This window comes from Hakea prostrata, chromosome 2 (assembly GCF_041222555.1).
Source record: "Hakea prostrata isolate BN-2017 chromosome 2, UWA_Hpros_2, whole genome shotgun sequence".
Lineage (NCBI taxonomy): Eukaryota > Viridiplantae > Streptophyta > Magnoliopsida > Proteales > Proteaceae > Hakea > Hakea prostrata.
Window position 1 is genome coordinate 47,085,240 of NC_142601.1, and position 144,179 is coordinate 47,229,418.

Here is a 144,179-nt window from a genome sequence, read left to right on the forward strand (position 1 = left end):
AAATAAGTAAAGAAATAGCAAATAGTACAATATTATTGGTATTTGGAACAATTATAAGAACAGAAAAAGATTTGCGAAAAATATAGAGTACATGCTTTTATAATAGTAGTATGATATATATATATATATATATATATATATATATATATATATATATATATATATATATATAGATATAAGACACGTGTCTAACTTAGTGTCCCTAACACTCCTCACCTAAAAGAACTATTCAAAACTCGTTCGGGTAGACCAGCCAAACTAGATAATTGAACTAATGCATCAATAGATTCTTGAAGACCTCCTATCTGGGTGATAATACCACTACCAGTACTTGTATCCAATTAGCCTTGCTTGCTGTAGGAAGTGAGTGACTTCTGCTTTGCTTTATGAGTCATATATATATAAGCATGGTTTTAAAAATCTCATAGTATGATAGTATACTTGCCTATATAGTCGATATGCATCTATATTGATATTTCTTTTAAGGGTACGTATTTGATTGCACCTTAATGTGTATTGGCCAATTCAATGTAATACTCAATATAAGACGATATGTCTCCTGTAAGTACATAATATATATGATACTCGATACTGATACTTAAAAGTAGTTGAGGATGCATATATAGCCCAACAAATTCAAAAGATGAACTCCCTCAACCTCAAGCACAAATATGCTTGGATCTATGACTCTTATGATTGTTAGAAGAGACGCTAGGATTTTTTGTTTTTCTTTCTTTATAACAGTTTTATATAATGGGAATAAAGGTATTACATAATAAAATGCCAAATTTTGCCCTAGTGTCAAGGGGATTCAAACTCTAATCTCCTACATTGAGTTATTGATTTTTTTCTACGTCTAGGTGACTAAATCCTAAATGACAAAACTACTGGTGAAAGACATAATTAAGATCAATTAAAATAAACACAGAGAAATAGAGACATAATTACAAAATTTTGGAAAAAGAAAAGAAAAGAAAAGAAAGAAGAAAGAAAAGAAGGAAGAAGGGAAAGAAGCCTGAAACCGGACCTTGCAAGCAATCAAATCTGATCATTTAAGCAAAAAAGAAAAAGAAAAACCAAAAATATTTTCTAAGCTCTGTACAAATTGGATAAAAATGGTCTCAAGCATCTCTGACAGGCACTTCTCTAACAAAAGAGATGGCCCCTAAATCTAAATCCTTCTTCTTTTCCGTCGTCAATGCCTGTAACTCATTCTGGGTTTGCGAAGAACTTCTCCAGAATCCAGTACTATAGAACTGATCCCACATTTCTTTCTCCAACTCCAGAACCCTATCAGCCGTCGCATCGTCTATGTTCTTGTCCGACTTATCCAACGTCCACAAATCCACCGAAAACGCGTCGGATTCGTAGGTACGGTGACTCTGCATCAAAAGCCCATCCTTCAAATTCTGCTTCGCCGCCTTCTTCGTCTTCTTCTTCTTCTTCAGCTTCTTTACAACTTTCCTGCAAATCCCTGCAGGTATCTTATACACGGCGAGAAAAACCAGATTTGCAATCCCGCAAGGGAAGCAACAACAGACGGCCGCACACTCCGCGGTCGTTCCTCCGGCGACCTCCGCTATTCGCTTCCTCTGGCTTGTCTTCGGCAGCAAAGGTTCCCGTCGAAGCACAATCTGTCGAGGCATGCCTTAGAAAGAAATTGATAAAATGGAAAGAACGAACGAGCGAGGGAGACAGATTTTGAGCAGGAAAGATTTCCTTCCTAGTGCAAATATGAAGTCTTAATACCGCCGGATTCCGGCGCTTTCTTCTCCTGAAAAGTTTGGAAGGTTGTTGCCGCAGATTTCGCCACTTTCAATTGCTAGCCTCTCAATCTTGCAGAAACGTGTGTAAAATTGAAACTCAGGAGAAAGAGAAATTGAAATGGAGTTTCCTTTTCTGGTTCTGTCGGGCAGATATAGATATATATATATATACGTTGGGAAAGCGACCGAGTCAGCATGAACCATCCTTGCTTGTGACTTGTGAGGGAGAGTGAGACCTCTCGGTTTAGCCACGTGGCATTCTTGGATACCGTGTACGCTTTGGATTTGGAATTGGATTTATACGTGTTTCAAGTGACACTCCGAGTGACTCCAGAAATATCAATAAAATAATCAAAATTTCGATGGTGAAAGAAGTTTATGTTATATCACTAAAATAAATATAGTATAGTATATATAATTTATTTTTTAAAAAGAAAAAATGGTTGGCCGGCTACTTGGGAGAGCATGTTTAGGATAAGTTTGGATAAATTAATTAAAGTTGGTAGGTTTCTAGTTAAAACATTTCTCAATTGGTGATGATGCATATGGCACTAACATTATGTGGATGGATAACCAAGCATGGTAGCCACATTTGCTTTCGTTAAAATATAATTCATTTTTTTTAAATCAATTACAAATATAATTCATGACACAAAATAGGGTGTAGTAGTATTTCATAAAGATTAATCCAAATCAAGTCCAATGACAAGTATATGTTCCATTCGCATTCAAGGAACTCGTTATGGTATGTATGTTCTTAAAATCTAGATTTTCTTTTAGACCTAAAAAGGAGAATTTCTTAACCCTCTTTAGTGTGAAGAGTTTTGTCCATCACAAATTCATTATCAAATTTGACTGAGCTAGAGATCTGAATGTTGTTTTGTTCTCACAGCCATGGTACTACAAAAACTATGTTATCTTTATGCAATCCTGGGAACCAATCAATACCGCTAGTCTTGCTACTTTTTCATTAGGAATCATGTAGGTCCAAATTACTAACCTTCATTGGAGCCTTCACAAACCTGACATACTTATCAACATTTTCTCTACTGTTGGTCATGTAATTGAATTAGAGAATCCTGAAGGCCCCATTGCCTCAAACAATCTACCTGCTGCTCGCATAGCCATCCCTTTAAAGCTTCATCTCACCACTTCCGTCATATTTGAAATTACCCCAAACAAAAAACAGGTCATCCATTTCAGCTTTGAGTATCTTCCATCCAACATTTGCCCAAACTGCATCAGAATTGGCCATAAATGCATTGATTATCCACACAAGAACACAAAGGAACTCACCCAATCAATCTCCTCCACTTGAGCAGCAGAAAAACTGAAACTCAGGCTCCCACGGCTGCCATACCTGCAAGAAGAGCAAGTTCACTGGTTGATATCAGTAAGATCTATGATGATCTATTTCTTGGATCAATTCCCTTTAACCCTACTGATCTGAATGGTATCCCTAACCCTCCCATCGAAGCTCCATACACTAAGGATAGACAACTTTGTATTTTGAAGTCCTTTCTATGGATAGCTCACTCACTCAACCTTGAAATCCTGAGGTATCTTACTGTGAATGATCACATCCCCATCAACATCATTAGACCTTTGAAGGATAGAGATCAACAGCCTGATAAATCCCCCACTGAATTTGAAAATATGGAATTCATGATTACTCCTCCAACTAATCCCAGCCCCCAACCCCTAACAAAGTTCTCTCTAGCAACCCCAACAGATCCACAACCTATGGAGAACCAAAGCACCAGCCACTCTCCCATCACCCCACTCTTCCAACATTTCCAATGGATGATCCAACAAGTTCAAAATCAAAATTTTCAAACAACTCCATTTGGCCAGCAGTGCAACATCCCATTATCTGGAAATCTCAATCACTCATGCACTAAGGGGTGGTCCTCTCCTCCCCCCCCCCCCCCACACACACACATCTACTCTCCCCTCCTATAAGAGAAAATGCACCATCAAAGAAATTGGGGAAGGATCTAATGACTCTGATTTTCACTTAAAGAAGCAAAAGACTGTTGACTCTGAGGTTTTGATGGCAAACCGTCAATTGCCATCAAGGGAGCCATGATGGCCTACTGCTTGAATTGCCGAGGGCTTGGCCAACCCTTTGCTCAAAGGGAAATCAAAGTTAACATCCATAAGTTGAGGCCTCAACTTGTTTTTCTGTCTGAAATTAAAAGTTCTACTATTTGTCCTAGTATTTTCTCTAAGAAATTAGGTTTTAAGAAATTAGGTTTTGATTCTCATTTTGTTATCCCCCCCCCCCTTCACGGTAGTGGTCTTCTCTTATGTTGGTCTGCTGCAGTTAGTCTTCATGTTTTATGGTCCTCTGAATGGTGTATCCATACTCATGTATCTTATAACTCCACTCAATGGACTATGACTTTCATTTATTTGAGTTCCTATAATAACATTAGGAAATACCAATGGTTAACACTTCACAATCTTGCACAATTTGTTGATAATGCATGGCTTTTATGTGGTGACTGGAACTCTTACCTTTCTGGAAATGACAAACTTGGAGGTTTAAACCTTAAACAGCATCGCACTGCTGATTTTCAAAAATTCACTTTTGATGCTAATCTTGTTCCTTTACAAGCCCATGGGAACAAATATACCTGGTGTAACAAACAGAAGGGGGAAAAGAGGGTCGAATCTGTACTTGATAGATACTTGGCTAACACACTTTGGCTTAATATCTTTCCTGAAGCCTTTGTTAAACATCTAACTGTTACAAAATCAGATCATTGTGCCATTCTTCTTCATTTAGATCCCCCCTCACCGAATACCAAAAAACCCTTCAAATTTGAAAAAATTTGGTTACTTGAACCATCCTTCTTACATATTGTTCACCAAACTTGGTCTAGTCAATTCAAAGGATCCTCTTCACACATCCTTTCATTCAAGCTCCAATTACTCCAACAGAAACTCAAGAAATGGAATTGGTCCCATATTGATGACCTACATAAAAAAGAGTCTCAAATTAGGATGGACATTGACAATCACATGAAATATCCTACTAATCTCAGAGATTCACATTGGGAAATCAAAGAGAACCAACTCCTTGCCTCACTTAGACTCACCCTCAATCAGATTGATAAAAAATGGCTCAGAAATCAAGAATACAATGGGTTCAATTGGGAGATAAAAATACCAAATTCTATCACACAACAACCATGAAGAGATGAGCCAGAAATATAATCAAATTTATCAACTATAATGGCATTTTCTATGAAGATTCCAATCAGATTGAGGCTACATTTATCTCCCACTTCAAGTCTATCCTTACCTCATCAAAATCGAGCTTTGAAGAGTCCTACTTTGATCCCATTAAAAACAAAATCATTGATGATCACCTGAACATTCTAAACTCTCCCATCATTGAAAATGAAATCAAAGATACACTCTTCAGCATCCCTAATCAAAAAGCCCCTGGCCCCGATGGATTCTCAAGTGATTTCTATCAATTTTCATAGGAGATTTGTAAAAAAGACATCATTGACCATGTTCATAACTTTTTCAAATCATCAACCTTCTCCTCCCCCATCAATCATACCTACATCACTCTCATTCCCAAAGTTGATGTTCCCTCATCTGTAAATGACTTTAGGCCAATCAGTTTATGTAATGTCAGCTACAAAATCATCACCAAAATAATGGTCAACAAAATCAAGCTCATCCTCCCAACAATCATCTCCTTTAACCAAAATGGGTTCATAAAGGGTAGACATATACAGGACAACATCCTTATTGGACATGAGATTATGCACAAAATCAACCATAGAAGAAAAGGAAAGAGAGGTATCATGGCTATCAAACTCAATATGAATAAGGCTTATGATAGACTTGAATGGTGTTTTATTGAGAGAGTTCTGAAGGCATATGGATTTCCCCCCAATTGGATTTGATGGATCATGTTTTGCATCACTTCTCCCCAATTGTCCTTTCTCATCTATGGCAATCCATCCAAAAACATTAAGCCTGAAAGAGGCCTTAGACAAGGAGACCCTCTTTCTTCCTACATATTTGCCTTATGTGCTGAAGTTCTATCTTCTCATATTGAAGAAGCCAGATGGAAGAAGAAAATCAAGGGCATTAAACTCAATAATGGTGGACAAAGTCTATCTCATTTAGCATTTGTTGATGACCTCATACTATTTGCCCAAGCCAACCACAAAGAGATTGCTCAATTCTACAAAATCATTTCCAATTACTGTCATGCTTCAGGCCAAGTCTTGAACTCCCAAAAGACTATCCCATTACAACAAGAGCACCCCTAACACCATCAGAAACCAACTCAAAGGAAAAATTCAATTTGATGCCCACTTTTGAACTTGATATATACCTTGGTATCCCTCTCTTCAGTGGTAAAATAAAGCATTTACATTGTGACAATCTCATACAAAGAGTCAACAATAGACTACAAGGTTGGAAAGCCAAGCTATTGAGCTATGCTGGGAAATATGTTTTGATTCAATCAGTAACATAAACTATGCCTAGTCACTACATGTCATGCTTTATTCTACTAAAAAGAACTCTTGCAACCATTGATGCAGCCAACAAGAAATTCTTTTGGTCCAATGGTGATAAGGATCACATTCATACCATTGATTGGAAAACCATTTGTCTTCCAAAAAGCTATGGTGGACTGAATCTCAAAGATCTTGAGTCCTTCAACTATGCTCTGTTAGCAAAGAAAGCTTGGGACCTCATCACTGAGAAAGATTCAATGTGGTACATAATCATGAAAAGCAAATACTTCAAAAACTGTAGCTTCCTTCAAGCTACTGTCAACTGAAGCTCTTCTTGGGGTTGGAAATCTCTTATCAAAGTCCGAGATGCTATCAAGAACAACATTTTTTTTCAAGTGGGAGATGGAGAAAACATTGATCCTTGGTCTAAAAGATGGATTAATCCAAATCAGAAACTTGAAGTGCTTCTCCCAACCCCATTGGAAGCTCCTAAGAAAGTTTCTCATTTCATCAATCATTCTACATCATCATGGGATGTCTTTGCTGTACAGAAGTGGTGGCCCCCAGATATTGCACAAACCATATTGGAAGTACCTTTACCTTCAATCAAGCAACAAGACCGCATCATATGGGATCAAACTCAATCAAGAAACCTCATAGTATCTTCAGTCTACAGATTTCTCAGTCACAAGAAACAACAGGTTCACATTCATTGGAAGAAGCTTTGGCACCTCCCTATCAACCCTCGGATTTTACATTTCACTTGGAAGCTGCTCCATGAGAAACTCCCTTCACCTTCCCTGCTCAGAAACAGAGGATGTGATATTCCAGATAAATGCCCTCTTGCTCTGATGTTTTGATTGATATTAATCATATTTTTTTGAAATGTACCTTTGTCAAACAGATTTGGAGCAATTTCAAAGTATGTTGGTGGATACAAAATGCAAACATCTGTGATCAAACTAGGAATTGGATTTCCAAGATCAAACATCATTCAAAGGAAGAACAAGCACTAACTCTCCACCTCACTACACTCTGGATAATATGGTCGAACTTCAACAAAGCAGCTCATGGTCTTCCCAGCAAAACTCATAAACAGATCTGGTGGCTTGCGTGGACTATAAATTCAGAATTCCTGCAACTTTGTCATAGAAGAAATCGAAGATCGAAGCAGCATTTGAATCTTCAATGGACTCCTCCTCCCCCAGATTTCATTAAATTTAATATTGATGGCTTTTCTTTGTTGGATACTTCCAGCAGATTCAAATCTGGCATTGGAGGAGTTGCTCGTAACTATCTTGGTCATCACCTCCTCAGCTTTGCCTCCCCGTGTGGCAACATTACCACTATACAAGCTGAAGCTGAAGCCTTAAAAAAAGCCATAAATCTTGCCATTGTCTACGGTTTCAAGAAAGTGATATTTGAAGGAGACAATAAAGTTATTGTTAATCTGATCAATCAGCCATGTCCTTAAGTGCCTTGGAAGATTAAACACATTTTAGATGAAATCAAGTTCCATATTGTAAATTTTGACTCTTTTTCTTTCATCCACACTCTTAGGGAGGGGAATTTTTTGTAGATAGACTTGCCTATTAAGCTGCCAATCCCCAGTCCCTCATCCCCCCCCTCCCCCCCCCCCCTCTCATTCACTGGTTTTTGTACTTTGGTGCCTCTGGGAATACTTTCCCTCAAGGCTTTACTTTCAAATAAATTTCCTTTACTACCAAAAAAAAAGAGTTTTGTCCATCATGAACAGGACGAGATTGAGCTGGCCTTTATCCTCGTTTTGGATTCAAGATCATCGTAACTAGGACCAAAGTGTATTGTTTTGCTTTGGTAGTTTGGTGAATGAATTCTTTTTTATCGAAAAATGTAAAAGGATTCTTTGATTTAAGGTCACAGGACATGTGAACGTGTGTGATTCTCCTTCGTGGAAGAATGTTAGAACCAATCAATGTGAGGGAATTTATAAATATGATATTCTTGACCCTTATCTGGTGAGGATTCTTTAAGGTTTTTTAATATGATGTGAAATAAGAAAATAAAATATTAAGAATAATAGAAGTACATGTAATTTTTATTTATTATTATTTTATTTTGGAAAGGTCGAGAGTGTTTCTTTAATTGAATAAGAGATTAGGCTACTTTTTGGTCAGCTAAAAAGGTTATTAATTTAATGATTACTTTTTAGTGAATATCTTTAATAATTACTTAATCTCGAAAACTCTACCCCTCTTTTCATTGTTGATCATTCTTTCGGTCTTGGTCGATCAATTTTGTAATGTTTTTTTATTTTTTGAGGGGTTCTAAAAAAATTTCAATTATAAGACAACGTTGAATCATTAACAATAATTTTTTAATGTTGTTACTGGAAATGAAATGTCGCTTTTACAAAGGTCAAACCCAAGACCTCTCCACTGAGAAACATGAATTTTTAGCAGTTAACCAACCTTGCCTTGACTTAACCTTTAAATGTTGCTTTTAAATAATTTCCTTTTTACGTCTTCGATTTTCCATGTCCTTGTCTGATTTATCTAACGCCCACAAAATCAGTGAAACCAGAGGAAAATGGGACAAGGTGAAGCTGGAAGGTTCTTGTGGAGCCGTAGAGTACATGGGCCCCGGATGTGGGCACCACTGGATTTAAAGGTCGGCCTCTCTAGATAATTTTGAAATGGGCTTTTTTTTTGGTAGAAATTGAAATGGGTTTTTCTACTGGTCTCAACAAATCCAATAGGAAGTACAAACAACGAATCTAAAAATCCCCTGGTTAATACGGCTTAAACAAGTGTTGTCTTTATTAATGTTTCAGATATTATGTTTCTGGGAGACAATTTCTTATGTAAAATCATTTTTACATATTGTTGGTGCTAATTTTGCCGATAGCCTTGAACCGCCACCTTCGCACTGAACTTCTCAGATCTAGATTGATCTGGTTGGTTTGATTCCTTTGTCAGTCTCTCTTTCAATGAAAAATGAAACACACCGGTTAGAAACGGAGTTGATCATCTTGATCGGCGTCGCGTCTCCGATGGTCTAGTTAGGTATGAGAAGATAATCTCTTCGAGCTTGCAGGAGCTTCTAAGCTATTCTAATGGAGTAAAGTCAGGAATCCTCTAGTGTTTGAACTGATCTGAGAGACTTACCTTTAATGAGTCCTTTCTTTCGTTTATATAGATTTTTCCGCCTATAATATTTTCAATCATGACCGTCAGATCGTAGCTTCTAATTGGATGGTGATCAACTTTTCTTTATAATCTTGGGCGGACCCATAGATTCCTTCATCTCATCAGCTAAATCCGGTCAAGCCTGATTAGACCGGTATAAACCGGAACACATATTTATGCGTTGAAGATCGATCTGTTTTTAATTTTTGATAACTCATTCTGTAAATATTTTATATTCAGGCCTACAATTTGAAAAATTAGTTTTAGAGCAAAAGCACAATGCTAGAGAGAAAGGTCAAGTGGGTTTGCTTAGTAGGGTAGGGGTGGGGGTGATTTTGAGATACCTTAACCATCAGTAGCCTTGATTTCCTCTCTTTCTTGAATTGTCATGCAGCTTTAACAATGATCCATTTGTTTTACTTTTGTTCTTCTTCTTCATGATTATATCCAAAACACCACCAACTCCTTTGGTATAATTAAACGACCCCTTGGTCGCGCATATAAAGTGATGAGACATCCTAATGTTCCTAGGCACACCTTGAAATGCCATTATGGTACCACGATCACTACGAAGCTGAAGATGCTAAGAGGAGCCACACGTAAACTTTTCTTGAACGGATGGAGCCGCAGAGTCCGTGGGCTCTTCAGGGATTTGGGCTTACTTACAAAATGTGTTTTTTGAAAAATAAATGGGCCACGAGATCGAGATTGGGCCTCGGTAAAACATGCTTGGGCTTAGGAGAATATAGTTCGGCCTATGGAGGTTAGTTAACTTTGGAATTGGCTTTCCCCCTTCCTTTCAGTCTTCATGATTGCGGAGGTAGGGTAAGGGTGTCAATCGGTACGGTTTCGGTACACTACCAACTTTGAATACCGAAACCAGAACCGTACCGTACCGAATTTAAACGGTACGGTATCGATATTTACAAAAACTGTTCGGTACGGTTTCGGTATTAAATCGGTACGGGAAAACGGTTTGAATATGGTATCTAGTGCAATACAATTTTGGTACGAATGAACTTATTTTGCTTTTGTGATTAATTCATGAAGATCCTAATGAAATTGTGATCAACCAATCGATATAATTTGAAATTAACATAGATAAAACAAATAAATCTAATTAATAGAGACAAAACAAGTAAATCTAAGAAGAGGAATGAATGATGAAACGAAAAATTGAAATAGGGAATTAAGGATAGGGAAAAGGTTAAGTGTTTTAAGTGTAAAATTACAATTTATATATTTTAATTTGATACGGTACCAATTCGGTACGTACCGACGGTATGAGTACCTAAAACCGGAACCGTACCGAAGAAATTTAGTTTCGGTACGTACTGTACCGAATTTTGAACGGTATGGTACGGTGCGGTTTTAGACTTTACGGTTCGGTACGATTAAACGATTTCGGTACGCAATTGACACCCTTAAGGTAGGGAGCCAAGGGATCAAAATCTAGTGTCTACAAAATTCAATAGGAGTTAAAAAGGCACTTGGTATTGGTTAGTATGGGTTTAGGCAAGTGTTACCCAAAATTAATTTCCAAGCATGACTCAGTTGATAAAAATATATCTATCCACCTTCATGTCTCTCTCTCTCTCTCATCTCTGCAACCAACGGATTCAAGTTTTCCTCCACCGGTAGCTCCCCTCTCTCTCTCTCTCTCTCTCTCTCTCTCTCTCTGTGTTTTATCTTTTCCATTTTCATGTTCTTTGCCATCTTTACTGCAAGCAAAGTACTGATTTGAATCCTCTATTTGTTGATTCTACCATGTATTGTTTGATTAATTGATTCTCTGATTGTTAGGAAGAAAAGAAATAACAGTAATTTGTACAGCAGCACAAGGTGTAAGTATAACTAAAGAAAACAGCACTGTCCCTTGCGTCTATGAGTAAGATATGAAGCTTTTCGCTTCCCTCGAGAAACTGCGATCGAGGGAGGCGAAGAGAGGAATACAAATCGCAGGTGAAGCACGGCGAACGACTCTAATCAACTAGCAAATCCTAAGATCGAGAGAGATCATGACTCATGAGAGTGGAACAACAAAGGTGAAGGAGAAGATATTCGCCGTTCTTCTCTGCGCTGAGGATTCGTAGGAATGATCGATCAACTCTGTTGGGGTATGGGGAGTTGGAATGATCGATCAACTTCTTGCGCGCTGTCAGTCAAAGCAGCTGTTGCTAGCTCTTAATTTGCCTGTCTATGAATTCCACAGAGATGAGCTGTGCGAGCTCCGGAGCTGCCATCCATGGGAAGAAGAAATATGAAAATTTTAAGATGAGTTTAGACTTTAGAGGCCCTAGTTAGATGAAATCCGTATGTAATCCTCTCTTTTATTATTTTTCTTCCCCCCCCTCCCCCTCCCCGGCCCCCAAAAAATAAATAAATAAATTTTGATGTAACCATGGTACAAAATGTCAGCGACATATCGCCGACACAGGGCGATATGTCACCATGTCGCTGGGGGGCGACACGACACCCCCAGCGACACCGACATCGCGAGAAGTCAGTCGATAAATCGCCGACTTCTCGCGATAAAAGGGCAAAATTCGGGCGAATTTCGTTCGAATTTTTTTTAATTTCTCTCTTCTCTCTCTTCTCTCTTCTCCAAAGCTTCTCTCTCTCATTTTTCGCACTTTTCACTATATTTTCGTCCGATCTTTGACATCTACGGTTACATCTTGCTTCCTTGTTGCCGGATATCACGTTGTTTCTGTCGATCAGTAGCCGTTTCGCACAGATCTGAGAGTTTTTTCGTCAAACAGGTAACTATTCTTATCCAAGTAATTTTTCACAAAATGCATGCTATATGATGTTGGATGATTTTGAAATTAATATATGTTGAATACCATTTGCCGATCTACGATTTCACGGAGTCGGAATTTTTTTCCGCAAAGTATTTTATTTTTTTATTTTTGTGGGTAAAAAATGATATTTTGATTATCTTGTATGATTACTTTTTAAGTGATACAGTGGTTGTATGATGATAGAAAAAACATATGTGGAACTCCGTGAGCCGATCTACTGACTCACGTAGTCGAAATATTTTTTGACCCAAAAATAAGTTATTTTATTTTTCAAAAAATATCCTGATATTAATAAAAATATCAATAATTATGAAAATTGCAAAAAATAGGGGAAAATGGGGGGAAATGTTTTGAAAATTATGGAATAATTATATAAGTATTTTTCAACTGTTGGTTGTGTTGCCCATGTGGCTTCATCGTCTGTTTTGATATGGGCAGCTATTTTTATAATTATATCATACATGCAATATTCATAATTTCATATATGATTGTTTATATGTGTATAAACAATTATAATGATGTTGTTATTTGTTAATGTTATTTGAATGCAACAGTCATTTTGTCTGCTGGTGGGAGTCAGAGGGGAACTGGGTCTTCCCAGGGTGGGCGGGGACAGGGAGGAGTGGTCGGGGACAACACTGAGAGATCGAGCAGTAGGAGGGAGGACTAACCCAAACATGGCAATATTGTACGGCTATTGATGGAGACAAAAATAAAACTGATTGTAATTTTTGTCACAAAAGAATATACTCCGGTGGCATCGAGTAGGTTCAAGGGTCACATCACTTTGGGAGTTCAAAGGATGTGACTAAATGCACAGAGGCCCATCCAGATGTAATCAAGTTACTCGGGGATTTACAAAAACAAAAGGGGAAGAAGAAAGATGATCGGAGGAAAGTCAACGAGCACTAGATGATGCGGTGCGGGGACCGTCATCATATGTGGATGATTCGGATGATGATAGGGATGTTGATCCTGTTGATGTGGACGAGAGATCGGGAGGAGAGGGATATGCGGCGGGCCATGGCGAGAGAGCGGACGATTGCACCATCGGGGAGCGAGGATATGGCCGAGCTAGAGCTACAAGAGCTGGTCCATCTAGGCCTACGGGGGCTAGACCTTCGATTTCGGGGGAGGGGTGGTGTATTTGGCATGTTTGGCGAGATCACGAGTCAACGGGCCCCTTATACATCAGGTTCGAGACTGTTCGGTGCCACTACCACGGCAACCATCGATTATCCACGCCATCCGGACCCGACCATGGAGCGGGATCTTGATACATTCAGGGAGAAAAGGGGCCAAGCAGCCCAAGATATCCGGTGCATGGAAAGGTATGGCAAAGAAGGTAAAGAAAGCAATGTCAAAGTGGATTTATTACAATCACATCCCAGACAACACACAGACACAGGGTCCATACTATACGAATATAATTGATACTATTGCAGCGGCAAGCCCCGGATATAGTGGTCCCAACCCTACGAGTTGATGACCACCCTCCTTCAAGAGGAGAAGCAAGAGCTGCAGGAGTATATTGATAGTATGAAACCCTTTTGGGATACTTATGGATGCACCATCATGTCCGATGGATGGACCGGCCCGACGAGAAAGTCCATCATCAACTTCATGGTATCTTGTGATTGGAGAACCTGTCTTCTTGAAATCGAGTGGATGCTACGGTCATACGAAAGACCACAGATATATCATGGGTCTCCTGCAGGATGTGATCGACCAGGTTGGTAGGAAAAATGTGGTGCAAATTGTCACTAACAATGGCTCCAACTATAAGAAGGCCGGTGAAGTGTTGATGGCTTCACCGATTATAACCTTATGTGGAGACCTTGTGCTTGCACATTCAATTGACCTAATCTTTGAAGGACATTGGGAAAATCAGCATTGTCCACAACACCGTTGAGAGTGCAAGACAGGTAACCAACTTCATTTACAATCATAACGTTGCTTTGGAAATGATGCGAAGATCATGTGGAGGTGAGTTGGTGCGACCTGGTCCGACAAGATTTGCGACAAATTTCGTCGCCTTGAGCAGCATGCAAGATAAGAAGTCGAGCCTCAGATCCATGTTTGCATCACGAGGAGTGGTTTGGTTGGGCTGGATCCAAGTAAGATAACTATCTACTATTTCATCTTATAAATTATTATATTTATATTATGAGTTTATGATTATCTTGTATGATATTTATTGTCTATTGACTTAATGAGTTTGTGATAATTCAGCACGACCAATGGGCGCGCCGCACAGTACACAATATCATCTGATAATTTCCGGAGATGTGTTATCGTAGTGTTGCGGACCATAGATCCTATAGTAAAGGTCTTGCGTATGGTGGACTCTTCCTTGAGGGGACCCACTATGCCCCACTTGTATGCATCCCTTGAGCGTATGAAGGATGCGATAAAGGCAGCAAACCCTAGAGGACATCGGGCTTTCTTAGATATTGTCGATGCACGATGGACAGACTCATCCGATGCATCCTCTTCATAGGGCCGGTAAGTAAATATTCTGAGTTGTTGATTTGTAGTTGTAGACTTGTAGTCTTGTAGACTTGTGGGCTTGTAGCATTGTAGGTATTGGTACTTTGGTAGTTGGTACTAATTTTAAGTTTTTTTTAATTATACAGCATATTTTCTAAACCCTAAATATCAATATAGTCAACATTTAGGGTTGGACACAAACCTATTGGATGCCCTGATACAGGTGATAATGAAGTTGGAGCCAGATGAGATGGTCCAATCATTTTGCCACAATGAGGTGAGACATTGGGAATTTCAAACGATTAGTGAGTTGTGTTAATTGTTTAAATAATTTAGATAACCAATCAATACTAATGATTGTATTATTGCAGATCAAATTGTTTAGAGATGCATTTGGGTCTTTTAGTGGAGCTGGTGCTGTATGAGGTAGAGAAACCATGGATCCAGGTTAGATACTTATATAGTTAGATCCTTAGGGCTTAGATGCATAAATGTTTTGAGTCTTTTGACTTTTGAGTTTCTAACTTAATGTTTTTGTGATAATGCAGCTGAATGGTGGTATCTCTATGGCAATAGTGCATCAAACTTAGTGCATCAAACTTACGAAGATTGGCAATCAGGATCTTGTCTCAGACTTGCTCTGCCTCTGGATGTGAGAGGAATTGGAGTACATTCAGCATGATCCACTCCCAGAGGAGGAACCGGTTGGGAAGCCGGCGTCTAAATGACCTCGTATTTATTCACTATAATATGAGGTTGAAGCTGCAATATGCCAGGGAGCAGGCTCAGAATGAAAGGCAATACATCAATCTCGATGATATATTTGATGTTGCCGAAGATGACCAAGATCCCCTCACTCAGTGGATGTTGGATAGGGGTGAGCCGGTATTGGACCAACCTGGAGGGAGGCCTGACCCAAAACTAGCTCAAGCTGCGGAAGGGTTAATGTGGGTGAGTATATGGCCACCGAAGAGGGTCAAGCACATGCGAGGCAGCTGCCACCGCGATGAGGATTGGATGATGGCGGCGAGGCACGGAGGAGCCGCAGGACGACAATCCCGATGACACACTCTCGCCTAGTCAGACTGGTGGAGATGATGATGGTGGTGGTGGTGGTAGTGGTAGTGGTGGAGGTGGTGGTGGTGGTGGTGGTAGTGGTGGTGGTGGTGGTGGAGGCATTGGAGAGTGTATACATGTTCCACTACCGGAGACACAGCAGCCCCCACCCAGATACACCGGAGAGAGTCATTTTGATCATGCCACTCGGGATTATGATCATGGTGGTGATTATCGGCGTGGTCGTCAATATCCCGATACGAGGCCGAGCCACCATCGAAGGGGAGCTGGCCATGACTATGTTAATCCTTGGGATGCGGCGATTGCGTCAATGGGGTCCATGAGCTTGGATGAGTCTGTAGGCTCCACACCAGGTTATTGGCCTACGGGTAATTATGGTGTCCCTCTCCCTCCTTCGGATGGACAGTATGATATGGGAATTAGTAACCCCTCTAGTTCTTCGTATCATGGGAGCTATGGTGTCCCCTCTAGTCTCGTATCATGGGGCATGGTGTACCCTCTCCCTCTTTCACAATCGAGTCATTCGTACCAACAAGGGCATCTGATGGCATGCAGTACGTTCCTTGGCCCTATTCTCACTTCCCTCAAATTGGAGTTCTCATGGCAGCGGAAGATGACCGCTATAGAACTGCAGTTAATGATTACTTAGACAATTTTCAATATCGTATGAGATGGGATGAGTATGTGAATTTGTTGGGGGGGGCATCACTGGAGACAGTCTGAGTCAGAGGAGTTCAATCCACCTAGGCACAGTACTTGGTACTGAGAGTTTCAGATTTTATATGGTTGGATGACTTTATGTATTACAGTATTTGTACAATGAATTGTAGACTTTATACGATTTGGTTTTATGAGTTTTTAGGTTTTTAGTTTCGGGGCTTTCGTCCGCGTATAGTAGGACATGGGTCGATTAAGAACATTAGTTTAGGTAATGTTTTAGATCAAAATAACACTACCAATATGTTTATTGGCCTCAAATTAGGGTACACATCAAATTTCAGGTCAAAATGACCAAAAAAACCCATCGAAACAGGGGTTCGATTTTTCATCGAACCCCTACCAAAAGTCGCCCGACTTTTGGCGAAATTTCGGCCGTGTCGCCAAGGAGCGACACGATTCGAAATTTCGAACTATGGATGTAACAAAGAGAAAAAATGATATATTAGTTACTTTACATTAAATATAAAAATCCTATTTTGAATATCAAAATATGGTATTTTAGACTTACTTCAAATGGTTTTTTCAGATTTATTTCATACATTTAGTAATGAGCTTTTTTCTTTTTTCTTTTTTTTTCATAAAAAAATCATTCTTAAGAACAAAACTTGACAAATGCAGATTAGTTCATATGTGTTCTCAAACGTTCTTAGCACAAAATTTACCAAACGGTTAAAATTGTATTCGGACCACCGTTATTTGATAAAATCTCTATTTTTTTCAAAAAGAATGTCATTCTCAGAAAAAAAATTGTTACAAGAATACAGTCAATGTATGAGTAAGCTGGCCCCGAGACCCTCAGTTCAAAAAAATAAAACAATAAATGTTGCCCAAAATTTAGAATTTGATTGGAGGTTTGTTCGTCGAAAATTACGAATAGGCTATCCCCTGACAATTGACATGATCAATAAAATTTTATTTCAAGGAAAAAAAAATGTCGTGATGTGAAGAACATTTATTTTGGAGTGTTCTTGCACATTCTTCTTCCCCTTAGAATTGACCCTTCTTAGTTGGAGACGACTGAAGTGCAAGAATGTTCTCATGGTCTATTACAAGAATGAGTATTTGGAATCTGAAAGAGTATTAATCAAATTCGAGGTCTGCCAACTCCATGTATCCCAGTTCGTGTTCTAAGAAAACAGCCACTGAATGCTTTGTTCTCCATGATCCCTTTATAAAGAGCAAGCCTATTTAGTGGTATGTTCATGTTATCCTCTACCACTGGATTAGGATTCTTAGACTTTGAATCATTTTTCATCACCTTAATTTCGTTTTCTCTTGCCAACATTGACCTTATATGTTGCTTTTGATATTCTTTATTCTTCAATGAAAGCTCAATCACATCATCTGCAAAGCGAACCCTGCGCTTCATTTTCTTGGATCGAGATTTTAGCCCACCTAGTATGAATAGCAGAAGCAAACATGACAATAACAAGGGGAAAAAAATGAGCTCATGGGTATGATTAAATACACAGATTGATTTTCTTATCGAATCGAAACCCTTTAAGGTACCCTTATACACCATGACAATGCGATATTTCATAATATCATCTGACAAAATTAAAATCACAAGCTCTTAACTAAGAAGTGTTGGTCTTGTCAAGTGAACAGTTGATCAATTGACTTTAAAAACATTTAAATTAAATATGACATTATCTTAAAATCAGATTCTAAAATTGGGACATAACATATAGAAAAGCGGTGTACTTCACACCCTCATACTTCTAATTCAAAGACAAAGATTAATATAGCACCACTCATATAAAATACCTACTTAATTTTTTTTTTATTCTAATTTTTTAAATTTCATATTTTTTACTTTAAAGGGCATGAAACTGCACATAGATAGTGTAGTATATATAACAACTTTCTCTTAACGGATTTTGTTTCAATTTCCTTTCTATCTCTTACTACAGGAGCTAAACTAATGTAAGAAGAAACAATGCTTTATATCTAAAAATCATAGACAATGAGTTCTCTATTTATATCTAGAAACGAGGGCTTTAAAAATCATTTATTATTTTGGAAAAATAAATGTTGTGGTTGACTTTTATGGCAAAATCATCAGTAAAAGGCCAACTTTCTATCCAAATTTCAAAATTATTAGTAGAGATTACTCAAGAGATAGAGAAGGATGCAATAGGTCAACCTCGGTTCAATATAGCTGATTACTTGTGGATGAATTAATTTTATATATGTATCCTTATTGTACATTCTTTTTTATATAGATATCTTTTACGTGAAAACCCTTTCTCAAATAAAAGGACTTTGTAAACGACCATATGCTATTGAACCAATCAAAATACCCTGTAACGGACACCTATCACATTCTAATCACTCTTGCATGGACTTTGTTCTATATGCAACTCATCTTTAAGTGGCTTTTGAAAATAGATTCTGTATGCTACATCAATGAGATCCATACGGAACCAAAAGAACAGAAAAGAGAGGATCGATCAATACCAAAGTCTTATCATTTTCTTTTTTGTGAGATTAATACTAAAGAGGTATACAAAACGAACTCTAGTTAAATGGACTTTCTAACTTCAAATTCTCTGTGAATTCCTATAAGAAATGCAAGACGGGGATTAAAGAAAGACCAACAAGAAAATATACGATGAAGGGATGGAAGGATTGTTTTCTTTCTGCAAATGAGATCAAGGAAACAAAACTGTGGATCGAATTCAGACTTTAAGCACCCAGTTCAATCGAAAATAGTTTAGGGGAAAAAAAATTTAAGAAAAAATCATACCTCCCAATTCCAGTTCAAGCTTCTTCATGAAATCTGAGAGGAGATACTCATCTACTTGACGAACCAGGAGTGCTACACTTGCTGAAACTGCTAAAACACCCATTAATCCAAAAACCGTAGAGCTCTCCATGGTGGTTTCTCTATCTCTTTTCCTTATTTCTTCTCTCTGTGTATTGGAATATTTGTTGTTGTTCAAGCCCAAAGTGAGGCCTCAAACATGAGAGAAACCTTAATATAACGAAAGAACTACTAGTGTAAATAAGAAGCAGAGAACCTCTTTGAAGACCACCCAGGAAAGAATAAGTCAATGTATTAATTAGATAAACGAAGTTGAAGTTGAAGAAACAAAAAGAAAGAAAGATGACCATCCAGGTTGAGTAGAGTAGAAGCAACAGAAATGAGAAGAGAAAGAAGAAAGAAGAAAGAGGTTCATTTTCCTACTTCAACACCAAATCCAAGTTGCATTACGCCATTGACATTTCTTGTTGATCTCTTCCAATTAACTTTTCCTTTGCTCACCTACCGCGTAACTTTTCAATTTCCAAGTCCAGCAAAGATTATTATTTTTTTTTAACAGGAAAGATTGTTTGTTCTATTTTCATTCCAATGTTATTCGAAATTCTCGTTTTCTAAACATTCTTATTCAACATTCTTATCCCTCTTACCAAAAAAAAAGCAAAAAACATTCTTATCCCTATGAAGGGGTCTTTTCCATATTCCATTTAGGTCAAAATCTCAAGCTATATACATAGACTAATCATTTCTTTAATAGAAAATATAATTATCAAAACATGAATAGTGATTATAGGAATTTATTAAAAATGCTGCCTATGGGAAACTACTTCTAAACTACCCACATTTATTACAAGATAACTACAACTCTCTAAGAATACCTTAGCATATACATCATAACCCACAATAACTAATACTTTGATATATCCAATTGTATACCAGACCTCGCTTTATATGCTTTTTGTACAATTCTTTGCTGGGTATCTCTACAGATTTTACTTTATCACTTTCACTTTTTAACTAAATGTCTTTTTTTTAAAAGTTTGTACACATTTTATACATTAATGTTGTGTATATGCTAGAAGTTTGTGTATTTATTGTGCTTATTTTCTTTTCTTTTCTCCATTTTTTTAAAAAATATGGGATCATATTTATGAGTTTACAAGTATGCCCCCTTTGTTAAATTCTCATAACTCAAAACATTTTCGTAGGTGAGGTTTGTTTTTATACCAAGACATATAATCAAGCCTTGACCCTTTCTAATTTGGCTAAGATTATGTATTTCCAATGCTAAGACCATATATATTGATTTAAACTTAAAAGAGATAAGTAAAACAAAAGAAGAACTGATGCGATGCATGTGTATGTTGACATCTTGCACACAAGAGCCAATAATAATTAGTGAGATTAGAGGAGAAATTGATAGATGTTGGTGCATCATATGAAAATCAATATGTTAAATGAAAAAAAGAAGAGAAACAATGACAATCTTTGTGAGAGGGTAACATGTCTTTTTTTCTTCCATAAAATAGATAAATGAAAATATGTTACACGTTCGTGTGACCTTCCCCAATAAAAAAACACTAAAGAATATCATCAAGTGGGGATAGTTCAAGAAAAATATAAAATCATGTAGCAATCTTTTTATCACAAAGTAAATAAAAAATAATCTTTTGACCATTCTCTACAGATATGGCCACACAAATGAAGTATAATTTAAAATTGCTTACATCATCATGTTTAGAATCAAATAACTCTATGTGCTGCAGTTTGTCATTATATGTGCAATTAACTATAATAATTACACTTAATGTATATCCCTTGGCTGATTAATCACGCGTCTTTTCATATTTATGTTTTACAAACTCAAAGCAATGAAACACATTTTACTTTCATAGGCTTGTTTCAAAATCTAAATAGATACACAAAGGCATAAAAAGAAAAGAAGAAAAAAAAAAACTTACACAATAGGAAGAAGGAAAAAAAAAAAAAAAAAAAAAAAAAGTTGTGTTAGAAAAACAATTTCGGACCTTACTTAACAGTGACATCCAATCCTAGGTTCACACATTATGAAAAAATAATTACAAAAATCAATGAAAAGCTTAATTCATGCAACTAATTTAGAGAGAATAAAGCCCTTAGATCTTTATAGCAAGGGGTACGTCAAGGTATTGTGTATTGTCACTAAGCTAGTGACATTGATTTTTAACCATTTCTTACTTCTGCCACGTGGCAATTCAGATTCTGAAACTCTACAAATAATTCAAGTTCAACCTAATTTTTTGTTTTGTTGTTTTTTGAGTGCTATTCTTAAAGAAAGATTAGGGAAGGGATAACTCACTAGTGCAAACCACTCATCAGGTGATGCACTTTGTGAAAATTTGATTCACTGAACCATATATGCACGGTCTTACGTGAGCAGTGCCAAACCAGTGGTCAACATGTCACCATTCCCTTCTCATTTCAACTGGGTCACCAGTCATGGTTGCATTCTTTTGCTAGCGAGCTTACGGCAGCAGCAGTTGCTTTCTGTTCTAATTAATCCTATCTGCAGCTATCTTTCTCTTTCTCTTTCTCTCTCTTTCTCTTTCTCTTTCTCTCTATAATTGATTATTTTTTCCAGCAGATTCTCAGTTATCCAGTTCTCTTTAGTCAATAATGTTATGTTTTCCTTGAAAATGAAAGGTCCTGCGCTTCACAATTGCGTCCAGGCCGGGAGAAAGCTTTGAGTCTCAACAAGAATAGTTCTAACCAAACATGCTTGTTCTACACGTTAAAAATTAAGTACATGATCTCACCATACGGGGCATAAACAAATATATGTTGTGTGGAGATCAGAATCTGTGTTTTTCCATGCATGTTAATTTCCTAGTTGAAAAAACTGTTCAGATCTTTGTTACTAAAATGACAGTGGATTCTATAGGAATAAAACATAAGATTTATGAAAGGTTACGTTCACAGTCAAGCTATGTAATGGTTTCATTATAAAGAAGAAGAAGAAGAATATGATACAACCCTAAAAATCATTCTACCCACTCAAAACAAGATAATATCTCTAAATAAATAAGAAAATGGACAAGTCCTAAACCTAGAAATGACTAAAACGTCTTTGTTCAGATTGTCTCTGGCCACTTCTTTATGGTAATATTTCATAATAGGTTGTTTCAAGATCTCAATAAGATCTACACAACTCAGGAGTCAGGACCTTGAATATACTGGTGATGTTCATCTTTTTTTTTTTTCCCCCGGAGGAATTCAGGCCTAGTACAAGTAGATTTCACCAATAACAATATGGTGTAATTAGGTATATATTGAAGAAGTCAAGTATAATCTTTACATTAAATACCTATTCAAAGCTGAGGATGTCGTCTTCTCAACGATTATGAAGATTTTATATGGAGTTAGTCTATGATATGGAATTTGGAGTTTCTAAAGCTGTCTAGCTTATTTAATAATATTACTGCCCTAATTGACTTAAATTGCAAGAGTAGAAGTCTAAACTCCTGTCTCATGTTCTAAACAAGTTTTTCTAAAATCAATTATTTTTTTTCCCTTTCGGAGTTATGGTTGCCTTATTACTCAAATGACCTGGCTCTCTTTATGGCATGTAAGAAAACCTTCTTGTTCTTCTTAGACAGGTTGGAGCCAAGGCAAGGAAGCCTTGATAAGGGTTAGGGTTGGTTAGGATTTGAGCGTTTACTAAGGACAGCCCTATCAATCCCAACCAGACTCTACCTCCTTATAGGTATTGCATTGTTTAGTAACAATAAGGCAATAATATTGAATTACAAGATGTCTAACTTAGCTAGTCTAATCTTATATGACCTTGTAAGATCAAAATCAAGGTTTTGACAAGTCCAATCCAACCTATACCAGTTGCAGCCGTACTCTTCTTAATATTAACAAGCTTTTAATAAAAATAAAACTAAACAACAGTGATTAAAGAAATACAATAGATACATGAATGCTAATTTATTTGCTCGTTTTAGTGATGTAATGTTTGAAGCAGTGATCATATTGCACATTCTTTCTTGTTCTTAATACAGTTGACCCTTCTTAGATGGAGATAGAAGTACAAGGATGCAGTCATGCTCTATAACAATAATGGGTCTTAGGAATCAATATTAATTGAAAACAAGGTCTGCCAATTCCATGCATATCACAACTCGTTTTCTAAGTCTTTCAACAAAGTAGCCATTGCTTTGTACTCCATTATCCCTTTATATAGAGCAACCCTATTTAGTGGCATGTTAACGTAATATTCTGACTTCAGATTAGGGTTCTTTTTAGTTGAAGCTTTATCATTTGTTGTCACCTTTGTCTGGTTTTCTCTTGCAAATATTGACCTTAAGTGCTGTTCCTGATACTCTTTGTTGTTCAATGAGAGCTCAGTCACATCATCATCTGAAAATCGTGTTCTGGTCTTCCTCTTCTTGGGTCGAGCTTTTACCCCACCTAGTATAAATAGAAAAATCAAACATTGATAAAAAATAATAATAATAAATCAGTTCATGGGAATGATCAAATAACAAAAATATTTTCTTATTGAAACCCTTCAAGGTATCAAATAATTTGTATAATTTTATCTCTTTTCTTTTAATTTTATTTGTTCAAAGTGAATAAGTTCAATTAATAATGTCATGGAAATGTACATGATAATAGTAACTTTCAATTGTAATATAATGCTATATATTATATAGGTGATTTATGACTAAGTCGTATTATCTTTTATATTTGATTTTGTCTTTCAAAATTATGACTTGACTATGGCCAATTATAAGTATCATGAATTACATGAAGAATCAACCTTAAATATGAATATTTTACATGAATTATATATTAATCTTACAAACATTAATTATCCCTTCCCCCACTAAAAGAAAATACTAGCATCTATTTGATAATTGAATAATTGAATAATCAGAGTCAAATTAGAGAGAATAAAACAAATTTAATGTAAGACAAAATAAATAAAAGAAGAAAAGAGAAATTTTTTTTCCTAATGAATTTGAGAAGTCCCCAAAAGAAAAAAAAATGTTATGATGAGAACTTTGTAGTAATTATCCGCCATGAAAACAAGATTGACTTTAAAACATTTCAAAATTAAATTTGATAGTATCCTTTTATCGATTTCTAGATTAAGACACAATACATAGGGTGAATTCTAGTTATTATTATTTGGATATGAGGTTTATCTTGACCAGTTTATACACATCTTGACTACCTCCTCAATGTAACTTTTATATTTTTTCTTGGGCCAAATAAAATAGTTTTTATATTTATCTTAAATATGTCATCAGAGAGAGAGAGAGTTGAACCTATGACTTTTCACTGAGAGTTTTGTTGTTGGTCATTTGCCAATGATCACTCTTTGATGGTACATTCTGGTTATTCAACATGAAATTTTGTTCTATATACAACAACGATCTTAGAAAATGAAATAGGTATGCTACACCAATGAATGATCCATAATGAACCCACAAAAATGGAAAAGGGAGGATCAATACCCAAGTCTTATGATTTTTCTATGGTAGTTTACTGCTGAAGAGGCAAACAAATCCAACTCTACCTAAGCGAAATTCTAATTTAAAATTCTCTAATTTTTTTACAAGACATAGAATTTCGTATGATTTCATAAGAAATGGAACTGACATCAAAGAAGACTAAGAAAGCATAATGAAGCAATGGAGGAAGGATATTTTTTCTACAAATGAGAAACAAGAAAACACAAAACCATGGATGGATTTCAGGCTTTAAGCACCCTAAAAGGAACTAATGAAGAAACAACCATACCACCCAATTCCAGTTCAAGCTTCTTCATGAAATCTGAGAGGAGATATGCATGAGCTTGACGAGCCAGGAGTACAACACCTGCTGAAACTGCGAAAACTCCCATAAATCCAACAACCGTAGAGCTCTCCATAACGATTTCTCTCTCTCTCTCTCTCTCTCTCTCTCCTTCGTCTCCTCTTCTTTGCTCTGTGTGTGTATATATAGAGGTATTTTCTTGTTGTTCAATCCCAAAAGTGAGTCTCAAATAATAGAGAAACCTTAATTTAATGAAAGAAGTACTGCTGGTGTAAAGAAGATGCAGAGAAACTCTTCAACGATCGATAAAGACAACAGAGTAAAGAATAAGTCAGAATTTATTAGATAATAGGGTTGAAGTAGAAGGAGAAACAAAAAGAATGAAATAAGACCATCGAGGCGGAGTAGAGTAGAAGCAACAGAAGTGGGAAGACAAAGAGGAAATAACCTTAGAACTTTAAACACCAAATTCAAAGTAGCATTACGCCATTGACGTGTGTTTGGTGATCCTTGGCAGTCAACTTTTCTGCTGGTGGATGGACGACATTTGGATGCACAAAGAGCTAGACCGTTGGATACCTGATGTGCTTTAAAATATTCGTCGGGCCAGCTCTTTGTGGCCAGATCTCGCCCATCCAGCGGTTGGTTGGATGGACCCACAAAGAACTGGACACATAGGATCTGGATCTTGTAGCCTTTATTCCCCAATGCTGCAAAGAGTGTCGGGTTGAAATCCTCTTCGTCTTGCGTTGCCCTCTATCCGGTCCATTCGACTTTTGGATGAGGAACGTCTTGACGAATAAAATTACAATTGTCGGATGGAAATGAATCATGCCTTTGAAAGTTGACTGATTCCGTTTCAGCTTTTCATCGGAGGGTTGAAATTTCAACTGTTCATGTGTCGCCCATTCGATGATTTGATGGAAAGACGAAAGGCAACATGAAATGGATAGCGGGAAGGTATTGGGTTCACACCCATCTGGCGGCACCTATATTAGTAATATCCCCCTAATATTAAATTCGCCGGCTAAAAAAAAAAAAAACCAAACCAAACCAAAATGGATAGTATCCGAATTCATATTTGATATTGGTTAGCCTAATTTATTCCAAAAATCATTGAAACATATGAAAAGATAAATTGCACTAAGAAACCAATTCTTTGGACTCTTGGTTAAATGAAAATACAACTATCGAGCCATAACTACTGGCTACAAGAATTCATTCCCGCCAAAATAATAGGAACCACTTCTATTTCATTTTTTTTTCTCTCTTCTTTTTTTTTTTTTTTTTGGTAAAGAAACTATCATTCAACTTCACAGGAAGGCAAGGCATCAGAATTACAAAGGTCCAATAGCCAAGAGGTGGAAAGTGGCCAACTGATCCTCCCTGTAGAGGCAGCGGCCTTCCTAGCCAAAGAGTGTGCTACATGATTACACTCCCTGGGACTAAAAGAGAAGGAACAATCCAAAAAGTAAGAAGATAAGTGAGTAACATCCTCCACAATAGGTTTCAAACTTACAGGGGTAAGGCAGGGATTATGCAGCCAACGAACAACCTCCTGACAGTCACTCTCCACAACAATATAAACAACTCCTTCAGCAGCAGCAGCAAGTAGCCCCTCTTGAATACATAATACCTCTCCTTCAGACATCGAACCGAAATCTGATGGGATTGAAACTGCAAGAGTGGGCGCCCCTGTGTCTCCACGAAGAACAAAACCCAATCCTCCTTTCTTCCCTCTTGTAGCAGCATCAGTGTTGAGCTTACAAACTCCTCTAGGAGGTGCTGTCCATTTCAGATTAGTTCTCTCCAATGGTAAAAGAGGAGTGTCATTAGTGGTCAAGACCTGAAAGGCTGCTTGAAAATCTGCTACACTCCTCAGAGCTTTTTGCACAACCTGCAATGGAGAGAGTTCCACGCCTTAAAAAAGGAGCTTATTACGGCCAGCCAAATTTCTCAACAGATGAATGTTGAGAGACTTGATATCCCCAACTGATTCCATACTGCTATAAAAGATGGAAGAGACAAGTTAGACAGTGGGGCAGAGAAACCCAAGGGAGAGTGAAACCAGACGGCTCGGGAAAAAGAGCAATCCAACAATAGATGTTCAACAGTTTCCTCATCCCCACCACATCTAGGGCAGCAAGAGTCCCTAGTCAAATGCCTAATTTGAAGAGCCTTTGCAGTAGCTAGACCTCCAGAGAGAGCTCTCCACAGGAAGATCCGAATTTTTGGGGATGTCTTGCAGCTCCAAATAGCTTTCCAAACTTCTTTAGGGACTTGCATCTTGGACAGTTCAGCACCATGTGCTTCTCTATTCTCTCTGTCTAAAATGTCACATAACCTGTGGTAAGCAGATTTAGTAGAGAATATACCATTTGAAGCTAGACCCCAAATTTGATGGTCTTCTTTTGGAAACAAAGCAAGTTTTATAGAGAAAATGGCCTTTGAATCCTCCTCATGAAACATTTCCCTTATAAGATCAGCCTTCCATACTCTGTTGACTTCATCAATTAAATCAGCTACCCAAGTGACCCTCGAAGACCTGAAAGATTGGTGCACAACTTTATATTCAGGGTTTTGAGGAATCCATCCATCCTCCCAAATATTGATTTTCACACCTGTACCAATCCTCCACAATAGCCCTGCTTTTAGAACTTCTCTTCCTTCAAGGATTCCTCTCCAAGCCCAGGAGGGAGACGAGGATAATCTGGCCTCCAAAAAATCACAGTGAGGGAAATAGAGTTGTTTATAAAATCGAGCCCAATAAGATTGGGGATTTGACCAAAGCCTCCAAGCTAATTTACCCAATAAAGCTCTATTATGTAATTCAGAATCTCTGAAGCCTAGACCCCCTTTCTCTTTTGACTTGCTCATCCTCTTCCATGATATCCAACATACCTTGTGTTCCTTGTCCGTATTGCCCCAATAGAACTGAGAGATCGAGCTCCTTAGCTTCTGGTGATGTGCCTTAGGGATCTTAAAATGTGAGGCAGCATAGGTGTATCCAGATAAAGCCACTGATTTAACTAAAACCTCCTTCCACTGATTTTTTTCTCTCTTCTTCTTCATTTCTTTTTTGTGAAAAGTCACTTCTAAAATTTCCCACATCTATTACAAAATACTACAAGTCTCTAAGACTACCTGATTAGTCATATACAACATTACTCACAATGACTAGTACCTAATATTATCCAGTCGAATATTGGCTAGTCATATCTCTTGGCATGATGGATATTGCATCAATTTGTATTAAAAATTGTTATATCCATTGTGGTTCAAACCATTAAATTAGAACAAACCATCCAATCGGCATAGTACTTCTCGGAAGAATGCTTGCTTCGAAGAACGCTTCTCTTTGAATGGCACATGACATATAGGACTTCTTGAATAACCCTTGTCAGACACCCGTGAAGGAACATCTCAGCAAAAGTAACACTGTAAGGGGATTTGGTTCATCTTTATCCAAACATCAATCAAGGCATTAAATTCAACATTTAGTGCTCTGTGACTTATTAAATGTCCAGTGCTCATCAGGAAACCTCTCATTCGCTCAAGTTTTTTTTGAGTAATGTTCCCTTACGTTTGTCTGCCAAAGTAAGGGATTGTTGTCACATCTACACCCTCATGACTCTGAACTCCTAATCAATTTGGGATAAGGTACAGCTGTCTTGAAGCTTCTCCAGGAAGATTGAGTTCTTAACTTGGTGATTAAGTAATCCATCGTGAGTAATCTCAACCCTTCATCCTGAACTGGAAGATTGGAGGGCTATGATGCATCTTTGCCACATCAGAGGTATGAAATTGGTATATAAGCCACATACTCAGTATGTATTAGGATAAGCCCAGTTATAATAACTCTAGCATTTAATCTCCTGCAAGTTCCAAAGAAGACATTTTTTCTTGGAGCATTTACTCCTCCATACTAGGATTTGTGTTTTTTTTTAAGAATCTGACTCAATTCTTGGAGGTGGTTTCCCATCCTCAGAGGTGGCCCACTCTCTATCTCTTTAATTCTCAGGAACTAGGGGCTTGGACCAGCAGTGAACTAGGCTAAACTAGGCAGATTTTGGAACAAAATTTGGCGCCGTCTATGGGAAAGATTTGTAGTCTTCCCAAGTGTGTTATACTTTGTTGAGAAAGATGGCAGAAGAACATTCTAAAAAATGTGGTTCCAAATCTCCAAGACCTCCACACATTAAAAAGAAGGTGGTTGTCCAAAGAGGGGGAACCTCAAAGGATAAAACTACACCCCTGGCACGTGAACCACCGCTAGATGGAGCAGGAATAGTATCACCTGTTGAACTCCCTTTACAGGGACCATTACCAACTTTGACACTTGATCCCACACAGCTGCAGGATCTTCAATAGAAGATGTTGGATATGATGGGTTCCTTCCAATCAATGGTGAACTAGTGGAATCAGCTAATTCCACCCTTAGGTCCATCAGTTGTCCTGTCTAAAGTAATGGTTCCCTCCCTTGTCAATCAGCAAGACATGGCCCAGGGAGATGGACCAACTATGCTCCCCATTCATTCAACAAAAAACAAAGGGAAGGGCAAAGTGCTTGGTGCAGGTGGCCATCGGTCTATGTTTGATAGATTGGGTACTCATCCTGACATACATTCCTTTCCAAGAGCTGGCAAGAAGGTGCTTCACTCCTCAAAGCCATGAAAAGTGTTGAAAGAACGTGTGGTTGAGTCTAGAGGCTCTATGTTGGAAGATAAAGGTTCCAAAACTTCGGTGTCAATTCGGGATGAAAGTCTTTACCAACAAGTTCAAGACATGAATGAACGTCTCTTTCAATTAGGTAAGAAGGTTCCTGATGTGGTGCAACTTGTGCTGAATCAAGATCCTTTTGTACCAGAAATCATGGTAGCTCCCTTACTGATAGGTTTTCATAAGCCAACTTTTACAATTTGTGATGGGACTACAGATCCCATGGCACATATAAGTCATTTTACTTCTATTATGACTACGTGTGGAGGAGAATACCCTATTAAGTGCAGATGTTTCCCAACTTCTTTAGATGGACCTGCCACTATCTGGTATTCACTGCCTACCCAACACTCCATTCATAACTTTTCGGAGTTAGGTTATGCCTTTATGGCTAGATTCAAAAGTGGAATTAATTAAGAAGGATAAGATAGAGGACAACTAGCTGGCTCTTAAGGAAGGGCATTTAGAGTCTATCTGATAATCACCTTATTCAACAACATATCCATTTTGATTAAGGATCTTAATGACAAGGTCACTTTTACTACCTTTAAGAGAGTTGTAACTAATGAAAAGTTGGTTACATCTATTGTTGAAAAAAACCCAAAATGTTGGCAGAGCTCTTGGATTTGGGGTATGAGATGGCAATTGTGGAGGAAGTCTTGGAAGCAAACTGAAGTGATTACAAGGATCGAGAGAAGCCTTTCACTCGAAAAGTCCTTGAATAAAGTTCTAAGCAGTGATCACAAAAGAAGGATCAGAAAAGTAGACAGTAATGGAGAAGCAAGTGAGTAGATGATGATGATGATGAAGTTTTTACTCTGTTGAATAAGTCATGATTTGCAATTTTAATGCAGATCTGAGACTTAGGTTTACTTAAAACCCTAGGAAGATTGTATGCACGACCAGAAAATAGGGCTGACATGTCAAAATATTGTCTCTACCATAAAGACAAAGGACATCATACCAATGATTGCCAAATTCTTAAGGTGGAGATAGAAAAACTGATCGCCCAAGGGCATTTGAATCATTATGTCAAATCTGATCATCGTGGAGAAGACTCACCTCCACCGAAAAGGCGCAGTAGGACTCCCCTAAGAGAAAGGACAGAGTCAAGTGGAAAGGCTTTAGTGATTTTCAGAGATGAGGATCTTCCTAGGATTAACACAATCTTTGGAAGACCTACTTCAGAGTCTATTAGGCCAATTAAACGAAGTACACGTGTTGTAGGCGTCGTTGAGCCCTCAATTATAACTCTTTTTATTCAAAGCAAACCAATAACCATTGCTGAGAAGGAGCTGGTTGATATCCATACGCCTTATGAGGATGCAATAGTTATCAAAGTTAGGTAGGCAAGTCACATGATCTATAGAGTGTTAGTTGATACTGGATCATTAGCAGATATTCTATCTCTTGATGCTTTACTTAAGATAGATCATGATGCACTTAAGCCAACTGCAGCTTTGCTTTATGACTTTGTGGGAAGTTCAACCACCATAGAGGGAAACATACAACTTGATCTGACGGTGGGAACGTTTCCCAAACAAGTGACTTTGCCAGCCATGTTCATGGTTGTGTGTAATCTGTCAGCTTGCAACATTATTTTAGGCCGCCCAACATTGACTGCTATGGGAGCCATAATTTCTCCTAGACACATGATGATAAAATTTCCAACAGCAGAAGGTGTTGGTGTCTGTAAGACAGATAAAAGGCAATCCAGAATTGTTATCTCAATTTCATTCGGAAGCAACCGACAACACCTGTAACAATTAATCCTCATAATTTTAACCCGAGATCCGTATTGCAGGTCCGAGTACTTAAAGGTCCAGCCGAAATAAGTTGTGGGGAGTTCGGATTGAAGTCCATGATCCATACCCTGAGTCTATGGATATGGATTTTGTTAATGAAGAACCTGCCTTACTAGGAATCCGAAGAAGAATCCGTAGAAACCTTGATGGACTGGGAAAGTGGATCACCAGTCGGAGTCAAGTTGTGAATGAAGATGTCCAAGGGATTTACTCAGAAAGAGAAAATTGACTAGCAAGACTTTCTTACTTGTCTCTTCTAAGGACACTTTGAGGGTGACCATGATACTAGTAGCTTAATTTGATATGGATTACTCCAAACGGCTGTGAAGACTACCTTTCTAGATGGAAATCTTGATGAGAACTCTATATGGTTTAGCTTGAGGGTTTTGCCATGGATGATTTTGATCATCCTGTGTGTAGGCTCAAGAAGTCTATTTATGGTCTCAAGTAAACCTCCAGATAGTGGTACTTAAAGTTTTATAGTGTTGCGACTTTCATTTGCTTTTGTTGAGAACCTTGTATATCGATGTATCTATAGCAAGGTCAATGGAAGAAAATTTTCTTCATCATTGTTTATGTTAATCATATTTTGCTTGTTAGCTAGTGGTGACATTAATTTACTACATGGGACCAACCAATTGTTATTTGAGAATTTTGATAAGAAGTACTATGTCGTGGAAGAGTGTAAAGCAAAGTATACTTCCATTATGTAGGCAGAGTTTGTAGATAATTTTATTGTATTTTTTTATAAACGATAATAAGGGTATGACATGATCTAAACACGTGAAGGTCAAGAATTTTGACCATTAAGGAAAAGGCTAAAGAATGTGATATCACAATAGAGCATATTGACATACATGACATGGTTATAGATCCCCTAACTGAGGGTCTCTGCCTTGACGTCTTTGAGAGGTATATAGTGTTTATGGGTTTAAGAGCATCCTTAGATGCAGTTGCTTAGTGGAAATTTCTATATTTTGCTCTAGTGTATAATAAAGTTTTCATATGTATTTGTTTCTTGACATTTTATTTGTATTTGCACTAATGATTTATTGTTTGAATTTAATAAAGTTCTTTAGTGATACATGGACACATTATTATCATGTTGCATATTGTACAAGCCTTAAGGTGTGTGTCAACCTTAAGTAAATGCTAGGGCATTTATGTATTAGCCTTAAGGTATTTCATATAAACATAAAGTCAAACTAAAGTTATTAAGGAATGATATATAGGTTTGTAGGAATCATAAAATATATTCTCTCATGGCATTGAGTTACATAAAGGGAGAGATTTTGACTAACATAAGGGAAAGACACATAAGGATTTTCTATAAAGTGTTATTCAATTGTCATAATATCATGTTGCATCCACTTCAATAGAATTAAGAGTATTTTTTTTTATCATGGATAGTTCTGTATCGCTTAAAAGATGTGATTACTGATATGATTCAATACTTATGGCTTTATTGAAGGGATTAATATTATCTCCAAACCAGTACAAAAGCATATGCTATGCTTATAAAGGTCAAAATTTTCTTCAACTGTTTTCTTAAAAACAAACAGAATTTTGTTTTACTCGACTTTGGTAACAATAATACAGCCCAAGTGGGAGAGTGGTAGTAGGATATTAATAAAATATTGCACATAAGTTGGGCTTTATTGATCATATCTAATTCTGATTTGGTTTCCTTATTTGGTCTGCTATGAGAGATGCACAATCACTATTCACTAAAACTTTGATATGGATTGGCTAGTGTGGGTTGATAGGGATTGTTTGATTTTGATGAATGGTATAATGGATTTGTCTATATAAGGAGATATTAGGTCCATTCTCTAACCCTAATTAACTACACATTATTCTCTGCAAATAAGGAGTGAGTTTAGAAAGATTAGTCTATTGAATCAATGAATAGGAAGGAGCTAGAGGAGAGGATCCTAGTGTCAAGCGTATGGTTCGTTCTTCATAGGAGACTGAAAAAAAGATTATGTTGTGTTCCGTCTCCAATAGATCCTAAATAAGGTATGTTTCATGACCTTGTATTGTCATTATTTAAGGTCTTTTTAATCAATCTATGTGATCTTGACTAGTTTTAAACCTACAATGATCTTTATATATTTGATTGTCAACTTGAATTTATTTAAAAAAAAAAAATCTTATTTAAAATCTTTGAACCTACACACCAAATTCAGGGTTCATCCAACTTGGTTCAATTCTATCCATGGTACCGTGTGTCGGCGATTTAAAATTTATCGCCGACACACGACGATATTTCAAGGTGTCGCTGGGGGGCGACACTAAACCTCCCAACGACATGATAAATTCATTTTATCGGCGAAAAATAGCAGGAAAGTCGTTGATTCTCCGTCGAACCAGCAAAAGTTGCCCGAAACTTCACGATATCTCTTTGTTTGGTTCAAAAACAAATTATTAGAGGTAGAAATCGATTAAAAAGAGTTGTAGAAACAAAGATTTGAACTCCACAAACTGTCTGATCGCTGGATTGAGCAGATTCCGGTTCTCCCTCTCAGTTTGTTTTCATGTGAGTAAGTGCTTCAATGACTTGATTCTGCTTCACCTTGCTCTTTGGAGTTATCCAAACCTTTCTTCAGACCTTCTAGCGACTTCCATGATTTGGAGATGAAGCAGAAGTGAAGAAGATGAAGAAGATTAAGTGCAAAGGTGCAGAAGTGCTTTTGATTTCTGAAATAGCTGAACAGGGCATGCATGGGCATGGGTTTTAATGTTTTATGAAAAATAGGATTTTGGAAACCCATGAAAGTTAAAAGTCTCTATCATTTTTTTGTCTTTATATTACATTAATTAAAGGTAAAACCGTAAAAGTAAAAGACATGTCCCTATCACACATTAAATACCTGGCTGTCTCCCACTCTCCCTTGTGTTTTACACCACCTTAATTCGACCGAAATGTCGCCCGTGTCGCTTGGGTCACCAAGCACCGACATGGCGACACCAGGCGACATTTCGGTCCTTGGTTCTATCATGGTCAATGAGGACAGGCCTGGGCTGGGCTGAACCCAGTAGTGTTGGGTTTGGGTTGAGATTTAACCCTTAGTGAGGGATAGGGCAGACCAAGATGGGGCTAAATGGTGCTTCCAAGCAGGGCCCAACCCGGCCCAGATTCACTGCACACTAATGATATTTATTGTCTCACTTATCCAAGCAGACGGTTTCTACATGTTGATGGAAGCTCCCTTGCATCGTCCATCCATGCCACACTCGAAACCAATCGTGGAATCTTCTGATCGATCGTAGACTCGTTCTGTTGGTTGATGCAAATAAGCTCTAAAGCACAATCCAATTTCAAGTTGAGTTCCTCTCTGTTAGTTTACTACTCATTATTCTCATTTGAGAGTTCGTGTTTAATTGTGGGATTGTTCTCCTTTTACCAATTTGTTCACAAGTTACTGCTTAAAATTTTTTCTTCTTCTTTGAATTAAGAGACAATTACTTTTGGGTGAACTCAGATATGTTGTTTCTTTGATACTGTTTGAATTTCACTTTTCTTTGCTGGTATGAAAAAGACTGGCTTTATATGGATCAGTGGTTTATATTTTCTTGAAGGATAAGACTTTCATGGCTTTCTAGAAAATATTCGATGAGACGTAATAACAGAGTTTTGCCTTCTGAACAAATGCTTATGGTAAGTCGAATCGAAACACCTTTGATGTGGAAATGGAACAATATGGATAAACAACCTTGGGGAATTAGAAAAAAAAAACACAAAATTGGTTTCAATGCACTATTTCTGGAGGATGTTTTGAATTTCGGCGTCCAATATAGGGATTCAGCATATGTGATATTGCTATATTAGCTAAATATGGACACGTGAAAATGAGGATAATCTACTTTGATATAGGTGCTTCGCGTTTGAACATCCCATGATGTGAAACAAACCAAGCGTTACCAAGAATGGAGAAAACCCAAATCTAGGAGACAATGCTAGCAAAGACTTGTCCCCATCATCAAAAAACTTATTCCCTTTCCAAAGTATCCTTTATGATCTTCAGCAATCAATGTATTATCAGGATACCTTCGATATCCTGAGATTCTTTTTTCCAATGAGGCTTATCTCATAATAAGAGACCCAATTCTTGTGTAAAGTTTCTATTGTTGCGGATTCCGTTCAGATGCATTTTAGCCTAAGCTTGACTTGATCAGCCCAACCACTGAGAAAGGCTGAGCAGTCTTGAATGAACCTGTCCTACATGTACAAGAATGATGGGCTTGTTTTGGAGGTTCGATCAAATTGCAACTCCTTGCCTGAGCTCCTACCCTACCCAATAAGCAGGCCATGGCCATTTTACTTGCTTCCTCTTTTGTTGGACCTTGCCCAGTTGAGGTCACATCTTCTTTTTGTACTGTAATTAGTAGTTGGGAAGTTAAACACCTTGTATCTCTTGTACAGTTAGGAGCTTATCAAGGTCCCAGTGTGTGAGCAAACTATGGCCCTGTACTAGTTTTCTTTCATCAATCCACCCAAAAAAAGAGAGTACTTGAATGAGACATGTCATGTACTAAGACATGTCATTGGCCCCAGATGTCGCTGGGAGAAAATCTCTGATGCTCAAGGCAGAACCCTGGATAACGGGTAGGAAGACCACCCAAGGGTATAAGGGGCCTGTAGGCTTGTTATTAGCTGATGTGGTTTTGTTCCCAACACCTTGATATGACAAGGGTAGTCCTGTTTTTGCAATCTGATTGCCTTCCATTCTCTCCTTTCATGAGCCCCAAACAAATACCATGAGGATGCAATAGGTATCCAGATCTAGACCATATTATAACTTTTGATTCCAGAATTTGGCATGTAAGAGAATCCTTTACCAGGAAATTTTCTTTTGCCTGGGGGGGGGGGGGTTTGTTGGACAAGAGAATGCAGAACTTGGTTACAGATTAAATCTTATAGATTTTATTAAATACTTGGGCAAATAACATTCTAGTTATAAGAAGTGGCATGACTTGACAAAACAACTTTGAGGAATCATGAAACCCATGTCTCATTCTTCCATTAGTTTGTTATTTAGTTGTTAATTTAGAAAAAAGGGGAAATATCTCAAAGAACCTAAAAGGATGCTTATTAGAAGACGGGGGGGGGGGGGGGGAAGAAAAAAAAACCTTTTCTTAATGTCTGTTGTATGGTCATCTGAAGACAAAAATAGCATCTAATACCTCCTCCCACAAAGTCCCATAGTAACGGGTCCAAGTTGATAATTTTTTTATATTTTTGTCAGCATATGTTCTAACAAGTTGTAACTTATGAACAGGTATGAGAGGACTTTCTTTTAGTCATTTCTAACATTTAGATGGTAGTTTTAGGGGTGTCTTTTTCTTTTTACAACTAGAATGATTTGAGAAGGGGTTATGATTTCTTAACTCTCAATTGTATACCCCTTTAAGCCTTTTGAATATTGTTGACGATATCACACACCTCTCTTCATATTTTTTGTCTTGTAGTTTTCATTTTGTTCCTTAGGAATGCAAATCAGTTGCTCATTGTCTAGCTGGAAAGGCAATTACCTTGATAGGGAGGATTAATTGGCCAAATTTCACTACTTGGGTGTTGGATCTATGTAATTCTGACACCTTATCTTGCTCATGTTCTTTGAAATGAATGTTGGTTTACCCAAAAAAAGAAAAAGGGGTTAGGAGATGGGAGCTATCAATTTATTTGTTATTATTTTTCATAGTGGATTTAATAAATGACATAGGGGTTTCTCAGACAAAATCTATTGTTGAATTTTTTAGATGTTCATAGCCCTCAAAGTTGAAATTCGCTTACTACCCTTGGCCTTTTGTTAAGTTTGGTAAGTCTTACCTTGTAAAGTAACTAGCTACAGGATACAGTATTTTTTTTTTTTTTAGTTTAGTACACAATTATTGCCAAAATAAATATTTACAACTTAACCACTTCTTTTTCAGCCAAAATACAATTCGAATTCATATTCAGAAACGATAGTCATATCATCAAATACAATTCATATTCAGAGAGTGGTTTTATCTCCAGGTACACATAAATATTTGGAAGGAACCAAATATGGGGAAGGCTGGAGAGATAATACCAAAACATCCTCAAGTATTCCTTACATATAAGAAGGATATATTCTCAAGATGCGCCTAGGCTATGAGTCTAGGACCTATAATTTCCTACCCAGTTTTCCAGCAAGTCAGCAACCATTATCGGTTAAAAAAACTTACAAGAGTTGGATAAGTTTTACTGGTTGGTACCCTTTTCCTAACTCAACCATTTAGTCACTGAGCAGCAAAGATATGAGAAAAAGGTTGATTTCTGCAGAGTGTTGATGATTCTGCTCATAATCCTCCTACTTGTTGAAGATCAAAGTCAGAGCTTCATGGTTCGTAATGAAAGGTATGCCAGAATACGGTATCCGAAAACCATGGTTACTAAGGCAATTACTTCTGTAATACCATTGCCCAGGTTCATGCCATTTATTGCAGAAGTTTTATGGTTGTACTGCACTTTGAGAAGAAGCCTGTAAGTATGGTAGTTGAAGGAAATATAACGGATCCATGATATGAACACTGGAACTCTCTGCGAAATTACACACATTGCTTTTAGAACATAAGTATACAGTTTCTTTAGCAAACATTGAAAGTTTAATTTGGTTTCATTGTTGTCATTTTAGAGGTACTTGTTCAGTTTCAGATGAGGTTCATAGAAACTCTAGTCTGATCTTGTTATGGACAGTTAAACTAGGCCAGTCTTCTGCATTTGTCAAATGTGCAGACTTGAGATAATTATTTAAGACTGGGTTTTCATAAATTGGGGTCTGTTTCTTATATAAAGCACCCTCCAAAGATTGGGTTAGGATCTAGGATTCAATGACTCCCAAAGTTTGCTGAATCTGAACACTGATTTGTGTTTTCCATTCAACTGGGAGCTGTAAGATTTCAGAAATGTTATCAGATTGTGTTTTTTGTATGCTTGCATGCTTACCTTAACAAAAAATCCACCAGCCAACATAAATGTCATCACAGTTACAGAAGCCAGAGTTGTAGCCTTCTTTACATCCATGAGCATTGCACCAATAGCCAGTCCAAGTCCCTGCCAGTGTTTAACCCCAGTGAATTTGCATGTAATATGTTGTTCTTTATTAAGTTTAATCCATCATAGCCATCAAATCCAGCCAGGGAGGAATGAGAAAGGGCACGGCCAGGTTGATGCAAGCAACAGCTTTGGCCTGGCTTATGTGAATCTGTAAAAGAGCATCCTCTGTTTTGCAAATTCAACTTTACCAGCCAAGCTGTTTTGATTATTATTATGTTTTTTGGGCAATGAGAGCGTGCTGTTTTAAAAACTATGTGCAATTATGCACCTTAGATCATCTTAATTTTAACAATTAACTGTGAAGAAGAATACCTGAGCTGCTACAATGCAGAGGAACACAGTAAGCATGCTTAGGAAGAATGGACCAACTCTTAATGTCAAGCCTGCCATGAAGTAAACAACGAGAAGGAAAAGTATAGGTAGGAAGAGGTCAAGTGGCAGATCACTTGTTGTTCTAGCAAGAAAATATGCACTTAGTTTGTACATGTCAACTGCTCGTTCCTTGCTTATCATGGCTCTCTCTTGAGGGAATGTGAAGATAGCTGTGAAAACAGGAAAGAAGCCCCAAAATACCGAGATGAAGAACAGCAATCCTGCCTGAGATGCAAGACACAGTAGCTTAGATTTGATTTTGTTTTGGCATATAAGTATATAACATGGAAATGCCAGCAGAGAGATGCTTCATTCATCTACTTTATATACCATAACATTATCGATAAAGTATAAACATGACACACATTGCAGACATTTGGAGCAACGGTTTTATGAATAATCTTATTTAGCGACTATGAGCCTTATGTCCTTGTGTTTTCTTGGCACTTTGCCTAACTCTGAGTTTCTTTCTGCCCCTATTAACGTTTACACAAGCATGTAGCCAGGAAGAAAATTGAGGAATATATGAATGCCTCGAAAGGGAATCTAGGAGTATCTCTAAGAGGTAATAAAGAAAGGTGATTTGAGATGGTTGTGATTTAGGCCAAAGGAAGATTAGTGGGTGCAATTCACATGATGCAGTTTGAAGGGCTTAATCTGAAAAGGATGTGTTGATTAAGAAACGAGAAGCTTCAAATATACTTTACTCATGAAACAAGCATATATATGATAGCGACAAGGAAGGACCATAGCTAGATGTCTACAAATTTGTTCATGATGACCAAACTTCTGGCTGATGCTTAGTAAAATTTATGCTATTAAATAAAATATAATATCATCTACTAAAATTGATAATCTTTTTTACCAGTTGTCTAGATTGAACCTTAGCAAATTAACATATAGGAAATACATCTGCTAGCCTTCTTGTCATAGAAATTGTATGCTCTTATTGGGTGGTTCTGATATTTTAGAATGTGAGCATGAAATAAAATGAACCAGCACCTCGAATACAAGTTTATCAAAGGCTTCAGTGTAGAAAAATGAGGATTCTGTATTTTCAATATTGGATTTAATGTTGAATGGACTAGCAATAGGACAATTGGGATCAGTTCCTATAGAATGTCTCCCCTTCAAAATCGGAGGTGAAGGTTTCCTCCATCTGGAACATGAAATTATACCAAATAAAGATAAACAAAGGGGTTCACCCTTTTTTGTTCTAGAAACCCTCCAAAAAGAACTACTCATTCCGCAAGTCCCACTCAAGAACAACTAAGATTGAGTTTATTGCTCACTCAGTATCATCAGTGTCAGTCAAAAAAATTATGAAGGCAAAGGTGTACCTGATCTTGGAGTCCTTTCAGAGTAGTACCATCCGATTGCCACCAGAGCAAACCTAAAATAATGGCTGTGGAAAGAACTTGGGTGATTCTCAGCCAGCTTAAGTAATCATGCCGCCTTTCTTTTAGACCTCTCTGAAACAGGATGGAATACTGTTCCCACCAGCTTGCCCCCCATTCTCTTGATACCTTTGACTTGAATTCTTCATTGATGGGTAATGGCACCATAAGTTTTTTCTTCTCATTCTCTGCCTCCTTACTCTCATAGGCCTCAACAAGGTACTGTTTAATACAATACTCACAAGGTTAGAAGTTGGAGCTTGCCAGGTGCAATAGAGAATCCTGTATTTATATTTTACATATTATGAAAGACATACATGATGAATCCTGTGTCCATTATGTTCAGTCTCATTGAGAATGAAGTTTTGCACATACATGATGATAAAAGTGTTAGGCAACTAATAGTTGTTGCAAGAAGTGAATTTGGATTTTGATTGTTAGCTGGATGTTGAAAGAAGCATCTATCCTTGAAGGAAGAAAAGTATGGTTCCTCCTATGTAGGAAGCTTCAATCTATAGGAAGCTTTAATACATAGTGATTCAGAAACAAGTAAAACATTACCTCATGCACCACAGTCGGAGATGGCTTTCCATTCTTTGTTTCAGTTTCTGCATTCCCCATCTGAACTTTATCCTCTAATTCTGATGGAACAGAGATATCATTTATATTTCCGTTTGCTAGGTCTAGGAGGAATTCTGCTGGATTCATGGCAATGAGAGGAGAGCATCCTATAGAAGAGAAATAAAGCATTGCTTCTGATGCTTTTCCGAAGTAAAGTAAGCTCCCTTTCCCAAGAAGGATTAATTTGTCAAACTTGTGGAACAATCTGCTGGATGGCTGATGAATTGTGGTCACCACTGTCTTGCCCGCCTGCCATTAGATTCAGAGACAACATAGTAACAAATTACTGAGTTTTAGATTCTTATTATTATCAGTTTGGCGCTTTTTTTTTTTTTTTTTTCTCAAATGCTTTACCAGGGTGAACGTTCAGTGTTTCTTGTATTATCCCTAATTACTACCAGTTGATGGGTACACAAACTTGAAGTTGTTGGCTAGATGCTATGATTGTAGAATCCAAGTGGACTTTGAGAAGGCAAAGACTGAATGTTAAGTTCTAAGGTGAGATTTTCAAGCATTCTAGTTTCATACTCTTCTCAGTCCTAAAAATTGAGTTACATTCTGCACTTAATACAACTCTTATTGCTTTTAGTTCAGTTTAGACACAAGTTTTTCAGGAAATTAATGTTGACTAGAAAATCTGGGTACCTCGGCAATGTCATGTAACATCTGAACAATCCTAAGAGCTGTTGTTGAATCCAAGCCAGAGGTGGGCTCATCAAGAAACAGAACTGAAGGGTTGGTTAGAATCTCACTGCCAATGCACACTCTTTTCCTCTCACCACCTGAAACTCCCCTCACAAAAGACCCTCCAATCATGGTGTCTTGACATCTGCACATACGATGTGCATGTTAATTTGTAGCTGTACCAAAATGTTTATTCTGAGATTTCATAGAGGTCAAACAAGAAGGGGAATACCTCTCCAAGCCAAGTTCATAGATGACATCCGTAGCTCGTCCTTCTTTCTCTTGTCTTGTCAGTGTTTTTGGCAATCGCAGAAGAGCTGCATATCTTAATGTTTCTCTCACTGTAAGGTGAGGAAATAGAACATCATCTTGAGTTACGAATCCTATCCTGCCATATGTTACATGTTAAGCAATAGAGGTTTTATCTCCCTGGGTCTTCATCCCCATGTTCATGATTGGATCCATGGGTTGGCCTCAAAAACATTTCAATCATAAAAATAACGTTGTTTTAATTCTTTTAAGCATATTACATCTCCTACTGATCAACTAACTTTATGATTTCTCTGTTCATAATAATTTTCTCGTACCTGCGTTTTAGGGACTTGGAATATGGCTGATCATTGTAAGTAATAGAGCCACCTTGAGCAGGTACACTTAATCTTCCTCCAAGCAGACTAAGAAGGGTAGTCTTTCCACTGCCTGATGGTCCCATTAATGCCAAAACTTCCCCTGGATTCACTGAACCTGTAATCCCATTTAAGATATCCTTCTCTACTGTTGTTCTGACACCTTTGAGGACAACCTTGAATGTCACTTCTGTGAACTGCAGAATGCAGGAATCAAAGGATTAAAAAATGAAAAGTGAGTTTCCATCCAGACTTTGGCCGTGGAACTTTCAATCATGGATAACCTGAAATTTCAGTTACATGATGGAATTGGTGGTCGTTTGAGTGCCACACTAGTAAATCACTCTAACTGATTATACCCATCTGAAGTGTGAAAGATTGATGGCTTTAGGCCACATTTGGTATTATTGATCACTACCAATTTTTCAGGGTGAACCACATGGATCACTATGACAAGTGTCTCTGCTGGGGCTATTTTGGGTGTAAATCAACCAATCAGTTCTCCCAAGAACAGGAAACAGGAAAGCTTAACTGTGGCCAGTTTTGGCCAAACCATGCTCAACTAACCAGTAAGACAGTCCAAAAAGGAGATACTTTTGACATACGCAGACAATGTACATGGGTTGAGGCTTTGAACATGACAGCCATGGTTTATTAATGCGGAGCTGAAAGGATTAAGAGGAATATCTTGTGCTGCAGGGTCACTACCTTGAGATTGATTGGGTGTGTGGTCTCCATATGAATCTTGTTGCAAGTGCCAGCTTCAATGTCCTCTGCTGCATGCATTACATATAAACTTGTAAGTACTACTACGTGTGCAATTCAATTACCAAATAGTGCATTCTTGCATTGCCAAATGCAACTCATGCTTGCTACAAGCTGCAGCAGAAAGGGGCTTATTCGTTGAGCCCCAAACTAACTTCCACAGGCCCACAGACCATCAGACCAAGCGCGCTCATGTAACTGGCAAAGGGCCTGGGTTGCTAGAAAACTGGCAAACAGTCCCCAATTTAAAAATGATAATTCGGCCAACTGTTTGAACCTTATCCAAACATGGAGGAGCAAGTGTTATGACAAAAAGAATAACTTAAATTTTGGTCACCACGAGAATGTTTTTATACAATTAGGCTGGGACTTACGATGGCCCCCCCAAAAAAAAAAAAAATCTATCCTTTTACTCATCCAATGGCCCCCCCCACCCTTTCGCGGGTATATACACTTGACTCAATTGGCAAATGGCAAAGACTAACCTGTTTTTTTTTCATGGAGAACATAAGTAAGAGGTTGAGGGTTCAAATCTCTTTGTGGTCGAGATTTCCTTCATATATAAAAGATACCCACCTCCCCTATATATATAACCTAATATTCATAGGGGAAAAAAAAAAAAAAAAAGGATGATTGATTAACCCGCTATGCTATGGAAGATCAAGGTATCAAAATAATTTAGATGGATCTTTGGGTCCTAAAGTTGCCCTACTTGTCTTGGACAAAGTTGATAGTATCCTCTCTTTAATTGCACATTTTTATCATTTGAAGTCTAAGACATCATTCGATACACTTACATAATGCATCGGATTGCAAAGTGTTCATGAGTGCAAGATCTTAAGATTCAAGACAAGAATTGTATTTTCCTCACACTTTTGTACCACCATATTTAAGGTAGAGTTGTTTATGGGATCCACTTAGTAGAATGTACTTTAATAATTGTGTGGGGGTACACTTATAATTCTCTTTATCATTATCATTGGTGTCAATACTGTGGGACCCATTTATGGTCCACTTATGTTAATTTATGGCAAACGGCATGATGAGCTCAACAGTGACCCACACAACAGGCATACAGCACCCACAAGAAAAGCAATGGCTGGGAGTGGATGTTTGTAGCTGTGTTTACGAAGAAGCCTTTGAAAGTTAAACCTCTTCTCTTCCTTTTTTTTCGCCACTGGTTGTCCGTCCTTTTCTCCACTTACTAGTTATATTCACTCTTTCTGTCTCCACTTTCTTTTTGTTACTTTTCAAGATTTTGTACGAAAATCTTATATCACTTTACTAAGTTATAAAATATTATTCTAAACAAATAATATACATAACATAATAATAATAAATAAATAAATGGCGGTTCCTCTATACCCGGCCTTCGTGTCATTCCAGATGAAGCTACATTGACTGTTTAAATCTATATCATTGGATTTTGCACATCCATAAGTTACGGTTTTATACACGTGCACAGATAGTGCAGATTTAAAAGAGTTCGGATCATCTCCCCGTCGAGTGCTTCCCCATAGCTTCTTTACTACAAAAATCAGTGGGGCCCATGATGAAAAATACTTTTTGAAAAAAATAAAAAATAATTTTTTTTACCAGTGGGTCCCACTAGTTTTTGTGGTCAGGAAGCCATGGGGGATCACCTGTGCTCCCCCGACGGGTAGATGATCTAGGTTCGATTTAAACACTCCACATGACCTTCATCCATGGACCGTTTAGAAAGACAAAAGGACACGAAGTCCTCATCGAGAGGTCAGAAGGACAAGGACACATGTCATGTGGAGTCCAAATCCTCTATTTTCATGCTTTTACGTTCACATGAGTGTGGGTCCTACACTAACCAGCCATATAGGTAGATTGAGTATGGTAACATGGAGCACATGCAGTTTAGTAATGGACATATGATCTGAATTTTGTCATGTGATATGGGCTTAAGTGAGCTGAAATTGAGTGCTGCACATTTAACTGTACTGTCTACTGTGGAGATCGAAACAAAGGTTGAGATTTCGATCTCAACTGCTCGTTTCGCAAAAGTTGTTTTGAACTATTTATGCAAAACGAGTGGTTGAGATCAAAAACTCGACCGACGTTTCAATATACAACACGCAACACCCAAATAGGCCTTTAGGTGAGGAGCCATAACAAGCTTACTCGATGCAAAAGAAGCTAAACATGTAGCAAATATAGTAACTATTTAGCGTAGAAATGCAAATAAACGAAAATAAGGTGGCATGCAAATGGTAAAACTGTAAAAAAAAAAAAACCCATTTGACGTAATTACGTTGAACGCAGGGGGTGGAGGGGAGAGAGAGAGGCTTACGGTTGTTTTCATCGTTATCGCTGAAAGATTTGAAATCGGAAAAGTCATCTTCAGGTGGAAGTGTGAATCCCGTGAAAGAGAAGGAGAAGCCCAAACTAGCACTTGACGCCCTACTGAGAGCGGTGCCGCTGCTCAGCTCGTTGAACGACTCCACCTTCAGCTGTGCACTTCTCGTCTTTCTCAAGTGTTGCTGCTGCTGCTGCTTGTGGTGGTGGTTTCTGCTACCACCACTACTGTTCCTCGGTGATACCGCTGAGAATCTCTTCCCAAAACTCGGCTTCCTGGAGTGACTGCCACCACTGTTCTGATCTACCACGACTACTTGATCACCTGCTTCAACCGACATAGATCTGCTCGGTGACTTCTTCATCGTTGTTGGTAACTCTACCAACTGATCTGATTTCGTTCTACACAGTCCTGATGCTGTCGGCGACGTTATTGTATCCATCTGAAACCACTTACGATCAAGCCACTGCAATTAAGTGAAACCCAGCGCCTAAGATTAAGAGACAAATTAAGAAACAAGGAAGCCAAAACAAAAACCCAGTTTTTATATTTTTTGTTAAAACAACTATGAATCAGAGCGTGGCCGTCAAACGGTTCTAGCTAGACACTATCCATGAAAAGAAGTAAAATGTTGGCTGTTACAGGAATGTATTAACAGCTAGCTCCTTCATTTTCTCTCTGTGTTTTGCTCTCCTTTCAGTTTACTTCATCTTCAGACATATATGAAAATTAACGAGAGAGAAGTAGCTAGGACATCAACCTATACCTTTTTGTGAATTTAGAAGGGGAAGGAAACGAAGAAGATGAAAGCTTGAAAAAGAGAGATCGAGGAGCTATTTCTGTGGCTGTGGTGGTGGCAGCTGTGAAGCAAACCTTGCATCTATTGGCACACTTGCACTACTATCATTTAATGGTTCCCTCCATAACCCTTTATAAAGGAGAGCAACCCATTTATTTAGTAGGAAAAAAAAAGGCAAATGCAGTGTATATCTTAGTCACCAAAATTACCATCAATCAATCAAAACAATGTTTTACGGAGAAAATGAAGCAAAACAAGAGATCTAACCCTGATGGCTAACCTCATTAGAGGGGAAATGAAAATACATTAAAATGCATGGTTGAAGGTATCCCACGATACAATATGATTCCAGTTAGGATATGAATCTTATGATAAATATTGACATGTGTTTTTTTAATAAGCATATATTGGATTACACCAAAATGTATTCAACAGTATAAATGCAATACTCAATACAAAATAACCTGTCTCTTCAAATTATCCGACGGATACAATATTCAATATCGATACTTCAAAAGTTCAAACCTTTAAAATATACCATCATAGGAATACTCGGTTGGTAAGATCAACACATTTAGTGATGACGCGGATGGTATATTATGTAATACTCTCATTCCCAATATATAAAAATACATCATTTATTTTAAAAATAAATAAATATTTTTTACAAAAAAAGACTTTTTATACTTTAACATTAATACATCTGACATGATAATAACATCTCTACCGTACACGTAGTGATGCAGTCATACGGAGTGTACGCACGTACGGTGCTTTCCTAATCCAACCCACCCGGTCCACTAGATTTGAATGACAAAAGGTGAGAGTGGTAGAGCCGGCCAAGGCCAGATGAGATAAGTCTCTCATTAATTGGAGTTGCCTAACCAGTCCAACCCAAACCACACAAACCATTTTAAGCCGTCTTGTCTGAGACTAGTGATATCAACATAATTTTAAAATTGTCAGTTTTCTTTTCTGGTGCACACAGAGAGAAAAAGTTAAAACTTAAAAGCCAGTGTTGGGTCCCATCGTTGTCGCATCATATCATCAATTCATATCATCTTCTGATGAATATCGTGTCCAATTTTTAGAGGTCCTCTGGGTTGTGCTTTCTCATCCAATCCCTCAGAGGTTACCTGTGGAGAGGGTAGCAGGAATTTTCTTAAAGATGCCAAACGGTACGGTATCAGTACGATCTTTAATTGAAAATAATTGATACTTAAAACCAAAATTATATGAATATCATTTTCGTACCTATAAATATTTGAAAACCATTATCCTGGCTTGACGATATAGTATGGTTTTACTACATAATCAATTCGATAATGGCACAAAATAGTATGAAAATGTTGATGTGATATTAACTAAAAATGTGTAGATGATATGTATCATTCCCTATATTTACACTACCATATCGCAATAGAAATCATTTTTAAAAATCAGACGAAGCCATTCTTGAAACGATTCAAGAAAGTCGGCGATCTTGGATTCTAGCGGATTCAGAACCTCCCATCTCTCACAATTAGTTCTTCGAATTTAATTAATTTAGATCTTATACTCAAAATTAAAAGCTGGAACTTTGATTTTCTTGGATTTAGATTCAAATACACTAGTAAGTACTAGTATACCAAAATTACTAGTTGACCTGTCAGTCGTCTACTGAAACAGCTTCTTAGCATAAGCAAGGGTAAAGTTATATTCCAGGTTGTAACAAACAAAAAACAAAAAAAGGCAATATGGATTCATTTAATTTGAGCAATGTATTTTTTTTTCTTCTCTGCCTCATTTAGAAGTTATTTACTTCCCTATTTTAATGTATGTAGGGTTTCTTAATCCATAGTTGAAAAGAACTAGGTGGGTGTATAGCCTTTTCTGTGTAGGCTCGTCGTTCCAAGTAATTAGCATGAGGTGTGTGGGAATTGATTTTCTTGCATTCGTTTTAGTATGAATCACGTAGAACTTACTGAATACCAGATCCAGGAGATTTAGCGCAATGAAAAGGCCATCCTTGATCTTCCTCCTACACCTCAACATCTTGTGTGGCTTCTTAGCTTAACTCATTTTTTGGTGGATATACTTAATAGAACTGGATCTATAAGGTTCATTTTGTTTAAAAACCACCTTCTTTTGAACTAGTTCTCTAATATGACTCGCTTATCATCACCAAGTTTTGATGGAAAATTAAGTCTGGTGTAATGTAATTGTAACCATGGAAAGTTATTTCGGCGAAACGAAACCAGGGGGCGAAACGATATCTGTCGGATATCGCCGATTTTTCGGCGATATCTTGCCGAACTAGCGAAATCCGGCGAAATCCGGCGATATCTCGCTGGAAAATCAACACTGATCGCCTCTTTCAGTCTTTCTCTTCTTTCTCTCGGTCAATCCGAGGGAACTCCAGGTCTTCATCAGTGCTGCCTTTGGTGTTGGTGGTGGTAGTATGTCTTTTACCGGCGCCCAAAGGCACCACCGGCAGCAACAGCAATAGCGATAGCCGTGGGAGAAGCAGGGAGAAGAATGGAGGCGACGAAACCTAGGGTGCCTACCTGAGCCTCGCTTTATCATCTAGATGTAGATGCAGTGACTTCTAGGCTCTAGCGACTGCTGGCGAGAGTTCGTCCGACCGACCGTCCATGGTGAAGATGAAGATGAGAAGATGAAGATGAGATCGGATGAGATTATGTACACGCAAGCAGGGAGAAATATGAAAGTATAAACATTTGGTAAATCATACCTCTTTACCTTTTTGGCATTTGAGCCTCATGTCACGTGGCTCTTAAATGACCATAAAATTGTTTTAAAAAGCACAAAAAACAAAAACCCATAAAGCAAACATAAATCCGATTTGACTAATCAACTTTTCACATAATATTATTTTATGTAAAAAAAGCCAAAACGCATGTGGGTTTGAATTTTTAATAACAATTTGGGGCGAAATATCGGCGAAATCTCGGCGATATCTCGCCCTTTCGCTCGGTTCGCTGAGCGATTTGAACGAGCTATCGTTCCTTGATTGTAACTTTTTGTAATTGTGGCTATCCATTAATATATTCTCTCCCTTTTATCCCAAGAAAAAGAAATTAGCTCTTAATTGTTAGACGATGATTCAGAGTTCAAAATTCTCAATATATACAAACCAAACTCTTGTCAGACTCAGTCAACTGTTGCCTAACCTTGCTTGACCAGATTGTTCAAGCTTAACATACTTTTGGTAGAGAAGTGACTTTTATACATAAAGGATGTTTACGTAGATCATGACGACCTCTTGAGTAAAAATTGTTGGTCTTACCAATCGAGCAATCCTGCCTGCATTGGTGAGAAAAACTCAAGATAAAACTCATGCAACATCAAGCATGTTTGGAAGAAAAAAGTTCCTTACATGCATCCCTTCTGAATCAACTGAAATTCTATACATCTTCTCTGAAAAACAAACCTTACAAATCCCCCTTCCCAACACTAATACCATTAAAGGGCAGCTATATATGGAGCTTCATATGTAGGGCGTCCTCAGTCTGGTTTTAGTGGCTGAGACTTTGAATAGCCTGAGCAGAAAATGAGGAAGATTAATTTGGTGGGTTCTGAATTCTGATAAAGATCCTTCATTATCAAGACAAACAATTATTGGAGTGGTAGTGATGGATCTATTAATAGTGCACTCCTCTTGAACCAAAAAAAAAATGAAAAAAGAAAAGGCAAGAGACCAGCACTCCTCCACTCCCTGCTTTATTAATTGGATGGACTAATTAGGTGTCACATATATGCTCATTGTTCCCTGGTGGGTCGTCTTCTTCTTCTTCACAAAATCTACAACCCCACCTTCACCTTTTCTCCCCCACCATCACCATTAATTTCCTATCTTAGAGTGGTCTGTCTACCTCTCCCTCAATTTCTTGCGCAGGTCTGCCACATTATGAATTATTGTTGGTTTTTATTCTCTTTGAAATCTGCATGCACACGGATCCTCTTGTGTCCAGTCCTTTGTGCGTTCAATCCATCTAATCATTGGACGAGCGATAGTTGGTGAACAGATTTAATTGCAACGATTCCCAGATAGTCTAATTCCTCCACTAAGGAGTAGATCAATGCGAGACTCACATGGTTAAATGTAAGAAGTTGTAAACACTTTTCGTATCGTGTCATTTTAGCATAAACACTTTTCCAGTGTAGTTCTCAATGGTAGGAACATGTCTCTTGATATATGGACTTCCAACCCTAAACAGGTAACACATTTGTTATGGTCATTACGGTCCAAATTCATGAACTGAAGCAGACCACTTGAACCAAACCTAAGGACTCAAGCTCAGTCCAAGATAATTCAATTGACACTTCTCAGTCATAAGGACTTCCTAGAGGAGATGTCAATTGGCGAAGCCAAGAATCATGCATCACAGTGACACACAACTGTCATCAAGTGACTTCTCGGTAGAAGCAACGCTGGTAACAGATTCGGCGTATCCTTATCCAAATATTAATTAAACCCCAATATTTAATTCAGTATTGAATGTACTAAGTTTCATTAAATGCGCATGGATAGTTCAGAAGCTTCTCATTCGCTCAAAGCCTACGTCGAGTACTACGTACCCCTGTTTTGTCTCCCCAGCTAAGGAATGGTGTCACATCAAGATCAAGTTAACGCTGATCTCTTTATTCACCTATGAGATCATCAGCTGTCTCGGGGGTCACATGTATCAACTTGCTGTCCAAGCCACGCCGAGAGGCCATCTCCACCATTCATCTAAGCCATCTTCATCATAAGGCTACGGCGAATTCATCATTAGTTTAGGTATGGACCAGCTATATATACCAGCACTACGCATGAGTAACGATAAGACTTGAAACTCCAGCCATTATTCTCCTGTATTAACTCCTGAAGAACATTCCCTTCTTCGTTACATTGAGCATTTATTCCTCAAGGGGAGTCTTTGGTCTTCTTACCTGAACTGACTTAATCATTGGAGGTGGCTTTCCATCCTCAGAGGCGGCCCGCTTTCACTATTGTTTTGGTCTCAGGAACCAAACCCGGATCAGGAGCGAAACCAGGGAGTCACAAGCACATTTTCACCACAACAACATCTCTATTTTCTTGTCTTCTGGATAATGTTATCTTCAATTCTAGCCGTTCACTGTTAGTGCTGAAGCTATAGTAAGAATGGAGCGTATTGCCATCATGGCGACATGGCCTCATGGGGGTCTAATCATGGGAGTGACCTTCCGTTCAGTCACTTATCTTAATCTACTTGAATATTCAATTTGAGTTCTTAAAAATTAGATCACCGAAAGATGAACTGAAGAAAATATTTTTATTGAGAATCAAAAAATCATTCCACTAGTTTCCCAACAGACGAAGATCTACAGTTGACAAATAAATAACATGACAACCAGCATATCATATTATAATTTCTCCCAACAAAGACTGGTGTTCTTTACCCCTTCAAGATATGAGAACAAGAAAGATCTGTTCTAATCACTAAGGACGGGGTTCTCAATATGAAGGCAGGACTTTAATGGACAAGTAAAAGATCATCCATTCATTATAATTCACAAGTGGGTTCTCGATAAATGAGGTCATTGCTGATCTTATTCCACTCCTTATCTGCCCATTTAAGAAAAAGTAAAATAATGTTACCTATAGTGTTATTGTGCAAAGAATCCGTACCTCTTAATGTTATCCACCCGTATTTATTTGGCCTTTCTTGTCTTTCTTTACCATTCCAGAGTGGCACTGTCACCACCAGCAAGACAAAGGGGAGCTGTCAGCAAGCCTGGATTCTCTACCCCAATAAATGGGACTTTGCTTAGGTCCACCGCATTTAATGCACAGGACCGCCAAGCCACCTGTTGGATTAGAATTTCGGACAAAATTTTGATCTCGACCTTTGAAATTCAATGGTTGGTCGAAATTCAATTTCGACCAAGATTTTTGATTTGACTGTCCAAAATCTCGACTTGACGGTTTAATGTGCATGACCCAAGCAAAATTACAATAAAACTGCTTCTTTACACTTCTCTATCATGCATTTAGAAAATATTTACATTTAAACATTGACAAGATGGACCAAAGATATATATTCTTAAATATGTGATGAAAAAGTACGGATAGCGTAAAATCCTCTATCCTCGTGGTGAAACATCCAACTCACCATCAGCAACAAGGAAAGGTAAGTCCACTCAAAACTTTTCTCTTGTCAGTGTTATTTACAAAAAATAACAATAATAATTATAAAGGAGTCATTAGGTACCTATCACTCCATTATTGCGGGTAGGGTCACTGTGTAACTTTGATTTCAAAAACAATAATGAAAATAAAGAATGGGGTTGCGTTTGTTTGTAAAGGTAGGGTGGAAAAAAAGGGGTGGGAAAAAAAATATATGAGCCCATGTATAGTAAGGCGAGGGAGAAAGAAATGAAAAGAAAAAGTTTTGTGAAAAAGTGATAGTGGATTGGACACACATGACATTATCAAGTAAAATCACCAAAAACGGGCTAGCTGATTAGGCATTCCTCTTGTCATTACATAAAGAATTTCAGCCATTGATCTCAGAATAAAAGATTATAATCCCAAAATTCAGTTTTACCCTATCACTTAAGGAAAATTTGGGTAATTGGATAAAGGGGGAGGCACCAAAGGAGTCAAGACTAGAGATAGAGGAGGGAATTTGGCCAAGAGGAGGAGCTACACGCATTGTGGAAGCATTCTTCTAATTCTCTATTGGGTTTTATGTTTTTTACTTTTTTATATTCTATGAACCCTTTTAATGATTGCATGTATTTCCCTATTTTTGAATTTGAATATCAGCTAGTTTCTTGTTTTATTGTGATGATAAAGTACCAAACCTATGATTTGAGTTGTAAATTGTTGTAATTTTGTTGTATCATAGTTCATTATCAGTGTGTTCACATGCATGCATGTTTTCAGTAATTTCATCTATTGATTGGTCACCATTGAGTGAATGTGGTGGTTTTAGTTAACTGGAGAGTTAATCAGAGCTAGACCAATATTGAACAATGTGTGTTAGCTTGATCCTAACGTAAATTTAGCTAATTTGCAAGTAGGATAGGGATATTCATCTGCCTGACATAACCATTGTTGGAACCCAGGTGTCACTCGCATCCTCAGTTCAATTCCCCATAGAAATATGATGATTTTAAACTAGGATATTAATGCAAGAGTGGATTGGAAAATATTGTGTACAATTTTGTTCCAGGTTCTCTAATAAGCCTTGTGTTGTAGCTTTGGTATAGCATTCATAACCCTAACTCAGGGGAAAATTGATTCTTAACATTCATACCACTTATTTTAGTTCTTTCCACTGCATGCTCTTCAATTTAGGATCTCTTATTTAATTCATATATCCTTCGCTTAATTAGTTAATTTAATCAAAGTAATTTTGTCAATATTGTCTAAGTTAGTCTCCCTTTTACACTGAAATTTAAGGATAAAATTTTTCGTGGGATCAATACTCTACTTACTCTTTACTACTTGATTGTGACACGTGCACTTGCGTAGCATTTTTATACACAAGCAAACAAGTTTTTTAGCACTGTTGCCAAGGAGTTTTATCATTGTTAATCGGTGTAGAAGTGATTTTTAGTTTTTATTACATTTTTTTTATTTGATGTTAGTTTTCTTTTGTTTCCAAGTGCTTTACATCTTGTATGATTACGTTGTGTGATCAAGAGGTGGTACCCATTGACCCAGAAATCGAAGGACATTTCAAGGTAGTAGAAGGGAGCAACGAGGTTTGGTAGCAATTCAAACAATGGCTGAAACAATGAGAAATAATAATGACAATAATATGATAGCTGAGGTTGATGATAGAGATTAGGGCAATTAGAGAATATATTGTATCAATGATGCATGAGTTGAATCTTAGTATAGTAAGGCCAGAAATCCAAGTGCCACAGTTTGAGCTTAAGCCTGTGATGTTTCAAATGCTCCAAACTATAGAATAATTTAGTGGGATGCCAACCGAAGATCATTTTCTCCATCTTAAACTTTTCATGGAGGTGAGTATTACTTTCAAAATACCTTGAGCAATTGAAGAAGCCTTGAGACTGAAACTAATCCCTTTATCTTTGCAGGATAGGGCAAGAGCATGGTTGAACTCTCTACCTCCACCATTTGTAGAGAAGTTCTAGATAGAATGATTTAGTAGAGAAGTTCTTGATGAAGTACTTCCTTCTAACAAAGAATGCCAAACTTATTAATAATATTATTGGTTTTCAACAATTAGATAGTGATCTTTTTATGAAGTGTGGAAAAAAAATATAAAAATCTCTTGGGTAAGTGTCCTTACCATGAAATTCCTCATTGGATTAAAATGGAAACTTTTTAAGATGGTTTAAATGAGCAAACTTAATCCATAGTAGATGCTTCAACAAATGGGCCTACATTATCAAAGTCTTATAATGAAGCTTGTGTCATTTTGAAGAAAATGACCATCGACAACTATCAATGGTCAATTGAGAGAGAAATTAGAAATAAAAGAGTAGCAAGGATTTATGAGTTAGATGCACTGACAACCTTGATTGCACAGATGTCCTCTTTAACTAGTGTGTTGAAATCTATGAACTTTAGTACAGCAGTACAATTACAACAAAATACGACAACCTCTTATACATATTGTGGTGGGAGGCATTTGTTTAATAGTTTTCCATCCAACCTAAAATCTACCTACAATATTGGGAATTTCAATAAGACCAAAAATCCATATTTCAATACCTATAATCTTGATTGGAGGCAACATCTTAACTTTTCTTGGAATGCTTAAGGACAAAATGTTGGTCTATTCTCAATCCCAATCCAACCACAACACCCTCCAAATGCTCAACAACAAGTAAAGACTCGACCTATGGAACCATCTTCATTAATAATGAATCTATTAAAGGAGTATATGGAAAAGAATGATGCAATTATTCAAAATTAGTCAGCCATTATTTAAAGTGAAGTAGCCTCACTGAAGAATTTGGAGAATCAAGTAGGATATCTAGCTAGTGCTTTAAGCCCTCAAGGATCATTGCCAAGTGACACGGAAAACCCTTGACGTGAAGGTAAAGAACATTATAAAGTTATTGCATTAAGGAGGAGAAGAGCAACCTCACTCAAAGTCCAACCAATAGCATGAGCCTATTTTGATCCAAGAAAAAGGAGAGAATGAATATATGATTACTGTTCAAAAGGAATAAACTGATTATGCAAAACAGTATACTGTACATAATGCCACAATATCATTGCAACAAAGTTCTCCAGAAAAATAAAGTATTAGACCACCTCCATCTTTTCCTTAAAGATTTCATAAGCAGCAGCAGGCAATGTCCGACGTGTCGCCTGGTGTCGTCATGTCGGTGCCTGGCGACACGGGCGACATGGGTGACACAAACGACATGTCGCCCGACATATCCACGATTTTTCCTTAACAATTATCTGTTATATATATTTAATAACATCTATTTTCTTCTTTTACAAGTTACAAGGTACATGAGTACATGATGTACATCTCTTTTTCTTCTCTTACAAGTTATTTCTTCTCTCACTAGTTACAAGGTACGTCTCTTTTTCTTCTCCTACAAGCTACAAGGTTTGCTATCAACTATGAATGATGAAGATGATGAAACGTTGTTCGAGTGTATTGATGAAAGCTGTTCAGAACAATCAGGTGAACTAGGTCGAAGAGACGGAAGATTTAAAAGAGCTCGAGACCCTTGAATCCTATAAGCAGCTTGATTGTAAGCTCTCGTAGCGTCTTCAGCCATCTCAAACGTCCCAAGCCACTCTGGCGCTATTCTTTGCCGGATCTTTGATCACCGCCACAAATTTCCCCCATAGACGTTGCCTTACACCTTTGTGATGCTTCTTCGACGGTTCTACAGCTGGAGCCTGTAGTTGAATCCTCCTCCGGCGATGCTGATGAAGTTGATGCCATCTTCGTCTCCTGTGGTTCTAGTTTAACATCACCAACCGGACTTCTGCTGCTGCTATTATGTGATGATTGATCTTAAGAGAGTGAAGGAATCCATCCAATGCTGACGGTAGACCACCATATCCTCGGAATCATGGACATTTAACGGCAGATCTCCCCGAAAAGTCGACTGTCGGCGATATATCGCCGATAAAATGTACTGTCGTGTCACTGGGGGGTTTCATGTCGCCCCCAGTGACATGACGAAAAATCGCCGTGTATCGGCGATTTATTGTCGACACACGATACACTGGCAGCAGGATCAAAATTTTAAGAAATTATTGGATGTCTTGAAACAGCTGCATATTAATATACCATTGGTAGAAGTGCTTGAACAAATGTCAAGTTATGTTAAATTCATGAAATACATCCTTTCAATTATGAAAAGATTTGGAGAGTTTGAAATAGTGACAATGATACAAGAAAATAGGGCATTTTTGTCGAACAAGCTCCCTCCAAAATTAAAAGATTCTGGAAGCTTCACCATTCTTTGTACTATTGGAGACAATTATATTAAAAGAGCACTTTGTGATCTTGGAGCGAATATCAACTTAAGCCAATGTCAATTTTCAAGAAGCTTGGTGTTGGAAAAGTAAGGCTAGCCATAGTAACACTACAACTAGTTGACAGATCTTTAACTCATCCAGAAAGGAAAAATTGAAGATGTATTGGTAAGAGTAGATAAATTCATCTTCCCTACTGACTTCGTTTTTCTTGATTTTGAAGCAGATAGAGATACGCCCATCATCTTGGGAGACCCTTCTTGGCAACAAGGAGGACATTGATCAATGTTCAGAAAGGAGAATTGACTATGAAGTTAAATAGAGAGCAAGTCACATTCAATGTTCTCAAGGCAATGAATCTCTAGATGAGATAGAGGAATCCTTAGTTGTGAATGTCATTGAAGAGCTAATTTTAGATGAGTTTGAAAAAGAGTGTATTAAAGACCCACTAGAACTTCCATTGGCAATAGAAAGTGAACAAGTGTATGATGAAACAAATAAATACATGGCTTGGTTAGAAGCAAGACCAACTAAGACATTTACAGGGAGTCAATTTGAGCATCTTGGACTATCCAAATGTGAAATTAAATCCCCTAAACCTTCAATTGAAGAACTACCTATGTTAGAGTTAAAACCTTTTCCAGAACACTTTCGGTATGCCTATTTGGGTGAAGCCAAGACAAACTCTATTATTGTTTTAGCATTGCTAACAGAGGACTGGAGGATATGCTACTTGAAGTGTTGAAGAAGTGTAGAAGAGCATTAGAATGGACCATAGCAAATATGGAAGGAATCAACTCTTCAACATGCATGCATAAAAAAATGTTGGAGTAATGTCGTAGCAATTTATGGAGCAACAAAGGAGGCTAGATCCAATCATGAAGGAAATGGTAAAAAAAATCATTAGATGGCTCGACGTTGGGGTAATATATCTAATTTCATATAGTCAGTGGGTGAACCTAGTGTAATGTGTCCCTAAAAAAGAATGAATGGCAATTGTGGAGAATGATGACAATAAGTTGATATATATATATATATATATATAATATATATATATATATATATATATATATATATATATATATATATATATATATATATATATATATATATATATATATGGATTATAGAAAACTTAACAAGGTTACAAGAAAAGATCATTTTCCACTTCCCTTCATAGATCATATGCTTGACAAATTAGTTGGAAAAGAGTATTATTGTTTCTAAGATAGATAATCAGGTTATAATCAAATAGTCATTGCTCCTAAGGATCAATATAAGATCACTTTTACTTGCCCTTATGGCACATTTGCCTTAAGGAGAATCCCATTTGGCCTTTGTAATGCCCCGCCACTTTTCGACGGTGTACAATGTCTATCTTCACTAATATGGTGGAAAATTTTGTAAAGGTGTTTATCGATGATTTTTCAGTTTTTGGAGAAACATATTAATGTCTAACCAACATGGAAAAAGTTCTAAAAATGTGTGAAAAAACCAACATAGTCCTCAACTGGGGAAAATGTCATTTTATGGTTAAGGAATGATTGTTCTTGGGCATAAGATTTCAAAAAGGGATCTAGAAGTTGATAAAGCTAAGGTTGCTAAAAGAGAAAAACTGCCACCTCCATCAAATGTGAAGGGGATCAAAAGTTTTCTCAACAATGTTGGATTTTATAAAAGGTTCATAAAAAACTTCTCTCAAATAGTTAACACATTCGTGCAACTTGCTTAAAAAGGAGAATCCGTTCAACATTGATGAAACATATATGAGAGCATTTCCAGAGTTGAAGAAAAGGTTAGTCTCCACACCAATAATTGTAGCATCGGATTGGTCCCTACCTTTTGAGGTCATGTGTGATGCAAGTGATTGGACTATGGGAGCAGTTTTGGTATAGCACAAGTATAAGATATTTCATTCAAACTACTATGTTAGAATGACCTTATCTAGAGCTCAATTGAATTATACTGTCATAGAAAAAGAATTATGGCTTTTGTATTTGTTTTTGACAAGTCTAGGGCTTATCTTGTGGGAGCAACATTTATTGTGTTCATAAATCATTCAACTATAAAATATTTGGTGGAAAAGAATGATGCTAAATCGAGGTTGTTTAGATGGATCCTATTTCTTCAAGAATTTGATTTGGAGATAAAATATTGAAAGGAGATTGAGAATCAAGTGGTTGACCATATATGTCATTTGGAAATCCAAACCAAGAAGCTTAATTTGATATTAGAGAAGCTTTCTCTGATGAACAACTCTTTGTTGTCTGCCTTTCGCAAACATCTTAGTATGCTGATTTTGTTAATTATTTGGCCGGCAGACTTCTACCTCCTAAAATGAATGCACAACAAAGAAGAAATTATTACATGAGGTTAAAAAGTACTTTTGGGATGAACCATGGTTCAAGCAATGTGCATATTAGATTTTGAGGCATTGTATCCTTGAGGTAGAAATAGAGGAAGTGTTGAGGTAATGTCATGACTCTCCATATGTTGGACATTACCAAGGTGATCAAATTGCTGCAATGGTTTTGTTATTAGGATTCTATTGGCCAAATATGTTCAAAGATGCCCATCAATTGTTCAAAGATGTGACAGATGTCAAAGAGTGAGAAGCATCTCCAAAATGAATGAAATTGCTTTGACCAATAGTTTGGAAGTAGAGTTGTTTGATGCTTGGGGAATTGATTTCATGGGTCTTTTGTTCCTTCACATGGAAACCTATACATTCTAGTAGTAGTGGACTACGTATCCAAGTGGTGGAGGTTATTAGCTGCTTGTCTAACTAATGATGCGAAAGTGGTTATTCAATTCATGAAGAAGAACATCTTCACCAGATTTGGTACACCAAGAGCTATAATTAGTGATAAAGATACACAATTTTGTAATAGGTACCTTGGTTTGGCTAAGTATGGTGTTCGTCACAAGGCTGCCTCAGGCTATCTTTCCCCAAAAAATGAACAAGCTGAGGTTATTAATAGGCAAATCAAGTTGATTTTGGTGAAAATAGTATGCCCAACAAGGAATGATTGGTCTACAAGGTTAAATGACTCACTTTCGGCTTACAGGACTGCTTTCAAAGCCCCCCCATTAGAATGTCACCATATTAGCTGGTGTTTAAGAAAGCTTGTCATCTACCCTTGGAACTAGAGCATAAAGCATATTGAGCAATCAAGAAAATCAATCTTGACTCAACTCTAGCTGGTGAAAAGAGAATGTTGCAATTGAATCAACTTGATGAATTCAGAATTCAAGCGTATGAGAATACCTAGTTGTATAAGGAAAAAGTAAAGAAATGGCACGATAAAAAAATTCTTGAATAAGGTGTTTGAATCAAGCTAGCAAGTTCTATTGTTCAACTCAAGGATTAAACTATTCTCAGGGAAGTTGAAATCTGGATGGTCAGGAACATTAAGGTAGTGATTGTTTTCCCACATGAAGCAAGAAAAAAATCGTTTGTTGTGCACAACAATGCACCCCACAGTTTGACACTTGTCATATTCTTAATTAATGGCTCAAATTAGAAGGGTGGGCTTTAAGTGAAAGATACCCAATTCTATGACCCATTTTAGCCAGAACCCATCGGTTTCCAATACTTAGTTCTAAAAAAGGGAAAACCCATTGTGAAATTTTCCATCATTTTCCCTCTCTCGTTTCCTCTGTCTCTTATTCTCTTCATCCCCTTCCCCTCTCTGCCTCTTTCAATTAATTTCCCCTGAACCCATGTTTCTAAGGCTCATAGTAATTGAATCCAAAATAATGATGTCATTTGTTTTAACCAGCCTCCAACAACCTGCACCACAAAGCCTTGTATCATGGTCTACATATACATTTGCATGAGCAATTACTTTCTGGCCAAACAATTTTTTGCCACTCAAAATTGCAGTAAAATAGTGTCTTCCCAAAACTATTTCATTAAAAGCCCATATATATACATTCTTGTAGTTAAGGCTATGCTTTCCCAAATCATCTTCTTCATATTTATAGACATCACTGAAATTGCTACTCATAAACAAAAACCCACCAAATTAAATAGGCAAATTCAAGTGTTTCTTGACATTGTTGAACAGTAGAAAAATATTAGACAAGAAAAGAAAAGAAGAATAAAGAGATAAAACATAGACCATAGGAAACTTGTAAAATCATTTTTAGGTATACCATTATGGGAGCAAGAGAACCTGCAAAATCCACCCAGTTAAAGATCTTGGTTTATGTTGTTTTTTAAGAGAAAGATCATTTTTCTACTTGAGGATGTATTCAACAATCAATGGTTTCCATTGACTAGAAAGCGATGGAAAAAAAGGAGTTCTTAAATAAAAGGGACTAACAATGAAGAAGAAACCAAGAGATGAAGAAGATATATCATGGAGGAATATGGCAATGAGAGGGAAGAAGATGGAGATGAAAAGGCCGGAAAATGATGGAAAATTTCACAATGGGTTTTTCCTTTTTAGAACCTAGTATTGGAAATGGGTTATAAACGTTGGTATCATTCACTTAAAGCTCAACCTTATAATTTGGGCCATTAATTAAGAATATGACATGTGTCAAACTGTTGTGTTACATTGTTGTGCACAACAGATGATTTTTTTCCCCATGAAGCAATGCAGTTACAAGAAAGAAATTTCAACAAGCAGTTTTTGGTGAATGAGCAGTAGATCAAGCATTATTGGGGCGAACCATTAGAGCGCAACAAAACCTCAATCACCCTTCATGATGCCTAAAAGGGAAGTAGTCGGGCTATCAACTTAAAAACAAACACTTGTGGGAAGCAACTCAATCTAATTTTTTTTAGTTATGTTGTTGTTCATTGGTTAATTAGTTGATTAGTAGAGTTAACTTTTTATTTGTGGGTAGCCTACAATTTTGTCTTAGCTTTACCTTGGTAGGTAAGAATAGCATGCATTGTGGCTTGCAGGGATTGTGGGGGAAGTAAAACACTGAAGAATGTGAGAGAATGTAAAGTATGATAAATTGTGTAACATATTTGACACTATGTATAGTGCCGGTCAAATACAAGACTCAAAACAAATACAAGAATACAACTTCCTTACAATATACAAATGCAGTATACTATGTATTTCCAACATCCCCCCCCCCCCCCCCCACAAGAGGAGCACGTCATGGACTACAAGCTTGGAACAAAGGAGAAAAAATCATGGCCAAGGAAGAGGTTTTGTCAAGATGTCAGCAAGTTGATCCACAGTGAAGACAAACCAAATTGCCGATCTCTTGCTAGCAACGAGTTCACGCACAAGATGAAAATCTATTTCCAAGTGTTTTTGTATGGGAGTGGAACACTTGATTTATAGTAAGGAAAATAACACTCAGATTATCACAATAAACCAAAGGAGTTGGTGCTAGGAATATTGCAAATTCATGAAGAAGACACCTTATCCAAACTAATTCTGTTGTTGTAGAGGCGATCGCTCTATATTCAACTTCAGTTTAGGACGGAAGAACAATTCTTTGCTTTTTGAACTCCATGAAATAAGATGAGAACCAAAATATATTCCAAAACCGATAGTGGATCGTCTTGTTTTGAGTCACCAACCTAATCTCAATCACTAAAGGCTTAAAAAAATGGATGATCCAGTTTTAAGGAAAAGCCCATAGGACTTTGTTCCATTCAAATATCACAATATTCTTTTAACAGTAGACCAATTTAAGTCAGTTGATGCATGCATAAGCTGGGCCACACCTAACAGTAAAGGAGATATTAGGCCGTATAAAATATATAAGTACTGAATCATTCCTATTGTTTATCTAAACAAAGTAGCATTAGTTAAAAGTGTTCCGCTAGAGAGAGACAAAGAAGTAATTGCCATTAGAGTTGTGTTGTGACTGGCTTAACTTGATTCATATTAGTATGCTTTAGCAAATAAAAAATTTACTTATGTTGTGAGATGTAAAGTCCAACTGTAGTTCGTTGGGCCTCTACTCCTAGAAGATAGTTTAAGTCACCCAGTAGCTTCATAGCAAAGATACTTGACAAATCTTTAATAAGCAATGAGATCGCATCATCATATTCCCGGTGATTAATATGTCATCAACATAGATTAAAAAATATATGACAATCTTCTATTGCCGAAAAATGAAGAAACTAGTACCAGTTTTGGATGCCGCAAACCCATGAGACAAAATAAAAATGCATTGGCAACATTGAGCTATTTTATGGGCCAATTATTGTAATAGCCAAAGACAAAATTAGCCTCACTGTAACTGGTTTCACAACTTGGTTGAAAGTTTCACTAAAATCAAACCTTGGGACGCTGATTATAAGCTTTAGCAACTAAGTGTGCTTTGATACCATGTGAGAGAATGCAAAGTGTGATACTTGTATAACATATTTGACAATATATATATATATATTGCGGTCAAATACAAGACTCAAAACAAATACAAGAATACAATTTCCCTATAGTATACAAATACAATATACTATGTAATCCCAACAAAGGACTAATATCCATCATGGATAGAAGGGGAAGGAAAGAGTAGTTTTAAAGCTACAAAATTGTTGTAGCATTATTAGAGCATTTGTCATTGCACAACCAAAATAAATAAATAAAAATGGGGAGGGGGGCAATTAATTCGACCCAATTCGATTTTTTTAATCAACCCAACTCGGTTTTTTCTTTGAACTAAAACAACCTATCAGTCACAAACCTCTAAACCAACCCATGACCCATTTCAACCCCTTACCAACTCAAACCCATTCAAAGCCAATTACCAAGTTACCAACCCAAAGCTTACCACCAACCTTAACCCTAAAACATCTCGTTTTCTTCCTCTGATCCACTGCGATCTCAGCAGTACCCAACGACAACATTGCCTACTATTTAGTCCATAAATCTTTGCCCTTCTTACCCCTTTTGGACTGCTCAAATCAACCTCCAACCTAGTCGACCTTCATCTCAACTTTCTTCTTGTACTCTTCTCCTCTTTGCTGCAACCAAGTTCTTCTTAAGCACCATTGTTTTGTGGTTGGGATACTCTACCTATGTTGTAGTCGTGTTGCAACAAAATCTCACATTCACCAATAGCTAAGATATTAAAGCCTAAACACCCAACAAATGTTCCATCACAAAGTATACCATTGTACGCATGACTCAGAGAGATCGGCTTGATCCATTGCCAAAGCACACCCATGTTGATGCCGCGGAGATGCCTCCACATTCGTCTACCCCAATTATATCACCACCTTCTTACACTCAGTTGAAGCAACGCATGAGCCTTATGGAGATTTCTCAATTTCACATCTGAGAGGAACTTGGAGAAATGCGAGCACAACAATCATACTTCTAGTCCTATGTTACAGCTAGGTACCAAGCACTCCAGAGCAATTTTAGAATGAATAAAGTGATGGCACCAGGGCCACAAGACATGACAATGCAGAGGATATGTAGGCTTCGCCCGTCTTTCGTGATCTTTTAGGGAAGTCTCTTTCTGATGTTTGTTGTGCCATTAGTCATTTTGGTTTTTCACCTAATTTCTCTCAATTGCTCTATTTTGGAACTTTGAGGACATTGCTCACTTTAAGTTTGGGGGTAGGCTTTGCATGTTGTATGTCACCTTTATCACCTTCATTTTTTTATTTATTTATGTGTGATCTTAGTTTTTGTGATGTCTTGTTTACTTTATTTGCAGAGTATTTAGTTTTGTTTGCTGATTTGTGAGTGGTATTCTAGTCATCAGTTGTTTTTTTATCTTACAGTTTTTCTATTTTGTTGTTTTTGTTATTTCATGTTACAGCAAAGTTAGTAAGTCATTTAGCCTATTTGTAATTTTAGGTTTTGTTTGTTTTGTTTTGCTTCTCTTTTGATGCAACAATGTCAGTTTCATGTCTCGCGTATAAAGTATGGATTTCTATGTGTGGTGTGCAATAAAATAAAATAAAAATAGTGTATCCAGTGATTAATATGGTTTCGTTGTGTTGATATTGATGGTAGTTAGTAATAAAAATGTCAATGCAAATGCCTTAACAACAATTCGCTATAATGATCTAGTGTCTTTATTTACTTATATGTGTGATGTCCTATTATTGAGCACCAAGTGATGCTTCAAGCCATGGAGAACTTGGGAAGGTTGCAATGTGAGAGTTTAGGATTTATAATTAGTTGAATGAGAACCAACATATTATGGGTCCCAATTTGGGTGAATGCAATTGATATATAATTGTAAGTTGATTTGTTCCAAAAATTTTGTGTATTGTGTATATTGGCAAAAGTTTGATCCCCCCCCCCCCCCAAAAAAAAAAAAAAAAAAAAAAAAAGGGAGAAAGAATAATGCTTCTATGTTTTGGGCTACCTAGTAACCAGAAGTACATATATAACTCATGTTTATTTTTGTGTCAAACAATTGCCAAGAATAAGAGCATGCATGTGCACTATTGTTTGTGATTTTGTTGAGTAATCGAGTACCTTCATCATAAATGTTGGTATTCATGTAAAAAGACATGAATGACATCAAAAGTAATTGAAAGAAATTGTTTGGAAAAAAAAAATGAAAGTTCATAGAAATAAAGTTTGGGGATCAAACACTCAAAAGATTGTAAAACAGGTTTTTGGGGTGCAAAAGGTTATGGGTCCCTAATTAGTGGAGATGTTGTCATTTAGTTAACCTATGAAATCAATAAACTAAGCTTGATGACCATAATTCAGCTAGACTAAGGTAATCTAAGGTGAGATCCTTAACTTTCACACACATTTGATACCTTATGAGTAAATTTATGACATCCAAATGTTATTGGCAAGAAGTGTTGGAATTGAAAATTAGAGAAAGATTGAGAGGCAATTTATGCATAACTTCTGTCCTATTGCATGATTAAGCTAATGTTGTCTTTTCTTTTCTTTTGGTTTCATAGTATTGTCCTTTGGTTTTTAGTTTTTTGTTTTCCTTTTATCGCTCGAGGTTGAACAGTATCTTAAGTTTGGGGGGTGTGATACCTCTATGAAATAGAGTTAATTCAAGTGATTGTATGCTTTAGATAGCTTGATTTAAGAGCATTTTCTCTTTGTTTTAGTGATAGTTCTCAATAAATTGTGGTTTATGAATCTTAATGTTTTAAATCTTGTAAAGGTCTTGTATTTTATTTATACATGAATTTTCTTGAATTAATGTATGGAATTGACCAATTCTCTTTTTCTTAGTGTTGTAAGAGAAGAATTATAATGGATGAAGAGATGTCATGAGTCATAGAAGAGAAACAAAGAACAAGTCTACTTAGTTTATTGTAGAGATGCTGCAGCATTGCGGCAACATAATTTTTCTAGATTGGACACACATGGCATTCTCAAGTGAAATCACAAAAAAATGGCTAGTTGATTAGATATTCCTCTTGTCATTACGTGAAGGATCTTAACAGTTGATCTCGGAAAAAAAAAATTCTAATCCTACAATCCATTTTTATCCTATCAATTAAGAAAAGTTTGGGGGTAACTGAAAAAACAGAAGAGGTACCAAAGGAGGCAAGACCAAAGACACAGGGGAGGGAATTTGGCCAAGAGGAGGAACTGTTGAAGATAGGAAGCTGCAACATTGTGGAAGGATTCTTCTAGTTATATATTGGGTTCTATATTTTTTTTATTTTTTTATATTCTAGTTGAAACTCTTCTAATGGCTGCATATACTTTTTTATTTTTGAATTTTAATATGAGCTAGTTTCTTATTTTGTTAGGATGATAAAGTACCCGAACCTGCGATTTGAGCTGTGAATATTTAGTTTGTTGTAACTTTGTTGTAGCACAGTACATTATCAGTTTGCTCACATGTTTTTGAGTAATTTCATTTATTGATTGGTCAACATTAAGTGAATGTTGAGTTTTTAGTTAACTAAAAAGTTAATTGGAGTTAGACCAATATTGAACAATATGTGTTAGTTTGATCCTTATTTAGATTTAGCTAATTAGCTGGTAAGATATGGATATTCACCTGCTTCACATAATCGCCGTTGAAACCCAGGTGTCACTTGCATCCTCAATTCAATTCCCAGTAGGAATATGATGATTTTAAATTAGGATGCTAATGCATGAGTGGATTGAAAAATACCCGTGTACAATTTCGTTCTAGGTTCTTCGATAAACCTTTTGCTGTAACTTTGCTACAACATTCACAACCCTAATTTAGGGAAGAGGAAATTGATTCTCAATATTCATACCATTTATTATAATTCTTTCCATTGTGTACTCTCCAATTTAGGATTTTGTTTAATTCATCTATCTTTTTAGAACAAAAGTAATTTGTCAACCTTGTTTAAATTAGTTTTCCTTTTACATTGAAATTCAAGGATAAAATTATCCGTGGAATCGATACTTTACTTACTCTTTACTACTTGACTGCAACACGTGCACTTGCGTAGCATTTTTAAGCACAAACAAACACCAATCCATCTTAGGCTGAAGAAAAACTTGAAGATTGGCTGCTCTCCACTTAATGAACCAGGAAAAAGGAGCAAGACAAAAAGGTGCCAATGCCTAAACCAGAAAACAAGCTCTTGGTTCATCTGCATACTCCTTGTTGCTTGTATTTTTGTTTAGGTCGCAATAAAAAAGAAAAAACTGATTTCTGTTTGCAGGATTGACGACTTTAGAAAGGCATCTCCCAATGGAAAATAAAAAAACAGATCAAAGGATTAAAAGGGAGAGCTGGGGAAAACCAACTTTTGCCTATTCCAAAAATTCCCACTATAAACCTAATAGTACATACAATTAATATTATCTTCAACTCTAATAATGATGGTAAAAAAAAATATAAAAAAATAAAAAAAAAAATCTAAAAAATACAAAATCACTGCCACAAATCATCCGATCTTTAAGGCTTCCCTCAACCCTACGGTTTCACTATTCTGCAGGGCCTTCTTGCCAAAACCACCTCTGTCTTGCATCATTGCCACAAACTCATTATAATCTATGCGCCCATCCTGGCATAAAAAGCATAAGAATTTGGTGAACATTTTGATTCCATAAAACATAATGTTCGAGGAAAAATTGAGGGGCTGGTTCTTACATTGTCCTGATCCACTTCTCGGATCAAATCGCTCAAGGTGATATTTTCTATACCAAACTCTTCACATGCCTTTTGAAGCTCATCTTGTGTGATGTAACCACTTCCATCTTTGTCAAAGTATGAGAAAGCCGCAAACAAATGATCCTCCTTATCAATTTTATTCCAGTGTAGAGTTGCAGCCAAGAACTCCCCATAGTCTAAGGTACCACTATTGTCAATATCTGCCTGTTTCCAATAAAATTATGAAATTAATGTCAGTACAACTAAGTAACACTGCTAAAACAAAAACTTCACCCTACTGTTGAAACCAGAAAGCCAAGAACAAGGAAGTATACTGCTACTAAAGAGGATAAATGGGTACAAAGCATATGGAAAGAAGTAAAATAGAGTTGACCAGACACTTAATTTAAAAGTTCCTTCCCACTGCAGGAATTTCCCCATCCATCCAACAACATTAATAACCAAGAGATGCATGCCCCAGGGAAGAAATAACCATTTTGTTTTTCTCTCCCCCCCCCCCCCCCCTTTTTTTCTTCTCCCAAAACCCTTTTTGTGGTTCATCTCCTCAAAAATTACTCAGAAGCTTTTCCAAATCTATCATAAACCCTAGTATTTTATATGTGCAATTGCCAAGACGAACAGCTAACCTAAGAAATTAGGGGTCTGGACGTGTAGATGACACCAAGGCAGCAGTGCTAGCAAGTAGCACCCACACAACTAACTGACAACTTGACACCTATGCTTATCTGTGCCATGGTATGTATATATTTACGGGGAAAATGAGGAAGGAAAGTCAATGGAAAGACTGAAAGAGAAAGTTCAGTAATATCAATGAAATTTTGAAGTCACCCCTAAGAAGGCCCCGATGAATGCTGCTTTTTTCAAGAAGTGGGGTTTACATCTCTTTGCTCTCCATGACTTATAAACTACCTTCATGAGTTATCAACATTCTCAGGATTAAAATCCCATATGAAAATTTACCACTTATGCCAGTTTTCCACCCATAAGGGCAAAACAAAAAGATATAGTATCAGCAAATGTGAACTTACAGCTTGCATTAATGCATATATTTCAGACTCCTTAATGTTAGCACCCACTCTTTCCAGACCAGCCTTTAGTTCTTCAAAACTGATCTGACCACTATCATCTGCGTCTATCATCTTGAACATCTCTTTAAGGCCAGCAATTTCCTCTTCAGAAAGGCTTTCAGCAATAACCTATAAAGAATAACAAAACAGTGGATTACAACAAGTTTCTGATTTTTCACACAATATAGTGTAACCTCCTCATATAAAAGTAATACTAGATCTATATGAGAAAATTAAAATTTTAGAATAATCCTACCTAGTATTCAATTCCCTCTGCACACAACCACCCCCCCCCCCCTCAAAAAAAAATAAAATAAATACATAAATAAAAATAAAAATCCTTCCCTGATGCAGAACAGAATATATGCAGCATTTTTTGGACACTGACAACATTTCATTCTCCTGTATCTTAACAAGTGAAAAGTCCAACATCCAGTGCTACCATGCGTAAAGTTAAAAATTCCTCAGAGAGGTGGAGGCACTGGGTACTCACTCTGATTGCCAGTTTCTTGAGTTTGTTCATGGCTGAAAACTGCTTCAAGCGAGTCAGGACTGCGGAATCAAGGGGCTTATCAGGAGCAACACCATCGACTTGAACCCATGGGTGACCTGCCAGAAGTCATGCTACTTGATCAGTAATGCTAATCCACAGATAATGTTCTAATGAAAAAGGAAAACCACAGTTCCCCAAACATAGAAAATTGACAGAGAAAATAGATCGCAGGGACTAGACTGGGTACAATGTGATAACAACAATGAGAGATTGGGTAATCAAGAAAAATTCAATTCAAAAAGATACCACAGAAAATAAAAAGCTTTCCTGATTTCAATAATGTTTGTCAAACGGCTTGATAAGTAGATATGGGGCTGAGATCAGTCATCAATTGGTTACAACACTCAGAATCTCCCACATAAAAATTTTTGGCCCAATACAAATCGAATCTTGAACGTGTCAGAAAAACATCCATGAATCTGACCTAGAGTTAGGATCATCTTATGTGAAACAGAACATAAATGCATTGTTGTTGGGAGTAGGACTGAGGTTTCCTAATTGGAATGGCCTCTTTAAAGTTCCTATTTTAGTCTTCTTCTTTTTTATATGTTTTCTATTTTGGAATCCTATTCCATGTTAGACTAGCTTCCTAATGAGTCCAGGATTAGTTTAGCTATTCATACTGGTTTTTGTACTTCTTTTCCTACTTAGAGTAGGACTAACTCAGATTTTAACTATAAATGCCCCACTGGGCCTATGAATAAACCTTTTGAGAAATAATCTCTCAAAACTACAACATGGTATCAGAGCATGTATCTATGGGGACACGCTGAATTGCAGATCTGAAACACCTATCTGTGATTGGAGTCGGTAGTGCTTATTGTTCATCGGTGACTGTCAAAGGCAGTGATTTGTCAGCTTGAAAAAACCTGTAGAAGACAAAATCTGTCATTGGCATAGAAAAGAAAAAGGAAAAGGAAAGGTTGAACCACTGATGGGCTGGATCGAACCATAAACCTTCAGGTGAGTAGAGCTTTGAAGATTATGCTCTAACTAGCTGCACCACAAGCACAATGACTATAGTGGCTCTATTTTCTTTTCTACTTTTGGTTCACCAACTTCAAGCTTGCAGAAAGAAAAAGGAGAAAATCATCTTTCTTTAAATTAGTTGGAGGTTTGGCTGGTTAATTACTTGTTGATTGCTTCATTCTATTATGAAGCATTGTTTGACTAGGTTTTTTCCCCCAAAAGTAAATTTCCTTTCAAACCTGTGCACAAATTGTTCTTCCTTGATACTGAAGATTCTACCTTTTTTGGGACAATCTCCCCCTTTTGAAGACCTAACCTTGTGAAGATATGAAATTCTTTTTTCTGCTGCATACCTAGAAGTAATACCCATTTCCCTCTCAGACCTAAATAGAACCTGGTCTCTGTTACTCTTGGATATTTGCCCCCTTACCTAAGGGAATCTTCCCCTTTGGAGATCTAACCTTGCTGCAGATCTGACGTTTTATTTTCCTCGTTGTACCATAGCAGTTGTTACTCAATTACAATTTGTTGAACAGTCCAAGAATTTTCTCCTTTTTATCCAAGGAACCTATCCTAAGTTGGCTGTAGTTACCCAAATAGCGCAATAGGGTTTGCAACATCAAATTTTGACAGAAGATTACTACATCATAATCAACTACTACCACAGACTCGTTATCTACTTGGTTTGAACTGGATCAGGGACCATCCCAAGAGGGACCAAGGGCTGAAACAGGGCCTAGGGTTGCTGCCCAGCACCCTATGGCCCTGAAGAAAAAATGCACCAAGTGAAAGGTATTTTGGTAATTTGAACAGTCCTAAACAAGCCCAATCAGGGTTAATTATATTCAACATGTTAGTAAGAGTCCAACTCTATTTTTATTTCGGTGTTTGATTTAGTTTTGGTCAAGTTGTGAAGGAGTCCTAGTCCCATTAGGAGTTCTATTTAAAGTGTGGTTCCCAGACCAGCCTACTCTTGTTTTGTAATTTGAACCATTCCAGAACAAGACTAGTAAGAGATTCTAGTCCACCCCATTTGCAGCATGCATCATGGGGTGAAATTTCAGCTTGCTTAGGCAAAAGATTTTCGAGTCTGATAAGACTAGAACTGATGCAGTTGCATGTGCATGGCTGGACCAGCATGACCAATCAACAGTTCTAGACCATGACAAACCAATTCAAATTGGGAGGCTACTGGTCCAATAGGGGGTTGGTTGGGGTTACTTTAATGAACAAATTTATTTTATATTGGAAAAGTTTGATATGTAACAGATTAGTTAACCTGTTGAACTAGCTCCCTCTTAGGAGTGAATTTTACGTAGAACTTATACATACACAGTAGTGATTGACGCTTTTAGTATTGAGAATAGAATACTGGTTTACTGATGCTGTGAAAAAATTGTGGCACTCCTTTCCTTTCTCAGTCTTCCTGATCCATTTCCATGTCTCTTTCAGCTAGAAAATTTTCCAGTTTTCCTTCCTGTCCTTAGTTCCTTCTCTTATCTCTCCCTGTGCATCTTTCCCTCTTATATTCCAGTATACCTACAGTGAGTCTCAATTGATCATTGCTCTCCTAGTCTTTGTTTTAGTGATGCTGTGATAAAATAGTAGCAATCCTTTCCTTTCTTAGTCTTCCTAATCCCTTTCTGTGTCTCTTTCAGATAGAAATTTTTCTAGCTTCCTTTCCTCTCCTTAGTTCCTTCCCTTATCTCTCCCTGTGCATTGTCCCCTGTTCTATTCAAGTATACCTACAATCAGTCTCAATTGATCATTGCTCTCCTCATCTTGCTCCTTTTCCTTTTAGAATAATTTGGAAGATCAAAGCTCACCCTTGACAATTTTATACGTGAAGCTTTGGTCCAAGATAAATGCTTGAACTAAACTCAACTCAAGCTTTGGTCCAAGATAAATGCTTGAACTAAACTCAACTCTGCTTCCCGATTTTTTGCTGGCACTGGTTGCATTAAATTGCACTGGGAATGTTACCACTTGCATTTGACAGGATTATGACTTAGGAAGTTACTCTAAGATTTTATTAAGATCAATGTTATCAAAGTTTCACCTAAACAATGCTTATGTATCCAGGTGGAAAATTTATGCCAAGGCAAGCCATTGCTTTATTGACCAAGGCGCTTTGGTCTTAGAAGCACATGCTCACCCCAGTGACTTGACTTCCCTCATCCCAGGTAAGGAGAAAATAACAACAGAAACACTGTCTCACTATGGTAAAGGTTATTCCATTATCAATGTGGTCATGGGCATGGTAGAAGATCTCGCTCTCAAGCGAGATCTCGCCTCCTTGAAAAACCGAGATCTCGACCATCTCAGCGAGATCTCAGTCGAGATATACAATTTTTTGGCATCAACTCAGTGGCCCATCTCGGTGGGTTTTAGGGTCCCAATTGGGTTGAAACTTGATATTTAGCCTATTTAAGGCCTTTTGAACACCTTGGTGGCCTTGGATTTTTCATAAAACGACTTTATGTATGATTTCTAAGTCTACCTATAGTGTGAAATCGAAATGTTGTAGGATTAGGGAATGCAAGGTTATACAACATGTATTATATAAGGCATATAAATGAAAAGCAAGTGTATCAAACATATCAAGTAACCTAAATGTTATCAAAATTCCATCTATATGAGTATCACAATCTCAATTTTCAATAAAAGAATAACAAAATTACACAACCATTAGAAGTTCTATATAAGTCATTAAATAATAAGTTTATAAAACAAGCAAAGAATGATTGATTTTCCTTTGTTGTTGTAGATGTGCTAGAGTAGTTCCAAGTGAAAATCCAGCCAAAATCCACAAAAAAAAGGCAAAAATTGAGAGTTCCAGCAATATCCAAGGCGAGATATGGGAAGATATAGCAAGATATGGCGAGATCTCAAGCGAGATATCCCAACTCTGTGCTCTTGACTTTCATCTCGTCTCGCCAATGTGAAAAAATGAGATATCTCACGAGATCTCCCACCATGGTCATGAGTTCAAGTGTTCAAACCTGCAACTTTGTTAAAGTATGGGTAAAGCTGTATTTAGTGTTGTTTCAACCCCCCCCCCCCGGAAAGGAAAAGAAAAGAAAAAAGAAAATTTCCTTCAATGTTGTATATAGAGCATGTTTCCAAGAGCATCAGTAGGGTTTGGTTTGCTATTCCCCATCAACATCTAGTCCCCACTTGGTCCCTATTCGAGATTGAGGAAGAGATCACAAAATGGCAATAGGCTTTAGTGGGGTTCATGCCTGATCTACGACCACCCTCCATTTGCGGTGATTAAACATTTTGTTGCAAATAGATGGAAAGCAGGGGGAGCTGTGTCTAGTCAGAACACCGGCCTTTTTATTTTCGACTTTCAAAGCTCTGACGCTCGTCAAACTATTTAAGATCGGGGGTCTTGGACTTATGATGGCAAGCCCTTGATTCTGAAACTGTGGTAGCAAGATGTGAGTTTGGAGACCAAATCAGTGAGCTCGATCCCAGTGTGGATTAGGTTTCCAGCTCTACAGCTTTATTTGTGGGGAGTCAGTTCTCTTGGTCGATTAGCTAGTGTGTTTGGCCAACCCATGTTCATTGATAAACTAAAAGCTGAATGCAGAAGGTTATCCTATTCAACCAGCCACCGTTTCTTTCAAAGTCACAGCTGATTCTGGAGCTCCCGGATGAGGTTTCCCCCTACTTTAATAAGATATCATTGAAGGTACTCATAAAGAAGAAATTTTCCCATCATCTCTGTTAATATATGTATGACTTACCACTTAAGTTTAAACACAGTACGTGGGGTCCACCCTAGAGTGGATAAGATCTGATTTTATTGTGCACAGATTTTATTTTATTTCCTTAATTTCCATTTATTAGATTAGAAGATTACTTTCTATTTTGGTTTACGTTTCTATTTTTGGCTGCTTGGTTGACAAGCAATTCCTGTAGGCTCAATACGCTCTAATATTCACCACTGATTTCATTGTATTTCTTTCCATAGAGTCCATAATATGGGTCCTAATGTTATTAATGTAACCATATATCATGAGAGGATTGGTCTCTTGTTATGGGCAAGCTTTAAAGTATTGCGTATCGGTAGGGTGATTTTAAGAGACGTTTCAGTCTATATCGTATCGTATCGAAGAAACATATCGATGGGTGAATAATAGAATAGAAAATATCAAAATACAAATGAAAATAATTTAATTTAAATAGAAAACATTAGACTCTATCTTGAGAAAGAAGGAAAATGGCCATAAGAACAAAAACTCATCTTCCAATTTGAGAGGCTTGTATGTCCAACCCATTATCTTGCAACTACTAGTCACATGGCTTGTAGATTGCCTTGAAGCAGCTCATGCCTTCAAAGAGTCAAGGTTTCACATCACATCTTTGCTCGAATTGGTGACAAACGCATCTTCTAGTGTATATCCAAGGCCTAAGGGGTTTGGCAGCTGTTCTCTTAGATGAATGTGTGTAATCAATAGTGTAATTACACAGGGTAATCAACAGAATGGATTGAAACAGGATATGCAATTGAATGGATTGAAAAAGACAGCAGAGTGATAATTGGAGATCTATTCACTAAACAGCCTAGGGCTTTACAAAACAGAAGTCAAGGCCAAAAACATAGAAATGGGCAACCTGGTCTACTATCTGCACAAATAGTAAGAAATGCAAGACTTTGCAAGTCATCACAAGACCAGGCTTTTTCCCTCTTTAAGTTGGATAGATACTTGTGGGTATGTAACATTGTGTATCGCATCGTATCGCTATGTATCAGTGTGTATCGCGTTGTATCGGCATGTATCATCCGACACATTGAGAGACGTGAGAGATGATTCGAAAAACAAAAGTTTAGATACGTATCAGCCTATATCATATCGCAGGCTTGCGATACTGATAATATCGGCCGATACGATACGATACAGACCAATACTTTAAACCTTGGTTATGGGGTTGTTTTCCCAGTTTATGCAGTTCAAGGTACCTGCTGACTACATGCTTCCCAACTGCTGATGTTGGTATTTTTCTGAGCATTGGTTTTACAGTATTCGTGGAACACTGATCCAAGTTCTGGGGAATTTGGATGGCCTGATTAGTGACTGCTGCCTCTCCAAAACAGACCTGCAGATGCTCTTTAATTTAATTTTTTAATTTTTTCTTATTATGTTTCTGTGATCATCTGCAGGTAGCCCTGTATTCTCTATTTTGCTGAGTTGATTCTTTTTATTGGGGTACTATTACTTCTTGCCTACAGACTCATTAGTCATTACTAAGTTCTGTTGGTTAAAGTTTCCGGTGATTGGAATTTCTTTTTGTGATTTTAAACTGCTGCTCCAATTGAGTACCCTGTTTATACATACATGGTTTAATTTCAGTCTCATTATAGCTTCTTGGTTGATGGAGTCTTCTCCTTCTTCAGATTCTCACTAAGATTATTTCATTTGTCTTATTGCCTTTTCAGTTTGGGCTTATTTTATGATTGGCTCACTCATATTTCACCTTGTTCTACTGTTACTTGTGACTGCTAGAAGTGCTGGAGATCACCTAGAAGATCAGTTTCCTTCCCCCAGTTAGATAGTAACTACCGTTGCTTCTGCACAAAGGAGACCAGAAACACCCCCAATGGATCCTGTTCTACGCAGGCTTTGCTTTGGATTTCATAATTGAACAACTTCACAATCTCCCACTAGAATCAGTATTTATTTGGAAGCCGAGATCATAAGAGCTACCCAGCCCCTAGTATGCTAGATCCAAGTTTGACAGCAAACTGCTGACTGGATTACCTAGCATCTGCTACCTTCTATTTGGTTTTGTTAGGAAAGGAATTTTGGAACAACAAAAGGGAAAAGGGGGCAGCAGTTAGGAGTCCAGGTCCAGTCGAACTTGGGGTTCTTCTCCTATTTGGGTTCTATATTATTTCCTATACAAATTCAAAGTGTAAACAGCTTATATATAGTAGATTTATTTTGAGGGCTCAGGATTCTCACCCTGAGCCGTCACATCAAGACTGCGACTTCTCTTCTTCTCCTCTCCCTATTTTCTCTTGATATCACTCTCCAAATCTCATGCTGTCAGAGCTGTAGCTTTTTTAGATTACCTTCAATTCAAAGCTTTTGAGGTTCAAGAACACACCTATAACTCCTAAAGCTGTCGCTGCAAGTTTGAAGCTCTTTTAGGTCATGATTGGCAGGGGTGGCAGCACCTGACACTGGACCTCTTCAGCTGGAAGATTCGATGAGATAATGTAGCTCCCAAAGCTTCTGTTTTGGATTGAAAATTGGTTGCACAACTCCTGGTTTTGGTTGCTGAGAGGTTAGTATCCTGTTTTGCACTGATATGGAAGATTTGAATGGCTTGTTGATTGCTTGTAGACTGCTGTATCGATCAATCTATGGGAGGATTGGTTGAGTACCCGTTTAGAGTTTCATTGCCTAAAAATAATAACCTAGGAGTTGTGAAATCTCTGCTGTTCTGAATTAATTTTGTGTGGTTACCGAGTGGTTCAGTACAGTTCTGATTTGACTGAAGTTTTGTTTCAGTTTCTGTTTCTGGTTTGGTTCAGGAATATCCCTGATCTTTGTAGGGTATTTAAAAAATAAAAGATAAAACGAAGGGGGGGGGGGGATATTTTATCCCTATTAGTGGCTTTAGTTGGATATGGGACAAACATCATCTAGTAAGGGTGACAATAAAAATAACATCGATAAAATTATTCCTTCATCTTCCTATCGATTGACTAGAGTTGTTCTCCCAGGCATGGTAGAAGATCTCGCTCTCGAGAGAGATCTCGCCACCTTGAAAAAGAGAGATCTCGACCATTTCGGTGAGATCTCGGTCGAGATATACAATTTTTTGGCGTCAACTTGGTAGCCCATCTCGGTGGGTTTTAGGGTCCCAATTGGGTGGAAACTTGGTATTTAGCTTATTTAAGGCCTTTTGAACACGTTGGTGGCCTTGGATTTGTCAGAAACAACCCTATGTATGATTTCTAAGTCTACCCATAGTGTGAAGCCGAAATGTAGTAGGATTAGGGAATGCAATGTTATACAACATGTAATATAGAACCTTTAAAGCATATAAATGAAAAGCAAGTATATCAAATGCATCAACTAACTTAAATGTTATCAAAATTCCATCCATATGAGTATCACAATCTCAATTTTCAAGAATAAAATAATTATACAACCATTAGAAGTTCTATATAAGTCATTAAATCATAAATCCATAAGACAAGTAGAAAATGATTGATCTTCCTTGTTTTAGATGTGCTAAGAGTAGTTGCAAGTGAAAATTCAGCAAAAATCTACAAAAAAAAAAAGCAAAAATTGAGAGTTCCAGCGAGATCCAGGGCGAGATATGGCAAGATATGGCGAGATATAGCGAGATATGGCGAGATATGGCGAGATCTCGAGCGAGATATCCCAACTCGCAGATCTCGACCTCCATCTCGTCTCGCCAAGGTGAAAAAACGAGATATCTCGCGAGATCTCGGCGAGATCTCCCACCATGCTCCCAGGACGAGGACAGGTAGATCACTTGACTAAGATTGCACCTAAAGATGATGATCATTAAGCAATTATTGATGCCCATATACTGGGGCAAAAGTTAATTCTTTGGACGATAATATTGTTGATTTTCTTACTCGCTTGCAAACTATGAGGGACTTATGGCAGTATTTGAATCTGTTGCATCTTGGTCAAAATAATCTGACTAGAATCTATGAATTGTCACAGGATTATTATCAATAGATAGAAAAGGTAGAGATTTCAATATTTTGCAGATTTTAAAAGAATGTATGAAGAACTAAACTCTATTCTACCTATCTCCTCTGATGTCAAAACCAAGCAAAATAAAAGTGATGTGAACCCAATTTTAGGGTTTTTGTGAATTTTCCATAAAACTAAGGGCTTCCCAGAATCTTCCAGCAAAGAACTAGTATAATAGGATGTGTAGGGTGGGTTTTAGCACTCAAGACCTTGTTGTAATGCTGATTCCAGACCTGGAGTTTAACAGCAGGATTTGGAAACTTGGGCATTGGGGTTCGATTAGGTGAAGAATGGGGCTGCTGCTGTTGATTTGTAATTGCGAACTTAGTTCTAATGGTTTTAGAGTGTGAATGAAGGTTTAGGAAGAGCTAATGGATTGCAGAATTTAGTTAATGAAGAAGATGAAGTGCAGAATTTTATAATTGTTAGGATTTTAGGTTTTAAGTGGAATTAAGGGTAGGGATGGGATGAAGGGTAAGATGCGATCCAACTAGGAGAGAAAGGGGATGCAGGGGGGGATTAGAGACTTAACAGGGGAGGGATATTACTGCTGCCACAGGGAAGAAGAAACAGAGAGAAATGGCAGTGGTGGTTGGAGAAGGGAGGGGAGGGTTCCCATGGCTTGCGCACAACATGGGAGGGGCTGGGGAAGTGTTCGGGTGTCAAAGGGATTGGGGGGGAGCAGGGGGCTGGGAAGTCAACAGGGGGTGGGGAAGGCTGCTGCCAGGTCACGGCAGCAAGGGGCGAAGGGAACTAGGGGTGTGCAAAAGGGTAGGAGAGGGGTTGGGGGGAGAAGGGGAAAGAGGAGGGGTGCATTGCATGGGTCCAAGAGAGGGGGAAAAGAGGCTGCAGGGTTTACTTACTTGGTGGAGGCTACTGTGATGGTTAATGGCTGCTGGAATTTTAGAATAGTTGTTGATTCTTGATGAAGAATGCTTCAAAATCCATGGCCCTCCCAAAGAGAACCATGACCTAGTTTCTCACAAACACCTTAATTTTATTTAATCTGACTTAAACTTACAAAGAAAGAATAGACCTTAATTTATTGCCAACTAAAAAGAACTAGACACTAAGCGGGATTCCTTTATAGATTAGGATCCCACCACATAATCTTGACAATTGAAAAAAAAATCCAAACATCCAAAGGTCCCTAATAAAACTTAAACTCTTATGCACATGCTTATATTTTGTTTTATTTAAACTAATTGCCACATGTGATAGAGTTTTAAAAAACTAAGGACTCAATAAGTAACTCAACTACTAACTCAAAACAAGACTCTTTAAACAAAGTGGACTCTATAATTAAACTGGAATTAAATTCCAGCAACTAAATAGGGCAGAAAATGCCAAAATACCCCTCCTAGGGGTTCGATCAGCCTGGTAAGGCTTCTTAGAGCCATCTTGTGAGGCCCACCTAGGCTAGGGATCCAAATCGTGTTCACATCACAAAGAGAGCTCTAGCAAAGGAGTGTGAGGCAGTTAGAGCCCAAACTCTTGGTAGTGATCATGTCTTCACTTTAGCTGACACCTTTTCGAGGGGTCTTCTGGTTGGAAGGAGATTCCCAATAACACTACTGAAAATTCAGCTTTGGCAATCGTTTCCTGTGGCACTTCAAGAGGACATACCTTTAGCGAATAGAGAACGGGATGAAATCGAGGAAATAATGCTGGAAAACATACAGGTTCATACAACTCTTCTGATAGTATAGGACAAGTCAAAACTTGTCATCATTATGGACTGGACGTCTAGGACATATTCAGCAGTTTTGTCAAAACCTTCATGGGAAGCCCATGGGAAGCCCCCACACACTGCTAATGCAACCACTACTTTTAAACAAACCTCTACAGCCACTAAAGTTCTACATGAGGGTAAAACTATAAAAATGACCAAGGAATACTACATTCATTTTACTCAATTCAAAGCCACTCAACCACAACCCACAACTGCCACCCTTGTTCAGACAACTGATGCCAACGCTTGCCTTTCGACCACCTCTCTCCCTCAGGTCATTGACTCAAGTGCTTTTGATCATATGAACAGAGCTATAGGTATCATTCCCCCCCCCCCCTTTTTTTTCTCTTTCCATTCATCCTCTTTAGTTATACTTGTTGATGGTTCCCATACCAATGTTAAAGGAAGGGGTACTATTCAAGTCATTCCATCCATAACCCTACCCTCAATTCTTTACATACCTAATTTGCCTTTTAACTTATTATCTGTAAATAAATTGACTTCCACTAACAACTGTTTTGTGACATTATTTCCTGACTTCCATTTATTTTCAGTATCTTACAACGAAGAAGACGCTTGGTAAAAGCCATGTGTCAGGAGGACTGCATTTGTTCGAGGATACATCCTCTACTACTTGTTCCAGCATCTCCATTCCTTACCAAATACAGTATTGATTAGGGCATCACTCCTTGGAAAGCTTAAAATTATTAGATAAACGTTGTCATTCCTTTTCTAGTTTAGATTGTGAGTCTTGTCAGTTTGGAATGCTTTATTGTGTGAGCTTCCTGATGTAACCTAAGGTCAAGGTTAGATCTTTCAAGACACATTGTAATACAAACCAACAAATAATGGGCTATCCAAGGATTAGGTGATGTAAGTATGTAACCTAGGTTAGAAGCCCCAAAATTGGGTCCAAACATTCAAACCCAAAGAAGCTTCCCAAGGCTGGCCAAATTACCCCAGGGTTATTTTGGTCATTTTCCTAGCGCCTTCGTTCACTCTAATGTGTCAGGTCCTTGTCCTATTACTTCTTATTTAGGTGATCGATACTTTGTTATATTTGTGGATGACTTTTTAAGAGTTACTTGGCTTTATTTGATGAAAAATGTTTCTGAATTATTTGACATATTTTGTAATGTTGTTATTGAAATTCATACTCAATTTGGTGTCTCAAACTGCACTTTTCGTTGTCATAATGCTAAATAATATTTTTCTGATCCCTTTTGTAAATTTATGGCTAGAATATTTTTCTAATCCCTTTTGTAAATTTATGGCTTCCAGTTAACTTCTTTATTAATCTTCATGTGTTGACACTCCTCAAAAAAATTGGGGTTGCAGAAAGAAAATAGACACTTACTGGAGGCTACCCGTTTTTTTATTATTTGATATGAAAGTACCCAAATCTTTTCTATATGCCATTTTGTCTGCCTGTTATCTTATCAATAGGACGCCCTATTCCATGTTATAAGGTGGCATCCCTTATTCCCTCTTATTCCATTCATCTCCCTTACTTACTTTGACTCCTCGCATGATTGGTAGTGATTGTTTCATTCGTAATCATCGTCTTGGAAAATTTAAACTTGATCCTCGTGCTCTCAAGTGTATGTTTGTTAGGTACTCTCACACTCAAAAGGGGTATCCATGTTGCTATTTTGACCTACAGAAATATTTTGTTACTGCAAATGTATCATTTTCTAGTCCACTACTTTTTTTTAACAAATCTATTAGCTTAATTGACCACAATGATGATCTCTCCATCATTGTTATTCAAAGTGCTTTTCCGCATGGAATAGTTCCTTCACCACCACCTCCGTCGGCCATCACCAAGGTTTATGTGCACCATTCGAGAATCTGCTTCCTCCTCTATACTTGTGGTTTCTACATCTCTACAACTTCGTCTACTGATCCTAAGGTCATCCCTCCCACATCTGATCCTATTGCTTTTTCGTAAGGTAATCATAGTTGTGTTCAATGTCCTATCTCTAATTTTGTTTCTTATTCTACTTTAGCCTCTTGCTTTTCTATTGTCCTATCTAGTATTGAGACTTATCCTATTTGTAAGACTGTTCTTAAAGCCCTGTTTGATCCTAGGTGGGCTAGTGGAATGAAAGTCAAATTACATGCCTAAGAAGATAACCAGAATTAGGAACATGTGTTTGTGCCTTCAGGGAAGTCTACTATTGGTTGTCGGTGGATATTCACTATGAAAAATCAATCTTGACGGTTCTTTAGCTCGAATGAACCTACCAGTAGTCTCTGTTTTAGTTGGACATGAAGAATGCATTCCTTTATGGGGATTTGAATGAGGAAGTGTATATGGAGTAACCACTTGGGTTTTTTGCTCTGGAGGAGAAAGGTATGGTCTATCATCTCTACAAATCATTATATGGCCTCAAACAGTCACCTTGAGCATGGTTTGGACGATTACTTCCATTATTTTAGAATTTGGGTCGACACGGTGTGAGAGTCATCATTCTCTGTTTTTCAAACACTCTGATGCTGGCAAAATCTTTCTTATGGTTTATGTAGATCATACTGTCATTGCAGGAGATGACATTTCAAAAATTGATAGATTGAAGACCTATTTACAAGAGAAATTTCAGACCAAAGACATGGACAAACTAAAATACTTTCTAGGAGTTGAAGTTGCCCAATCAACAAAAGGCATCTAATCTTAATAGAAGTATGTAATCGATTTACTCTCTAAAACAAGAACGTTGGGATCAAAACCCCCATATATTCCCATGGAAGCCAATTTGAAGCTAATCCAAAAAGATGGTACCATTTTGGAAGATCCAAAGAAGTAAAAAAGACTTGTACGGAAGCTAAATGATGTAAACAAGGGTCAGCTCCCTGACTGAAACCCTGTTGTGGACCCCAAGGCCACTCTAAGGTGGTGCACCTAGGGGTGGGCAAACCCTCAATCATGGGTAAATTGGTCAATTTCAGCCCTAATTATCTGCTGGAGTTTAATTTCAGAAATTTGTTCTTAGTTCTCAGAGTCTTATTCTGTCTAAAAGTCTTGGTTTGATTTGTGAGTTGAGTTCTTGAATCCTTGGGGGTCTTTCTTTAAAGTAGGACTTTTTTAAATAAGTTAATCTTTAATTTCAAGAAGAGTTCCTTTAGTTTGTGTGGTTATTATTTACTTGTAAACAGGGCATCCTAAGTTATAAAGGAAATCCTAGTTAAGTAGGTTTCTAAGTTTTAGTTGAGTCCAAATACAGTCTCCCAGTTTAAGTTAAGTTTTTTGTTTTTGATATAAGGCTATAAATAAGTCAGTACATGGTTGTAAACTTTGGTCTACATTTAACAAAGTTTGGATATTGTTCGTGCAGAATACATCGTGGCTCTCTTGGGAGGGCCACGGCAGATTTACAAATCTTGATTCAGGTTCCAGCAGCCGTCTTCAACAAATCAGCAAACCTTCTCCTTCTTCAGCAGTAAAACAAGTACAGTAGCCAAGAACCCCTACCCAGCCCCTCCCTTCCATTGCAGCCTACCACAACCCCTCCCCTTACCATTGCAGCCCCTTCCTGCCCCCGCACCCATTTCTCCTCTTTCTTGTGGCAGCTCATCCCTCCACCTTTTCTGTTTTCTTTAATTTTTCTGGTTTTTTTTTTCTTGGATCTTTTGGCAGTTCTGGAATTTCAGAATAAGAAGAGAGAAAGAGAAGAGCGAAAAGAAGAAAATAAAGAATCGAAGATCCATTCAAGAATTCACGAATCCTCTTCCAAGATCTTCAAAACCCTAAGCCTTTCTTTCCCATTGCACAATGTCTTAATCCTAATTTCCCTTTTCCCGCATCTTTTTCCCTATCCCTAAATTGTTAATTCCCTTTACTTTTCCTTCCTTGATTTTCTTACATCTCAAATCCCTGCCATATTCATTTCATTACCCTTTGGATATTCCCTCCCATTTCCCATTAACCCTAATTCATCCCATAGGCCTTGGGACATTACCACAACCTAAGATACATAAACAATAGTCCTTTTCTCCCACTCAAACCATTCCAGAGGTTATCCAGTAATTTTTAGCCATCTCAAATAAACCCAAAACCACCCATAAGATATCCTTAGGATCCCTAAACATTCCTAGACCATCCCAAGGGAATTTAGTAAATTCCTACACAATCCATACCCCTTTCTACGAATATCTCTTGTGCTTTCGAGTTTCGATCAACCTCCTTTAAAATTTGTTGTTGGAAGATTCTAGGCGAACCCTTAATTTTAGGGAAATCATTCAAAGAATTGTAACCCTAAAATCGAGTTCTTATCACTAAATTTTATGTTGTGACTCAACCTAACATTGCCTTCATGTTAGTGTTATGAGACACAATTATTCAAATTTTGAGATATCTTAAGAAAGCACTAGGACGTGGACTTACTTTACACTAATCATGGTCATAGGCATGTGCAAGGACTCTTTGATGCTAACTGAGTTGGATCACCCATCGATAGAAGATCAACTACAGGCTATTGTACATTTGTTGGAGGAAACCTTGTGTTATAGAAGAGTAAAAACAAACTATGGTAGCAAGGTCAAGCGCAAAATCTGAGTTCGTGCTATGGCACATGTTACCTGTGAGATGGTATGGATAAAACGATTACTCCAAGAGTTAGGCTTTGTTAACGAATCACCAATGAAGTTGTGGTGTGATAACGAAACTACTGTTTATATAGAATCCAATTCAGTTTTTCATGAATGTACCACGCATATTGAAGTTGATTGCCACTTCATTCATGAGAAGTTACAACAAGGCATAATATTCCCCAGCCATGTGTGTATTGGAGAGAAACTTGCAGATTTGTTCACCAAAACTTTAAGGACTATAAGGGTTTGAGTATATTTGTAACAAGCTGAACATGAGAAATATATGTTCTCCAGCTTGAGGGGGGTGTTACAAAGGGCATTTTGAGAAAAGAAAAGTACCAACAAGTGTCAACGATTGGTGCCAAATCTCAATGGGAAAAGGGGGGCAACAATTAGGAGTCTAGGCCCAGCCGAACTTGGGATTTCTTCTCCTATTTGAGTTCTATATTGTTTCCTATACAAATTGTAAAGTGTAAACAACTTATATACAGTAGGTTTGTCCTGTGACTTCTCTTCTTCTTCTTCTCTCTTTTTACTCATATTTCCTCTCTAGATTTCAGGTTTACAAACTTAATTCTGATTCGATTCTATTAGATAATATGCTGCAATGAAATTAAAAAAATAAAAATAAAAATAAAAAGAGGTCAAATTGTCGGTATCCCTCTCTCAACTTAATTACTAAGCTACTGTTAGCATACCTTGGTGGACCATAGACTATAACAGTTTGGGATTTCCTTTGTCATTGTATGGGGATGACTGAAGGTATATCAAGCTTTTGTTTATTGGGTTTCCTTTTTTTTAATTTGGTCACTACCCACATGTAATATTACACGTCAGGGGGAGATAATAGACGTATTCACTATCTATTCAAGACTTTTATTTGAAGATGGTATTTTATAGCAACAATAACTACCTACTTGGTCCACAATATCCTATACTTACCCATTTGGTTCTTAGTAAGCTATATTCGACTTATAGAGACCTTTTTTTAGGCTCTATTTATTGCCTCTAGTTGAGAAAATTACCACATACTATCTACTACTTCCCTTTTCACAAAAAGCTTATGTGCAGATATTGGAACTACACTTTCATATACTAGTGTTAACACTGGAGCTGCACTTTTTACCTATTTGTGTGGTCAGTGGAAGCTTCACTTTTATATACTTGTGCAGACGTTGGAGCTGCACTTTTTATCTACTTGTGTGGAAATTGGAGCTGACTTATTATCTTCTCTTATGAATATTCCTGCCTACCACCTGCCTCTTGTAATGTATGATGCTACACTATTGAGACAAATGCTATTTACCACTCTTGGAATTATTTGGAAACTGCCTTCGACATTATTGATGCTGCTATAGTTGTAAATGTGCTTTATGTTCACTACTGCCTATCATTCTCATCGTTAGATGCTTCATTCAACATACATATTATTTAAGTTGCTTTTGATTATCTATAGGTTGAAGATCCATTGTTTACCAACATCTGCTATTGCTACTTGTCCTCAAGAATGGGAAGTTCTTTTATATATGTTCTTGTTATTCCAAGCTGAAGCTTTTGATATGTATACCAATGCTCCAACCTGAGGGGGAGTGTTAAGATGACTTATCACTACAGTGGTAACCATGCTATGTAGGTCCACTCTAAATTGGATAAGATCTGATTTTATTCTACACATTTTATTTTATTTCCTAAGCTTCTATTTACTAGATTAGGATATTACTTTCTAAATTGACTTATGTTTCTATTTTTGGTTGCTTAGTTGACAAGCAATTCCTTGTAGGCTCAATATTCTCTAATTTCTCTTCTAATTTCGTTGTATTTCTTTCCATAGTCTGTAATCTGGTTTAGGAAACTTTTCCTGAATCTCATCTTATTAATAAAGCATATCGTGAGGGAGAGCGTTGGATCTCATCCAATTCTCCCTACTCTTCTTCACCTCCAGTTCTGCTCTTTCTTTGTCTCTGGTTTCATAAAATTGACAATCTCCATCATATGCATGGGTGTGTTTCTTAAAGTTGGTTGTATATGCACACAGATGTAGATATAAACTTTTACAAAAGATTTTTGTTTCTCATGTTTTATATACTAATTCCCTCAACCCAACTCACTTTTTATTAAGCAATTGTGGCATAATTCACTGGGAATGTCCTCAAACCCTTTCTTTAATAAGACATCAGCTTATCTTATTTTAGCGCTGATTTGGCATGGTTTCAATTTCAATTTCAAGTTCAAAATGATTTCACGAAATAGTAAACAAATAGAAATTTGGTCAAAAATCTGAAATTGTTTTGGTTTTAGATACTGAAAAACTAAATGAATAGAAAATGGATTTGAAAGATTACAATTTTTTAAAATACATTTCATCACTGTTCTTCCTCAGCCAAACTAAACATCCCCTTTCTTTCACACATTCTATGAAACATCTGTAATAGAATGGGAACCAACTCAAAGCTGAATCTAGTGGCATTTTATCCATTGACTCTTGATGTTTCCGTATTACTGTTTTTGGGTGATGAGTCTTTCAGCACCAGCTTCTTGCTATGTGGATATAAGCTGGAGAGTACTGGAGCTGCTGCCATTGGTAATGTAGTCCTAGATTGATATATGACCAAACAGGACTTAATTCTTCCAAGATCATCATTGAAACCAACTTATGGGACAAAATAGGTTACGTTCAGGTAGGTCTTGGATTTGTGAGTACAGGGAGCTCTCCATGGGGTGGCCTCAAAGCGAACTGCTCGGGAGCGGCGCTGCTCCAAGTGGTTCGCGGTCGGGATGCATTTTGGGCTATGTATTTGATAATCGCTGCCATTATGATCAAGGTTCTAAATCTCAGTTTCGGCACTGGTTTCGACCAGCCAAAAATTGAGACTCGCACAGTTTTGACCACATCTCATTGAAAACTTGGAATTTTCTCCAGGTTGACTCGAACCTTGGTTTCTAGGCCCAAAAAAAACCTAACATCTCACTACCCACCTCTAATCTGAAAGGGCAAGACTGCCCTCAAATTCGAGTTCTTAAACCATGAACCTAAGGGTGTCAAGCAGTATGGTTTCGGTGGTTTTGGTACAGTATCGAAAATAACTACCAAAAACCGAAACTGTACAGTACCGCATAAGATCTACTTTTGCGAAACCGTTTCCGTACTGCAATGGTACGGCTTTGTGTATGGAATGAAAACGGGATCTCTAAATGATATGTATACAGCATTATATGGTGTTAAATGGTACAAAACAGTTTTACTACTAATTAGTGCAAATAATACAAAATAAGGCATCAAATCATTTCTGTACCATACCACACCCAATACCGTTTTCAATAGCTGTACCCTACCATTTCTGAAACAGTTCGGTATCTTATGGTTTTATGCGGGCGGTTTTGATATGCAGTTTAGTTATCAAATTGACACCCTAACATGTGCCCAACAATTTGCTAATCAGGCTCTAAATTTTTCAACAGTTGCAACATCTGAAAAGCACATTAATGGAGAAAGATGCACTTACAAAGAACCTCATGGGCTGTGAGCCGCTTTTTGGGGTCTCTTACAAGCATTCTCCGGATTAAATCCTTTGCACTTTCAGAGATACTGGGCCATGGATCTGATGAAAAGTCAAGCTCACCTTTTAACACTTGCTCAAATATTCCTTGCTCTGATTCTGTACCAACATGACGGTTAACAACAAACATAGATGTTATTCCTAGATTTATGAGTCATAAAAGACAAAATATATGGACAGAAACAAATGAATGAGAAAGCAAGAAAAGAGTGAACAATGAGAATCTCACCATCCCAAAATGGTGGGACCCCACTTAGCAAGATATAAATGATAACCCCGGCACTCCAAACATCGCATTGTTGACCATAGTGCTTCCGCAACACTTCTGGGGCAACATAATAAGGACTCCCAACCACATCCGTGAATGTTTCACCTGAAGAATGAGTATATACATTCCTGATCAGATGGCACAGCACAAATTGATAAAATAAGGCATGACATGAGTTGCAATGAATTAACCATTTATTGAAGTGTAAGATATCTTGATTATTCTACATGATGTTATATCAGCGTGAATACCAGTTTTTTTTTGTGCCTGCATTTGAAGTCTTGGCTTTTTTTTTTTTTTTTTTTTGGGGGGGGGGCGGAGGGAAGGTATTGATTTAAAGATAATGCTCCCTATTCTACATCATGTTATATTTCCAACAAAAAAGTAGAAATATATATATATATATATATATATATATAACAAGATTCATTACAATTTTTAGCTGCTGAAACCTTTTTCCTATTAATTGTTTCAGTTATACATATATAACAAGCTCCATTACAATTTTCAGCTGCAGAAACCTTTTTCCAATTAATTGTTCAAGTTTCCAGCTTTAGCAAGGCAGGGACTTTGTTCTTTGCATGTATGAAGTCAACTTTCAGCAACAACTGAAACCACTATCCATCCTACTTTGTCATTAGCTAACTGTGATATCAAATCATCGATATTTTCTGCACAAATTCTAGAACAAATGTTGAATTTAAATGGTAGAAAAACTCGGTTAGAATTGGACAAACGGAAAGCAAGCTGAATGCATGCACCGTGATAGACACAGGATGCACACATGAACAATATAAATGGGAATATTCATTAGCATTAGAAATAAGAGAGTGACATTGCATTTTAATACCTAATCCCCTAAGGGTGCCCTTGAAGAGCAAAATTTGTTATATGCATCTCTACTAGCATTCACAGATCTAATTCTATCATATGTTGAAAGTATACCTATTTGACGCATTGCAAATATGTCACAGATGTAGCTCAGCGATTAGTTTCAATATGTGCTCCAGGTTTATTCCTTGCTGTTCCCAGGCTTTTTGTCCATAGCATCTTTCTTTTTTAAGCAGTGGGCACGGGGTTGTTGTTTTGCTTATTTCAAACCTAAGATCCTTGAAGTAATGAAGAGAGGTTGGAACTGAAATTAAGACTAGAAAGGCAGCAGGTTCAGCCTCATGACTTCTATGGAAAAATTTTAGAAAACTAGATCTACTTCTGAACCTAATTATCTCACAACCATTATCAGCATCATAAATCTACACATTACACTGAAGCAAGCAGGCTTCAAGAGTTCTCACACTAACATGTTGCAAATCACTACTTTAAAAGTTTGTCTTTTTCCAAATAGGTGACTTTGGAAGAAAATAAGAGAGAGCAAGAATTCAAAAATGAACATAACAACCACTGCAAATTCTGAATCACCATCATTACTTTCGGGAAAAAAGAAAAAAAATAGAATTATCATTCATGGAGTCCTGACCAGTTTGGGAATCAGTATGATTAGCATTAAATAATCAAAACAGCAGCTGAACTTGAACAAAGAAAAGAGAGAAGAAGAAGAAGAGAAGAGAGATGAAGAACTAGTAGAAGAGGCTTGTGATTCTTGCTTAAGAGTCTAGAATCACAGAGCCCTTTTATTTATAACTTCTAATGAATCTAATACAACTTGAGAGACAAGTAATTGTCCTCTAGAAAAAGGAAACAAAAAATTACAGCTTTAGTAACTTCCTAACTCCTAAAATAGAAAGTATTGAAAATAGAAACTATGCTTTCTAAAAACTCCCAAAACTTATGTAGCAAGACTCTCACATTAGAAATAGAAAATAGAATAAAAACAATATCATAATATTGTTCACGTGAACAGTAAATGTTGTTTTTTACTGTTCACGTGAACAGTAAAATTCCCAAATTTACGTATACTTCAACACTCCCCCTCAAGCTGGAGCATACACAAAGAAAACTTCAGCTTGCACAATAAGAATAAACTTGAAAAGTAGCACCAATCTTGAATCATGTAGCAATGACAGATGTCGATAAACACTGAGAAAACTTCACCCAGAAGATAATCAACACCAACTTAAAAAAAACTTTAATTCTTCATGTCAATAGAACCATCCAATATTGAGAACAATCGATGATGTTGAAGACGAACAAAATCCATAAGTATAGCAGGATCAAAGACACTACCCATATAATGCCGGTAGTAGGGAGAAATATCCACACTAAATCTTCAAAATTGTAACTCCAAAGTCCAAATAAATGCTTCACAAGAAGCCAAGTTGTAGGTAGGCAAAAGGCACTATCCACATAATGCCTGAAATATGGAGACATGTCCACGCTAAATCTTCAAAATTGCAACTCCAATGTCCATATAAATGCTTCACAAGAAGGCAAGTAATAGGTAAAGTATGGGTAGGTAAAAGGCAATATTGATTATTGTGGACCAAGTAGGTAGGTAAAAGACAGTATAGGTTACTGTGGACCAAGTAGGTAAAGTAGTATGGGTTACTACGGACCAAGTAAGTAGGTAAAAGACAGTATGGGTTACTGCGGACTAAGTAGGTAGGGTAAAAGACAATATGGGTTATTGCAAACCAAGTAGGTAAGGTAAAAGATAGTATAGGTTACTGCAAACCAAGTAGGTAAGGTAGTATGGGTTACTACGGACCAAGTAGTTAGGTAAAAGACAATCTAGGTAAAGATAGGTAATGATATTGTTGTAGAATGCCATAAGTTGAGGACAAAGATCTTCACAAATAATATCCATCAGCACATCTTAAGTAGATATAGAATAAGGTACCATTCTCCCCCTCACGTGTAGCATTACACGTGGACAATTAATGATGACCAGTGACAAGCATCTTAAAGTATGAGCACAAAAGAAACCCAAGAAGGAAAAGTAGCAGCCACAGAGCAGTGTATTATTCACCAATAAAGCTGATCAAGCAGCAGTAAATTGTTTAACAGGACAAAGTCGTGTTCACCAGGGGGAAAAAAATTCTGGACCACCACCAACCCTCAAATAGGGCAAGAGCAAATTAGATCAGGAGAAAATTACTGAACCAGCTTGGAATCTCAGAATTGCAACAATCCACTCAGAAGAAGTGCAATAACAGTAGTTGCAATAGTAGATAATATCAAATCTCGGACCATAGCAACAAACTTCTGCTAGATTTGAAACTCTAACAAATCTTGATATGAAGGAAAAGTAGTCCTCTAGGCCTTCGTAGAAGTATTAGATAAAAAGAAGGCTAAACTTGATTCTGAAATAAACAACGGAAGTAGTAGGAAAGCAAGATGGTAGCAGCAGAATTTTTCAAAACAGAGAAAATCAATGAAACAGGGGTACTAGTATATGCCTTGCAGCAGCACTTATAGCACAAACAATGGAACGCAACACTTAGGTCTTGCAATCCAAATTATGGGCATATCTTCGCAAGAATCAAGAGGAATCCCATGACATCAGTATAGCGCAGATCGAACTTCAGATTTGCACAAAAAAATAGGGTAGTAGCAGCCTCAGTTGAATCAAATAGGTAGACAAATCCCCAGAAAGCTTGGGCCTTTTGTAGTATTAATACATAGATACTTGGTGCTTCAAAAGTCAAAGAAGAAGGACGGCCATTCACAATTACTGCAACGAAGGTTGGGGCTGCCCTAGATAAGAAAAAGGAAAAAAGAAGGGAAAAAAAAAAAGGGCAGCCAAGAGAGAGAAAACGGTCCCTAGGTTGATTAAACTTGCTCTGATGCCATGTTAGGAAACAAGCATTAAATAATCAAAACAGCAGCTGAACTTGAACAAAGAAAAGAGAGATGAAGAACTAGAAGAAGAGGCTTGTGATTCTTGCTTAAGAGTCTAGAATCACAAAGCCCTTTTATTTATAGCTTCTAATGAATCTAATACAACTTGAGAGACAAGTAATTGTCCTCTAGAAAAAGGAAACAAAAAATTACAGCTTTAGTAACTTCCTAACTCCTAAAATAGAATGTTCTGAAAATAGAAACTACCATCAAAATAGAAACTATACTTTCTAAAAACTCTCAAAACTTATGTAGCAAGACTCCCACATTAGAAATAGAAAATAGAATAAAAACAATATCATAATATTGTTCACGTGAACAGTAATGTGAATAGTAAAATTCCCAAATTTATGTATACTTCAACAAAGTTGTTAGAAATCAAACTTTAAACAACCAAAACGGTGTTTGAACTTGAGAAAAGAAAAGAGAGAAGGAGGAAGAAAAGAGAGAGATGAGAGAACCACAAAAAAAGCCTGCGATTCTAGCTAAAGTAAAACTACAATTGCAATCTTCCTTTATTTATAGAATTCAAGTGCTTAGCATATAACTTGAGAGACAAGAAACTTGTCCTATAAAAAAGAAATAAATAATGCAACTCATGGAAAGAATTTTCTAGTATTCTAACTCCTAAAATCTGTCCAAAATAGAAAGTAAATAAAAAGGAAAGTTCTGAAATTAGTAACCAACTGAAAATAGAAAATATGCTTTCTAGAAACTCCCAAAACTTGTGTAGCAAGATTCCTACACTAGAAATAGAAAGCAGAGTAGCATATCTAAAAAATGAAGCAAGCATCAAGGCATAATACTGTTCACGTGAATAATAAAACAGCTCATTACTTCAACACTCCCCCTTAAGCTGGAGCATACAAGCCTCCCATGCCCAACTTGCAACAAATAGACTAGAAACAAGGTCAAAATAGAGCTTTAGTGAAGAGATTAGCGAGCTAATTAGTAGAGCTAACAAAGGGAGTCTCTATAAGCTTTTTCTTAACTATGTCATGCACAAAATGACAGTCAACCTCTATATGCTTCGTCCTCTCATGAAATACTTGATTACTAGCAATGTAAGTGGCAGTCTAATTATCACAAACATTTTCATAGGAGCAAAAGTTGTGAACCCCATCTCTTCTAATAAGGAATGAAGCCAAATTAATTCAGCAGCAATGTGGGCCATGGCCCTATACTCAGCTTCAGCACTAGACCGGGCAATAGTGGATTGCTTTTTACTCCTCCAAGTCATAAGATTTCCACCAAGGAAGGTACACCTATAGTAGACCGGCGATCAGTGACGAATCCAGCCCAATCTACATCAGCAAAGGAGACGAAGTCCATACTTAGATGTGGTCGATAGATGAGCCTTTTCCCTGGCGCACTCTTAAGATATCAAAGAACTCGCATTGCTGCATCCCAATGAACCTTCCTAGGAAACTGCATAAACTGACTCAACATACCAATAAAATAAGAAATATCTGGACGAGTAACAGTAAGATAAATAAGTTTCTCAATAAGACTCCTGTAACCGCAGACATCAGCCAACAAATCACCATCATCTTATCCTAACTTTAACTGAGGGTCCATGGAAATGTCACTAGACTTAGAAGTAACCATGCTAGTCTCAGTCAAAAGATCTAAGACATATTTTCTTTGTGACAAACTAACTCCTGTTTTACTGCAAACTACCTCAATCCCCAAGAAATATTGTAGATCACCCAAGTCTTCAGTTTGGAAACACTTTTGTAAGTGTGCCTTGACTATATGAATGGCTTCAACGTTATTGCCTGAAAGAACAATAACATCAACATAAATTGCCATAATGATAACTCAACCACTCTGTCGTCTAACAAAGATAGAGTGATCAAAATAACACGGTACAAATCCAAAGGACTCCATAGTCTTGCTAAATTTCTCAAACCAAGCTCGTGGATACTGTTTAAGGCAATAAATTGCTTTATGAAGTTTGCAAACACAAACACTGTCCTCCCCCTAAGCAACATACCTTGGAGGTTGCTCTATATAAACTTCTTCATGAAGATCATCATATAAGAAGGCATTTTTTATGTCAAGCTGAAACAGAGGCCAGTCATAATTCATAGCTAAAGAAACCAAAACACGAAAAGAATTAAGTCTAGCCACAGGAGAAAGAGTTTCAAAATAGTCCACACCGTATGATTGAGTATAGCCTTAGCCACCAAACAGGCCTTTAACCTTTCAACCATGGTAAAAAATTCGAGGGAAACTCAAGTTTCGATTGGATGAAAATGGGAAACTTAGGTGGAAACTTAGGAAATTTCAAGGAAACCGAGGACTTTTCCATACAAGTTTCGACAGGTTTTAGAGAGTATTTTGGGGTGGGATTCTGTATTTAAGCTAATTAGAGTATAAAGAACACATTGGTTGTATTTTGCTAAAAAAATCAATGTAGATATGTCATTTAATGTATATAACATCAATGTAGAGTTGTCCGAAAAGTACATTATAAACTTAACTACTTAAGCACATAACATTCAATATATAATTTCTAACTTCAAAATAATTGACAATAAAAGGAAAATACAACTTAGTGCTAAGAGAAGTGCCAACAGGGATTCATCCTGTGAGCTGAGTAGTACTATGCCTGTAACATCCTCTCCTCCAACCAACGAACATAGACATCCCATGACATTTTATACCTATGGTTGTCAAGGTAATCGACAACTGTAACTTTATGAGTGTGGTCATCAACATGCTTAAGATAACTAGCCTGAGGGAATACGCACTTTAGATAGGGAAGTCCTGATGGAGGGGGTATTTGTCGTGGTATTTGGGGAAACATGAAATAAACAAAAAAATTGAAAATTTGGGAAAGCTACAAAATTTACAGGAAAAAGTCCTAAGTTTCCACGAAATTTCCCAGGTTTCCACGAAATTTCCTAAGTTTCCCATGAAATTTCCCAAGTTTCCCACGAAATTTGGGATTTTTTTCTCATAAACCAAGCTGGTCTAACTGGGTTGAACCAAGTTTCAACAAGTTTCGAGGTTTTGACAAGTTTCGACGAAATTTTAACAGTTTCGATCGAAATTGAGGAGTTTTTTTCGATCCTCATGAGTTTCGTTTTGCATTTTCCAAAATGCGAAATTTCGACCTAAATTTCGCACATTTCGACCGAATTTTGTACCATGCTTTCAACCATACCATCAAAATGATACTCAACAGTATACACCCACCGACAGCAGACACATCTTTTCCAGGAGGTAGGTCTACCAACGACCATGTATCATGAGACTGTAAAGCATCCATTTCCACATCCATGGCGGCCTTCCAGCCAAGGCTTTTAAAGGCCTCAGTATGATGGGTTGGAATATGAATAGCAGATAGAGAAAGTGCAAGGCAGTGAATGTGAGGAGGTAGATGAGAAATATAAACAACATTGAAAATAGGGTAAGCAATGTTAAAGCGTAAAGTACAAGTACGAGTACCTTTCCTCAAAGCAATTGATAAGTCATCTGAAGTCAGCATAGGATCTCCACTATTAAAATCCGTTAGTGGAGAGGATGAAGTGGGAACATCTGTAGAACCAGCTTCAGTCTCCACTAGGGGAGAGTCGCTAGTATTTACAAGAGGAGCAGTACTATCCACAATGCGCTCTGTTAACTTACATCTCCACTGATAAACCTGTAAAGGGACACTGCCAGTGGAAGGAACCACAGAAAAGGAATAGGGGGAACAACATCTAAAACACGATTTTCAACAAATACAAATGGACTAAGGTAATAAGGTGTATCTTCAAAAAAAGTCACATCCGCACTTACAAATTGTTTACAATGAACAGGATCATAACAACAAAAACCTTTTTGAGTACGTGAGTACCTAAGAAAAATACATTTGACAGAACAAGGGGAAGTTCATCCAAAGGATGTGGTATATGAACAAAACAAACACATCCAAAAATTTTGGGTGAAACAAAGAACGATTCTCTATTTGGAAAAACAACTGAAAAAGGAGATTTTTAAAAAAGTAAAGTCATAGGCATTCGGTTAATTAAATGACCAACAGTCAAAACAGCATCACACTAGTAATTCTTGGGAACATTCACCTTAATCAAAAGAGCTCACGCAACCTCCCAGAGGTGGCGATTTTGCATTCAACACTCCATTTTGTTGGGGAGTGAATAAGCAATTGGTTTGATGAATCATTCCAAAGGAATCACAAAGGGTAAATATATCACGTTGTATATATTCTAAAGCATTATCAGACCGAAAAATTTTAATAGGAAGAGATAATTGAGTCCGAATTGCATGAATACAACAACAACAACAATAAGCCTTGTCCCAACTAAATGGGGTCGGCTACATGGATTCTTGCCCTCCAATCAATTATGTTCGAGGCCATGCTAGATACAAGGCCTAAACTATACATATCCTTTCTCACCACTTCTCCTAAGGTTATCTTAGGTCTACCCCTAGCTCTTCTAATTCCTTCAATATGGATTATATCACTTCTCCGTACAGGGGCATTTATAGGTCTCCATTGAACGTGGCCGTGCCACCTCAAATGACTTTCTCGAAGCTTATCACTTATGGGAGCAACTCCTATACCAACTCTAATATGATCATTTCTTATCTTATCCATCCTATTTTTGCCACTCATCCATCTTAGCATCCTCATTTCTGCTACACTGAGTTTATCTATATGATTCTTTTTAACAGCCCAACACTCTGCACCGTACACCATAGCTGGTCGAACAACGGTCTTATAAAATTTTCCTTTAAGCTTTAATGGAATACGCCAATCACATAAGACCCCGGACGCACCTCTCCACTTCATCCACCCTATTTTAATTCTTTGGGAAACCTCATCCTCTAAATCACCTCTTTTACTTATGATTAAACCTAAGTACCTAAAACAATCACTCTGAGGAATCTCTTTATCGTCAAGTATCACCACCTCATCATCTGCCCGATCATGACTAAAGTTACAAACTAGATATTCTGTCTTCGATCTACTAAGTTTAAAACCTTTTGATTCTAAAGCTACTCTCCATGATTCTAATTTAGTATTAATCCCCACTTGGTTCTCATCAATCAACACAATATCATCTGCAAAAAGCGTACACCAGGGGACCTCATCTTGAATGTCTTTGGTTAATTCATCCATTACCAGTGCAAATAGATACGGGCTTAAAGTTGACCCTTGATGTAGCCCAACTGTTATCGGGAATTCATTACTTTGTCCCCCACTGTTCTAACACTAGTCACCGAACCATCATACATATCCTTAACTATATCTATATATTTACTTGCAAAACTTCTTTTCTCTAGTACTTGCCAAATTAACGCTCTAGGGACTCTATCATAAGCTTTTTCTAGGTCAATAAATACCATATGAAGATCTTTCCTACATTCTCTATACCTTTCCATAAGTCTCCTAATTAAGTAAATAACCTCCGTTGTAGATCTTCCCGACATAAACCCAAATTGGTTCTCTGTAACTGTAGCCTCCGAATTGCATGAATATAATTTTTTAAATGTAGTTAAGAATTCTGTTCGATCCTTTAAAAGATGAAACCATGTAAGACGAGAGAAATCGACCACAAAAGTGACAAAATATCGAAAACTATGTCTATTACTAAATTTTATTACCAACTCTACAAGGACCCCAAATATCGGAATGAACAAAAGAAAACAAAGACCCACTACGAGGGACCGAGCATGGAGGATAGGTGGCACGATGATGCTTCCCTAACTCGCACGCTTCACAATTTAAAATTATGAGTAAAAGCTTTAATCCAACTAAAGACAGATGGCCTAAACGACAGTGCCACTGGAGAGCATTTACACCATTGTTAGAGAGAGCCGCAACAGGGACAACACAGTCCAAATAGTAAAGTACATTCCTTTCACACCCTCCACCAATCATCTTCCTCGTGTGAAGGTCCTAGAAAACACAAGAAGTAGGAATAAAGGTCAAAGAGCAGTTTAATGCTTTAGTTAACTAACAAATAATAAATTAAATTGAAACTTTGCAACATGAAGGACAAATGAAAAAGTAAGAGAAGCTATAAGAGAAACACTTCCAAAGCCTCGAATAGGTGTGGAAGTCCCATTAGCTATAACAATGGAATTATTAGTAGTAGATTTAGAAAAAGAACTAAAAAGCGACGACTTACCAGTCATGTGAGAGGAAGCCCCTGAGTCAATGATCCAAGGGCCAAGAGTAAAAGTGAGAAGTGTTGTATTATTTGAGAAAGTATGTAGCAGAAGCACCAGTGGAAGTGCAGGTCTCAATATTTTGCAATCGGCGAAGGATTTGGCTAACATCATCTCTTAAAGTCCTAGACAAGTCTCCTGAAAAATATACAGACCAATATCATAGTTTGTTACAGAATCAGTATTACCATCGGAAACGGCATGATTGGCAAGTTGCTTTGCCCACTCTGGCATTCCATGTTTGGCCCAACAAACTTCCACTAAGTGCCATGTTTTACCGTAATGAGTACATAATTGTGATGTCTTGTCAGAGGATTGAATACCACAACCTCCAGAAGATCTACTAATTCCTCCACGACCACGTCCCCTTCCGTGAAAGCTAGTAAAGGCTAAATTTTATCCTTTAGAACTTTTTTCTGGAGAACTTTCTTTTAATTTAATGGAAGTAATTTGAACATTGACATGATCTCCTTGAGGTCCTTTAGATTCAGCCGTACTCATGGTTGATTCACTTGTAATTGAAGACATTAAACTAAAGTAGATATCACTCAAATCAGCCTTCTAGAACTTGCAGTAGAATGTTGAAAAAAAGAAGAAAAAAAATCTGCAAACCCTAGGTCTAAATAGAGGAAAGAGGATTTCAGAATGCAGAAAAGAAAGAAAAAAATGTAATGTTGGTAGGAAGCAAATCTGGATTTAATCCAAGTTTTAGAATGTGAAAGGTAAGGCAATAAGTAGCAAGATTTGTTCATAATAAAAACCTGATATAACAGTACATTAGATACAGCATTAGGTGGCTGCACACCAAGGAAGACTGGAATAGAGAGAGAGAGAGAGAGAGAGAGAGAGAGAGAGAGAGAGAGAAAAACTTCAGAAGAGAACACTGAGAATAATACTGTTTGGATTCAAAAAAGCTCTGATGCCATGTTAGAAATCAAGCTTTAAACAACCAAAACCGTGTTTGAACTTGAGAAAAGAAAAGAGAGGAGGAGGAAGAAAAGAGAGGAGAGAACCACAAAAGAAGCCTGCAATTCTAGCTAAAGTAAAACTACAATTGCAAGCTTCCTTTATTTATAGAATTCAAGTGCTTAGCATACAACTTGAGAGACAAGAAACTTGTCCTGTAAAAAAGAAATAAATAATACAACTCATGGAGAGAATTTTCTAGTATTCTAACTCCTAAAATCTGTCCAAAATAGAAAGTACATAAAAGGGAAAGTTCTGAAATTAGTAACCAACAGAAAATAGAAACTATGCTTTCTAGAGACTTCCAAAACTTGTGTAGCAAGATTCCTACACTAGAAATAGAAAGTAGAGTAGCATATCTAAAAAAGGAAGCAAGAATCAAGGCATAATACTGTTCATGTTACTGTTCACATGAACAGTAAAACAGCCCATTACTTCAACACAAGTATCTAAACACAGTAACATGAACAGCAAAACAGACCATTACTTCAACACAAGTATCTAAACATATCCTACAACACTAGCCAATACATATCTTTTTTAAGGTACTAATACGATACATCACCGAAACAAAACCTAGAAGAAAGTATCAGCCACATAGAGTTAATATGCGACTCAATCTTGCATCTCTCATATATGTACTTCGTCTCTTGAGATGACCTCTTGATGTAACCAGGGTCAGCAGACCAAAGGAGACTAAAAAATTGGGCACAAAACAGCCCCCTAACCATGTGGCAGCCAAGGCTGGCCAAATACCCCAAGGGGTATTCTGGTCATTTTTGCACCCCTTCTTGGGGTATCATGAGTCCAGTTAGATTCGGTGTCCTGTAAGGAGTCAAGATCTACTTTGCTTTTTAATTTGATTATGTCATCATCAAGTCATTGAAGAGTCTTAATCCATCTGGTAGTCCTAGTTGGAATTTATTTTCCTTCTAGATAACTATTATTTTATTTGGTAATCTTTGTTGTCCTTAAGAGACCACTTTTCTTAGTTGTTGGTTAGTTATTGAGCTGGTAACTAGTTGGTAGTTATTAAGGGATTCCCAATTGGAGTCCAAGTTTGTTAGTTAATTAGTTTGAGTCCACGTGTCTTTTCTTCTTTGTAATTGGCTAGTTAAAGGTCCCATACCCAGCATTACTTAGACAGTTAGACTAGATTAATAAATTGAGCATTGAAGGAATTGGAATCGTGGGGTCCAAGAAGGATCCCCACGGCTAAGTGTGAGTTAATTTCTGCAATTGTCATCTTCTTCTTCAATCTCTTTTTTGTGGCAGCCTTGTGACAGCAACTTCAGCCACCTCGAATGTACAGTCCACTCAATCACAAGTGAAACCCCAGCCCGTTCCTTACCCCATTCCCTCCCCTACACCTTGTGAAACCACCCCATCCCCTCTCTCCCTTGCGGCAGCAGCCCCTCACCCCCTCCCCATCCTCTCTCTTCCATCCACAACCCTATCCCAGCCTTTCCTCTCTCCCTATCTTCTTTCTTGTCCCCTTCTTGGTCTTGCCGCAACTTAGAAAAAGAAAAAGAAATGAGAAAGAAAATAAAAGAAAAGAAAAAGAAGAGAGATCAAGAAAGAGAGAAGACGACTCAAGAATCAATTAAGATTGACCAAAGAACCAACTGCAAGCTTCCCTCTCCCTTCCTCACTAACCGCAAGCCTCTCAAACCCTTCCCACCCTTTCCCTAAATTGTTAAATCCCTAAACTATCCCATCTACAATTTCTCCATCACGTCCTGCGTAGGGCATGTCCAGATATCCCAAAACCGTATCTACTACAATCCACCATTCCACTTTGGAGTTTGAAGTTTGTTAAAACTCTTAACCTTCCCTAATTCTTTCCACACCCAAAATACAATTCTCCCAATCAAACTCAACCCACCTAAGGATCTTGATTCGCCATTGTCTTCACCAAAACCATTTGGAAAGAATTAAAACCTCAACTTTCCCATCCATCCCATAACTACCACGTCCCAATTTCATCCCATATCCTATTCTACTCAATTACCACCCTTTGAGAGAACCCATAACCAAGGAAAATTCCCAGAAATTATTTGTTTGTTAGCAGGTTCAATTGGAGAGGGTCCTGAAGTCTAACCTAGTACCCATGTTACATCACCTTTCCAATACGATACCCAAAAACCTACTTCAAACTTAGCCACCACAGCACAAATCAAGAAAATATACAACAAGCACACTTCCAGATGTCTAATGATTACATGCTATGAAGAGCAACAAGAAAACTTTGAAGTAAACAACTTGAAAAAGGAGATGACAACATAGTTTTCTCAACGGAAGAATAGTAAGCAACAACAACACTCCATACATAATTAATTTCCTGGGTGTGTTTACCCTACTGAAAAATTTAGGTGGACCGGTGTTCAACAAAATAGAAATATCAAAAAGGGGAAAACCAAGATTGGCTGAAAAATTTTAATTAACTAATTGGTTGTAAGCATTGCCTTCAAATGCTCCTACGCTAATTTGATCCAGATTGAACGAATTAGAAGAACTAGGCGCAAACCTAAGATAACCTTAAGAGAAGTCATGAGAAAGTGTATGCATGGCTTAGGGCTTGTATCTAGTATGGCCTCAAATAGAACTAAATGGAAGGCAAGGATCCATGTACCCCACCCCATTTAGTTGGGAAAGGCTTGTCATTGTAGTTGTTGGAAGTATCAGATGATTACAATCACATCTAGTTGATTTATTGAAAAATATTTGGTCATAGTGCATGCAGGGTCTTTAGGCTTGCAATATTAGAAATCTCATGTCAAGTTTGGATACTGATATATCAGTCCATGTCTTTGTCCTCAATAGATTGGAAGGACTCATTCACCTTAGGTGTGCTAATACCACTTCAGAATTTGTTGCTAAAACAACAAGAAGAAGCCTCTTCGCAACTAAATAGGGTCTTCTAAAAACACATTTTAAATTAAGGTCATAAGTGGCAATCAAATAACTCAAGAACAAGCACTTTCCCAACTAAATAGGGTCGGCTAAACACAACTTAAACTAAAGACATTCTCTCTCCATTTGGGGGTTCTTGGTAATGATTCTTTATTCATTCAAAAAGGAAAATCACTCATGAAGTGAAAAAACCACCTCAGGAATCCTAACAACTTTGCCTAGTAAACAAGAAGGGAAGGGCTACCCAATCAAATAGTCACCCAGCCAGGAATCACCCCTAGTTGCTAAACTCTCCACCCCACCCCCCACCCACTCCCCCACAGCAAACCTCCCCAACCACCACCACCCCCTCCCCCACAAAAAAATAATAAAAAAAAAGAAAACACATTTTTTCCCTTGGCAAAAAACCAAACCTTTTGGTTGTTTCATCTGCTAAGGGAGTAGCACATCTAATCCTTCAAAAGCACACATAGAGATCTGTCACTAGACTGTAGGTGTGCTTCTATTTATTATTTTCTAAGGTTGGGAATAGTAGGCCAAGTTTTAACTTAATAACCATTTAGATGAAATTTAGGTAATCACATATCCATGGATCCCATCATCGCCTTGACTCACCTATCCTTTGCCTCTTGATAAAATTGAAACAAAGCATAAAATCTTGATTTTTGACCATTTGATGTTGCTAAATTTGATTCTCTTAAATCCAGATTTTATTCACTATGAAAAAAATCTCTAGTGTTCCAATCATTCATTCTATGTACTACTTTACATTGACATGATATGACCTAAGCACAAACCCATAAAAAATTTCTGCTGCTTCTTACGGAAAAAACAAAATCAGAGCATTTATCCAAAAAAAAGGGGGATGTGTTAGAGTTCAAGCCATTGTTAATAAGCTTACTACTACTCTGATGTGGAATTGATTGAACCTGACAGATCTTATTGGCCTGCAAGTAATGGACCAACTAATGGAATGGAAATATTTCCAATCTGATGTCAAGAAATAGGACTAATCAGATCTCAAAATTCACTGTCAGAATTTGATAAGCATGCATTTATCATTATTTATTTGATTTAATTTCCCATACTTAGTTAATAAAAAGAGAGTTGATTGATTATTTTTGTGTATTTTTCAGCAAAAAGGTGATTTTGGTTATTAGAGATAATATGAAGTAAAGTTGGAAAATATATCAGATATTGGTGGATTTTAAATCATGGCATTCAATCTTGCTGCCCAAGAAATCATGAAAAGTGAGATCTTAGCCAAATTGGAAACAAGTGGAGATCTAAGGAACAAAATTGGTAATAAATCTGAAAATCGGGTAAACAGACCTACCTTCAGTATTTTGGGCATATCTCTCTCGTATGAGCTCGGATTGCGGTGATTCAAGATGCTATGGAACGATATCGAAAATATCTACAACTTTCTAGTTTTGAGTTTTTCCAAAATCCAAACGAATAAAGGTCGAATCGACGGGTAAAGAGAGGGGATTCATTGTATGTGGGAGACATAAAAGAGAAGCCAGCCACAGAGAAGAGGAGAAGACGGTGAACGCGTCTCTTCCTCTCTCTCTCTCTCTCTCTCTCTCTCTCTCTTTATGTTTCATCTTTATTTGTCTTATGAACTTTGTGATAATGAGTAGCTAGTTCCTTTTCTTTGGGATGTAGATGAACCATGTTTATTTCATTAATTTGATTGTTCTATATCTTCTAGTTGATTGTGTTTGAGTTTGGCCAAAGAAGTTCTATAGCTCAGCAAACTAAGCGTGCCAAGCTTCGGCGAAGGACGATAGTCTTGCTAAGATAGGACATATCTAGGAAGACCACCCTAATTTGCTTTGAAGTGTAGAGTTATATCGGTTAGGGAAAAGCACTGGGGATTCGAAATCCCAAAGATCTTCACGTATTCATGGTTAACGTTTTTGCATTAATTAATAGATTTAATTTAAATTTAGTTTGTTGAATTCAATCTTAGTAATTTAGCCTTTTAGTTCCCCATAGTTCGACCCCGTACTTTCTGCAAGCTAGATTAGTATAGGATTTTTTTTTTATTGGTTAGCGACACGATCAGAATTTCAGCAGAATAACTACCACATTTCAGTATTTATTTCCATAAATAAAACAGATTTTAATTTCACCCAGTTAGCTGAGATTTGTGGTGCTATTGAGAGCTGAGCTTGATAGTAGTAAAGGTAAGGAAAGAGATGGTATGAGAAAATTGGAGAGAATAAGTAGAAATGGAAATGGAGGAGCTAGTTAGTTAAACAAAAACCTGAATAAATCAACAAAGGTGAGAAGCAAGACGAGGGGAAAATGTATAAAACATGGATGGGGGAGATAAGTCAAACAAGGCAAGTACCAAACACTTAAAACAAATCCACGAAATTCCAAAATCAAGGGAGGGCGGTTCTATTTAGACCAGCAAGTAAATTGATTCTCACCAAGACTCCTTCACTCTCTTACTCTAACAAACTACCGTAATTAATAAAATTCATACTAACCTGATATTACTAATAATATAACTCTTTGATAGCTAAGAAAAGTTCTTAAAGTTTAGCCGTAGCCATAGAACATACACATAAAATAAGTAATTTTCTAGCACCCACTTAAAAGGTTACTTCTGGCCCTAATTATTCAGCCGACTACAACAATAAAAGTGAACAGTTGATAAACTGCAAAATACTAAAACCTAACCCAAAATTTAAACTGGTCCTGCATTGAACTCCCAAAAAACAATAAATCTCAATAAGAAATCTTATTTCTTAGCTTCAAAAGGAATTACCCCCCCCCCCCAACCAAAAAAAAAAACTTACCAATACACCAAAACATGAACCAATGACCATAGCAAGCCCTAATTTCGTGACGTAATGAAAAATAAAACTCTTCATAAGACCCTTGAAGACAATATAATATAATAATGTAAATATTGCATAATGGTTGAAGCACATCTAAAGTGAGAGGCACCAAAAATATCATTATATTACACAGGAAAAAAGAATGACAAGGAACCACACCTAGATAACAATCATAACATACATAATAGAGGAAGTATGCATAAATCTTTATATTCCTATCTCAAAAATCAAGTCAATATGAACTCTGACAAAATAAATAGGCACAGATCAGGGAATTGGAACATCCCAGAATGTTAAACATGTGAGTTCACTTAAGGCTACAATATGGATATCATTTCAGTGTTTGGAGTACTCTTCCTTTCTGGCCTTTCAGATCACATATTGATCACTAGGCTTCTCTTCATAAGGAATAATCACATGGGCATAAATATATACAAGGTCAGCAGAAAAAAGTATATGAATGTTCTTCTTTTGGTCTTTTCTCTTTACCTCCTCTCTTTTTGTTTTTCTTTTATTTTATTTTATTATTTTATTTTTTTTCCTTCTTTTTTATGGTTTGGGGGGAGGGGGTTTGGTGGTGACTTGAGATGGGGATGGTGGGGTGATCAAGTCTTATCATAATTATGGCAAGTTTAAGCATGAAGCAGATAATGAACATCTACTATCAAGGAAAATAAGAAAGACAAAAATAGTTTTTTTTTCTAGAGATTCATATTCAAGACTCTATGATGGGGACATCACATGTCCACCCATCATTTGTTATTACCAAAGACAGAGACGATGGAACCTTTCGGCTTGGTTCATCGAGGCACATAAAGATATCTTCTAGAAAGGGTCATTTGGACCCTTAGGACTGTGGTCCATACCACATAGTTTTTCTTTTTGTTGCATTAGTATTAGTATTTATTGGGTTTGTGTAAAGGTAATTTAGGGAGTTTCCTTTTTTCCATATCTTGGGTGTTATGGGATCTTATTTAGTTAGGTATTTTCTTTGTTTTATTCATAGGGTAATTTTAGAGAAGTCTTTTTCCTTTTAATAACCAACCAACAAGGATCAGAAGGGCGGGGGGGAATCAGAAAAGGAAAATCGCAAGCAGCAGCGCTCTCTCTTATGGCGGAAAGCCCTCTCTCTCACTAGCAGATAAGCCTCCCCCCCCCCTGGGGAGTTCAGTTGGTTCTGAAAATTCCCTTACCCCTTGTTCTAACTAGTCCTGCTCTTTTTTCTTCAAACAATGCTGTTTTCTTCTCCTATAATTTTTCTTTTCCTCTTCCCCCACATCCTCACGGCAGGAATTTCTTGCATTGAGATTTCTCTGGTTTTTTTGCCTTTTCTTCTTCAATTATTTCCTCTCAGGGGTTTCTAGCCTCATCTGTTTCTTCCTCCTTTTTTCTGCTACGTATCTTATCCTGCCCACCCTGCGTCAGGCCTGCTGCCTCCTAGTTCTGTCTTATATCTGTTGACAGACCCTCCTTGCTGTCTCTTCTTGTGTCCTCTTTTCTCTGCATCTCCTCCTCCTCCTTTGCTGGCCCCTACTTTTCTGTCAAGCATATCAGTAGCAGAATTATTTCTGCAGAACTTGATTCTCCCAGGAGTTAGTCGAAGCTGCTGGTTACATTATTTCAGATTTGCTACTTTAATTTCATTGGTGTTTGACTTAGGTTTTACTTTTTGGTTTGAGTTGAGATTGCACTGTTTATGTATTTTACCCATATTGGATTGATAAAGCATATTACTTGTTGCTGAATTTTTTATTACTGTGAATGCAATGCCCCATTCTCCCCTCCCCTTGACTAGTTGTGTGGATTGACTAAGCTTGATTTGGTTTGTTTTCTTGAATCCTTGGATTTAAAATTTGCATGCTATTTATATTTCTTATTGCTGAAATTATACCCATAATAAATTTCTAATTGTTGGTCTGAATATGTGCTGTGCAAACCCCTTAGTCCCTCCTAGTGTCTTAATTAGCTTAGGATCCTGTTTCTTTGCAGAATACCCTAATTTCTAGGACTGTCCTACATCACTCTAGTTGTCTAAGCTCTCAATGCTAGTGGGACTGGTCATATTTCTGATACTGTGAGGGATGTCCTATTTGTTGTCATAATTCAATAAAGTGTACAAAAAACATATCATATAAAGACAACATTCTGCCAAACACAAACACTTGGGTACTCAAGGAGCAAATTCAGAATATCACCCTTCCTAGCACAAAAAAAGGAAAATACTGATCCTCAAAAAGTTTTTTAGGGGTTACATAAAACCTTACAAAGAGTCCTTTGTGGCTCTGCTCCTGTTCCACTTGGTAACAATCTAAAAGAGAAGCAAAATCTACTCGGTAGTTAATCAATAATTTAAGTGTTCCCTTTGGCTTTAATTGATCACTGTCACAAACAAAAGTTGTCAAGGAGTTGAAAGAATCCTTCCCAAATCTACAGGTAGCACAAGATAGTTATTTTCTGATAGACGATTACAAAAAGTATTTCAGCCCTTGGTGGAAGCCTAGCTCACAATTCAGTGGGAAATGACAGAAGCTCTCATGTTTGATGGTACTATACTACCATGACTTTACGAAGCACATTTAGGGCTGATTTTGCTCAAAAGATTCTCCATCAGAATGAAAACCAATTCATCTGCTGTCCCTATGAAACGATTATCTGGTCTAATTTATTCTTAAGGTATTCATGCATATTGGGTTGTCTCACAGTCAAGGTTACCTTATTATCTGGAAACACAGGGCAGGAAATTGCCCTAATATGAATGACTTTTTGTACAATCTCCTATTTGTTATCTGCTAATTCAAACCCCCACCCCACCCCCAAAAAAAATAAAAATGAAAAAAAAAATCAAGTAGAACATTAATAGAAAAGGTATCCCCTTCAAATCTTTTAACCGATCCACAGGTTAATCAGTGAATGACTAAGACAACTTAATCTAGAAGTTAATTGAGTTGCACAATTCTTATTTTTCCAAAGCTCCTTCACTTGCAGTTTCTTCTGTTTCTATGTATGCTAGGGCTACTCAAACAGAATCCTCTCCAACTCAACCAACCACACACACCCCAAGCGCCCCCCCCCCCCCACCCCGGGCGAAAAAAGAAAAAGAAAACGGAGCTAATAATATGGTTTCAGAAAAGAGGCAAAGAATATCCTCAACCCATACACATGACAGGATGGTTCAATGTTAATGTGTACCCACCAATCCTGGAGTATTGAACCTCACATTTTGAAACTTCAGTTGATATAAGGTTTCTAAAACTGCATATAGGATTCACACAGGTTAACTGAACCTTGCAGCAGCCCTTTACCCCAGTTCCAAAACCAGTAATTATACTTACATACAATGGATAAAATGATCCACTCCTCCAAATCACAGTAAACATATAAAAGTAAATGAGGAAATCTAAGAACCCAAACTGTATAATAGAACCTCTTTTTGCCTTTTAACCGGCCCAACAAAAAAGAGGACACTGTGCATGTTCATCAATAAGAATATTGTGGCCATTTTTCACCATCCCAAAAGTGGTTTCAACATTATCAGATAAATGAAAAAGAGGACCTCCAAGGAAGATACCTGGTCTAAAGAATACAGAAAGCCCAAAATCAATTGTTTTCAGTACCGATTCCTCTTCCTGGCTGACAAAGAGAAAATTCTCAGGCTTAAGGTCACGATGCATGACACCAAAAGAATGGCAAGCTTCCACAACACCAACTATAATCCTGGCAAGCTCAGCTGCCTTCCTTTCTGTGTAATGACCCCTCCGGATAATCCTGTCAAATAGCTCTCCACCTGCACACAGTTCCATCACAAGATGAACTGCAACACCATCCTCATAAGCACCCTTAATCTGGATGACATTAGGGTGGCCAGCCAAATGGTGCATTATCTGGATTTCCCTCCTCACGTCCTCTACATCCTCTTCAGTTGTCAATTTCCTCTTTGCTATTGATTTGCAGGCATATGCTTTTCCAGTTCCTTTTTCCAAGCAATAGAAAGTAGTCCCGAATTGTCCCTGCCCAAGCTTCCGACCCAAACTATATTTCTCTCTCAGATTCTCCGTCTTCCTCTGCAACACAGAATCTACCTGAAGGCCAGCACTAGACAATCTCTTGATATGTACAGGTTTCTTGGGCTTTGAAGCCTCTGCTGCTTTACTTTCCTCCTCTTTCACATCTGGCCTAGAAGGCATGGTAGATTCCTCAGGTTTAGACTCTTTTTCGGGGATTTTAACAGGTTCAGGTGGTGTGTTTTGAACGGGCAAGGGGCCTTGAGATTCTTTAGATGACGTCTCAGGTGCCGGTGCCGCTTTTGTTGCCTCTTTTTCTGCCTCTGCTGGTTTTTTGGTGTCTTCTTCTCCTTTCTGAGAAGGTAGTATTTCCCCTGGGTTTCTCCCACCCCATATCGCAGAGGTGACGGTATGTATGAATCCATTGTTGCCCAGATTGGGTCCTACGCAGGTGTTCCCCATTAAATATCAATCTCAGTTCCGTCTGAACCAGCGTTCTTCACTTCCAACATTGAAATCAAACCTCAACGACCCCATTAACAGAAACCTCAGACCAATGCAGGATTTGTACGATCACAACAGAAAAAGGAGAAAAGAAAGAAAAGAAAAGAAAAAAAAAACCCTATTTCCTCCCACTATGAGCTCGAATAATCAAAGCCCAGAGTGCAAACAATGGAAGCAAATCTCTTATTTTCTCATTGCTGTTTCTTTTCTTTCCCCTTCCGTTCAACAGTCTTTTAGAATTAATTAAGAGAGTGTTTATGTAAAAATGGACAATGGAGGGTTCCTCTTTAAGAACTCAGTGGGAAAATGCTTAGGATACCTAATCGAAACCAAATCAACGAAGAACAAAGGAAGCAGATTCTCCACCTGGAAGAAACCTCAGGTGCAAAATTTAGAAAAGTGAAGAGGAAAATAACCCAACTTTTCTGATTCAAATTCTGAGGATTCCTTGATAAATTTCACAACGTTAGCCTCAAAATTATAGATTCAAACATCGAAAAAACTATGAAGCTTGAATCTAAGAATTTATGTAAAGAATTTAGAGAGGTTATTCTAAACTTCTAACTTCCTACGGATGTACAGATGATGAACCCATCAGAAATAAAAATTCAAAAAATAATAATAATATATGAAACAATTCTTCTATTTTTTTTATTTTTTTAACAATTTTTTTTGGAAAAAGATAAATGAAACAGTTACTTGGAGCAAAACGAGGGAAGGTTGAGTAACAGATCTAACCTCTGTTTCCAAGAGTTGAGAAGGAAAAGCAGGGGAAAAGATAACCGCTTTCTTTCTCATTCTCTTTCTTTGTAATTACTTTTGCTTCAAAACTTGAGTGGAGATCATTTTCCCAGGTAAATCCAGGGTATACGAGAGACAGAGAAGCATCTTCGGGTGCAATGCAATTTTTATTTTCCTACGAAATCACAAATATTTTGCCGGAAAAATAAAGCAAAAATATTTGTTTTTTGGGTAGAATAAAGTAATAATATTATTTTTTTTGGTAGAATAAAGTAAAAATATTAATGAAAATATTATTTATACATCCTTTCACTAATCCATATAGCACATATTTTCTTTATTTTTATTAAGAGTTTCTTATACACTAGGATGGGAATGAGAATATTAATGCCACTAAATAGATACAAACCCAAGACCTCCCTGTAGAAGATTGGGCATTTAACCGCTTTACTAGATAATTTGGATTAAATGGTGTCATTATCACATTTGCATCCGATTGTGTCTAAACAAATTGGTTGTTCTTAAACAAAAAATTAAAATAACAATATCCTTTCTTAGTGAAATGAATTAATAATCATACTATTATTATAAAAGCAGGAACTTAATATAATCATTCATAGTGGGAGGATATTGTGCTCAAAGAGTTTTAAAAAAACCCTATTTCCTCCCACTATGATAATTGTTCGATCTTAAAGTTATCAATTAAGATACAAAAAGTTATATTGTGCCATTTACAAGTATTTTAATATAATATATAAAGACCTACTTCAGATGAATGAGACCCAAATCCATAAGGCCTTTGAGCAGAAAAATCGGAAAATCCAAGATCCGGCCCAACAGATTGTCCAAAGCAATCCAGCCCAACAATTTGCCCAAGCTGAGATACAAGGATACTCGAAGATGGAAGCATATATATATATAATGGTATAATATTATAATAAATACTATTATTGATGAGATATTGATTTTTTTTTCTTTATATAACTAACACTCTTTCATGTTAGATTATTTCACTCTTCCAACAATTTTTTTGGTAAGTTATTTCTAACAAATTTTTAACGCATATAATACTGATTTATTTAAGGAGTAAAGAAGAATGAATCCATTACTTTTTCTCTCTCCTCTCTAATTGATTTTACATTTTTACTATTTTTTTTCCTAGTCTCAATGTAATTGTCGACTTCCTATTTCCTCTCCATAGCCAGTGGAATGAACGTAGAATTGCATGGGAAATATATACACTACCATAGATGTCAATGAAAGAGGAAAACTTTATCAATGTTTTGAGTCATTGACGATGATCAATGAGTATGGAGAAAGAAGGAATGCAAGAGTCTTCAAAATCAATGTCAATAAATCTAGAATGGTGATTTTAAACCCCAATCATCCAAAACTCTTGGCTTAGTAATGACTTCTATGACATTAATGTGTTGCGTTTGCCCTTAAAAGGCTTGATACAATAGCATGTTTGATGGTAAGGGTGGACCTTGTATGATGTTCAAGTTGAGTTTTCTTTGGAATCCAAACTATATGAAAGGTCTCTATTTGAATCATTCTTACCAAAAAGTATAGAATAGAGAAATTGGCAATTATCCAATATCTTCTTAGGCAGGCATTAGCTATGAAGGCTCCAAGCAAAAGACTAGAATAACATGTACTAGACCAATTTGCCATATTATTTTACGCAATGACATTTCCTTGAAGGAGTTGGGTCCAGAGATAGATCACCATAAGTGCTTAAATGCCATAGTATGGTAACCTTTCACAACATTCATTTCCTGTGACGAAAGAATCAAGTGATTTAGGAACTTGGAGTAATCAGAAGACCCCGACAACAATGTTGACAAAGAAACATAGCGAGATTGAAATGACAAGCCTTCCATCTTCTAGTGTCTTTCTTAATGGCTGGATTTTTATGTATGTTTGTTGTTCCATTTCCTATATAGACATCTACTGCCATTGGTTTGTTTTGTCAGTTGATCTGTAAGTACCTTGTTGTTTTGCTATATTTGTACGGAATTCCAAAAAGTTCATTATGACATATGTAGAAGAAATAATTTAGGGCCTGTTTGGTTACATGAGTTTGGAGATTTCAAATATCTAGAGATTTCAAATCTATAGATTCCAATTCTATGGAGTTATAATTTATAAAATTAAATGTTTGGTTAACCAAATATGTGTAATGAAATCTATGGATTCATCAGTGATTTTTGTGAATAAGCAAATGTTTAGCGTTTTTATAGTACAAATGAAATCTCTGGATTTCACCCCATACCCATAAATCTACAGATTCACGTTTTTAGTGTAAAAATATGAATCTCTAGATTTCATGAATCTAGAGATTTTCACAACCAAACGGGTATAAATCTTGCATTCATGAATCTAAAGATTTCAATTCTCTGGATTTATATAACCAAAGGAGAAGACGAGGTTTCAGTTGGTGATGGTAAGAAACTCCCTATAATTCATATAGGCTCCTCAACTTTGAAAACAAATTCAAATCATTTATCTCTTAATGATATACTAATAGTTTCCCAATTGTCAAATAATTTAATTTTCATTTCTCAACTTACATCTTACAATAATTGTTTTGTTGAATTTTTTCCATGGGGTTTCTATGTTAAGGATTTGGAGTCAGGCATCACTCTACTGAAGGGTCCAGTCAAAGATAAATTTTATTCTTTCTCGGCCAATGCATGCCTCCTTTGGCTTTTTATGGAAATAATGCTCCTTTTGATATTTGGCATCGCCGGCTTGGTCATCCTTCTTCTGTAGTACTTACTCATTTGAGAAATAGTGTCTTATTTGATTCCTTTGAAACACTTAAATCCAATAAAATTTGTGACGCTTGCCAACTTGGCAAACATCACAATTACTCTTTTCTATTTCAGTTAGTATAACTACTCAACCATTACAATTTATTTATTGTGATTTGTGGGGTCCCACTAAAACTTTGTCAATTAGTGGATTCACTTCATATATTATTTTTGTTGATGATTTCAGTCAATTTATTTGGTTTTATCCTCTGCAATTTAAATCTGATACAATTCATTGTTTCAAGCATTTTTAAAATATGGCTGAAAACTTGTTTTCTACTTCTATTAAAATTTTTCAAAGTGATGGAGCCTTAGAGTTAACAAGGGGAGCTTTCAAAAACTATCTTGATGAATGTGGCATTGTACCCAAGATTTCATGTCCTCACACTCCAGAACAAAATGGAGTTTCAGAAAGAAAACACAGACACATTACAGAGATGGGTTTATCCCTTCTATTCCAAGCTCACATGCCCAAAGAGTATTGGTTAAAAGCCTTTAACTTGTTGCCGTCTATTTAATAAAGTGGTTAACTACACCGGTATAACAAGGAAAATCTCCTTATGAAGCATTGTTTGGCTTAAAACCAGATTATTGTTTATTGATAGTTTTTGGCTACCTTTGTTATCACAACTTGACACCCTACAGAGAAGACAAATTATCATCAAAGTCCAAGGCTTGTGTCTTTCTTGGTTACAGTCTCTATCACAAAGGTTATAGATGCTTAGATAAGGACACTGTCAAGGTATATTTATCTAGACATGTTATTTTTGAAGAAAAAGAATTTCCCTTTTCAAATCCCCCATCACACCAATCATCAAACAAACCACCAGTCGAGTTTATTTCTCTACCTGTTTTCATCCCACGCACTCCACCAAATGTGCCTCCACTCACTCTACATTCTTCTTCACCTATTTCAAACAACCAACCATCACAAATAGCCCCTACAACATCATCACCAGCCATATCAATGGTAAATTCAACCTAAGATGTTAATCAATCCCACCTCAACTACCTCCAATAATAGACCAACCATAGCCCCAACCATCTCATCCTATGATTACTAGGAGTAAAACCAATTTTGCCAAACCAAAAACCCCTCTCTTTTTACTCACTATTAGACACCCAATACCTCAAACCTTTCTTACCACCATCTCCAACATCCCAGCTGAACCTAAAACCTACAAATCAGCCTCAAAAGACCCAAAGTGGATTGATGCAATGCAACAAGAATACAAAGCCTTGATAGACAATCAGACTTCGATCTTGGTGCCTTATACCAAGGGTATGAATATTGTAGGCTGTAAGTGGGTGTACAAGATCAAGACAAAAAGTGATAGTTCCATTGAGAGATACAAGGCACGATTAATTGCTAAGGGGTTCAGCCAGCGGGAGTGGACTTTCATGAAACATTTAGTTCAGTTGTAAAGCCAACCACCATTTGGACAATATTAACTGTTGCACTCTCAAAGTCATGGCCAGTACATCAACTTGATGTGAAAAATGCCTTCTTGAATGGCAACTTAGCAGAAGATGTTAACATGGAATAACTACAGGGGTTTGTTTCCACATCTAACCCAACACATGCTTGTCATCTACAAAAAGCAATTTATGGTCTCAAGCAAGCTCCACGAGCTTGGTTTCACAGATTCAAAACATACCTATAAGGAGAAGGTTTCAAGCAAAGTGTGGCAGATTCTTCCATGTTTACACGCAAAACCCAAGGTACAATGACGGTATTGCTGTTATATGTAGATGATATAATATGGACAAGAGCCAATGAAGCTACAATTCAAGAGGTTATTCAAAGCCTGAGCAAAGAATTTGCAAAGACAGATTTGTGACACTTGCACTACTTCTTGGGAATTGAGGTTAATCGTAGTTCAGATGGTCTTTTACTCACTCAAAGTAAATACTCCATCGATTTATTAAAGTCTATAGGAATGGAGACTTCAAAGCCATGCACAACCCCAATTGCAGATGGAACAAAGTTATCATCAACAACAAGTTATCCCCTACCTGATCCAACACCATACAGACAATTAGTAGGAGCTTTACAATATATGACGATCACTAGACCATATATCCCCTATGCAGTTAATCAAGTGTGCCAGTTCATGCAATCTCTCACAGAAGATCATCTACAAGCAGCAAAACATATTTTATATTATGTTAAGCATAGTATTGATGCTGGTGTTCTCTTCAAACCAACCCAACTTTCTTTCATAGCTACTTACATTGATGCAGATTGGGCAGGATGCCCAGACACACGCCGGTCAATTAGTGGGTTTTGCACTTTTCTTGGGGATAATTTATTATCATGGTCTTCCAAGAAACAATCTACAATATTTAGATCAAATACGTAAGCTGAAGTACAAATCCCTTACCGTCACAACATCTGAGTTACTATGGCTTTCTTATGTTCTACATGATTTGTAAGTTCAACTTCCAAGAGGAATGGCTGCAAATCTAGTGCTACGTGTTCACACAAAACATATAGAAGTGGACTATCATTTTGTCCAACTTGGTTTATAACAACACCATAAAAGTGCACTTTGTTCGGTCAGGTGATAAAATTGCAGATGTGTTTATTAAGGGCTTAACATCACAAGCTTTCTTCAAGCATAGAGACAAACTCTTGCACCTGCCAATGCAAAGTTTGAGAGGGGGGGGGGGATGAAAGACTATAACGGATCTGTTATGGTTTGAATTTGATTTTGAAGTAGTTTTTAGTATATATATATATATGAATAAAAAAAAAACATATATAAAAAAAAAAAAAAACAAAAAAAAAAAAAACAATATATATATATATATATATATATATATATATATATATATATATATATATATATATATTAGTATTGCAATAAGGTATGCAATTTTACAACCTAATATGCATGTTTAACAATTGTGATATCCCCATCGATGATTTCCAAGTAAAGAATGTCAACCTCAAATATATTGAAGTCACTATTCAAGCTGAACACAACCATTGGATTCAATACAACAGCTCTCCTTTTTATGTTTTCTTCTTCTTGTGTTCTGTTGAAAGTTGCATTGACATGGAAAAATGAGTTAAATGTTGTCACTGTCACATCTCTAATTGAGTAATTGTTGCATCAGTGTCACCGTCACATCTCACATCTCTGGATTTTCTTGAAGCAATCCATAATCCACATGAAGAAGCAGGAGGGTTGGATGAGTACTTGGAAAATAAAAACCTCCCCCCCCAACCCCCAATCTTCCACTTTGTAATTCAGAAAAATAAGAAAAGTTTTATATTCTAAAGCTTATAATCAAGAAAAACCCAAATCACAAGTCAAGCCTTCTGCCAGTGATATGCTTTGGGAACTAAAATCAGAGGTTCTTTCTTGTTGAGTGTAAGAGGGAAACACTCATCCATGTCAATGTCAGCAATGGTTGTTCCTTTCGGTCATTCCCAGCCAAAGTAGTATAGAAGATTTAAAAGAGCAAGCTCCACATTTGCAATTTCCATGTTCATCCTTGGGCAAATCCTCCTACCTGACCCAAATGGCAAGCACTCAAAGCAATGGCCTTTTGCATCCAATGGGTTCTCCATAAACCTCCCCAGATTAAAGTCTTCTAAGTTCTTCCAGTACTTCGGGTCTCTGTTCAGTGCAAAGATATTCACATGAAGTCTTGAATTGTTGGGAATATCATGCCCTGCTAACTTACAATCAGCCATGGTTTCTCTAGCAATTAGCATTGGAACTGGAGGGTGTAATCTCCATGATTCTTTCACTATTGCCCTGAAGTAATGCAAATGTTCTATGTTATCTTCTTCCACTTTCCTTTTACTTCCAATGTAACTCCGGGGCGGACCTATGAAGGGGCCGGAGGGGGCCATGGCCCCCCCCCGGATTTTTTAAAATTTTATCCATATTCCCCTAATTCCTTTAATTTTTCCGATTTTTTTCTTTTCCCACATGTGAAATGTCACTATTTGGCCCCCCGCCAATATTGTAAACAATTTTTAAAGGTAAAATGATGGGTATAAATGTCATTCCCAATAAAAAAAACTAATCCATCAATCCCTATTTATTCTGTCCTCTCTTCTCTCTCATCTTATATTCCTATTTATTCTCTTCAGTTTCTATAAGCATGGGTTAAAGGAAATTTTTGAAAAAAAAAAATCTTATTAGGTATTCAAAAATCAAATGTTATTTCTAATTAAAAACTAACTCTTCAATCCCTATTTATTTTCTTATCTCCTCTCCTCTATCTTCTTTTTTTCCTATTTATTCTCTTCCCCTTCTATAAGCGTGGCTTAAGAAAATTCGGAAAAAAATCTACTCCACAATTAAGTCTCTTTCTCTTTCTCAATTTATTCATTGTTTCTTTTTTTTCTCTTTTCTTTTGTTATTCTTTTTAATTTGATTTTATATTCTATGTTTCTTTATTTCTTCTGCAATTTTTGTTATTTGATTTTGTATTGTGAATAAAATGTCTATCTATAGTTAGTAGGTAACTAACTACCATTGATTTGCATCTCTTACCTAAAAATTTTGGTTTACATCTCCTACCAATGAAAATTTTGATTTGCATTTAACTTTTTAGGGTTGAAGTTATGTGTATATTTTTTTTATATTGTTGCTTTAATTTTACCTATATTTTGTTGAAAAAAAATATATCATTATCAATAATTTATCATTCTTTTCAAATATGTGTGGGCCCCACAAAATATATGTGGGTCTATTCTTTAATTTAATAAAATAATTTAGTGGTTGGACCCCAAATAGGAAGGTTACTGGCTTTCATTCTTCGGCCCCCCCCACTATTTCATCCTGGGTCCGCCAGTAACTCCTGATCTCTTCCTGAACCTTCGTCATGACTTTAAGCTGCCTAGCAAGTTCAGTCATGGTCCATGTCATTGTGAGTGCACTCGTATCTACTGCACCCAAGAACACATCCTGAAACACAGATAAATTAAACATTTCATCTCTGGGTTTGTTTGATTTTGCAATAAACAATGCAAAATTGAGGACACTATCGAGAAAAGACTAACTTTTATTTCCCAAATCCGGCAATTACAGTACTTTGATCTATTAATTTTCTAGAAAAACTACATCTTCGAACAATGAGGAACAAGGCATAACACAGTAACTGAAACCAAAGAACAGAGTAACTGAAATTATAATTTTTTCGAAAATATTTGAACAATGAAGAATAAGCTAAGTAATTATATGATACCCGGGAAAATTCGGGTTTCTCCGGTTCCACTAGTATCATAGTTCCTGAATTTTTACGCGAATCAAGATTGAGGAAAGGAAGTCTTCGAATCACTGACTCAAATCCATTGTCGAATTCTACTCAGTGGAATATGGAGGTACTTATGGCAGAAATGGCTGATCTGGTCTTTCACAATAAAGCGATAGATGGAACTGCCATGAAACGACTTATTAGTAGATTAATAGATCACTTCGGAATGGCATATACAAGAATAAGGAGCATGACTATGAGATGAAACTGAATTATGAGCATAACTATATATGGCAGGGTACAAATGATTCTATCATGGCCATAGGGAATGAAGGTTTTGATTTACATAGAACATAAAGCAGGCAAATAATAATTCTTCCTGATATAAGTTATGTACAATGATAAAAGGTGAATCCACACACTGGTATCTATCTGCAATTGTAGATCAAATTGTTGGTATTACTAGCAAGTATCTAGGGTAACATATCCCAACTACAGTTACCAAGCACAACAATCCTTCACACAGCACCATTAAACCTGTCTTGCCCATAACACCCCTACGACATTCTGACTCTCAAGCACTGCTCCTCTTCCTGCAGCCAGCAATCCCAAAAAGGCTTGGTTGGGGTGCACTTCAATGCCTTGATTCCTAGTGGGTTTATCCAGCCTCACCCTCACCCCAAGTGGAACGCCATGAGTTCTTTATAATCCAGTAATCGACGCCATTTTCTGGTGCCATAACCGAAGCAGTCACACCGTGATCAAGCTCTGGTCCCATCCAAATTGTACTCTTGAACTGCAAAATGCTTGAGTCCTACACATTAAATTTTATGCGCGAGACTGAAGCAGGGTCCTTGAACTGGCTGTCCTCAATCCTCTTTTGAAGATTGATTTTTGGGGGTTTTTTTTTCCTTTTTTTCTTTTTCTCCTTTTTTGTAGGTTGTTTTTTGGTATTTTTTTTCCTCTTTTTTGTTGGTGGTTGTTTTTTTCCCCCCTCCCCTCCCCTTTTTGTTTTTTTTTAAATAAAAAAAAATAATATGTTATTTTTTTTTTTTTTTTTTTTTTTTTGTTTTGTGTGTTGTGTTTTTTAATAAAAAAAAAAAAAAAAAAAATAAAAAATTTGTTGGTTTGGTGGTGTTTTTTTTATTTTAAAAAAAAAAAAAAAAAAAAAAAAAAAAAAAGAAAAAAAAAAAAAAAAAAAAAAAAATAAAAAAAAAAAAAAAAAAAAAAAAAAAAAAAAAAAATAAAATAAAAAAAAAGAAATAAAATAAAGAAAAAATATGTTTTAGTTGGTTTTTATTTATACTAGTAAATATTAGCACGTGCAAATGCACGTGACTATAAGAGAGATAAGGTTGTAAATGGATCATATTCGCCTCAAATATGGTAATATTCAGATTCAAATCCAATTATTAAACACATTATACAAATTTGAATCCAATATCCATTGGATAAGTAAATTTATAGCCGAATGCAAATTTGTTTAGTTAATCGGGTTTTCGGATAATATTCTATCCGAATTCAAAGTAATCAAATCGATAAAGATATTCAAATGTAGTTTGAATATACATCCAATTAGAGTAACTATTGTTAGTTTAATGGAATTAGCTACTATTAATGAATATTAATGAAGGGATATGATGTATTTCTCAAAATTAAACTTCAATCGGATATGGATATTAGATACAGATAGTATTTGTCAAATATCTAATCAAACCTTTCTTTCAATTACAACCCTTTCTTTCCATAGCAAGATGATGTCCCATAGTTTGCGATTTGAATCATGGATTTCAATAAGATATTGCATATGGTGATAGTTGGCTTAATCCCAACCTTTAACATCTGGTCCTGCAGAAAGAGGGCAACTAATGTCTTCCCTTACAAAGACAATTGATAAAGGATACATATGTAACAAAATCAGGCTATATTCCCCTGTTGTACCCATTCTTGCAAAGGTTGTCCAAAACCACATTGTAAGTGAATGTGGTAGGCATAGGGCCATTGCCAACTTCTGGCTACAATAAAGAACCCATATGAACAGTGTTTGAACTAAATCCATGGCCACTATTGTGTAATCATGCATCAATGATTATGATAAAAGCAGCAAAATAAAAAACGATTCTTGAACAAGATTATAGATGTGATGATGAGTTCAGAAAAAAATATATCTGAATAGTCTCATGATAAATATGTTTGAATAAATATGTGGCATTGGAATACTAATCTCAATTAGCCCATGTTTGCCTTCTAATTCCCATTCATATACAATGGACGGAATTGAAGAGGAAATCGAATAAACTGATGATATGCATGGTAAATAGACACCAAAAAAGGCCATGAATGATAGAGAATAAAATTCTAAATTTGTCAAATTGAGAAAGTGAACGGAATCAATTTAGTTTACCGTAATTGCCGCCGGAAGGAGCCTTGAGGAAGAAGATTATATCTCCTATAGATGACATTCGGCATTTTTCAAGTCTTTTCATTCATCTCTTCCACCACTTTGATATGGATTCGGTCTTTTCAATCTGTGTTGCATGATGACATTATTGTCATCACTTTCATATTTAACACCATTGTCAAGCCGAAGAAAGTGAAGTCCCAGGTCCTCTAAAGGATAATATCCATAATCATGTGTAGAAGGATCCAAATGGCAAAAGAAACTGACCGGAGTGGTTTTATGTGTATGTGATCCTCATGCTTGTCTATTAACAAATTTATAGGCAAAATATGATTCTGAGATCAAGCAGTTCCAATGAGTGGAGAACCACTTAAATCTAAAAAGCATCTTTAAAGGGAGCCTAATGAGTATATCAGTTGCCAATTCATCTCCCATAGCCAGCAGTAGATCTATATCTTTGGTGTGAACTTTATAGTTGATTTGTCCATCCCATGGTTCTCCATTTTGTCCTCCAGACTCATCAAGCAAATGCATGAAATAAAAATGCCTTTTTGTTTTTTTGGCACTTGGAGGTAGCATCGGAAAGAGGACTTTTTGTACTACGTGCTACTAACAGAGCCATGGACGCCTTCTCCAAGAATCCATCTTGGTGTTGTGTTTTCTGCCTAAGTGGAGTCCACGATCTGCTTAAAATTTTCAAAGAGAATTTCTCAATTTTTCTTCCTCTGTTCACCGTACACGAAAGGCCAACCCTATTATTTTGGCTTTCCTGATATTTTGTGCATCCCAAACAGCAGCATGACCAGATGATTGGTACCCAGATGCGAGAATCAAGATAGCCACAAACCCTTTAGATGTTATGATTGAAAGGTTGTTGCCACTGCAAAAGCTGCTAATGCTCATAATTTTATATCAATTGCCTCAAGGATATGAAACCCAGGTAGGTGAGTGAGGAATGTTGGGATCTGATATAGAGGATAGCAATAGCGAAAGCCATAATCAAATCACCTAAAATCCTTCACAATCATGATCGCCCACCGACTCTCCACAATCCGCAACGCTGATGTGATCGCTGTGGTGCAAAACGGACAGGTGATGGAGACCGGTTCACATGTCGAGTTGATCCAAGATAAGAATAGGTTATACACATCACTCGTCCGATTCAACAGATAGAGAAGAACCCATGTTTATCGACACATATAGTCTTGAGATTCAACTGAGCAGATTTAATGGCATCAACATAGCTACCAGGTCTACCGCCGATCAACACGACATCATTGTCTTCGGATCAAGAAGAAGAAAAGTTCTGGAGAAGAAAGAGAATATCTTAGAGCATCTGATGAGTTATAGATGTTCCTTGACAACATATAAGCCTTTCACCTAGCAAAGCTCGCCATGGCCATCGTTTCCAACCCCAATCTTCTTTGGTTTCAGGCTTCTGCTCTGTTTTTCTTTTTTTTAGTAGAGACGTCTCGAGCTCGACCTCCCTCACCCAGTATAGCTTGCTTTTCTGTGAACATCCGTTAACAATAATATACCAAAAGAATAACTTGAATTGTGCAAAGGTTTACTTCAAGAAGCTCTTACTTTCGATTCAGCGGAAGGTGTAGAATATCTCTTCAATTATTACTTTGTTCTGAACCTCTGCAGAGGTAAATTCTGCAATAATTGAAAGCTGGGAATTTGGAAAAATTAGATGAAAGAGAAAAATCAAACGAACGGGAAAAGAAAGATTGAGAGAGATTCAGAGAGATCGAGAGGGATTCAAAGAAAAATTCAGAAGAAATTCAAAGAGAGTTCGAGAGGGAGAGGGATATAAAGAGCGACAGACTTTGAAAGAGATTTAGAGAGAGTGGTGAGTTAGAGAGAGATTTAGAGAGAGTTGTGATTTAGAGAGAGATTCAAAGAGAGTTTGAGAGGGAGAGAGATATAAAGAGCGACAGACTTTGAAAGAGATTTAGAGCGAGTGGTGAGTTAGAGAGAGATTTAGAGAGAGTTGTGATTTAGAGAGAGATTCAAAGAGAGTTCGAGAGGGAGAGGGATATAGAGAGCAACAGACTTTGAGAGAGATTGAAAGAGGGATTAAAATTAATGATAAATTAATAATAATTTATGACTAAAATGTCTAAATTATCCTTGTAAAAATAAGTAAAGAAATAGCAAATAGTACAACATTATTGGTATTTAGAACAATGATAAGGACAGAAAAGTACAGAAAAAGATTTGCGAAAAAGGTAGAGTACATGCTTTTATAATAGTAGTATGATATATATAAAAAAAAAAAAAAAAAACAAAAAACAAAAAAAAAAAAAAAAAAAAAACACGCCAGGAGGAAAAAAAAAAAAAAAAAAAAAAAAAAAAAAAAAAAAAGGCGAAAAAAAAAAAAAAAAAAAAAAAAAAAAAAAAAAAAAAAAAAAAAAAAAAAAAAAAAAAAAGGGTGGGTATGAAGGAAAATAATATCTTGAACTGTATAATGTGAATTAATGAATTAAATGAACACAATAAAATGTTTAAAATTGTGATGTTTATTATAAATGCTAATCACGTGAGACATTTTAAGAGTATATCATTTCTTTTTTATTGTTTCTTAGTAATTTTGAACTACTTTCTTCATACACTATGCATGATATTTATTGGAAAAACTTTAGGGACACTCCAAGTTAATTGGCGAAAAGCATAGATACCCCAAAACTATGCCAAATTGGCAATGACTTCCTTTTTTTTTTAGTTAGAAACATTGATTAGTTAAAATAAATGACAAATATACCTTAGTTGTATTGTTCTAGATCTTATAATATAAAATGAAGAATTAAAGATAAAACAACAAGATGAAATTAAGGATTCAATCTTTTTGGGGGCAATATTGTAAAATTACAAGAGATTAATAGTAATGTATGAATTATGAGAGTATCTAAGGATGACTTAACGAAATTTATTAACGGGAGTGTACCATTGTGAAAATTTAAGAGACATCTTTGGTTGTAAAAGTTAAGTTGATATCTTTTTGGGGTGTCCATCATTTTTGCGAAATGTTTTGGGGTGTCTCTTAAATATATTTTTTTAATTTATTTATTAAGAAATAGATTATGCATGATTGAGGATAATAAATAATCATACAAGAATCACATTAATAATCAAAATGTTTGCGGCTATTGTATTTAGTTATTCTATGTATTTAGTTATAATTCAACACAATGATTTTCAATTTTTTTTTTTTTGAAGAATATGTTTGACATACTGGAGGCAATTGAAATACTACTAACCTATAAGAAGAAATCTCTCGCCTTACTTCATTTTACTTCACCTTCTTGAACCCTCAATTCTTGAACCTTCGCTCCCTAACAAAGATGGATGCCATAGAACCAGCTGAAGCGCTACCTGAGATTTTCTCGTCTAAGCCTTACCAATATCTGTCATATAGAGAAGAAGATGAAAGTCATTAACTTTCACTTGAAGGTTTATGGAAATTCTACTTTCGACTTCACAAGTACAACGGCTTTCATTCGATTTGTTTTTGAGAAGAAGTTTGTCGTACGAAAACTTATTAGAACACCAAGTAATTGTGATATTTTGGATGCTTTTGACTCTATTAGCACCACAAACGCTGACACAGTTTTCCAATAGACTTTAGGTGTCTTCTTGACACACAATTTTCGGTTGGACACATAGCGAAGCTTCGACATTTCAATCTGCCTTGTGATGGAACTGAGGAAATATTAGAACTCCAGGCTATGATATGTTCGAAATATTTTGAATCAATAAACCCAGACACTTTTGGGTTGTTTGTAGACATAGAATCAAAGGAGGTCAGCAACTACTTTGCGGCTGTCATTCCTAAACAGAGTATCCAAGAAAACTTCTTTGGCATCATCCCGGGAGATTCTCCTAATTCTGATCACATGGACATATATATATTCCTTTTATCACATGGATATATACAATTGCTTTTGGGCTTTTTGTATTCTTTAGACCAGGTATCTTCCTTGCAGGTCCTCTTTTTCGTTTCTGATAATGTTGAACTACCACTTTTGGGATGGTGAAAAATGGCTACAATATTCTTATTGATGAACATGCACAGTGTCTTCTTTTTTGTTGGGCGGGTAAAGAGGCAAAAAGATGTTCTATTATACAGTTTGGGTTCTTAGATTTCCTCATTTACTTTTATATGTTCACTGTGATTTGGAGGAGTTGATCATTTTATCCATTGTATTTAAGTATAATTACTGGTTTTGGAACTGGGGTAAAGGGCTGCTGCAAGGTTCGGATAATTAACCTGTGTGAATCCTATATGCAGTTTTAGAAACCTTATATCAACTGAAGTTTCAAAATGTGAGGTTCAATACTCCAGGATTGGTGGGTACACATTAACATTGAACCATCCAGTCATGTGTAGGGGTTGAGGATATTCTTTGCCTCTTTTCTGAAAACATATTATTAGCTCCGTTTTCTTTTTCTTTTTTTGCCCAGGGCTGGGGAGTGTGGTTGGTTGAGTAGGAGAGGATTCTGTTTGAGTAGCCCTAGCATACATAGAAACAGAAGAAACTGCAAGTGAAGGAGCTTTGGAAAAATAAGAATTGTGCAACTCAGTTAACTTGTAGATTAAGTTGTCTTAGTGTTTTACTGATTAATCTGTTGATCGGTTAAAAGATTTGAAGGGGATACCTTTTCTATTAATGTTCTACTTTATTTTTAGATGAAATTTAGGTAATCATCGCCTTGGCTCACCTATCCTTTGCCTCTTGATAAAATTGAAACAAAGCATAAAATCTGGACTTTTTACCATCTATGTTGCTAAATTTGATTCTCTTCCAGATAAATCCAAATAATCTCTACTGTTCAGATCATTCATTCTATATACTACTTTACATTGACATGATATGATCTAAGCACAAACCCATAAAAAGTTCTGCTTCTTCTTACGGAAAAATCAAAATCAGAGCATTTACCCAGAAAAAAGGTGGAAGTGTTAAGCGTTCGAGCAATTGTTAATAAGCTTACTACTACTCAAGGTCCGATACGTCGACTGTGTCGCCGTGTCGGTGCCTGGCGACACCACCGACATGGCGACATAGGTCGACATGTCGGGCAACTTCTTGAAGAGCCGGTGAAAAAAAATGAAAATCCAGAGACAATTCCAAGTTCCAACCTCTGTTCTCTAGTTCCATAACGAAAGAGGGAGAGATCTGCAGATCCAGATCTCCACTTTCGTCTTCAAAGTTCAAACCTTCTTTAGCTGCTAAATTTCCCTCTCTCTCCATCTCTCTCTGATGCCATAGAGAGTCGTTGGGTCTTAGTGTTTAGTCTCTGGATCTCTACGTTTCTGCTGTTCTTCATCCATGGAGATTCCTTCTATCTTCCCGGTGTTGCCCCAGAAGATTTCCAAAAGGTCAGTTGGGTTTCGTATTTCCTATTTTTCTTCCCTCTGTTGTCAATTAGATTCCCTCTCACTGTTCGACGTGGGCTGTGGGCAATGGTTTTTCACTGGTGTCGATTCTGGCGCAGATGGGGTTACGGTTGGTGCTGGACCGCTGGTAGCCTGAATTGGTGCAGGTGGTGTTTTGGCCGGAGAGGGCACCGGGGGCGGTGGCGATGGTGGTACAGAAGTACAGTAGCCGGAGCTGGTGCGGAAACTGATGGAGGCAAGGCTGGTGCACTGCAACCACGGGATGTTCAGCCTGTTCTCCAGTCGAATAGTCGACCGTCGGCGATATATCGCCGATAAAGGGTAAAAATCGTGTCGACGGTGGGTTTCGTGTCACCCCCTCGCGACACGTAGAATAATCACCGTGTGTCGGCGATTTATCGCCCGAGACACATGGTACCATGCTACTACTCTGATGTGGAATTGATTGAACCTGACAGATCTTATTGGCCTACAAGTAATGGACCCACTACTATTGGAATGGAACTATTTCCAATCTAATGTCAAGAAATAGGACTAATCAGATCTCAAAATTCATTGTCAGAATTTCAGTAGAATAACTACCACATTTTAGTATTTATATCCAGAAATAAAACAGATTTTAATTTCACTCAGTTAGCTGAGATCTGTGGTGCTATTGAGAGCCGAGCTTGATAGTATTCAAGGTAAGGAAAAAGATGGTATGAGAAAATTAGAGAAAATAAATAGAAACGGAAATGGAGGAGGTAGTTAGTTAAACAAAAACCTGAATAAATCAACGAAGGTGAGAAGCAAGACTAGGAGAAAATGTATCAAACATGGATGGGGGAGATAAGTAAACAAGGCAAGTACCAAACACTTAAAACAAATCCACTAAATTCCAAAATCAAGGGAGGGTGGTTATATTTAGACCAGCAAGTAAATTGATTCTCAACAAAATTCCTTCACTCTCATACTCTAACAAACTACCAAAATTAATAAAATTCATACTAACCTGATATTACTAATAATATAACTTTTTTTTTTTTTGGTAAACATAATATAACTCTTTGATAGGTAAGAAAAGTTCCTAAATTTTAACCCTAGCCATAGGACATACACATAAAATAAGTAATTTTCTAGCATCCACTTAAAAGGTAAATATTGTATCTGACTTCGAAAATGGAGTATATATACGTACTTTGTCTTCACCTATGAGAGATTTGGATTTTTCGTATTAGGGTTTGGGGTGAGATTTTTTGTGAATGGTTGAGAGACATCTCCGTTATTTTCTTTTTGTAAAAGTCTTCTTTTTGTAAATCACTCTAGGGTTTCGCTATGCATGTGTAAACCACTGGATCTTCACTACACTCTACTGATCTCCAACGACCCAATTAATATTTGCAGGAGAATCTGTAGCAAATATCATGTTCAAGGTAAGAAGCAAGGAAGCGTGGAGTCCTTCATTAATAATTTGCCTGGTTTCCTTAATGGAGATGGCAGTTTTTGGATTGGATTAGCCACGGTAATTCATTGCCTACTTGTAATTCTCTTCTGCAAATTGAAGTACTGAACTTGAATGCTTTTTCTTTTTTGTGGAGGAGGCAGGGAAAGACAATGTTCTGGGATTATCTGATGAGATATGATACCCACTGGTCAAGAAAACTGTGTGGATGCTGTCAAATGTGATGAAACTTCCTCATCAGACCAAAACATGAACCAATGACCATAGCAAGCCTAATTTCATGAAGTAATGAAAAATAGAACTATTCGTAAGACCCTTGAAGACAATATAATATAATAATGTAAATATTACATAATGGTTGAAGCACATCTAAAGTGAGGCACCAAAAATATCATTATATATTTATATTACACAGGAAAAAAGAATGACAAGGAACCACGCCTAAATAATATGCATTACAGAGGAAGTATGCATAAATATTTATATTCCTATCTCAAAGATCAAGTCAATATGAACTCTGACAAAATAAACAGGCACAAAACAGGGAATTGGAACATCCCAGAAGGCTAAACATGTGAGTTCACTTAAGGCTACAGTATGGATATCATTTCAGTGTTTGGAGTACTCTTCCTTTCTGGCCTTTCAGATCACATATTGATCACTAGGCTTCTCTTCCCAAGAAATCATCAAATCGGCATAAATATATACGAGGTCAGCAGAAAAAAGTATATGAATGTTCTTCTTTTGGTCTTTTCTCTTTACCTCCTTTTTTCCCCTTCTTTTTTATGGTTTGGGGGGAGGGGGTTTGGTGGTGACTTGAGTTAGGGATGGTGGGGTTGATCAAGTCTTATCATAATTATAGCAAGTTTAAGGCTCTTCTTGGTATCAATTATCATTGTCAATTATGAGAAATTTTCATTATTTTAAATTGTTTGGCATCTATTCTGAATTTTATTTTTATTTAAAATAATAGAAAAACCTCCAAAATCCATAATGAACTTGTCCATAGGATAGAAAATATTACTCATTGGAGTACAAGCCGAAGAGGGAAAAAGAACCATCTAACAACCAACTTCTCTTTTCACTGTTCTATCATTTTACAATTTTTTCTGCACCAAACTTATTTTCTCATAATTTATTTTCGTAAATTCCAAACCATTTTCTCTGACCAAAAGATTCTTGTACTTATTTATTTTAAATAGGCATAATAAAGAATGAGAATTGATACCAAAAAGAGCCTAAGCATGAAGCAGATAATGAACATCTATTATCAAGGAAAATAAGAAAGACAAAAACAGTTTTTTCTCTAGAGATTCATATTCAAGACTCAATGATGGGGACATCAAATGTCCACCCATCATTCGTTATTACCAAAGACAGAGACGATGGAACCTTTCGGCTTGGTTCATCGAGGCACATACAAATATCTTCTAGAAATGGTCATTTGGACCCTTAGGACTGTGGTCCATACCACATAGTTTTTCTTTTTGTTGCATTAGTATTAGTATTTATTGGTTTCGTGTAAAGGTAACTTAAGGAGTTTCCTTTTTCCCATATCTTGGGTGTTATGGGATCTTATTTAGTTAGGTATTTTCTTTCCTTTATTCATATGTTTATAGAGAAGTCTTTTTCATTTTAATAACCAACCACCAAGGATCAAGTTGGGGGGGGGGGGGGGGATCAGAAAAGGAAAATCACAAGCAGCAGCGCTCTCTCTTATGGTGGAAAGCCCTATCTTTCACTGGAAGATAAGCCTTCCCCCCCCCCGCCCCCCCTGGTAGTTCAGTTGGTTCTGAAAATTCCCTTACCCCTTGTTCTAACTAGTCCTGCTCTTTTTTCTTCAAACAACCCTGTTTTCTTCTCCTATAATTTTTCTTTTTCCTCTTCCCCCACATCCTCATGGCAGGAATTTCTTGCATTGAGATTTCTCTGGTTTTTCTGCCTATTCTTCTTCGATTATTTCCTCTTATGGGTTTCTAGCCTCATCTGTTTCTTCCTCCTTTTTTCTGCTACGTATCTTATCCTGCCCACCCTGCGTCAGGCCTGCTGCTTCCTAGTACTGTCCTCCTATATCTGTTGACAGACCCTCCTTGCTGTCTCTTCTTGTGTCCTCTTTTCTCTGCATCTCCTCCTCCTTTGCTGGCCCCTACTTTTCTGTTGAGCATATCAGTAGCAGAATTCATTTCTTGAATTCTGCAGAACTTGATTCTCCCAGTAGTTAATAGAAGCTGCTGGTTACATTATTTCAGATTTGCTACTTTAATTTCATTGGTGTTTGGGTTAGGTGCTACCTTTTGGTTTGAGTTGGGATTGCACTGTTTATATATTTTACCCATATTGGATTGATAAAGCATATTACTTGTTGCTGAATTTTTTATTACTGTGAATGCAATGCCCCATTCTCCCTTCCCCATGACTAGTCGTGTGGATTGACTAAGCTTGATTTGATTTGTTTTCTTGAATTCTTTGGATTGAAAATTTGCATGCTATTTGTCACACCTCACCCGTCGGTCACGGTTATTCGCCCGACAACCCGTGGGAGTGAACCGTCACAGGATCCACGGTCTTACCCATCAATAATAATAAATACAAGTATAGACAATCAAGAGCAAGAATAAGTGCAATAATTAATAAAAATGTTACAAGAGTCCAAATACTCCAATAAATATCTAAGAAAATAATCAAAGGAAATAATCAAGAATCAAATGTAATATCGAGTTCATGGAAACAAAATAATTAAAATAAATAATATTCTTTTCGGTTTTCTTTTCTAAATCTAAAAACTGGTTTTCAAAATTTGCAAGTAAAGGGGTCCTCTAATCTTTCTCCATACGATCATCAAAATCCTGGTGATCTGCCTCCGTCGACTATCAATGGATGCTAAAAGCGCACACCAAGCATCTTTAGGAGGCTTCATGCTCTGCAATTTCATGAACCACTGTTTGTGCCACATTAGCTTCATAAAAGAAGGCTCTTTCATACGAATCATCTCCAACTTCTGATGTTGTGCCACCATCTGTACAACTCATATAATATATACAATGAAAGGAATGAATTCTGATAAACTCAATAAGGAACAGACAATTCTCATATATATGTCAATACAATCCACGAATGCACATATGAAATGATATGGATGGTATGCAGAAATATGAATGCTACTAAAATCTAACTATGAAAGTCTCTAACAGTTGACATACTTTAAGATATACACCAGTCCTCTTCTATAGGGATCTTGGGCAAAGGGATAAGTCCAGACTGGCTCTCAAACCATGGCTGGGGTTAACTCAACACTCTCTCACCATGACCATTGGTAATGAGTACTGGCGCATGTCGGGGTTTCTAATCCAATGCAAGTCATACTGGTAACATACTATATGGAGTCTAGATACTTCCCCTATAGCACCAACCAACTCGGTTCAGTATCCTTCGCAACCTAGGAGTGAGAACCCTCACGGACTGACTACCTCTGTTGGACTCTACTCCTTAACCCTATGGTCATCCACCTATTGTTGTGGCGGAATGCTCTCATGACTCCTCACGACACCCGGTCCGCTCCTTGGACGTCCATGAGCCCAACCCTAACATATGCAACCCTACCATTGCATGACCAACAGTGGACCACTGAGTCTCTGCACAGGACTGGTTACTGTTGTAGGATGAAACAGAGTCACGTCATCATTGTCACGGGTCACCCGGCTTCAATTCCATGCCGAAAGGGTAATAGCATGTGGGGTATCTAGCCATGCAATTCTAGACTCTCCTAGGTATGTCATCCAGTAATCATGATAGTGCTAGAGGCATCAGTGAGCATGTGTCCCATACCACAGCCCCTCGATATCTCCAGCCAAGATATCCCAATGGAATACCCTTTTCGTCACAACTACATTACATCACTCTTTATCATACCATGAACAGTTGTGCAATGTCATGAAAGATAAAGTACATAAAAGAATATTACAAATAACAAGTATACAATAAGATTCACATGCTTTATACAATTACAGCAAGATACATAATTGAAGAATAGTAAATAGAACAGTCGAATCATCATGTATATGTAATTGCATATAAATAAGAATGCATGTCCTTACCTTGTAATTTAGTAGAACCTCTTTAAGTTGCAATCCAATAATAATTATAAGACTTTAAGTAGAAACATAGGACACCTAGGCATAAGGTTACAAGAATATATAAGAGTCAACAGTCAAATGAAAGCCAAAATCAAACCTACACAGTCACTGGAAACCAGCCGGTTGCTTGTGGCATTTGCTTGAGTAAAGCGACCTCCACAAGCGACTACCCCTGTTTCAGACAGTTTCCAACTCCGAAAATCAGACTTTTGATCATCCGATTTCAATCCGTTCTGGGATGATCTTAGTCCGAATTTCAATCTTAATAGGTCTATAATAAATGGGTAACATGAAACCCTAAAATTAACACAGATCTAATACCCAAATCATTCCCCTTGATTAGATCCATCAATTTAACAAATGCGGGGATTCGTTTCTGGACAGGATTCCATCAAGAATATTGGAAAGAGAGCTACAACTAACCAAGTGGGTAACCACAAACAAAATGGGGATGGGTTCATATCAATTAGAAGTTGAAATGAAGAGAATGGGAGATGGAGATTCATTACCTTAACTAGATCACCAAATATAGCAGAGGGATATCTCCAGATCACTAATAGCACTTCGCCCATCTTCCAACACGTCTCCACTACCATCTAATCGCCCAAAATAGCAATCCCGAACATGATAATGCGTTAATAGGGCGAGGGTTGCTATTTATAACGAAAAGGGGGCAAAATAAGGCATTTTCCAGCAAGCAGAACCTGGCAGTTGTCTGGTTCAATCAACCGCCACTAGAAACCGACCCCTAGTATATTGCTATACAAGGGTGCTTTGCTTAGGGGGTTGAAACCCTAGTACAACCTAACCCTAATCAACACATGGGGGAGGTCTTACCTTCATTCCGAACATCTCCAAACACCACTTGCCTTCTACCAGAGATCCAATTTCCCAGTAAGGCAGGTTCTCTATAAAGGAATCTAGATCCATGGGTTTAGGGTATGGATCATGGACTTCTATCCGGACACTCCACAAGTTAACCCGGCTAGACCTTCGTGTTCTTGGACTTGCAATACGGATCGCGGGTTAGAAATACTGGGGTTGTTATACTATTTATATTTCTTATTGCTAAAATTATATCCATAATAAATTTCTAATTGTTGGTCTGAATATGTGCTATGCAAACCCCTTAGTCCCTCCTAGTGTCTTAATTAGCTTAGGATCCTGTTTCTTTGTAGAATACCCTAATTTCTAGGACTGCTCTACATCACTCTAGTTGTCTAAGCTCTCAATGTTAGTGGGATTGGTCATATTTCTGATATCGTGAGGGATGTCCTATTTGATGTCATAATTCAAAAAAGTGTACAAAAACATATCATATAAAGACAACATTCTGCCAAACACAAACAATTGGGTACTCAATGAGCAAATTCAGAATATCACCCTTCCTAGCACAAAAAAAGGAAAATATTGATCCTCAAAAAGTTTTTTAAGGGTTACATAACCTTATAAAGAGTCCTTTGTGGCTCTACTCCTGTTCCACATGGTAACAATCTAAAAGAGAAGCAAAATCTACTGGGTAGTTAATCAATAATTTAAGTGTTCCCTTTGGCTTTAATTGTCACTATCACAAACAAAAGTTGTCAAGGAGTAGAAAGAACCCTTCCCTAATCTACAGGTAGCACAAGATAGTTATTTTTTGATAGACGATCACAAAAAGTATTTCAGCCCTTGGTGCAAGCGTAGCTCACAATTAAGTGGGAAAGGATAGAATCTCCATGTTTGATGGTACTATTTTTTTTTTTTTGGGTACTATACTACTATGACTTTATGAAGCACATTTAGGGCTGATTATGCGCAAGACTGAAGCAGGGTCCTTGAACTGGTTGTCCTCAATCCTCTTCTAAAGATTGATCTATGGGGGTGTATTCTCTTTCCTGATTTTTCTTAATCCTCTTATGAAGATTGATCTATGGGGATATTCTCAATCCTCTTCTAAAGGTCCTTTAACTGGTTGTCCTCAATCCTCAACCCTCCGGATTTGTAAGATTTTCCAAATAAATCTATGGGGATATTCTCTTCCCTGATTTTTTGCCGAGTGATTGAGATATTTTTACCATATAAAAAGAAATATATTTTGAAATTTTTGCTGAGATCGTGGTTTTGATTTGATTTTACGTATTTAAATATTAAGAAGAAAAATATAAGGAGTACCAAGAAAAAAATTAATAAAAAATTAAATGACAAAAAACTTAATATAAAAAATAAGATATTTGAATAACAGTAAAGGATATAATAGTCAAGTGAAAGATTTGCGGTAGTACATGCTTTTATATAATAATATGATAATTAATCAATTTTCAAATTTGTGTACAAAATTTCTAATAGATCTCATAATACTCTACCTACAGAGTTCGAAAACTAAATTAGATCTACTCTCAACCAAATAAATCAATTACAAGAAATATTAATAGATGACATTAGTTATAAGATTGTTGGATGTATTATGAAGGCAAATAATATCTTGAACTGTATAATGTGAATCAGTGAATTAATGAACACAATAAAATGTTTAAAATTGTGATGTTTATTATAAATGTTAATCACGTGAGACGTTTTAGGGCCGTGGTACAGACAGGACCGGACGAACGAGAAATACCCGTGGTGAAAACGGATTCATGAAACACACACGTAGGAAAGGTGAACGAGATTTATGGGTAAGGGGGAAACCGAGATTTCAAAAAGCATACAATGACATCACAAAACAGCGATCAAATAAATTTTAGGATGAATTCCGATTTCTTCCACACCAAACACTAATTTATAATTATAACTCCATAGATTGAGTCATAGATTGAAATCTCAGATATTTGAAATCTCCAGACTCATGTAACCAAACAGGCCCTAAGAGTATATCATTTATTAGTAATTTTGAACTACTTTGTTCATACACTATGCATGATATTTATTGGAAAAACTTTAGAGAAAGTCCAAGTTAATTGACGAAAAGCATAGATACCCCAAAACTATGCCAAATTGGCAATGACTTCCTTTTTCTTCTTTTTTTTTCTTCAGTTAGAAACATTGATTAGTTAAAATAAATGACAAATATACCTTAGTTGTATTGTTTTAAATCTTATAATATAAAATAAAGAATTAAGGATTCAATCTTTTTTAGGGCAACATTGTAAAGTAACAAGAGATTAATAATAATGTATGAATTATGAGATTATCTAAGGATGACTTAACGGACTTTGCTAACGGGAGTGTACTATTGTGAAAATTTAAGAGACATCTTTGGTTGTAAAAGTCAAGTTGATATCTTTTTGGAGTGTTCATCATTTTTGCGAAATATTTTGAAGTGTCTCTTAACTTTTTTTTTTTTTTTTTTTTTTTTTTAAAGAAATAGATTATGCATGATTGAAGATAATAAATAATCATACAAAATCACCTTAATAATCAAAATGTTTGCGGCTATTGTATTTAGTTATAATTCAACACAATGATTTTTAATTTATCTTTTTTTGAAAAATATGTTTGACATATTGGAGGCAATTGAAATACTACTAACCTATAAGAAGAAACCTCAGGTAAATTTTTATTTCTAATGTTATAACAATATGAATTAAATTATACTATTTATTTTTAGTTAGTTGAATAATTTTTTAAATTCTTTAATTACAAAATGTAATGTATTTCAATATATATATTAGGTGCTTCTAGCCTATTCTTTTTATTATGAATTATAACTTTGATGTTTTACTAAAATATAAAAAAGAACTATAATAATTTTGAGTATTATTATATAAATTAGCTGAATAAAATTATAAATTTGCAATTGTGGAGTAAAGTTATATTGAAATTGTTGTGGTATAAAGTTAATTTGATAATTAATTGATGTCTATAGCATCATACATTCTATTTTTAATGTTATTGCTTAACCTAAATAAAATAAAATAAAGTTGTTATTTCATTTATATCATTCTAATGCTTGGATGCTCCTTTGGATATGATTTTATGTTTGTTTGTTTTTTATATTACCTTTTAACAAATTATCCAAGTGTACGATATTTTATTTATTAAGAAAAACATATAACTTCACAATATCAAGATTCATATCTCAACTCATATTCTATTATTATTTACAAAAATACAAAGAATAAATAAAATGAAAATGAAAATGAAATTGTTTGGCCAATAGTAAGAAAGTTTTAAAGAGATGAATAGATTCTGATAGAAAAAAATGGATATAGAAATCAAGAGATTTAAATTTAGGAAAGGATTTTAAATTATTATTATTATTATTTATTTATTTTTGAGATAGAAAGAATTTAATAAAATTATTTATTTGTTAGCAGGTTCAATTTGAGAGGGTGCTCAACTCTAACCTAGTACCCGTGTTACATCACCTTTCCAATATGATACCCCCAAAACCTACTTCAAACTTTGCTACCGCAGCACAAATCTAGAAAATATGCAGCAATCACACTTCCAGATGTCTAATGATTACATTCCATGAACAAGCAATAAGATTACTTGAAATAAACAACTTGAAAAAAGGAGATGACAACATAGTTTTCTGGAAGGAAGAATTGTGAGCAACAACAACACACCATACATAACTAATTTCCTAGGTGTTTGTTCCCTATTGAAAATTCAGATGGACCGGTGTTCAACAAAATAGAAATATCAAAAAGGGGAAACCAAGATTGGCTGAAATTTGTTAATTATCTAATTGGTTGTAAACATTGCCTTCAAATGCTCTTACACGGAGAAATGATTTGATCCAGATTGAAGGAATTAGAAGAACTAGGCGCAAACCTAAGATAACCTTAAGAGAAGTCGTGAGAAAGTATATGCATGGCTTAGGGCTTGTATCTAGAATGGCCTCAAATAGAACTAGATGGAAAACAATGATCCATGTATCCCACCCCATTTAGTTGGGAAAAGACTTGTCATTGTAGTTGTTGTTGGAAGTATTGAGATGATTATAATCACATCTAGTTGATTTATTGAAAAATATTTGGTCATAGTGCATCCAGGGTCTTTAGGCTTGCAATATTAGAAATCACATGTCAAGCTTGGATACTGATATATCAGTCCATGTCTTTGTCCTCAATAGATTCGAAGGACTCATTCACCTTAGGTGTGCTAATACCACTTCAAAATTCGTTGCTAAAACAACAAGAAGAAGCCTTTTCGCAACTAAATGGGGTATGCTAAAAACACATTTTAAATTAAGGTCATAAGTGGCAATCAAATAACTCATGAACAAGCCATTTCCCAACTAAATAGGGTCGGCTAAACACATCTTAAACTAAAGACATTCTCTCTTCCTTTGGGGGTTCTTGGTAATGATTCTTCATTCATTCAAAAAGGAAACTCACTCATGAAGTGAAAATACCACCTCAGGAATCCTAACAACTTTGCCTAGTAAACAAGAAGGGAAGGGCTACCCAATCAAATAGTCACCCAGCCAGGAATCACCCCTAATTGCTAAACTTTCCACCCCATCTCCCCCACAGCAAACCTCCCCAACCCCCCCCCCCCCCCAAAAAAAAAAAATCCCTTAGTAAAAAACCAAACCTTTTAGCTATTTCATCTGCTAAGGGAATAGCACATCTAATCATTCAAAAGCACACATAGAGATATGTTGCTAGAGTGTATGTGTGCTTCTATTTATTATTTTCTTAGGTTGGGAACAATAGGCCAATTTTTAACTTAATAACCAATTTAGATGAAATTTAGGTAATTGCATATCCATGGATCCCACATCGCCTTGGCTCACCACCTATCATTTGCCTCTTGATAAAATTGAAACAAAGCATAAATTCTGGATTTTTGACCATCTGATGTTGCTAAATTTGATTTTCTTGAATCCAGATTTTATTCACTATGAAAAAAATCTCTATTGTTCTGATCATTCATTCTATGTACTACTTTACATTGACATGATATGACCTAAGCCCAAACCCATAAAAAGTTTATGCTTCTTCTTACGGAAAATCAAAATCAGAGCATTTACCCAGAAAAAAGGCTGAAAGTGTTAAGAGTTTGAGTGATTGTTAATAAGTTTACTACTACTCGAATGTGGAATTGATTGAACCTGACAGATCTTATTGGCTTGCAAGTAATGGACCCACTACTGGAATGGAACTATTTCCAATCTTTTTTTTTTTTTTTTTTTTTTTTTTATCGAAGAAAAAAGATTACTATTAATTAAATGTCCAAAACACACCTACACCCATAGAATAATAGTCTATTACAGTCATCCGTTCGATTAGTTGTTGAAAAAGCTAATTGTTCAAAGTAGATTTGGAGCATAGAGTTTGGGAAAGTGCCATATTTAACTTTCTTTGTTGTGTTGGCAAGCTTCAGTAGTCTCTGTACTTCCCTTAGAGGTCAAGTTCCTTTTGACGGTCGGGGTAGAAGATCCAGTTGCTGTTGATAGTTAATCCATATTTCTTCTATCTCAATTCCGTCGTCGGTTGCTAATTTGCTATATCCATCCTAGTTTGTAACCCAAAAAGAGTTGCTTCCAACAGTGATTTTGTGCTTTGTCTTCCAAAATTGATAGGCTCTATATGTCTATCTCTGCATCTCCCAATGCTCCATCCCGCCAGTCCTAGCTAGGTGGTTAAAAATCCCTACACACATCAAAATATTTTTGTTATTTTGTGGTAAATTAGTGCAAAAATTTGGATTAGATAGTGTCATTATCACACTTGTGTCTGATTGTGTCTTAACATATTGGTTGCTATTAAACAACAATATTCTTTTTTAGTAGAATGAAGAAACAATCATACTACTATTATAAAAGCATGAACTTGAAGGGGACTATATTTTTCTTTCAAGAATACCCTCAAAATCATACTATCATACTATTATATCATTATACTACTATTATAAAAGCATGAACTCAAACACATGATTATATTTTTATTTCTTTAAATGCCCTTATCTGTTCATCAACTAGACTTTTAAGACATAGATGATGCCTAAATTTGTAATTTTATTAATAAGTATAATAATATATTATTATTATTATTTATGAATAATGACTAATTAAGGATACCCAAAGGTAAAGTGCCCCCCCCAAAAAATTGAATATAAAATAAAAAAAAAGGTAAAAAAAATAATAATTTCTATTAATTAATGAGATATGATTTTTCTTTACTAACAATAGATACTCACTCTTCCAACAATTTGTTTTGGAGTTTTCTAACAAATCCATTTGATCTTAAAAGTTATAAATTAAGGATACCCAAAGTGGAGTAATGTCCTGCCCATAGTTTCAATGACAGAGGAAAATTCCTTTAATTGAATTATCAATATATATAAAATGGTATAATAATATAATAAATACTATTAATTTATGAGATATTGCAAGTGAAGGAGTAGAATAACAAGTACCAGACCAATTTGCCATATTATTTGACACAGTGACATTTCCTTGACAGAGTTGGGTCTAGAGATAGATCACCATATTAGTGCTTATATATGCTATAGTATGCTAACCTTTTGGAACATTCATTTCATGTAACTGACAAAAGAATCAAGTGATTTAGGAACATGGAGTTATAATTAGAAGAGGCCAACAACAATGTTAACAAAGAAACATAGCGAGATTGAAATGACAAGCCTTCCATCTTTCGAGCGAGATCAGATCTGAACCGTGTATTTTGATCAACGGCAGATCTAGGGTGATGGAAGTAGATCAATAAATATCCTTTTGATGGTTCAATATGGACCGTTAGATCGTGCAGCCGAACGATCCGACGGCTCATATTTAAACGTTAGCATTTGTATCCCTACAGAGAAGTGCACCCATACGAATAGAGTCATGAACTGTTCAGAAGAGGCACCTCAATGCCTATAAATACCTTCTAGCTTCACAACAGCAAAAACATACGAAAAATCCAAAGTCTTCTATGTTCTTGAGTTTTGTCTGTGCTTAGCAAAACTTGGAAGATTCAACTCAAAGTTGGGCTTCTTTGTATCTTGGGAGACGGTTCCCAGTACCTCATAGCACCTTGATGTGAGGGCGAATTACGTCTTAAAGAAAGCGACGTTGTAACGCGCCTAGAAGTTCCTACTTCCATACTGTGATCTCTTGTTCCGTTTCTTTTACATCTCCTTCAAAGGAAAGATCTATCAGAGAAATGGGAGGAAACCAACCTACTAAGTAGAAATGAGAGGAAACCATGATCACCTACAAATTGTTGAAGTCAGAACTTGACAAGTGAAACATACCAATGGTATACTTTAGGTATTTGGATGCTCCCAACTTGGAAAAACGGGCCCAGGCGCCCCCCCCCCCCAAAAACAAACAAAAACCAAAAAAAAAAACCAAAAAAAAAAACACACAAAAAAAAAAAAAAAAAAAAAGAATGGAGGATTAATTGTACAAAAGGAGCCTTTGGGTTTATATAAGCCACAAATGGCATCTCCACATTTTAACCCATCAATGAGCTTTTCAGATTAGGGCCCATGACCCAAGTCCCAATCCCAAGTCATATCATATAGAAATATTAATATTAATATATTAATATATAAACCATATAGCCATGGCCCGGTCAAACTAGGGTTCAACTGGGTTTGCATTGCACAAGGGTTTGCAGCGTACTACGTGAATTCGATCCTTAACTCCAAAGGTAAATGCATAAGTCCTTTCTACATATAAATCAAATAATCAGTTCCTTACTATCCAATGTAGGTCTAAATTTCTCGCGACAAAGCCCATATGATAAATATATAATTATATTAAAATAACAATAACATATGATTCAAGTTTTAATCATATTTTGAACATTTTGTTTCAACAGCTATGCTCAAGTTACTAAGGCATACCTGAAAACCACTAGAAGACCTTGGATTTTTGGAAGTTAGAACCTCATCTATGTATAAGAATCGAAATTGAACAATTTTGGAATTAGAATGTAGAAAGAAACCCACACTCTTGCCTCTTGATTCAATCACACAACTCAGATTTGCAAAATCGAACAGAGAAATAAATCGCACACAATGAACACAGAGATTTTACTTGGTTCACATCTTGCAATCCTACATCCAAGATAGAGGTAAAACCTCTAGTCTTCTACTATACAGAATGAACAAGTACACCCTCAATTTTGCACAAGACAAAACTCTTTTACAAGGATTACAAACCATAAACCTTCAGGAACCTATACAACACAAATGCCCCAACAAAAGAGAGCAACACCTATAAGAAATCACAAGCCCTAGCAAAGCAATAGAGACTTGCAGCACACAGAGGAGAGAGAGAGAGAGAGAGAGAGGAAGAATCATGAACCACCTAGCAACCACAAACCATAAAGATAAAAACCATATGCAAAAACAAGTAGAAGACCTAAATGATATCATTTCAACGATCAACTTCTCCCATAATAATATCTATACCTAGCATTGTCATAATACCAACCAATTTCATTCTTTTAACTAATTGAGGAAGCCTTGCTTAAATACAAAGAGTTACTAATATGCCCCTAAATTAATGTAAGGCTTAAAACATAATATAACATACTCCACCTTGTTTAAAACCAAAAAACCTAAGACTCAAGACTATAGACTTTACCCCTACACTGACTTAAGAAAAGGAAAAACAAAATATAAAAGACTAATGCTGAACTTCAGCAACTTACTAATAGGGATACACTTGGTTAAAATATTAGTAGGATTTATACTTGAAGAGATCTTCTCCACCTACTTGACCACTTGCAATGACTTCTTAGATAAAGTGTAACCGAATTTCTATGAGCTTAGTCCTTTCGTGGTAAGCATTGTTCTTCGACAAATGTATTGCACTTTGTGAATCACAAAACACAATAGGATCTTCAACTTCAAATCTTAGCTCCTTAACAATTCCCTTGATCCATAAAGCCTCTTTTATAGCTTCAGTTAGTGCAACATACTCTGCTTCGGTGGATGATAGGGCAACAATATGTTGTAGATTAAAGTTCCAACTTAAAACATTGTCACCCAAAGTAAATACAAATCCAACAATAACCTTCTTTTATCTAAATCAACTGCATAATCTGAATCACAATATCCTTTCACAGGAAAATGGTTAGAAGCATTAGAAGTAAATTGTAAACAGTGATTTGAAGTTCCTTTCAAATATCTTAGAAATCATTTTATGGCTTTCCAATGGTTCTTACAAGGTTTTTCCACAAACTTACTATCAACATTAATATCATAAGCAATGTCCATTCTAGTACTTGTCATTGCATAGACTAAGCTACCAATAGCATAAGGTACATTTCTCTTAAAGACAATCTCATCACTAGACAAATCACCATCAACAAATTCAATCTAAAGAGACCCCAAAGACACATTAACAGGCTTACAATTATGCATTGAAAACAATTCAATAACCTTTTTAATATAACCAAATTAAGTTAAAGACATAATTTATTTTTTTCTATCTCTAATTATATACATTCCAAAAATTCTTTTAGCAGGTCCAAGAATTTTCATAAGTAACTCAGCTTTCAATAAGTCATTTAACTTATTAATATCACTCATATTCTTAAAAACAATTAACATGTTATTAACATAAATCAGCAAATAAATAAAATTTATCCTCAAGCATCTTGAAGTAAACATGATAATCATAGCTACTTCTAGAGAAGCCAAGAAATCAAATAAAGTCATTGAATCTTCTATACTACTATCTAGAGGATTGTTTCAAACCATATAATAATTTTTTAAGCAAACTAACTTCATTTTTAGAACCCTCTTTTACAAAGCCTTCAGGTTGTTCCATAAAAATTTCGTTATTTAGAAAGCCATACAAGCTGTTTCGGATTGTTCTAGCTCATAATAAAATATAGTTACAACAGATGACATTAATCTTATTAAAGTATGCTTAACAATAGAAGAAAAAACCTCATGGTAGTTTTACCTTCAAGTTGAGAAAAGCCTTTAGCTACAACCTTAGTCTTAAATCTAGCATTCTCTAGGACAGTAGGTTTTCTTTTGAAAACCCCATTTACAACCTATGACCTTCTTACCTATAGGATTGTCCACAAGGGACAAGGTACGGTTATTCATCAAAGAATCAAATTCTTCCTTCATTGGCCTCAACCAATCATTCTTAAATGAACTCTCACATGCTTCCTTGTAATTAATTGGCTCATTGAGCTCAATTAAGTCACCAACCTAAAGTGCAAAGGCTATAACATCAATATGAGCAAACCTAGTAGGTGGTTTAATGGTCCTTCTAGACCTATCACTAGAAAGAAGATAATCAAACAAAGGGCATTGCCTTGACCACCTAAATTAGGTTTAGTTTCTAAGGGTATATCATAAGGTAATTCTATACCATCATCATCATTATGTTCTAGATCATGATCTTGATCAAAATGTGGACCAAATAATTGATCTTTAGCATCACCATCATGCTGCCTAGAATGGGTAGCATTCTCCACCTCCAACCTAACTTTATTCGAGTCATCAAACTCTTTAGAGTCTTGTAACACATCTCTACTAATGACACGCTTCTTTTTAGCAATGAGTCATAACCTATAACCTTTGGTTCCTAGAGGGTATCCTGTAAAAACACCCTTGATAGCTCTAGGGTTTAATTTTCCTTGCTTAGTAAGAACATAAGCAATGCAACCAAAAGGTTTTAGGTAATTCAGATTGGAGGGTTTTCCTATCTAAAGCTCTATAGGAGTTTTAAAACCTATAGTAGAGGAGGGGGACATGTTAACCACAAGACAGGCTGTAGATACAACTTCAACCTAAAAAGATTTACCTAGACCATAATCAACCAGCATACACCTAACCTTGTTTAATTTTGTCCTATTCATCCATTTAGCCAGCCCATTTTGCTAAGGTGTATTAGCACATGTTTTATGCCCGACAATACCAAATTGAGCACATTAATAAGAAATTTGATTATTACAAAATTCAAGTCTATTGTTAGTTCTTAAAACTTTTATTTTCTTATTAGTTTGATTTTCTATTAGAGTTTTCAAGATTTTAAAACTTTCAAAGGCTTGATTTTTATGTTTTAAAAAATAGGCCCAAACTCTTCTAGAATAATCATCAACCATAGATAGAAAATAATGTGAGCCTGAGAAAGAACTAGGAACTTGGGGAGATCCCCATAAATCTGAATGTATGTAATCTAATATAGATTTTGATTTATGTGAAGATGCACTAAAAGTAAGCCTATGAGACTTACCTAGAATGTGGTTTACCTAGAATGTGGTTTTCACAAATATCAAGATTGGTTACCTTCTTGGGGTCCAACAAGCGTTGCTTACAAAGCTCTTATAACCCTTGATTACTTATATGTCCAAGTCTTAAATGCCAAAGACTAGTATAATCAGATTTTTTTAAGACTAGATCAGATTCACCCATAACAACCTCATCCTCTAAAATGTACAAGCCACACTCTAATTTCCCTCTCATAACAACTAAGGCTCCCTTAGTCACCTTAAGAACACAATTTTCAGATTTGTAGGGAAATCCCTTGGAATCTAACATCTCTAAAGGAATTAAATTCCTTCTTAAAATAGGGACTAACCCAACATTCTCTAAAATCTTATATGTCCCATCCCCTAATTTAA

General features: G+C 36.7%; 5 protein-coding genes across 5 annotated transcripts; 1 reads left to right on the top strand and 4 right to left on the bottom strand.

The window, feature by feature from the left end:
- Positions 1–17,350: 17,350 nt before the first annotated feature.
- On the bottom strand, positions 17,351–19,477 carry LOC149024522 (uncharacterized). Its single transcript, XM_089142961.1, has 2 exons — positions 19,267–19,477; positions 17,351–17,912 (listed from the first exon to the last, which is right to left on the bottom strand). The coding sequence occupies exons 1-2, from the start codon at positions 19,394–19,396 to the stop codon at positions 17,602–17,604; spliced, it is 441 nt and encodes a 146-aa protein (XP_088999087.1). The 5' UTR covers positions 19,397–19,477; the 3' UTR covers positions 17,351–17,601.
- Positions 19,478–23,263: 3,786 nt separating this feature from the next.
- Positions 23,264–25,230, bottom strand: LOC149024523 (uncharacterized). The gene is made up of 2 exons (XM_089142962.1): positions 25,072–25,230; positions 23,264–23,733 (listed from the first exon to the last, which is right to left on the bottom strand). The coding sequence occupies exons 1-2, from the start codon at positions 25,199–25,201 to the stop codon at positions 23,438–23,440; spliced, it is 426 nt and encodes a 141-aa protein (XP_088999088.1). The 5' UTR covers positions 25,202–25,230; the 3' UTR covers positions 23,264–23,437.
- Positions 25,231–30,725: 5,495 nt separating this feature from the next.
- Positions 30,726–31,568, top strand: LOC149024524 (uncharacterized). Its single transcript, XM_089143489.1, has 2 exons — positions 30,726–31,145; positions 31,233–31,568. Exons 1-2 carry the CDS (start codon positions 30,726–30,728, stop codon positions 31,566–31,568), a joined length of 756 nt encoding a protein of 251 aa, XP_088999615.1.
- Positions 31,569–36,955: 5,387 nt separating this feature from the next.
- LOC149024525 (ABC transporter G family member 22-like) lies at positions 36,956–46,245 on the bottom strand. Its single transcript, XM_089144752.1, has 10 exons — positions 45,480–46,245; positions 43,103–43,170; positions 42,356–42,591; positions 42,001–42,156; positions 41,730–41,913; positions 41,025–41,333; positions 40,407–40,685; positions 39,007–39,291; positions 38,584–38,691; positions 36,956–38,178 (listed from the first exon to the last, which is right to left on the bottom strand). The coding sequence occupies exons 1-10, from the start codon at positions 45,925–45,927 to the stop codon at positions 37,969–37,971; spliced, it is 2,283 nt and encodes a 760-aa protein (XP_089000878.1). The 5' UTR covers positions 45,928–46,245; the 3' UTR covers positions 36,956–37,968.
- Positions 46,246–66,813: 20,568 nt separating this feature from the next.
- Positions 66,814–110,314, bottom strand: LOC149024526 (calcium-dependent protein kinase 20-like). The gene is made up of 7 exons (XM_089144753.1): positions 108,548–110,314; positions 88,223–88,366; positions 87,940–88,092; positions 69,335–69,450; positions 68,803–68,970; positions 67,754–67,978; positions 66,814–67,667 (listed from the first exon to the last, which is right to left on the bottom strand). Exons 1-7 carry the CDS (start codon positions 109,440–109,442, stop codon positions 67,548–67,550), a joined length of 1,821 nt encoding a protein of 606 aa, XP_089000879.1. The 5' UTR covers positions 109,443–110,314; the 3' UTR covers positions 66,814–67,547.
- Between the last annotated feature and the right edge of the window lie 33,865 nt (positions 110,315–144,179).

Bases quoted from the DNA above. Each gene is read 5' to 3' on its own strand.
- LOC149024524 (XM_089143489.1), top strand. From the start codon at position 30,726: ATGTCAAAATATTGTCTCTACCATAAAGACAAAGGACATCATACCAAT. The intron at 31,146-31,232 runs GTTAGGTAGGCA...GCTTTACTTAAG, and splicing joins AGGATGCAATAGTTATCAAA to ATAGATCATGATGCACTTAA.
- LOC149024523 (XM_089142962.1), bottom strand. From the start codon at position 25,201: ATGGAGAGCTCTACGGTTGTTGGATTTATGGGAGTTTTCGCAGTTTCA. The intron at 23,734-25,071 runs GTATGGTTGTTT...TATTTATACTAG, and splicing joins GCTTGAACTGGAATTGGGTG to GTGGGGTAAAAGCTCGACCC.
- LOC149024526 (XM_089144753.1), bottom strand. From the start codon at position 109,442: ATGGGGAACACCTGCGTAGGACCCAATCTGGGCAACAATGGATTCATA. The intron at 88,367-108,547 runs GTATCTTCCTTG...CTCATTCTTCAG, and splicing joins TTCTGTATTCTTTAGACCAG to GTGAAACATTCACGGATGTG. The intron at 88,093-88,222 runs GTGAGATTCTCA...ATGTTGGTACAG, and splicing joins GGTCCCACCATTTTGGGATG to AATCAGAGCAAGGAATATTT.
- LOC149024522 (XM_089142961.1), bottom strand. From the start codon at position 19,396: ATGGAGAGCTCTACGGTTTTTGGATTAATGGGTGTTTTAGCAGTTTCA. The intron at 17,913-19,266 runs GTATGATTTTTT...TATTCATACTAG, and splicing joins GCTTGAACTGGAATTGGGAG to GTGGGCTAAAATCTCGATCC.
- LOC149024525 (XM_089144752.1), bottom strand. From the start codon at position 45,927: ATGGATACAATAACGTCGCCGACAGCATCAGGACTGTGTAGAACGAAA. The intron at 39,292-40,406 runs GTACACCTTTGC...CTTGCATCTCAG, and splicing joins TGAAAGGACTCCAAGATCAG to GCAGGATTGCTGTTCTTCAT. The intron at 38,692-39,006 runs GTATTCTTCTTC...AAACACTGGCAG, and splicing joins TCTGCATTGTAGCAGCTCAG to GGACTTGGACTGGCTATTGG.